We start from the raw sequence: 144,179 nt of genomic DNA, 5'->3' as shown, positions 1-144,179 counted from the left end.
ACATATCTTCCTTCACTTCCTGACACTGCAATAAAGGTGACAATGGAAAACATACCTCTTGTCAGACATCGACATTACATACATATCCTTCAAACTGTAGATAGTCTGTCCCTAAACAAACAGTGAACCTAAAGGGGAATTTTTGAATGATTCAATTCTATTATATGGCCTCGGTACCTCAGTTCTGCTTTCTGCAACACAGGTGTGTGAAGCTGTTAGCCACATGGATGCAGCCAACAACATCATCCAGCATTGCCAGCTTAAGGCTAAATTCAGATTTAGGTGCAATAAGCAATAAATCAGAAAACAGGGTAGACAGCTGTTGGATATGGAAGTGCTTTAGTTGGCATCTGCTGGAGTATAACGGTGAGAAAGCTAAAGAGAATTATATAACCATTCAACAAAAACAACGGCAGTTTGACTTTTCACTGTATACAGCAGTTCAATTACATTTCAATCATCTGTCAGACTTCAGCATAGGTTCACAAAACATTTCATAAAAGCATGACTCAGAAATTAAACACAACCCCTGGCATCAAGACCTTGAAGTATGTGTAATCACGATCCCTGAAAGCAGTTATTAGTACAATTTAGACTGATGAGCTATTAACACATGTCAATGGAGATGATTACTGAGATGCACATTTCCTCACCACCTGCTGCATTTGATTATCACAGATAGAAAGGCGGAAACGCCATCCCGAACTTCAAATCAAAATCTCAATTTGAAAACTTTTCAAACAGGTACAGTATGTATGACAGTCTGATAAAGCCAATACACTCCACACGCTGTCTAAACAGTTTTCATTACTTGAGGAGAAGTTTGCGATTTTCTCTGACGAAGGAGCGGGAATAAAGGGTTTGAATTGGTTGCCATTGATGGAGACTGTTGTAAAATTTAATGAGGCCATTTTCTACACATCCTATCTCACTGCAGCAGCTGACTGATGAAGCGTCATGCATGAACAAGGTTGATTAACGGAGAGGAGTTGCATTCATAGTAAGCGTATGATCACTAATGCGGGGAGACGTGAATTATTTGTTCAATTTCAGATTAAAAGTGCCCTCTATTATCAGAGATGATCGTGAACCGAAAGACAACGTGGTGGGGGACAGAAGAAGTGGCGATAGGGTCACTTCAGGAATAGTGCAGGATAATAGAAAGAGAACAGCGTGCTGCAAATTACTCCTTAAAAGCACTCTTGTCTTCCCTGTGATGTACATGTGAGTAGAAGAGAGGACATCAGAGTGATGTTGAGAACTGAGAGGGGACTGGGGTGTTGGCACATAATATAAGAAATGGGTGTGAGAGTGCTCCATTTTAAGGCATGATAGATAATGGCATTGCAATCAACTTCCCATCACTATAGCTCTGCCTCTTACCTGTTCCATTACATTGCACTCATATGCTCCGTGAAGAATGCCCTTTTGGTTTTTATGGGTGTCATATGCTGTTTATGCATTCTGAAAACATCTCCACAAAGCAGTTAACACACAAAAGAAAAGACATGATCTGGGGTAAAAAAAAAAAAAAAAAAAAGGTTATAAGTGGATTTTTATATCTTGTTTTTTTTTTATAATATAATATAATATAATATAATATAATATAATATAATATAATATAATATAAGTTGCCAAAGAAAAATTATTACATAATTTAACATAAATAAGTATCTTTGATGTGAAAATACACACACTGAATATGCACAAAAAAAAAACAACTTATATAACAATCCAAAGTTACAATAAACTTTTATTTTTTGTGGCAGAACCTTTTGCAACATTCTGCAATAATGAGATAATTCTGAGTACTGTCTTATAACAAGCTGTCTTTATGTCAAGTCAGGCTCCATTCATTTGGCAGGGAGTGTGTTTTTGATTGGTCTTTTTGCACACTGCTCTAAGCATCATAAGTCTGCCAAACCAATGACCAGCTGACCATTACGAGGATGATGCCATGTTGCTGGACAAGAGTGCCTTAAATGCTGGAAAATCCACAATATTTTCCTTCTGAAATCAGTGAAGGGCTCTAGCGTGACTCCACACTGTGAAACTTGTTAAAGTAGAGTCGAGTTATGCACCAAATTGCATGGTATTGCTCACACTATTTATATTTAACAAGGTTCAAGAGTCAAAAGGGTCAAAATTAAAACATTTTTTTCATATTTTTCTGTAACAATTTTTACAATTCAATAACAATTATTGAATACTTTTTTATCAGTATGTTGAAATGTGCTTTCCTGTTTAACCCAGAGTTCTCAGTGTTGCAATAAATTAATAGAGACACAGTCAAGAAATTAATATTAGTATCTTGCAGTCACATTTACATGATGGCATAGCACTGGCTTGTCAGGTTTAATGAAGAGCAGCCTTTTCTTTGATACTGGAGGTATTTTGACAGCAGCTCTGGAAATAAAGATGTACGTAAGGTTACTGTTGATAAGAAATTAGATTTGCAGCATATATGAATCAGATCATTTATAATGATAACCTCAGACAATATGAGCTCAAATCTGACAACGACCAGTATGCAAATAGCAGTCCCAAAAGAAGTTATAAGTGATGAAGGAACCTTACACTTTGTAGTTAATTGAGTTGACTCAGCATAGATGATAGAGTGTCTAACTAGTTTTCTGGGCCTAACTTTCAACTTGGGAAGCTGGAATATCTCCCAAGCGCTGCTCTCCGTCGAAAAACGTTGGTGTTTAATTACTGTCGCCACACATGGCTCAGGTGGTACACTGGGCTGTTCTGTAATTGCAGGGTTGGATGCTGGATAACATACATGTTATTGCTTTGTGTGTGTGTGTGTGTGTGTGTGTGTGTGTGTGTGTGTGTGTGTGTGTGTGTGAGAGAGAGAGAGAGAGAGAGAGAGAGAGAGAGAGCTAGCAGAAGAGGTGCAACAAGTTCCTATTGAATTAAACAAGTCTTTACTTTGACCAGATCTTAAAAAGCTTCCACTAAAAAGCCTCTTATGTGGGGCATATGTAAATACGCAGTGTGCACAATCGTAAAAAACCACAAGCAACTGACCAGTGATAACTGTGAAAGATACCACACATCAGAATGTAATGTAAGAGATGCTCAGACGTCTTTGAATTATTGTAAAAATGTATCAGTATACTGTAATAATGTCTTTTTGCTATTGCTAATAACACACAGTATTTCTTTTATGTAAGTGCTGGGTCTCCAAAGAAAAATCTAATGTTTGAAAACACATACATGCAGTTGAGGCCTAATCATAATTGCTGCAAGACCTGTGGTAATCATGATGGTATTAGGATTTCATTCTAATTTGTGTTGTACAGTTATTTCATTTTTAACCTTAATTTATATTTATTCCTTCCTAGTTAAATTTACCCTTTTTAATTTTTCATATTTATTTCCTATCTTATTCATAGCCTTTTCCTTTTTTTGTTTTCTTTAGGTCATGAGCAGTTGTCCAAGCATTTCACTACATATCGTACTGTGTATGACTGTGTACGTGACAAATAAATTTGAATTTGAATTTGAGGATTGTTCCCCATTTATGTGTTGTACAGCACGATCAGGGGATCTCCCACATAGTCAAATCTGTAAACGTGTCTTCAAATTGAACAATAGATTTTTTAAAAAAAAACAACTAATCGTTTTACTCCAGATAACTTTGCATCATTTAAGTCATCAGCATGATAAGAAACAGGATGCAAACAACTCTGTGGGGGGGGTGAACGTGATGATGGTGGTGCTGGACTTGTCTGAGAAAGAGACTGCTGGGCCATTGATCTAACACAACACATCACTCCAGCTCCATTTACACAACCAATCACATCCCCTGCTGATTGATGTGTGGATAATTGAGCTGTCACCAGGGTTTCCATGTTTCTCCTCTAGTTTGCTCCTGACTTTAGGAATTGTATTGTATTTTACTTTAAGTCCATTTACAACAAAGGACATCCTGACGTGTACGTATGTCAATATTCTGCCAGATGCCTGTCAGGGAGACAGAGAGATGCTAACTCGTGCATCAAGCATGATAGACTACTAGCCTGTCCAGGCTAATTAACCTCAGGGGCCAGGACTCCGGCAACCCATCAGGGTCAGTCTGTTTGGCAGCTGCTTCATCAGTAAGTCAATTCTGACTATCTTATCACCACACTGTACTAAACATTGTCCTTTGTCTCAGACACTTAAAAAACAAACCAGATACATTTTGTTAACTGGTAAAGTTGGGGCCAAATACTAATAATAAAAATAATCTTTTGACTGGTCAGTAAGTTTCCAGTTTGGTCAGTCAGTCTGTCAGTTCATTCCATATAACAGGTCTAATAAAGCACAAAGACTTTTTTCATGTATTACAATTTATTAATGAATATCACATTTCCCTAATTCAATATGATTGTAAGAACTAAGTACGAATCAAGAAAAAATATACTACGTGCTAAATATTACAAAGTCACAAGTAAATTAGCATAATAAATGTATGTACACCTTATTAAAGTTGTGCAAACATTTACTTTTGGAAGCAAATGGAAATTGAGAATGGGAAGGCTTTTCTATTTCTTTTTATATGGGCTTGCCCTACTACTAACACACTTCTCTCTGTATCTACTCTGTTCAGTGAATGAATGTGGAGAGACAGTAGTAGCAAACATGAAAGAGCACATGCTGAGTGTTGTTCTTGTGGTTTGTCATGCAGAGGCTGTGCACACTAAAAGAGAGAAAAAAGAGGACGGCCTATCTAAGTGATCGTTTGAGTCAAAATAGCAGCATCACTGTTTCTGTTTTTTTATGCACTGGATAATTCTGTAAATTATCTTATAACTAAAAAAATAAATAAATACATAACAACTTTAAAGATCTTAAATTAAACTGAAAGGCAGGTGTCCTTCAGCACCCTGCTCTTTTCCTTTAGAGCACTGGCTTTTATATTCACTGATCATTTTTTATCATTCAGAGGTTTTAGTGGTTTTGCTGATGTTGTGTTTTATGTTTGGACCTAGCCATCTGGTAAACCTGTCTCTTCTCTTTTTGTCCTTAGATGGAGCCCTACATGAGATTGGACTTTTATTCTTTCACAATGACAACCATTTTTACTGTATGTGTGTACTTTGCTCTATCTCTATTCTGTAGTTCAACTTTGGGTTTGCATGTGTGTTTTATCAGTACTGAATAGACTTTACGCCAGCTTTGTGGGGCTTTTACAGCCTATTTTTAGGCCTCGAACCCCTTAACACTAACCTGTCAAATGAAAATTCTGCTTCAGTATTTTGACTGAATGGCATCAGCCCATTCAGTACCAAATGACACATTGTTCTCAAAGCAGAAAGCCTGTGTGTAAGCTTTTTTTAAGATAGCAATACCACAGCAACAGCTTCTTACTTTAGAGCAAGAATGCATACGCAGCAAAATGGTACTTTCTTACCTCTTTTGTTGTCTGTACTTATTGAATCAATATGTGCTGCACACCATTTTTACTGCTAGAACAATTCTTTTAAGCTATTACTCTTACTCTCTCTAAGCTACTACTTTTTTTTTTGAAGGAAAGAAAGAAAAATGCATTTAATGCTCTAGGATTGACACTCTCCTTATTCCTTTTGCTGAGTTATAGCATTTTGAATAGTTCCCTATTCAAAATGTAATTATTGTAATGTTTTATCAAAACCCGTATTTGCTGTTCCTTTAGTGCATTTTTTAGATTAAATAAACAGGGACATCACAAACTTGTATAAATATTGTGATTATTATGTAAATATGTATACTTGCTAAGATGGCATGTCAAACACTTCAAACAAAATGCAACAAAGAAAGTACAACAAATAAAACAGAAAATCGAATGAATTTCTTATTTTTGCTTTGTTCTGATGACAGCTAGGCCAGATGGCAGTTTAGAAGTGTTTAGGAGAATTTTTCCCATCTAGTCCTGTCACAGTGATAATGAAAGTGGGTTTTTCTCTGTACTCTGAGCAGTGACACTTTGCAGAGCACATTAGCACATGAGAACCTCCTATGGTTCCTTTCTGCCTGTGAATGGCCGAGCAGCAGGTTAACGATGCCCACGAGGCTGCTGCCAGAGTATTAATAATTAAAGCGGCTCGGCATCTCTTTTTTTGCATTGTTCCCTCTCATGATGGCCGCAAGCTACTTGATTATCCTTTTCAGCGCCTTCTTTGCAACATTATCATCTGATGCCCACTGATACCACGGCCATCAACTAAAAACTGGCTTTCCAGCAAAATGCATCATTGCTCTCAGGCAATGACAGCTTCATCAGAAAATCCAGACATGTACTGTGATAGCTAGTGATAATGCTTCAACACAGCAGGCTACATACACCGCCTTCTCCCTCCCACTCTGAACTGCTGACTAGTGGACCTGCCTTTTACAGCCTTTCTTAAATATTAATGTCATTATTTTCATTTACATATTATAAAAAATTCATACAAACCGTAGATGAAGTGGGTTACACTGATACATTGATTACTAACGTTGTACGTTGCATGATTCTTACAGAAACATTTAAAAAGAGCTGTATAGGTATGCGGTACATTAAGTCTGTTCATCAATCCGACTGCAAAGTTTGACCTAAAAAATGTTTGACACAGTTGGATTCAGGAAGAACCGTGGAAAACTGGAGCAGCTCTTTATCCTCTCAAAGATATTCAAGTGTGCTTAAGAGTTACACCGCCAAGTCTACATCTTTTTCCGACTAGGACAAGTTGTTTGACCACGTCCCTCAGTGTAGTAAAAGATGCTTCAGGAGTATGAGGTATCTGTCCCGTTGCTACAAGGTATGTCGATCTCTGGATAACCATTGTGAGATCTTGTTTCCCATTGGATGTTGACTCCACCAGTGCTGCTTTTCATCATCAACTCTGTTTGTAATTTTTATGGACATCGTTTTCCACTTTGATGGCATCAGAATCTCATGTCTGCTTTCTTCCGATGATGTGGTTCTGTTGCCTTCATCGAGTGGTGGCCTCCAGCTCACACTGGAATGGTTCACAGGTAAGTGTGACATGGAATTTGCACCTCCAAGCCTGAGGCCATGGTTTATAGTCAGAACAGGGTGGCGTGCCCACTCCCGGTCAGGGAGTTGTTACCCCAAGTGGAGGAGTTTCAGTATCTTGAGGTCTTGTTCAAGAATGAAGGGAGAGGGTAACAGGAGGTAACAGACAGACTGGGGCTGCATCTGAAAGGATGGGAATGCTGCACCAATCTTTCATGATGAAGAGAGAGCTGAGCTTGAAAGAAAAGCTATCAATTTACTAGTTGATCTACATCCCTACAAGAATGAGGTCGCGGCTACAAACAGCAGAAATGAGCCATCTCTGAGAGGTGACTAGCTCTTAGAGATCGGGTGAGGAGTTTATGGGCTCAGAGTAGAACCGCTACCCCTCCGCACCGAAAGTAGGTGGTTCAGGGATCTGCAAGAATGCCTCCTGTGTGAGGTGTTCCAGGCATGTGCTGCTGGGAGAAGGTCCCAGGGAAGACCCAGGACCCAGAGATTATTTTTCTCAGCTATCCCCTTGGATAGGCTGAAGCAGATGGCTAGGGAGAGAAAGGCCTGGGCTTCCCTGGTTAGGCTGCTGCCCCCCACAACCTGGCCCCCTAGATGTCACTTATTTGTTTTTCTGATGAAAAAGATGAAATTAAGAGGGAGTCGAACAAAAGTGGGAACGAATCAGTTCAAATGCAAATATGAAGGGGCCTGAATGCATTATTGAAATGCTGCATGTGAAGATTGAAACTTGGCAATAAAGCACATAGACACTCTCAGAAGAGCACATCAAATAACAAACTGATCGTCTTATTTTGATCTTTATCTGTATCTCACAGAAGTATCCTGGAAGCATCAATAAAGCAAATTGCCATTTGAATCTTGTCACTGTCATGGTTTGGATTTTATTTCATATGTCTCACTAACGCTGTATGTCTCCTGCACTTCTTTGTCAGTGGTTTGTTTATATGTGTTTTCTGTCTCGCTTTTAATTATTTCATACTTTAAAAATATCTTACCTTACTTCTCTCCAGTGTTGTCTTCTATTTTTAACTCATTTCCCACCTTTGAGATTGTCTTGCCTGCCGTAATTGATTCCACCTGTTTCTTGTCATACAAGCAGCCCTGTGTGTATTTATACAGTTTTGTCTTTCTCTCAGTCTTTGTCACTCTGTCTGTTTACCCACCTGTTCACCTGCCTGTTTTCCTCCCTTCTCTCCTTGTATTTGTCACCATATTTTATTTTCATGTTCCCCATGTCTGCTTAGGCGTTTGGATTTATTTGTGTGTGCTCACCAAACTTCTTACCAAACTTCTGTAAATCGCTACCAGTCTCTCACTGATGCTTGCTTTATGTTTTTCAACCAGTTTGCCTGGCATGTGCTTCGTTTGCCATTAGAGCACATAAATACAATATAATAATTAAGTTAACCAGAAGATAGATTGAGCTGAAATTTTAAAAAACACAGAACATTAAAAGGTTTCAATAACCAGCATTTAAAAACACTGTGCAGCACTGTACATTTACACAGCAAATCAAAAAGCATAAAAATAAACTTATGAATATAAATACTTAGATGCTGTTAATGATACCTTACAATAATTTCAAAAGTATTAAAAAGAGGCAGTATGCTTACAAAGTTCTATATTTTGAGGACAAATGGCTTCATCAATTATATGACATAAAATATCCATGCTGTCTTTTAGCACTGCTGTCACACTTACGGGAAGAATGATATGGATGCACATTCTTATCCTTGCCAGATGTCCCTGAAGAGGAGGAAGTAAACCCCTTCATTATGTGTTGGCTTGACTTTGATTCATTAGGCATGTGGAGATGCTTAAAAAGTCGCCCTTTGCTCTTCCTGTGCCCCTTTAAATTGAAAGCCTGAAATCCACTGCTGCCATTGCTGTGGACAAGAAAAATAGTAGCACACTGAAAGAGACACAGATAAGAATGATTTTGACATTTGTTTCGGCGGTTGTCCCAATTTAGCACGGATCAGTGTCTGGTGCACATCAATTTCACATGAGTTAGATCCAAAAGCAAACACAGCCAGAGGAGCCATGGCTCCCTGGTTCTTGCATCTCTTGGAATGAGGCTTCTGGACATTCAGTACCAGAGAATGAGCAAACAACATATGCTTAGCAGCTAACCTGTGTCTCTTAATTGTATAATCTCTGTTGCATCAACAGGCAACATATGCTCTATGGGTCTTCTAACAGCAGGTATATGTTGAAATTTTTTGCTCTAAAAGCACCAGTAATAATGAAATCCTCTGTGGTACATTCAAACAAACAACAGGCCAACAGTAAGAGTCCTCTGAGGGCCATATGTGTGGCTTAGCTTTTATTTCCTCATATGCAGTCTAAAGTTAAACGGATCTGCTTGAGACAATTATTGGAATGAATCAAAGGAAAAGATCTCTTTATATATTTATAAGCTTTCAACTACACTGTTACTCTTATTGACATTTCTTTTATTGGTTGTGTTAATCTTTATTGAAGAATGTCTCAAAATCGCATTAAAACCGTCGAAAGAACAGCCTGCTTTGTAATTTCAAGTTGCTCCCAAGTTGAGCATTACAAGAGCAGAGTCTTAAAGTTACAGCTTAGAGATGTTTACTGCAACAGGCAAAACAGGAGCTCTCTGAAGTGGAAGAGATAACACTGATATGTGCTTGACAGTTTGTTGGAGTTCTACAAATTAAAGGGAGGCCATGGTCCTCAAGTGAAATAACAAATGCTATAGCAGATGGACAGATAGATTCTAGTCTTTGGGCAAAGTGAACCAAAAAGCAACAGTAGATACATCATCAGAGAGCAGGAGTGTGGTGCATTCATATTCAGTTTACTAGATAGATAGACAGACAGACAGACAGACAGATATTTCATAGTAAACTAATCTGAAACAACAGCTACAAAATAGACCTCTGCTTTCAGTGCATGTCATCTTATTTGATAATAGGACAATAACAATCAACAATCAGTCAGTTTCTGTCATCATAATTTATAAACGCTTTTATGAACACAGTTACTTAGGATATAAAACATGCTCAATGCCTGTTTCTGTATGAATTGTGGTATGTAGCTAAACCTTGAGACATCTTGAGAGCTCCATAGAGCTAAAGATAAAGACTATTCATAATTCTAATTAGCTGTTTATCTAGTGATAGAAATGAGCTTTAAAAAAGGGAAAAGGAAAAACAAAGAAATGTTAGTTCCAGGTCTATTAAATGTTGAAACAATAATGAGCTGACTCATGATTATTCCTCAGAAATTAAAAGCACTACCTGCATTATATTATTTGATAAACCCTCATGGGGAAATTCATCCTCTTCACTTGACCTACACTGACTAAGCAGTGAGCAGCAGCTCCCTTTAACTGAAGAAGAGATTACACCCACGGAAGGGAAACACCAGAAATTCTTGGAAATGTAAGGACAGCAAAATGTGTCCATGTAAATTAACACCTCTCGTCTGAAGTACTTAGTGAAAGCAGTCAACAATAAAACTTTAATGCGACGTTCCAGTTGTGCTGTGGAAATTGTGGAAGGCGGGCTAAATGCACGCACATAACATTAAGTTGGGAGGGTGTCGCTGAGCAGGGACAAAGCAGGTCCTGCTAGTTTCAACGGTCCTGGCTTAATGAACAGTGACATAAATAATCTCTGCAGCCAAGTCACAGGTGCACACTCCAGGCTGCTGTTAACTCAGTCAATCTGACAAACATTGATCAAAGGCAAACTGGCTCAGGGATCCCATACAACACTGCTTCTGTGTAGGTTATCGGTCACAGGTTTAACTGTAAGAGAGAAACTAGTGAACACTAAAAATGCACTGCAATTTTAAACCAGACATACCATTTCATGCTCTGCAGTGACACAAATAATAGAGGTAGCATATTTTGCAATCCGGTGTTCTGAGCGCCAATTACATAATTATTATGTGAGCTTAAGGCAGGAGAATCCCGATCTGCTAAATTTCATCATATTTAAGTACAGACATTATTAACGGACATCCCAAGAATCTAAGTTTGGAGTAAATGCAGCCATTTAAATTTTTAATTAAGCCCTTATCTCATGGTGTGGCAGAGAATTTTTACGTACTTTTACATTTACGATCCCCATCACCCACTGACAATTCTGTCTTGTAAAGAACTAGATTCATGTTCTACCACGTCTTACTGTGAACTGAAAGAATCGCATGATTAAACAGGTCTGTCTGTTATTGCTCAAACTTGTTGTGCAATTAAAGTGCAATTAAAGGAAATCATTACATTTAATGAAATACTGAAGTGGTGGTCCACTCCTTCAAAGGTTTTCCTCATTACAGTGGCCCTGCAAGGTCAAGTGTATGTGATTCTGCTCTGTTCTCTATATGAGTTAGGTCTTTCTCATTACACTTCTTACCCACAGGGAAGGTTTGGCTCACCAACTTATTGAGAGTACTTAATGACAGCTGTCTCCGTATACATATGGCATTAAAATAGCTTTTAAGCAAATCCTGTTTCAATCATTTGAGTAACAGTCCATGATAAATTGATATCTCACACTGCCACTCATCGCTCAGACATGCTTTTTTATTTTACATATTTCATGATCCAACAAATAGAACGTAAATATTTTCAGTTTTCACTCATGTGTAGCTGATTGTGGCTAATGTATTTACTCTTGCTTCCTAAGGTGCAGGCTCATTTCACACCAAAAGCGATGCGTTTTTGTGAAAAATTCACTCTCGAAAAATACACTGTGGAAAAAAAACCACATCAAGCGACGTTGTACATCGGGATATTAGAGCCACATAAAAAAATATTTAAATTGGTGTTAATTTAGAGATAAAACTGAAAAAATATTTTGAGAATAAAATTGAAAAGTACAGATTACAGTTCTTGTTTGAAGTCATACAACTAACACAGCTGCTAAAGACCACCCTGTACAAAATGCCTGTGCGTACAAGTTATTGAAATGACTTAATCAGCTAGGTTTTTTTTCCGAGTGAGCATCTGGTGTTTTCCACTGCCTGCCTGTGTTTACCTGTATCCGCTTTCTGGGTGGAGTCATTGTTCTGAAACTTACCCTGCTTACCTGACATCCATCCATCCATCTATTCTCTTCTGCTAATGGCAATCAGTGAGGCTGTTTAAAAGACCAGCCCTGCCATCATTGCTCCACCAGTCTGTCAGCTACCTCATGGTGGTAACTTGGCCTCAATGCTTCTTGTGATTTTGCTCATGCTTTGTACTTACCATGATTTCCCCCTGTCTACAGGTCTCCTCATCAAGTCATCACCTTGCTCACCTGCAGTTAATTATCTGGACACCGGTCATATCGGCAAGATTCACCACACCTCTCTGCATCTAATCTAATCTAATCCTTGGAATCTAAACTACTCGTCGTGTTCACCTACTTGTCCTCCTGCCCGCCTCCTCTGGATCGTCAGAAACATAAAGTTGGAACCTCACTCACTCAATCACCTTCCGGATGCTCACTCGACTGCCTTCCCTTAAAGCTTCACAACCTCCACCTGCAAGTAAGCGCTAAGATCAGTATTCTTGTCACCTTCTGGTACTCATTCCTCACTCCCAAGTCTAACTACACTCTCTACCTCTGTTGTAGTGCCTCATGTCAGAGACCCCACGTGTCGTACCCACGCCTTGTAATTGTTGTCCTTGTGTTTGCAATAAATCTTAGTGTTGTTTCTGCTTGGTCTCTGCGCTTGGTCCTCTCCCATGTACTGGCCTCCAGTCCCCTCTGACACTTTTTGTGTTTTGCGAGCATGTAACCTCTTTATTGCATGAGGATTTAACCATTGGTACCCTTGCACCTGTCCATTGTCAGCTATTTTTCACAAATCTGGCCAACTCTTCCAATATTGATGCAGCTTTCTGCACCATCTCTTGAATGTCATTATACTTACAAAGATTTAAGATGGCGGCGCGCACAGACGCAGCGGCCCGGAGCTCCTACACTTTTGCACTTTTGGTGGTACTGTGTATTATTTCACACAGTCTGGGGTTACTTCAATACAACAGAGATGATCTACTACAACTAAGCCGTGGAGATCTTCAACTAACATCCGAGTATCTCATCCCCCCGGAGATCGTTAAGCAACCCCCGGGGCTACCCGCAACAGCAAGCCGCAGGAGGAGACGTTGCGAGCGGAGGCAGAAGAGAGGCAAGCGGGGAGGCCTGTGGGCACGGCTAAAGACTAGTCCGTTTAAACCACCACTCCCGATCATATTCCTCTCCAACGCCCGTTCAATCCGTTACAAACTGGATGAAATACGACTGCAGATCGCCACTCGACGGACTTTTAATAACTGTTCGTGCATGATTTTCACTGAAACCTGGCTGGACAGCGCCATTCCCGATGCGGCTATCGATCTAGCAGGCCGCACCGCCTATCGAGCCGACAGGTCTGCGGACTCGGGTAAGAAGACTGGCGGGGGGCTGTGCATCTATATTAACAACCTTTGGTGCACGAACGTCACGGTAACGGAAAAACTGTGCAGTACAGAGGTAGAACTGTTGGTGTTAAAGTGCCATCCATTCTATCTCCCTCGGGAATTTTCTGCCGTTTACATCTGCGCTGTTTACATTCCACCAGATGCTAATGCTAAGCTAGCGTTAGCACAATTGAGCAGCAGCATCAATAACAGCCTGGTAGCACACCCGGACAGTGTCTTTATTGCGGCTGGGGATTTTAACCACGCGGACCTGAAATCTGTACTTCACAATTTCCACCGTAATGTGAAGTGTGCTACCAGAGGAGATAGAACGTTGGACCAGGTGTACACCAACATGGCGAATGCGTACAGAGCCCAGGCTTATCCCCACCTGGGTCTGTCAGACCATCTCTCCCTTCTGCTACACCCAATATACACACAAAAGATCAAGAGCACTGGGATTACAACCAAAACCGTGAGAACATGGCCGCAGGACGCTATTCCGATGCTTCAGGACTGTTTCCACTGCACAGACTGGGATGTATTCAAGGTGCAGGACACTGACAATCGTGTCGCATTGGACAGTTACACCTCCACTGTCTTGGACTACATCTGTTTCTGTGTGGACAATGTAACAACTTGGAAACGATTCCGTGTGTTCCCTAATAATCCACCCTGGATGACACACGGAGTTCAACAACTTATTCGAACGAGGAACAACGCTTTCAAATCCGGGGACCAGGAGGCATACAGTGCTGCCAGGGCCAACCTGAGAAGAGGCATCAAGACTGCCAAGCAGCAGCACAGGAGGCGTATCGAGGCCAGGTTTGAGAACAACACAAACCCAAGGCAGGTCTGGGAGGGCATCAGGGCTATCACGGACTACAAAAGAAGAACACCATCACCCTCAGCCGACAGTTCTACTCTGGCTGAGGATCTAAATCTCTTTTATGCCCGTTTTGACAGGGAGAACACCGACCCTGTCCTGTCCCCTCTCCCCTCAACCGACCCTGCTCCGGTCCTGAGCACTCATGAGCTGAGGCGTGTGTTCCGGAGCATTAACACCAGGAAGGCGGCCAGGCCGGATGGAGTGCTGGGCCGGGTGCTAAAAGACTGTGCTGCGGACCTGGCGGACGTCTTCACCTCTATATATAACACCTCGTTGTCCTGTTCACTGGTACCATCCTGTTTCAAAGCAGCAACCATCGTTCCCATCCCAAAACAGTCAAATGTCACATGTCTGAACGATTTCAGACCTGTGGCACTCACCCCCATTCCCGCCAAATGCCTGGAGAGACTGGTCATTAAACACATCAGAGCTGCTTTTCCACCATCCCTGGACTCGCACCAGTTTGCATACAGGGAGAACCGGTCAACCGAGGATGCGATCGCCACAGTGCTGCACACATTACTGAAGCACTTGGAACACAGGAATACCTATGCACGGCTCCTCTTTGTAGACTACAGCTCGGCTTTTAATACCATCCGGCCATACAAACTCCGTCCCAAACTCCACCAACTGGGACTTAACTCCTCTCTGTGCAACTGGATTGTGGACTTCCTCACTAACCGTAGACAGAGTGTCAGAGTGGGTAAGAACACCTCTTCCACCCTTGTGGTCAACACCGGTGCCCCTCAGGGGTGTGTTCTGAGCCCTCTGCTATACACTCTCTTCACCCATGACTGTATTTCCTCCTGCGCGTCCAATCTCATTGTTAAGTTTGCAGATGACACTACAGTGCTCGGACTTATATCCAACAATGATGAGACAAACTATAGGACAGAGGTGCAACGACAATAACTTGGTCTTAAACACCAAAAAGACCAAGGAGATCATTGTAGATTTCCGGAAGAGGGGTCATAACAACCATCTGCCTCTCTTCATTGGCAGTGAGGCGGTGGAGAGGGTGAGCAGTTTTAAATTCTTGGGGGTAACTGTGACCGAGGACCTGTCCTGGGGCAACCATATCACCTCAGTTGTACGGAAGGCCCAACAGCGCCTCTACTACCTGAGGAGACTGCGGAGCGCACACATTCCCAGATCTCTGATGTTGAACTTCTACAACTGTGCCATCAGCAGCGTTCTGACGTATGGATTTCTAGTGTGGTTCCCCAGCTGCACCAAGGCCAATCAGCAAGCACTCCAGCGGGTGGTGAAAGAAGCTGGCAGAATTATTGGAACAAGTCTGCCAGAGATCAGTAATATCTTCCCCACTCGCTGTCTGAGGAGGGTGCACAGTATCCTGCGGGACCAACATCACCCTGCGCGCCACCTTTTCCATCTGCTGCCCTTAGGGAGAAGGTACAGGTCTATACAGGCCAGAACATCCAGACTGGCCAACAGCCTGTATCCACAGGCTGTGAGGCTCCTGAACTCTCTGCCCCCCTCTCACGGACAATAACCATATCCAACTTCTTAATAGCAATGAACTGGTCTGCATTGGTGCATCATATCTTTATTCTCTTCCCCCTCCTGCCCCCCCCCTCTTTCTTAAATAGATAACTATCATATCTGATATCATATCTCACAGTACAATAATATTGAATGGGTTGCATTGTTGTATTTTGTCATGTTTCTCAGGTCTTTGTCTGAATTTCTACGAACATTATTGCTAAGGATTGTCTTATTGCATTGGAGTCACACTGGGTTAAATATGTACACTTGGGTTTTAAGGGGTATTTATTATTTTCTTCTTCTTTTGGGGGGTTGTATGGAAGCCCCAAACGCAATTTCATTGTTCTTGACAATGACAATAAATAAAAAAAAATTAAAAAAAATACTAATACTTAACACCATACTATGTTTATGGGCAAAAAGTAACTAAAGCCAATTTTGAAGTACACTCTTAAAACAGATGTGTTAATACTAACACGATTATTAAAGTGATGCCAATTCCTAACACAATGTGTCTACATCAAAGTGAGGAAACAATAAATTCCCATTTTTTCCCGAATATCTACAATAGAATTATGTTTTTACAATGCCCGTACAACTTTATCATTATAAGACTGAGCAATGAGCTACCAGAACTTTTTCTTTAATTTTATAGATTTATTTCTATAATCTAAGCCCAAAGATTTGTGCTTACAGATTTAATTCATTAACTACAGTAGTAATACTTTATCATGTAGAAAAACTGAGTACTGTTAAAATTGCACTTCTTTTCAAGAAGTCAGGGGATATCAGAGGGATTAAATATGCAGTTAAATTTCTTTATACTCGGGATTTTTACCAGTCCAGCCCACTTAAATTGAAGTGGGCAGTATGTGGCCACGGTCTATAATGAGTTTGACATCTCTGGTTTACAACAAATATAAACCACTGGTTAAGCTCAAGAACAGGAGGGTCAGATTAGACTTTGCCAGCAAGTATCTAAAACAGCCTGCACAGTTCTGAAGGGGGAAAAAACATTTGGACAAGTCACACAAATCGTAACTTGCACCAAAATGATGAGATGAGAAAAATATAGAGAAGTAAGAATTCTGGCGTGTGCAGGATTATACTCTTTGCTCAGATTCGAGCCCAACCTTACAAATCTGACTGAACTGTCCTTCAAAATGCAGTAAGCTGAAGACAGAAAGGAAGTATTCTTCCATGACTAAGTCAGGCAGCTAATTGCAATCCAACAGAGGATGCTGTTCAGTCAGGATAGACACACAACCAAGCAATAACTTAAGGTCCTTGTAGTAAAGGCCTAGCAGAGCATCTCAAGGGAAAGAAACACAGCACTTGGTAATGTCTGTGGGTTCTAGACTCCAGGCAGTCAAAACTGCAAAAGATTTTCATCAAAGTATCGAAACCAATCCTTACATCAGATATTATGTTGGTTTTTACAATTACATTTAAGCCTCTGAAAATGATGGCATATTAATGAAAAAGACTTCAATTCCTAATCAGTTAACACACCACTTTGGTTAAACCCCTTGAATTAAAGCTGAAAGTATGAACTTCACTCACATCTTGATTTGATTTAAAGTCCAATGTGGTGATGCACAGAGGTAAGATTACAAACCTGTTTCCTTGTCCAAGTACTATTTGTAGATGTTAGTCCTTGTCAGGCAACTTGTGTAGTCAGTGTGAAAATGGTCAGTGACCAACAAAAAAACTATACATACTATTACAGCACTGCCATTTCTATCTTCCAACAAATTATTTTACTAAACTGGAAAAAGTCAACTAAATGCCTTGAATGGACAGCTGAACTTTCTATTAATAGAAGAGGGTGCTCTAATTCTTGTAGACAATGATAGGCCTGTCGTTTCAATGGCTGCTGAAACGCCGTGAAATCTTGCAAGAAGCTCAAACAAATTCTGAATTATTGAACATTTCTTATAGTCTATAACAGGGTCAGTCACACTGGTGAACCTGAATGTCTGTCCCTCTCTGGCTGGCTAAGTGACTAAGTGATGAAGTCACACCATTGGCTGGTGAAGTGTTTCGCAAACTGACCACTCTTCACTCAAACAGTGAAGTAGCCATCAATAGTGACATTTGATGCACTGAAAAGATCCTTCACAGATTTACCACCATGCTGAGCACTAAGCAGGGTTCAAAAGTCTGGTCAGCATAGAACTGAATGGTTTTAAACTCTGAGTCCGAGTCAGAAACCAAATAATATTTCAGTTCAAGCGGATTCTCTGCTTCCAAGAGTTTAATCAAGAACATCAGTGCCATTTCCAAATTCTTTGTTAACAAATGATCTTTTCATCCATCAGTTTCTTAGATTTAGATTTGCAATAAATTTAAAAGCTGGATGCTTCTTGTTCGAAGTTGCTTCATCTGAAGCCCAAGCTCACTAATTAGGAGTACGCCAATATCAGGTTGCCCTGGGCACCAGCCTTGGATAAGCATTTGTGAAGGTCATCCCACTCAATCAGTTTGGCTTGTTATTAAGTCAGTCTAAAATTCATGACTCACAACACTTTCATAGGCTGTGAACATCTTAACCTGTGACTCTATTTCTTTTAATTCATAAATAATGAACAGATTAGAAGGGAAGGTATGTTTGGGTCATTTGAAAACAAACACAGGTTTATACCCTAAGAGAGCAAAGCAAAACATACCCTTAAACATCCTACACATCTTTTGTGATGTCCTGTCCTCCTTTCACTTTGATTAAATCTCTATTACCCAGATGGTGTTTTGCAAATTTCCCACGCATTTCTGCACACTTAAAGTATATTAATTCCACATCTTTCTTTTTAAATCAGACATTCTCTTCTATCAAAGCAGCAGCTTTGAATTACAACTAGAGGCTGACCTCCTGTGCAGATTTTTTAAGACAAGATGTGACCTGAATGTGGCATCTAAACTTAGCCATTGGCATACAGTCAGTTACATAGTGAAATGCACTGATATCTTTCAAAAGCAGGCACAATTATATGGTGTGTCAAGCTTTGTAGAATTAAATTCATTTTAAAGTTTAACATATGTCTTTGTGCTCTACTGGTTTAATCACTGTGTCATAGGAGCGTACACATTCTTGTACATGAACACAGCAAGAGCCTTATACTTTTTGCAAATATAGGTATAAATCAGTGCAGGAACACAAACAAAAAGCCTGGAATAACTTAATGGAATCAAACAGCAAGCCTAAGACTTAAGACAGATTGTGCTGTAAATGATTGATTATTGAATAAATACGACAAGCATATGAGGCAGCCTATAGTGTCTGATTTTCATCCTTCTTGAAGCGTAGGTAGGACTCCTGAATTTGATTCTTCTCTTATGCTCTGGTGCCACACTGCCAGAAGCAAGGAAATCCAAGTAAGAATGAACAGCAATGTGACAGGCTTGAAATTTAAGTGCTGGATGAAGGTAATTTTAAAAAAAGAAGAAGAAGAAAAAGAAAGAAAAAAGGCTATACTGAGCTGAACATCAGTATAAGCATGAAAACCCTTCACAAACAGTTGTCAGGGTAACAATTTAACCATGTTCTGATTTTTCGCCAGGAAACGTACACATTTTTTTTTTTATTGAAAGTTTTGTAATTATGACAGACATCCACATGAAAAAAAACAAAAACAGTAAAAAAACCAAACAAACAACTCATGGTCATCGCTTCACTCTCATGGTATGTTTAGACCAAACACAAATCCCTCTTTTCCCATGATTACATATAGAGATACAAAATTTGAGCCTCAGTCATCTTTATGGACCGCCAGCCCTGTATCATTCAGCTTTGATATGGAAACAGAAAAAAATAGGAAGGGGAAAGTTTGTAAAATCAAAATTCATTCTATATCTCACAAATGTTCATTTCTGTACAGATTGTACCTTCTTATTTTCCTTTGGCTTTGCTAAAATATAACGTCTTATTGCAGATTATATTCTGCCACTGAGAACCTCATAAGCTCTTTTATAAAAAGGTACTTTAATTTAGCAATACACACAAAAAAACAAACAAAAACAAAAAAAAACCCAAAAAAAAAACCAACGTACACATTTTGATGTCATTCGTGACATAAAGATCCTGAATGAAGATCTGTACCTTAAAGTGTTAGTGATTGAAAAGCACTGTCTTCAAGTTTACTCAACAAACAATACAATGTTAAATGTAAATAGACATGACAAATGAATGCTTCCAGTGTGGAGATAATTTAATGCACAAATAACACTTGAATGAATGAGGGTCCAAGCACCACCTATGTGACAGAATCCTGCCAAAATGATTGAACTACTGAGTCAGTGATTGAATTATCAGCAAAATAAATGTACTGTATAAAAGTAAGTGAATAAAAAATGCACTAGTGCCATGCTTGGCACAAGTGTTTATATAAGACCACATATAGATTATCTTGTTTCATGAGGTGAATACATGAATGCATAAACCCACTTTAAAAAGATGCACCTTCGTTGTTAGCAGGTTATTCACATCCTAGTCAGATCTGCTTGTTTGCAACCAGTTTCATTTCAGGTGCTCTTGCAAGAGTGAGTTGGTCATCACTGAAAAAAACTTGCTGCGTTTGCATTCATAAATCTGCAGATTGTTGGCAGAAAACTTTCCACTCAGTGCTTTTCTGAATTGCGACCGCAAGCAAGAAGTCTAGCTCATAGTGTTATAAAGTTGTCAGAGTAGCTGACACGACCACCAGAGACATGAGAAACTATCACTCGTGATACATGACCTACAGCTTTGAAAGCCACCAGTCGATATCTTTGTTTTCCAGTAATAAATAAAGAGGGAAAGAATGTCATCATGGCTGTGCATTTATTCAAGTTGAACAAAAAATTATCACTACTTGTATACCAGGACATATATAAATACTGTGTTGGTCTGACAAGACCAGTATTTTTTCTCATCTCTTTGTTTTTTGTTTTCTTTTTTGTTCTGGGGGGTTTTCTGTTTTTTTCTAATAATGCATTCTTACTATGACCAAAGAAGGCCATGTGTCTTTAAACTTTGAACATAATATAAGACCTGAAAGCTTTTAGCAGTGAGTTTTTGGGTTACAATGACACTGTGAGACCAGTGGCCCACTTCTTTTTGTTTTTTGGGTGTCAAATATGTGGCCCGGGGGCCAGAATTGTGGTTTTTTGTTTGTTTGTTTGTTTGTTTGTTTGTTTTTATTTTATTTTTTACAATCCAAAATTAAATTATCTGTTTTTCAAAATTTAGCCACAGTGAACACATTTTATGTGAATTAACAGAAGCTTTCCATTTCATAATTACAGCACAGTCTGGCCAATAAGCTGCCAGCACTTTTTTCTGTAATTTTACACATTTCTCACAATTTAAGTCTCAAAGAGTTGTGCTGACAAATTTCTTCATTTGCCGCAGCAGCATTTCTTTATCATGTACAAAAATTGAGATTCACTGTGAATTTCCAGGTCTCCCTTGAAAAAGAGGTTTTTAATCTCAATGGGATCTTCCTGGTTAAATAAAGGTTAAATAAAAATAATAATAATTAAAAAAAATCTTGTCTTTAAATTTAAATAGCGAGAGGTTAAATGGGTAGTTAACTTTCTTTAGACAGAAAGGGGAGCTTCACCCGTCTGGCCCACTAGAGATCAAAGTGGGGTGTATGTTGACCACGATGGCTTTTGTGATCTTATGTATGCAGTCATGGGTTGATTATAAGGACATTAGTTACCCTCTGACTCTTCTTCTAGCTTTGCTATGATACTGACATTTTTGCTTGTTTGTCTTTGTTTTGTTTTCTAAGATAAAGTGCATTTAGGGGGTGTATGTTTGATCCACAGCAACACAAACACTTCTAAATAGTATGCCGTGTATTGTATCTCTTTAATTATATAAATGTGCTTCAGGAATGACATTCTTCCCTTTGCTAGGTGTTTTATCTGAAGTTGTTCAGTACAACTATACCTGTTCTACAAAATGAAACACAGCTTGGAAACTATTCCCTTATTGAACATCACTGAGAATACAAATATCTGCCTTTACCCTCAGGTGCTCCATGTCATGAACAATGAAAGTCTTTTGGAAAAAGGAGAGAAATCTGAGAAGTACAACACACGAATGCACTTGAGACAATCTGGCCACATACCAGACTGCTTTTGATTTATAGTTTGTTTTTTCCCCATCCCTTTTTCTAGAATTTTCCTGCATTACTTAAATGGGAAAACTTAATTGTAGCTTCTTTTTAAGCTACATTTTTCTCATCTGTGCATGCTGACTACATAATCACACTAAGACAACAATAGAGGGAAGAATGTGGTTTAATACATCAAAACATGTTACAGAAGCAAAGTGATAAAATAAGCAATTATCGCTGTCATGTTTCTCATTGAGCTTTCCTGTCGCTGCTCAGCGTGCACGCCCAATATTGATATCTCTATCTACCTTGATCCTAATTATGCTCAGAATAATAGCTTGCTGACATGTGAAAAGCATGGCCTTATGGGAGCAGGATACTAAGCATAGTCTTCAGAAGCTTTTATTATGATGTTCTAGGGGCCTATAATTTACCACTAAAATCTGTTTTGCTGTTCAAGGAGATAGGAGTTCACAGTCATTTACAAACCATAGGCTTTTTTTACATGTACCACTGGCAGTGATTTGCTTTTGCAATATTTTTTATTTGCTTTGCACCTTAGCAACAAATCCCAAATGGGAAAACATTTGGTAAAACTGAAAGGAGCGTCAATTTAGTCTCGTAATAAGCGCTATCAAGGTGATTTTAAGCAACATACTCATACATACACATGCTTATCTCAAGCTGAGTGTAGACAAATCAATCTAAATACTACCTAAATCACCACTAAAAATACTGCTACTTGACATTTAGAGTACGTTACTTTTATGCCAAGTCTGCTTTAGCACAAGGAGAATGTGTATTTGGTTTCTCCCCCAGATTTCCGGCTTCACTTTTGACTAACAGACCAATAAATAGTCTGGTACATCTGCGCAAACTCCAGATAAGTGAGGCTTTCAGCTAATTTTAGCAATATTTTGTGACTTTTTTAGGTCTGGTGTCTCAATGGTTGCACAGTTGCACTTTATCTGAACTAAAAGATATCACTATGGGATTTCCACAGTTAACAGCTTACATTAAAACAAGATTACATTACAAGATTCCTGAAATACTGTTTATAAATATGAAAAAGATGCAGTAAGTTTGAATTAAATTGCATACATTTTCAACTCAGAAATTTGTTGGACACTGGTAGAAAACATTCACTCACAAGGCAGAAGGGACAGAAAAGGAACACATACATGTAAGGAAAGGTCTTAATATATGGGTTATCCCAACTGGATCTTCATCAAGTCAGGGAATATGCACTGGAAAGAAGGTCAGATGCCAACTAGGGAGAAACAGGATGACAAACGGAACAACAAAGTCATCCCTTATGTAACAGGTTTGCGGACAAATTTTCTCGAAACGCGACATCCAAGTGTACTTCTGACCCTGCTACACCCTCAGACAAAAAACTAGTTCATCCCAAGGACAAAACTTCCAAACACAAGCTAAGCAGCAAAGTTTATGCTGAGCAATACAGCGAGGAGTGCTCTATCCTCTACACCTGAGGAACCAAACAGCCACTCCATAAATGCATGGCACAACACAAAAGAGCCACCTTGATAGAACAAAACTCAGCAATACATCTGCACCTAAAGGATAAAGTTTGAACTTTCAAGGATGACAGTGTTCACATTTTGGAACGAGCATTAAAAGAGCTCTTCTAAGTCAACTGTGAATGACCATCATTGAACAGAGGTGGTGGCATGCAACAACAACATGAGATCCCTTCCCAGGCTTCTCAACTCCCACTCACATCTTCCATGAGGTGACCTCAATAGGTCACATGATAGGGTATAGCAAGGTCTCATTCATTTGAAACCTCTGGTGGTAAGAACACGTGCTTTTTTTTCACTACTTGGCTCATTTCATGGGTCACATGATTAATAACGGGTCAGCAACCACTTCCTAAAGGATAACCCCCACTAGGGTTTAAATACATGGAACTGTCCACCTGCCCAGTCAACTTCTTTTCAAGCTCTAAAGACTTTCATGACTGGATGATTGAGGCCACTGTTAGATTTGTATTGTTGATTGTCATTTATGCTTAGAAATATTTAACCATATATTCTTAGAGGTGTATAATCAATTGTGTAGTGATAGGTTGTGTGATCTTTAACAGGCTGCAAAGGCTTGGTGTGTATTCCACACTAGAATGCACACCCACATCCTGGGAGCACGAGAGAGGGAGGTCGTACCTTCTCTTATTGTTTTATGGTAGGATTAACGTAGTTGCATCTGTTCTAGTCTAAGTGCTTTTTGTTTAGATGAGCTGCAGGACTTCCTCACCGTGTTATCTAGGGTGAGGGGGAGGCTACCCTCTTCCTGACCAAGGATGTATGACCCTTTGATCAGCAGTACCACACACACACACACACACACACACACACACACACACACACACACACACACACACACACACACACACACAGTATTCTTTGTTCACATGTATACCTATGTAAGATGCTATGTGTTAATGACCCTATGCATATTCATGTAACCACAATAAAAGGAGTGCTATGGGGAGCCTGGCTGAGAGTCTGATGGAGGTCAGGTGGTGGGACGACACTTGGCTCTAGGCAGGTCTCCCTCATGCATGAGTAAACCAGAGAACTTTGGTGCCTTGTGTCTTGCTTTGCTGTGTAATTATATTGTCTTCAACGTTTCAGCGAATAGGTTCAAGCTACAAACCTATCAGCCACGTACACAGGTATTTTTAAAAATGGAGATTTTCAGTTTTCGTTTTTTTTTTTTAAAATCCTGTCCACACGTAAACGCCAAAAACGAAGGAAAAGGCTGCTAGGAACATGCTAAAGCAACAGGTGGCGATATATTCCTAACTGTAGAAATGTTGGCCAATCAGAAGTCTAGAAGCCTGGGTGGGAAAGACTAAACAAAGATGGCCAATAGAAGCATAACTGAGTCCTATGTGTGGAGGAACAGTAACTGTGTGTGCATATGTAAGCATTTAAACACTGCAGAGAGTAAAATTAACAGTAACAATATTTTGTTTAAGTCCGCAATGTAGAAATTGTGACGTCAAAAAAGGCGCACACCTTTGACGCTGAGTTTTCTCCTTTTCCTGGTCCGCGTAAATGCAAGAACTGAGTTTTTGAAAATCTCCACCCTAGCAGGAGTTTTTAAAAATCTCCGCTTTCAGTGACCGAAAACGTCGTTTGCGTGCGGACGAAAGGTGCAAATGCATAGGAAAATCTTTGTTTTCGAAAATACCCGTGTACGTGTGGATGTAGCCTGAGAACCTACCTACAAAGATACTCGGACTTCCTTGCACCTCTACTTCTGAAGTTAAAGATATGTGCTTGTCATCAAGGATGTGGGTGGTACTGTACCTCCCATTTATATCAGCTGTGAACATCAGAGTGAATTCAAACAGCATCACTTCACTCAGGGAAACACCAGGCTTCAAACGAAAAGAAACCAACTCAGCTATAAGGCGCGGTTTGCCCTGTGCATGTCCATCACATTCTGACAGGTATTTCAAACTGTCTCTTCCTCTTTGTGAAAGCTTATTCAGGATTTCTTCCTTTGTGTAATAAACAATTTAGCAGGATATTAATAGATGCATCTGCAACTGACACAAAGGATTTGGTCTCTTTGAAGCATGGTTAGTTGGCTCATCGTGCTTTGAAGACTCATATCAAAGAGCTAATCGGCATGCTTTACAGTTGATAAATGCTGTTAATTGCCTTTGAAAATTCTAATGCTCATGTTTATTGAGGAATTTATGAATGAATGAAAATTAAAAAGTGACTTTTACATTCAAGTGTAGATGTCATTTCCTCTGCTTCTCTAGAAATTGTGTAAAGATAATCTAATCAGCGTTTTTGTTGTCTGAGTGATAAAGCAGTCCTCATTAGCTGCAGTGTAACACCCACCACCTGAATCAGTGGATGACACCAAGTCATGAAATGCTTACTCCCAAAGGGTTATGTAGCTGCATCACAACTAAACTGCTTGCAGTAACTATCACATTAACTTCCAAATTATTTAAACACTAACATTTAAAAATGATTCATCGTACAGAGATTTAAACAATCTTAACATTTTCACGGATTATTTCATACGTTTTCTGATAGCTTTATTATGCATCTTTCTAAAAGTGATGTCTTATTATAATCACAACTTATCAATTCTAGTGTAGGTACCACAGAAAACTATGATAAACTATGTATAAAATGAAATTTACTTGATTAGTACGCATTTACATTATATCTAATGATTCAGTATTTAAATATATATATTTCAGTTGCATTTCATGCAAAATTATTGCTTTATGTTTATTTTTTACACCAACACTTTTGCACCAGTCAAACACAGATTCTACATGTTTTAGCCTGACGCCATCCCCACAGGGCTGCAGATCAGTGGCCCTGAAGTGAACACTTTGGGTCACAATCATACTTTCAGTTCAACTCCAAAGAGAAACACTTACCTGATGACTTTGTGTTAGGCTTAGATTTAAAGCTGTTTGATAAGCAGTTTGCAGAACTAATAAGAGCGGAACAGCTTTGTTAACAGTAGTCTTGGGAGGGGCAACATTCAGCTCGTATTTCATCAGGCCTCTGATTGCAGGGATTAATTAACTCTGCAATCGCTGCATGTGTCTCGGAAGAGTGTTTCCATTCTGATGTGGGAATTCTTGATGCAGATTTACTGTAGCCTAATTGGTTTTGGCAAGATTACATAGATTTTTTTTTTTTTTAACTTACGTAAAGAAACAGGTTTTTTTTGAAAGACGAAACATGCTGAAGTAGCACACTCCATGACATTGCCCCATATGGTTTGTGAACCTGCCATTCATGTTACATTTCACTAAAGAAAGTAAATAAACAATGCTTTAACCCACAACGCTTAGCAATGTAGTAAGGAGATAATAATTGCCTGCTGCACATCAGTCACACCCCCCACCGCATTCCCTATAAATTTTATATTTACAACCAAAAAGAATGTAAGAACCAAAATACATCCACAAGCATTAGTGTAGCCCATCATAAAATGCTATACAAATAAACACATTATTATGTTTCAGTAAGACATCATAGTGAGACTCTATACTGCTGTTTTGCTAATTTTCTGTGTTCTTTATTGCAACATGGGAGATTTCTCTTCTGCCAAATGTGAAATAAAATGAATGTAAATAAACTGAGTTGATAACATTAAAATAACACTAGTTATCTTTGGCTTTGGACTGGTCTTGGGTGATGTAGTTTAGGAGGTAGAGTAGGTCTTCTACTAGTTTGATGGTTAGTGAATTGTTCCCTGGCTGCTCCAGTCTGCATGCATAAGCATCCTGGGCAAGATACTGAACTCCAAGTAGCATGTGTGCATGTGAATGGGTTAATAAGGCATGCTGTTTAGAGTGCTCAAGTAGAGAAGAACTGGCAACCTGTCCTGAACTACTGAGATAGGTAAGTACGAAAGGTGTTTGTTTGCTTCATGTTTTGCTTTTTAATTGCATCACCTATAACTGCAAAGAGGTTTAGGGAATAGTGCAGGCGCATTGATGGATGTATGCTAGCTTGCACTAGCACAAGGTTTATATGCAATAATGTTTCCAAGAAATACAGGCTTATTATGTGGTTGTAAATATCCTCAATATCCTATCCTTGTGTTTTGAACAAAATATCAATGTTTTATGTTTTAGCAGGAGGTGTCATACAGTTACGTTTACACTGTTATGGTCTTCTTTTGGGTTTTGTTGGGGGGTGTTCTTCTTTTCTTCTTATTGTTTTAATGCAGCAGTGCTGTTTGTTTGTGACAATCTGCATACATTTTTTTTTTTTTTTGACTGAGTATTATTTCTAAAATTCTGATTAATGAACCCACAGATCATTTCTGTTCAGAGCTGATTGATTTCATCAGGGTACGTATATATATTTCGAACAGATAAAAGCTGCAATACACCAGTAAGAGAAGTGCTAGTTCCAGTTGATGTAAAGTAATTTTAATAAAAACAGACACTGCTAGCTAAATGAGCCTCTTAGTGTGACCTGCATGTTTTTGACATTCATCATTTGTTAAGCTGTGGCTCCATTAGTACCATGCTTACTATGCATATGAAACGGACCAACCCAGCAGAAAGTAAAAGAAAAACACATCCTTCTGGGTGCAGTGCAGTGTTCTCTGAATAACATTTAATCTGCAGTTGTAATTATAGTCTTTTAAACAGTGTTTTGTTTTCTTACAATGGATAAATAGTTAAAAACTGAACTCTCTCTGGATTCATATTCATCTTTTCAGCAGCACCTGTAGCTACACACCCACACCAACAGCCTCTTTTGTTTTATGCTTTATTTCTTTTTTTTTGTTTTCTTCCATATTGCTATTTCTGGTTTGAATGCCCACTACGGGAGGTTGTGCTTGCCAACAGAGGATATCGTCACACTTTTTATCTTGACCTCAGGTCCACCTTTGTCATGGTTTTCACACTTTCTCTCTCCTAGCATGAACCTGGGGGTACAGAAATGGTAAAATGTTCAAACCTGCCAAAATATCTAAAGGGATAAAGGGTAAAGAGGTCATGTAGTTTCATGTAACCGCAAAAAGTTTGGCTGCCCAGTGGAAGGACATATCTGGCAGTATATGTCTGCGCCTTGGCCAGTGTGCAGACAGGACTGAGTGGTCCTCCCTCGGGGCTGCCACTCTCTGCCTGCCAAGAGGATGAGGCACACTGTTGAGGTCTCTCTACACAGCAGCACCCCTGGGACCTGAGTGCATGGGTGTCATGTGAGCAGGTTTGGTTTACTCTTTTAGATATATTCCAACAGAGGCTCTAATGAGTTTCAGTTTTATCAGGCACAAAGAAATGAATTTTCCTTTCAACAGTCTTCCTCCTGCCATTTCAAAGAAACCAGGAAATAAATCCTTTCAACCAGTTTGAAAGGTTGACAAAACCTGAATGTCTAGCATATATTCCTGCGATATGAGTTTCTGCAGTGTTTACCAAATAAATATTTTTATTACCACATTTTTAATGCCAGTGTTATTTCATCTTTGTCAAAGGAACGAGGTTTATATTAATCAAATATACTATTTGTTTGTAAGAGTTTTTCAGTACTTTTCAACACTAATTCTTATCAATGTAATTGATTATCTTGATCTGGAGCTCAAATAGTAGCATTAACCCCCAAAAATAGCTAATTTTAACTTTTGGTTCAAAACGGCTTCCCTTGTATTAAGAATCATTTACTTTTTAGCAGGTTTGACTAGAGTTTGACTAGAGGACAGAGCAGTGTTTCCAATAGGCCTGAATTAAAGAGGACTGGGCTGCCAGGTTCATGAATAACTTATCGTGACAGCAACAGAAAGCGAGAAAAATGCATTTCATGATCTGCACATGTAGTGAGAAAAACCCAAACTGCAACCTGTTGCACTTTTATTAAAGAGCAAAGTCATTCAAATCTACTACAAAATTGCTCTATAAGAATAGATCTGAAAAATAAAGCCAGTCAGTCCCTGGAGCCCCATCCTGTCTTCACCTAGGGCCCAATTAGAGGAGTTGTAGTGACAAGTGAAGCATTACTGGCCTGAGCCAGCCAGAGAGATCTGGACTCTTGTTTATCTCTTATTTCAATTGTAGAAACCACATTAGAATTCTTCTTGGCACGCTATTAATAAGTGCCAAAACAACGTAAGCCGCATGGCCAATATAGGTTCAATTAGGATTACCCAGAGACACAATTCATTGAGAGTGTGGAGTTCAAGTCTTTGTGGAGCTTGTCAAACTGCACAAACTTCCATACAGCTTTAAAGGGTTCGGATTTGCAATTAACTAAAGCAACAGCGAGGAGAACAATGCACCTACCCAGCCACCCCCGCCCCAAAGCCTTTCCATTATTTTAACAAGCACAACAACATATTGTATGCTAATAGATTTCCTCCCAGTCCTCTAGAGCTCACCCTGCCTGTTGTCAGTCTTGTTGATTAACAGGAACACAATTAGAATTTCAGGCTCCTGTTTAGCATTAGTATTCTTGATATACAGCTTAATGCAGCTACACGGTGCTCTAAGGTGTCACCCACATCCTTTACCTGGCTATTTCATCCTCTGGAGGTGTATTTATCTGACCTCAGATGAGTATCATTCTTAACCCCTTTATTGTGTTAATTTGAGTGATTGCATCTCAAACAAAGCCCCTAGCCCTTCCAAGCGCATTCTAATTCTAAAATACAATACTGTACATGGAAAAATTGAAGAAGATGCTACTGTAATTTGACTTTTACTAAGCAGGCTAATTCAAGGCACAGTTTTAGTACAAAAACAAAAAGGTCTGGGGGAAAAAAAGTATTACTAACATTTTTAAACATAAAAACACATCATGCGGTCTTGTAAAACAAAGTTAATTAGAGCTCCATCCATCCATTCATTTTCTTTCACTTATCCATTTCAAGGCATCAGCAAGTGGGTGCCCATTGCAGATGTCATAAAGCAAGTGCTAGGGTGCACCCTGGACAGGTCACCTGTCTAATACAGAAAGACCGACAGTCATCACATTCACGTGTAAAGCCAAATTTGAATCATTAGTTAACCTAAGAAAGCAGCTCAATGGATTGTGGGACACCCACACAAGCACAAGGACCACATGCAAACTCCACACTGAAAGACAGCCAGTGGATTCAAACCCAGCACAGTGCTTATCTATCAAAAAGTAAAAAGAATGAGGAAAAGATTAGATAAACTCATTTCTGATAAGTTAAAAATTTGATATTTAGAAACTATCCTACAGTTCACTGGAGAAAACTGTCAACTTTGTCAGCCATGGCAGTCCGCTGTAGTTCTTGTGGTCTAATTCATGAACTTTTCTAAAGGATTCCCCCTTGTTAAGTCACTACAAGCCATTTTCATCCATCCCCACACACATTAATGCAGTGCTTTATTCTGTGCACTTTACGCACTCTCACATCCACACCAATGCCTTAACTTAATCTAACATGTATCTCTTTTTACTGGAGGAAACTGAAGCACCCAGATAAAGCCAAGGAGGGAGAGAGCTTACCACTGCATAATCCTGCTGACCATTATGATACTGCTATAAGCCTCAAATTAAATAAGTGTTTACTAAACTATGACAATCCCCTGTCACACAGACCTCAAAACTGGTTGGCAGCAACCAGTTGTCAACCACCAGTTTGGGGGGAAACTAGATGAATGCAAGTGGTTCCTGGCAGTGACTCTGAACTTGATTGTTAACGGCCCATTCATGAAGGTGAAGTGGACAGTTGGTGTCATAACCAATGAGACTGAATACGCAGGACTCGGGAGATCAGATTTAGTGAGTTTATTTACAGTGCTAGTGAAAAAGTAGCTATTTACAAAATCGTCATGAAGGGACAAATCCACAGTCTCTATTTACAAAGCCCTTGACAAGAAAGGCCCATTGGTCCATTAATAATAATGGATTGCATTTATATAGCGCTTTTTGAGACCCTCAAAGCGTTTTACAATTCCACTATTCATTCACTCTCACATTCACACACTGGTGGAGGCAAGCTACAATTGTAACCACAGCTGCCCTGGGGCAGACTGACAGAATCGAGGTTTCCATATTGCACCATCGGCCCCTCTGGCCATCACCAGTAGGCGGTAGGTGAAGTGTCTCGCCCAAGGACACAACGACCGAGACTGTCCAAGCCGGGGCTCGAACTGGCAACCTTCCGATTACAAGACGAACTGTCAACTCTTGAGCCACGATCATAGCATTAGCGCTACAAGGGTTTCTCCACAAAAGACAGAAACGGGTAAAATGATTGTGGCAAGTAAAACAGTTGCACTAACATGTTTAGTTCAACACCCAGGAGACAACTGAAGGTTTGCTCCCAGCATAAGTAGTGGTAAACTGATCGGCAAATGACAAACATGTGAGCTTGATTGCTTCAGGTGTACTGGAGAGGAGGGTGGGAATCTCAGAAGAATCCCACCCCTTCGAGGCAACACACACACATAAACACACACAAACATCCACACACTCATATTCAGAGAGAGGAGAAAAAGAAGCCAAAGATCCACAGGAGACTGGAAGACCATGAAGTGTCAGTAATCACCAGTCACTAGAGAAAAGTGTATTCTGTGACCAGCTGAACAGTGTTTGCTGGAGGATGCTTGCTGTCAATCAGCAACATCCAGTAACCACAAATTGTTGATGCTGCACTGCAAACCCACTTGCTTTGGTCATTAATATTTAGTCTTAGTCACCCAGCAAATACTCACCAAGTGGTAATGCAACTGTATGCTCAGCCTTAACCGGAAACAGTTGACCTTCAATGTAAAAGTTGCAACTTTTGAAATGTTGGTTACAACCCTAAGGAATAACTTTGACTTTCCTTAGGGCTTCCTTGAACATTCTTAATTTCCAATTTGCATTGCACTTTTTCAGATTTCGCTACGGTTAATAAAGTAAATCACAGGCAACCATCACATTCTGCTAGCAACCAACCAACTGTAGCCTTTGTGATCAGTTTTAACTAGAAACAGCCAATAACCTCCAACAACTATTCACCAGCAAATCTGGGAATACAGTTTCTTTTTTTACCTTTGTTTTTACACAGATATTTCATTACAATACTACATGGCATATTTATGTAGTGTTAAGATAAAATCACTGATGAAAATAAGAAAAAACAGACAGACAGACAGATAGATAGAAGCTGTGCTACCATGTGAGAGACGTTCCCCTGTAGCTCCTCACATCAATATTTATGTCAGCCTTGAAACCTTCAATACCAGTAAGGTTCTAATCAAGAACTCTTTGAAGTTGTTAACAGAATAAAAATTCCTCTACAGAGGATTCACTGTTTTCTCCTCCATTTTATATCACTGAAATTGTTTTTTTCTTTTTTACTAATGCTGTTCCAAATCAGAATTTACTGTATGAACGTGTAGCATGATTGTTCAAATAAAAGCTTGTTGCAAATGAGACATTAGCTGTTGTTAGTCATATTAGTTGTAATTCAGTAGATCCTGCTTCTATCCCCACTCCTCCACAGACATCCCACACAGTTATCAGGCTCTATGAATAATATATTCAGAGCACTCTACCAGTATGATAATATGTTCGAGGGACCTGCCAGTTAATGATACACTTGTGATTCTGTGTATGAAAGGTTTACAGACACTGAAAAGTACACCATCTGGTAGTCTGAAATTTTACTTTTCAGTTCCTGAATCATGAGTCCATGAATCCAGCTACATATTTTACTTAAGAACAACAAGACACATGTAATGTATGTTGTACATGTTTAACATTGATGTGTTTACTAACACCAGGGTTAGTTACAGTAGATACCATTTTATACACATTTTAGAATAGCAATTAACTCTTCCTACACACCCATGGAACAGAAGGACAATTATGGTTGCGTATTGTGCAGCTGTTTGTTTGCCTTTAGGGTACTATTCTCAAGAAACACACAGTCAAATTATCACCTAGATAATGTGTTTGGTTTATGGAGCTTAGTATGTGATTTTATTTAATTTTCCGCTGGTGATGTTACTATGCTTGAAGCCTAAGAAAACTGAACCAGTGACCAAAATATTGACATATCATCACCATTTGAGCTGTTATGGCATTAAGTGGTCAATATTTTATAATAAGGAATCTGATAACTATGTGTGAACAAGAGATTCGGTTGAATCTCAAAGAGAAAAATCACAAAATTACAATGCAGAGTAGTTTAAGTATTTTGTTCTGTTGTTATTTATTTATGTATTGGTTTAATTCTTAACATAGTCACCAAATTTGACAAGCAAGAACAGATAGCTGCTCTGATGAACTACTTGCAAACTACCTGCACTGACTTGTGACATCACCAGCTTGATATCACAAGTTCAGTGTCCAGTGAAAAGTGCCACTTCACGTACATGTTTAATACTTGCCTAGACACAACCACTATGGTGTGCATCATTTTTAGTTTAGCTAAACAAAACGGCAAACTATTTATGGATGTTACATTTTGTGATCTGTCACAAAATGCATACGTGAAAGGGAAGTAATAACAAAAGCAAACATTAGCAGAGGTCTAAATACAAAATCCACATGACAGGAATCCAAAAAAGTCTCAGCTATAGAAAAATACATGGATAGCAAACAGTCTGAAAAGGTACAAAGAAGAAGAGCGCATGATACATATACAAGACGCGTTTTAACCAACATGACATAGATGTAAGTAAGAAAGTAAAGTTTATTCATTAAGCACTTTTCGTGGACAGGCAATCACAAAGTGCTGTACACGGAGGTTAAAATAAACACAACGTTAAAGAGTGAGACACAGGTGAGCAAGACACAGGTGAAAACAGTCAAGCCACAGCAGCAAATCACATTAAAAGAACTCACACGTGAGAGCATCAGGAAATCAGTTAGAAGGCAAAAACAGGAAGTAAATATGAAAGGCAACACACAAAGCAAAAAGCAAGAACCAAAGTAAAGCCGGACGAAAACCAGGTTTTCTGCAACTAATTTTGAGTTTGACAGTCTCGTCCCACTCCACCTGAACCAGCTGACAGACGCTTTGATTAATTTCATCATTCTTGAAGTCGCTGTCAAACCTCAGAGCAGAGTGAATTAATCTGTTTTCTTCTTACAAACACTGAAATCCCAGTTAAACATTAGTTTGGTGTGTTTTGTACTTAACGTGATTGCTTTATATTCAATCAGTAGTTAGTGTAAGGTTACAAACAGCAATTAAATCAGATTTATTATAAGCGAAGAATAAACTCTATTAACTCTGTGAGTCTGGGCAGTAGGGAAGCTGTCAGGCTGCCTGCCAGTTTCCTTGAACTGGACACATTTATGTTACTGTAGCAATAAATGTTTAAATCACACTTCTCCGTATCAAGCTTTAGACACATAACGAACTCATCTGTGATATCTCATTTACTGTGTTGCAATCAGTGGCAGTGGTGGAAAAATGTCTGTCACAGTTGGAATCTTGGAGATGTTGTGAATCAAAGTAAAAATGACTTTAAGATTGTAAGACCTGGGTTAAATGTGCTTTAAAGTGTTTTTTAAAATACAGCCTGCAGACAGTCTGACTGTGTTCTGAACATCTCTGGTTAAATTTCAGTCAAAAGAAATAACCATGTCAAACAACCTTTTCCAAGGTTTAGAACCTAAAATTTAAAGTATGAACCTCACTAGCTCATTTTTCACTGAAAATCACCTAAATCAGCCTCAGTGGGTCTAAAACGAACCAGACCAACCCAAAGGTAGTTTATCATGGCTCCATAAGCAAACCATATCTGACATAACTGAGGGAGGATTCAGGGTCACCTGATCCAGCCCTAACTATAAGCTTTATCAAAAATCAAAGTTTTAAGTCATATCTTAAAAGTAGAGAAGGTGTGTGTCTTCTAAATCCAAACTGGGAGCTGGTTTCACAGAGGAGGGAAAACTGAAGGCGCTCCAATTCTACTTATACTATTGGGCTGATGCAGTTCTATGAGGTTAAGATGGGGCCTGAATTTTTAAGATGTCGTGTGTCAGGAGAATGATTTTAAATTTAAACTGTGAATTTAACAGGTGTCCAATGAAAAGAAGCCAATATGGGGAATTTATTATATAATGTTATACAATAACATTATGCAGTAACTCTGTGTAATTGCTGTAATAGATTATAAAGTGAGAAAAATATAAGAATAGTTTTTCTATGAATCTTATCAAACTTTAATGGCAGAAATAATAAAATCTTCCAAAAAAAAAAAGATTTTTACAGCTCATAAGTGTTTTATGTCTTTACTGAATTTTTTCGAAAACTGGTGCAAAAATTGTTTTGGTTTTTCATTTTATGTAATAAAAAACAGACTTGAGAGCAGATCTGCCCAGAGTTTATTCATGTCTGAGTTACTGCATCACTGGTCCATCAGTGAACTGTGGCCGATCTGTTTCTCCACATTTTTATTTTCAGTCACACTGTTACAAAAAAACATTGTAAAACGACCGTGAAATAACAGAAAATAACTGTCCCATAAAAATACGGTAAATTACATTACATTACATTATGTTATTTTACATTTGCCGTGTCAGATCACAGTCTACTTATGTAAATGTAATGATATTCTAGAAAAACAGTACACAACTGTAAACTACACAGTAAAATACTTTGGCATTACTATTTTTTGGAACAGTGCACCTAAATTTTGGTCCTGTCAGGTTACACCTGAATAATTTGATTTAAAACTTAAATAAAATTCTAAAAAGTATGTGTGGATAAATTATAACCACAAATGACAATAGAGTGGTCCAAGGTAATTAAAATCAATATTTTCTCCCATCCTGTTTTTTTTTTTTTTAAGATAAACCCACACTGACACACATACATATCGTTCAGTCCACTAGATTAAAATGGAAGTCTGCTTTTTATTTAGCCATTGGTGAATTATGCTATCAAAGCTTTATTGGTGATTGCTTTCTTTCTACAGCCATGCGTATGTTTAACTCATGGTGAACATACTCAGAGTTGATTGGACTTATTTTTAAAGCCACAGTTTATTGAAGATGCTTCCAGGAACAGGGCCTTGTTCTTTTCAATGTGGCAGAAAATGTTACTGCTCTTTCCCGGTGAAAGAACAGCAGTGATACATATATCATTTTATCATTATAAAACGTGGCCAGATTTAGTATTAATGTGATTGCCTTAATTGGAACTGGATACTTTTAATCTTACATTTTGGTTTTAGATTATATTAAATTATAGCACTTCACCTTTTCTTTCAGTTGCATTAAAAAAAATGAGATGCCAATGAAACCAAAAAATATGAGCTTCACATCAAAATGGCATCCAAACTGACAATTCATGGAAAGTGCAAGGCTGGCATTTTGGTTTGTTGAGCTTAAATGCATTGGTGTTGACATTTTGGTAAATTCTTGCTCCTTTCAGACTTACATTGATGTCAGTGAAACTAGATATTTCAAATGGCTCTCTTTGATTTACCTTCAGTTTTCTCTCTGCCTATTTATAGCTCCAAACTGCTGAGATTTCAACCTTGTAAATTTTAATCTTTAGATTTACCAAGCCAAGAACCACTTTGTCTTAAAGCTCAAAGTTGCTGCTTCTATCTTTAATGAGCCAAGTTCATCCCAATTATGTAAACATCAGAAGACACTCACAAAGCAGTGAGCTTTATTCAGATTAAAGGAAATGAGATGACAGACTTGTATTCCAATGTTTATCCCATTACATTTTAAGGGGTCCTAATACTCTGAAGCCTTTTTTTGGTGGGCTTTTTGTTCCTTGTTTTTTATGTCTCGCAATGCCAGCATCTTCGTTTTTATCCTGATAAAGTTAGTGTTCATTAAACAACAGTTTGATATTATGCACTCCTGAGAGACATATTTTTACAGTCTTATAAGCCGCTTTTTTTTTTCCTATTTAAGCAACTCCACTTTCTATGTCACGTGAAACATTAAAAAGCAGCTAGGTTGAACTTAGATGGCACAGAAAATCTAGTGATTTAAAACTAATTAGTACAATTTAATTAATGTCCAACACCGGTTAATTTTTGTCCACAAAGTAACACATCCACCCTACACTCAATGGCAGCATCTCTCTCTTCCTCTGCAACAGGAAGTCTGGCATATAACCATACAACCACACACGGCACAGAGTGGAAGAAAGAAGGCTTTTGTCACAACCGTTGCCAACACTTGCCAGATTCAACAAACTAATGTGCGTACGCAATATAATCCACTACACAATTCACGCCAAAGTAAAAATACAATTATTGAAGAATTTGATTAAGAATTAAGGATTTGATTTGGATGTTTGTAAATAAAAAGAATAAAATAAAATAAAAATTTTCACTTTTTGACTGATGTTTTTGCTTTGGTGTAACTGAGGACAACAATTAGAAACAAGTAACATCCTTTGTGTGTGTGTGTGTGTGTGTGTGTGTGTGTGTGTGTGTGTGTGTGTGTGTGTGTGTGTGTGTGTGTTCATTATCATTATTATTCAACTTCATTAATGTGTTAATTTGACTGGCTGCCTGGGTGGCTTTCACCAATTCCCCATTTTCCCCATGAGTTTCTGCTTCCTTACCAGTGTTGGTCGAGTTAATTGAAAAAAGTAATCAGTAACTAATTACCGATTACTTCCCCAAAAAAGTAATCCCATTACTTTACTGATTACTTATTTTCAAAAGTAATTAATTACTTAGTTACTTTTTAAAAACACAATTTACAACCTGAAGAGGTGATAAAGCGATAGATCTTTCAGCCCATTTCTACTTTTTCTACATAATCCATCATACAAAATGTAATCAAATGGAAAAGTCCCTTTTTAAAACTTGTTTTTTTAGTTTTAATCTTTTAAATTTATACATCAATAATTATATGCAACATTCTCTGACTGGAAGAAATTTGCTTAACATTTAAACTTATCTTCTGCACATTCCAGCACATAAAATTTTTTTTTTTTTTCTGTGTTTACACTCACTCTTTCAAATAGATGCAAGTAAAACACAGCAGAAAATAAATAACATCAAAGACTACCGGTCCTGTTGCTCTATTTTCACCTGTAAAGCAGGACTGGCGTAGGCGGAGGTTTCCCTTGGTGCAGGTGTGCCGCGGCGGTCAGTTGAAGAATCCACGAGTTTCTCAGCGCACTCGGTGCTTGCTTGGAAGTTTAGGGGTTTTTTTCGTGGTAAAGAGAAGTTTTCTTCCCACGCACAACGGACGCTAATGTTTTTGTCACTTTTTATGGAATTAAACTCAAAATAAGGTCAGTACTTCCACGCTTTAGACGCTGCACGCTCATACTCTCTCCTGCATTCCATATATGATCCATTGTTGATCTGCACACAGCTGTTGTCACGAACGTCGCACTTGCTTACGTCACTGTCATGAGACATTCTGGCAAAAAAATCACGGTTTTAGTAACGCAGTAACGCAGCGTTCCTACGGGAAAGTAACTGTAATCTAATTACCGTTTTTGCAATAGTAATCCCTTACTTTACTCGTTACCTGAAAAAGTAATCAGATTACAGTAACGCGTTACTGTAATCATATTACTAACTATGTTGATTACAAGTAACGCGTTACTGCCCATCTCTGTTCCTCACTGCAAATAGTTAACCTCATTCACTTTAACCTTATTCCCTTAAGAAGGGCCACCATGGGGAGTCAAACTAATGAGGCGATTTTATTTATAGAACCTGCTTGTTTTTAGTGCCAGTGTTTCGAAAAAGTATTGCAAGAAAACGCGATAAAGTCTTTTTATAAATTGTCATACCCCTCATTTGAAATCTGCATTGATGTATTACACTGCTGTGCTATGGTCTAATTTGCAGTGCCATATTCAGGTAAAAAATGTGAATGTCAGTAGAACAAAGACAAAATATAACATAAAATCTATTTACACAGAATAAGTCACGTTAATGACTGATTACCTAATTACATTATGTAGAACTAATCAGTATCCCTCAAGTGCTGTCACTTTACTGTGGACCGCTGTAAGACATATTAGATGTTATCGGGATTTTTTGGTTTTTTTTGAGTAACTACTTTTGTACTTTCAAGCATTTTCTGTGACAAAATACATTCTTGAGTTTAGATTTTTACAAAGCACTCTTTTTCCCCTCCTCTGGTCTCCACAGGAATTTCTCTCCGCAAGTAATCTTTTCTGGACATCTTAACATCCGTACATTCAATTCAATCAATACTTTCCATTTGGACAATGAATGGATTTACGTAATTGAACCTCTGGGGTCTGCCAGTATACCATTCAGTCAAGTAAATGGTTCAACAGCTTACTGATAGCACTAATTTTGTTGCACTGAGCTGAAAACAGTGAAAACTGCAATATAATGACTAGAATAGTGTTCAGAGAATATACAGACGTACAGTGTAGCACTCACAGATGTTACACTGTATACAAACAGTAAGCACTAAAGCCAGCTGAAGGAATTTCCTCTGATGTCGCATTATCCTTTGATAAGCCTGTCAAAGACTCTGTAACATCTCTGACAAATCATGTGCAATTTCAGGAAGAAGATGGCATTTTTTGAGGGGGGGGTTCTGCCATTTTAGCAAACAGCATGAACTCTGGTAGTTCTACCTGCATAACAGATACTTGTATGATACAAACTTAATTCAGTAGTGCATTTTTCTCACAAAAGAAACAGACGTCACAGTTTCCTTTGCACCTGCAGCTGATGCTTTCCTTCCAATAGCTCTTTTTTTTCTCAACTGCACTGCTTGCCTAAATGCAGCAATTAGATGAAGTCATTTACACCCTAGGGCTCTTTAGCAGGCAAGACTTCTCTTGTCTGAATACATTTGTATTTCTGAATTGCATGTTAAAGAGTCATAAAAAGTGAGGAAATGTATTTGTGTGTATTTAAGCGCGTTTTCGTCTGTAAAAGACATCTCAGGCTATCTGATGTTTTGTCATCGTCACAGATTCATCCACAATTGCAAAAATCTTGAGGAAAAAGTGACATAGATGTGTTGTTACTTATTCTCAGAGGGATGGAACAGACTCCAATTCTGATATGATATTTTCAAGCAAGCGTCTAACTTTGATGTTGCAGTTTTACAGAACTGCCGCACTCAGTCTGAATAGTTTGCGGTGCATGAATCCCATCAAAAATTACGGAAACATGACAGAAAGCAGCCTCAAGAGATTACTGTAGATTTTCAGTCCAGTCGAGAATGCCTGAAATACATTTTTTCTGCTCACAGAGCGTGGAGTTGTTCCGCTTTCATGTAAACTAAAAGGAATTTTGAAATTAAGCATTTCTTTAGAGAAGCAAAGGTAAAATGTAAATTAACAGTTAAATGTCACACAACAGGTGGTTCCTTTTTCATCCAGCTCCACCTGTGTTTGTCATTGATTCAGTGCAAAACAATGATGTTGAATAATTATGCCTTTTAGCAAAACGTCCAAAGGACTGTGAAAGCACTACCCCACCCACAATAACACTAAACAAAACAACAGAACATATATTCATTTCACTACCGAATATAAGACACATTTCTTCTTATACTTCTTTAAGACTGTAGGCTTTATCCCTGCCCTTTAGTTTTTTCCTGTTCTGTAAAGTGCAGCAAACTCAGGAATTACTGCTCCCAGTAACAGGATGAACACTATATCAAAACAATAATTTGCAATACTTGTGATGCTTACATCCTTGCTTGACCATTTGAATCTCCGATCTGATTAAAAGGCGACGAGCCTTTCTTAACACATTTGCACAACCTACTTTTATTCATGCAGATGTCATGCATGTCTTCAGAGGTGCATATAAGAGATGTGCTTGGTTTCAACTAACTGCTCCATGTCACATGTACTGAAAGCATGAAGCCAGCAATTATTACCTTTTAGAAACTGTACATTGGAAGCTATTCCTGCATAATGCAGACACTTCTAAGTTGTGATCCATCTCACTAACTACCCCCCATTTTCAAAGTCAAGGTGGTTTCATCACCATATTCCCACACTAAGCTGCAATGTAACAATAAGGTGATATTCACTTAACATTTAAAGCAATTCAACCCAGTACAAATACGTTTATGTGTTACTATAATACACAAATCTATAATTGTTTGCCTTGAGGTCCTACTACACCAACAGGAGTAAAGAAATCAAAATTAGCACCTGAAGGTTCTCATCCAAATCGAATATTATCGACAACAGCATCTAATTTATGCAGGTTATATTATGCCGTCATCATGTTGCCTAGCAACCACCTATGAATGGGGTAAAAATAACTCAAGGTGTTTTGGGGTTTATGAACCTACAATACCTTTATAAAAATTACCTATCATTTTAATTCCCAAGCAATAACATGCAATTTGTGTCTGCAAGACTTGAATGCATACATGCATGATATTTTATGATGTCATTGTGATATTTAGCAACCACTTAATAATGGGCTAAAATCACAGGTCAAAGTTTTCAGATTATCTATCAGTTTTGAAAAAAATTAAAAAGGCTCAAGAACAAACCCCAACATAGAAAAGAACTACGATTCATTTGAATCCCAATAAAGTAAAATTAAATGCCCTTTATTTGTGATGGTAAGCATGACTGTAAAAGAAATACGTTCAATAAGAAGTTCAATAAGGTGAGATCATTTGAAAGGACAGGACCCTACAGAGTCTAGATGCTGGTGGTGGTGAAGATGATTGAGGCCTTGGTGGAACACTGAGTGATTTGGGTTAGGTGCAAATGGGGAGGAGGTGACTGATGGGCTCAAAGATTGTCTCATAGAAAGTGGGTGAGAAGATGATTTGACTAAAGAAATAGTGTCAGTTTTGAGATTGACAGTGTGGGAAAGTAGTAGTGATGAACAAACTAGCAGCCTGACACCCAGAAAAGCAGGCAGATGAGTGATTTAGATCTTCCTTATTAAACAATATGTAATACATCTATTTTTTGCCGCTTAACGGAGAAAATAGATAGGGTCATGGGGTGGGCTGGAGCCTATTCCAACTGTCACAGGACAAGAGACAGGTCAGTTGAACAGGTTGTCAATCTGTCACAGGGCTAGCACAGAGAGACAGACAACTATTCACACTCACATTCAGACTTATTCAGGATTGCCAATTAACCTATCTCCATGCTTGTCTTTGGATTATGGGAGGAAACCAGAGTACAGGGAGAGAACCGACGCAGACACGGGGAGAACATCCAGCCAGATGGTGGTTCTTCATGCTGTGAAGACATGGCTAATCACCACTGTGCCACCCTGTTTTTTGTTAGTACATTTTTAAAGCTCTTCTGACAGCATATATTGACCACGCAACTTTAACCAATTTGTTTTCTAAATGGAAGTTAAGTGGAAAATATCACAGAAAGTCAAAATATATTCTCCTAATATTCAATCAAACTAGAAGCATTACAATTGCATTCATGAAGCCAAATGAATGGTGGTGCAGTGGTTAGCACTGTTGACTCACTCACCTGGCCAGGTGTGTGTCTGTGTGAAGTTTGCATGTTCTCACTGTGTTTGTGTGGGATCTTCCTGGGGTACTCTGGCTTCCTCCCACTGTGGGTGGGACCAATTAGTTAATTGGTGATTCTAAATTTTCCATAGGTGTGAATGGTTGTCTGTCTGTGACCATAATAAGAATAAGCGGAAGAGAATGGAAGGGTGGAAGAAAAATTAATGAACAGTTTTATCGTTCATGAATTGCCATTAATCTACAGTATAAGGAACCTGCTACTTCTATTTCCTAGAACTTATTTTAATTTATGTATTTATTTAGCTCATAGAGCAAAGTTTGAACCCCAGGTAAGGTATTAAATAAAAACAATTTTACCAGCTTTAGTGTAGCAGAGAATTTGGCTCCCCTGTTAATGGCCCTAATTAAGGAGCCTTAATTAATAATACAACGTCTTAAAAAACAACATAAGTGGTGGATGTTACTAAAGCTTTAGTGCCATTACAATGTAACTGCGTTATTAAGTGTTTTTAAAGACGCTTGAATACTATCAGTCAGTTATGAATTACTATGGTATCATAGTAATTCTGTACAGAATACTGTTTGTTGTTGATAATAAATGGTATAACGTGTATTTCCCAACTGTGATTCTCCAATAAATTTGGAAAGGGAAGTTTTAAAGCTTTTTGTTAAACAGCAAATGTTTTATTAAAAGGACCTTTTTATATTTTTCATTTTAGAATATGAAATAGTGTGTGTCTGATATGGTTGGATAATACACTGGGGAATGTTTCACACCCCAACAAGCATGAATTACTGGGCCAGTAGCATAAATGAATAAAGGGAATGTTTATCTTCCACAGGACATGTGTTGCTTAAATTTAACCACATAATCTTTCTCAAATTTGATACAAAATGCACACAAAACTGCTGCAGGTCACACAGTTTCAGTTAGCTCATTAATTTTGTGGTAATTATGAAAACAAATCCTACGGGCTGTGTTCTCTGTATTCTCCAACTGTAAAAAAGAAAAAGAAAAAAGCTCTTTAATATTATTTAGTCGTACACATTTTATTTCTTACATTTGCTACATTTCATCACATTGTACATATTTACATTTTTTTAAAAACACTTGTGAGAAACCACAAGACAGACTATTCTAACAGTGAAACAAGAAAAAATCGAAATTAATCAACTGTTGTGTGTCAGATGACTGTTATCATTGTTTTTGCATTTCAAATTTTATGGATGAAAGCATTCAATTCTAAAATATCTCAGGGAAATCCAGCCATAACCAACTTTAAGATGAGAGGAAAATAATCTTTACACATTAGTCTCAATTCTGAGACTCTCTCTGGGTTATTTTCACCGCAGAAGAATGCTGATTTAATGTGAAGGGGTGTATATTCATTTCAGGACACAGCAACAAAGCAACAAATGGAACAATTTTCTGGCATCGCTGACTCCGCTGTGAGATGCCAATGATGAAAGCATAAAGATGGCTTCATTCAACAGAACTTCACAAAATTGCATTAACATACTGAACATTCAACCGCCCTCTACCCACTTTGTTAGGTGTATGCCACTAATGCAAGGTTAGTTCCGTTTTTTCTTTTAATTCTTCATGGCATACATTCAGTGAGGTGTCGAAAACATGCCTCACATATTTTGGTCCATGCTGACATGATAGCTGTTGTGATATTTTGATACCATGGTAGCATTTACAGGATATTGTTTTATTGTGATATTATACAGAAAAGAGTTACTCAATAAGGCCCATTTAATAGTTGTTTTTCTCTTTCTCTCTGACCCAAGAATTAATGTGTAAGACTCACAGGCTGGTATCCCAAGGTCGAAAACACCACAGAGACGAGACCACTTCCTTACTCCCATCCTCCCTTTTTCTTTATCTCCTGGAAAAGGCTCGTTAAAGGCCAGGTGGCTTGTTTCAGAATTCACTAATGAAAGAACTCTGTATTCTATGTCTAGGAGTGTATTTTGCTGGGATGATCATAAATTGTAGCTGAACTGATAAACTACACAAGGGATACTTTGCTCAGAAGGCAGGAAGACGTTTCCTTATTTAGTCTGTACCGGTTTGAACTGGGAAAGCTGACACACGAACCTTTTTTTCTCTATATAAACTGCTGTGTACCAAATAAACCTTTGAGTTGATTCTGGGAAAGCAATCTGAACAGTCTCTGTATCACTTTGTTCTCCTAACTGCTCCCGATATCGTAACTAACCCAGCTGAACGGCATACCTGAGTGTTACTTTGAATAATTAGGAGTCTTATAAGGAAAGGACAAAACTCTGCTTATCGCTCACGCCTTGGAGGAAACCGGGGACGGAAATTTCCTTCAATAGCGTCATGCAGTTGTTGCAGATTTATCAGCTGCATATCGATGATGTGAATCTCCCATTGCAACACATCCCAAAGGTATAAGATCTGGTGACCGTGGAGGCCATTTGAGTACAGTGAACTTTTGTCACGTTAAAGAAAGCGGCTTTTTTATCCTGCTGGAAGCAGCAAACAGAAAAATGATCATAAAATGATGGATATGGTCAGCAACAATACTGGAGTCACTTGGTACTTAGGGGCCGAAGAGTGCTAAGAATATATCCCTACAACATTATACTCCCTCTACAAGCATGAATGGTTGGTAAAAGGCAGGATGAACCCATGCTTTCATGTTTTTTATACCAAATTCTGACCCCACCTTCCAAATGTCACAATAGAAATCAAGACCCATTAAACCCGACAACATTTTTCCTAACTTTTGTTGCTTAATTTTGTTGAGCTTCTGCAAATTGTAGCCTCGGTTTCCTGTTTTCCCCTTAATTTTTTTTTTTTTTTTTGGTCTTCAGCTGCTGTGCTGTACATATTTTAGTGATATTATCTCAATGAATGGCCTCAGTCTGGTCATTCTCCTCTCACCTCTGGCATTAGCGAGGCATTTTTGCCTGCAGAACTGCCACTCGCTGGATATTTTCTCTTTTTCAGACCATTCCCTGTAAACCCTAGAACCCTACACCCTAGCTCCTTAAATAGTCAGACAAGAACAACTGGCAACACTAACCATGCCACCGTTCTTTCATCATATTGATGCTCAGCTTTAACTTCACCAAGTTGTTTTAAGGATATATACATGTCTACAGCGGGTTCCTGCCTTGTAATTGGCTGATAAGATATTCCTATATATACAAGCAACTGAACAGGTTTACCTAGTAAAGTGACTGTTGAGTGTACATTTGAACATTTTGTTTTATATTTTAAGATCTTATTTTCCTCCACTGCTCTCCTTTATTTATTTTTGAGAATCTTGGGGAGGTTTAGTCAGCTATGATGGCTAAACCTCCTTCCTTATTTGGAAAGAAACCTAAATCTCTTTCTGTACTGCTATTTTATTACATGGGAGGATCTGGGGAAATGTATAATACCACGTTTTTTCCTTCCCTGACTCAGTGGCTGGCCTGAGTCAGGGACTCTAGGTCTACAGGGTATTACAGGAACACTTTCACATCTCGTATTAGCAGTTTTATTTCTCATTATTTGTTTATATGACATAAATTAACAGCTGTTATGTAAATTAATTGTCATCTGTGTTATTTCTGTACAAACTTTACAAGATTTAATTAGTTGCAGGCCTGTATTGTAGCCGTTGTCATTACAGATTAATCTGCTGATTATTGTCTCAGTAAATTAATTCAGTCTTTGGTCTATACCAGGGGTGGGCAATTCCAGGCCCCGAGGGCCGGTGTCCTGCAGGTTTTAGATCTCACCTTGGGTCAACACATGAGAATCACATGATTAGTTCGTTACCAGGCCTCTGGAGAACTGCAGGAGCTAATTTAGCCATTTAAATCAGCTGTGTTGGTTCAAGGACACATCTAAAACCTGCAGGGACACCGGCCCTCGAGGCCTGGAGTTGCCCACCCCTGGTCTATACTCTATCAGAGGATGGTGAAAAATTATTTTCCAGGGTCTAAGCTGATATACTGCAGGCAATAAGCTTTTTTTTTTTTTATTGTATATCAAATATTCCGATAAAACATTCAGTACACTGGGATGAGAGGGTTGGGGTGTGGTCTCTGTTTAAGTAGACATAAACACTAATGTATCTCACACAATTTGCTAAGTGCAGTGTTATAACAGTTATCAAAAATAAATAGCTATAAATAGCCATTTATTTACCACATGTGTTTGCAGCTGCCACTAAAAAAGTAGAGTATGCTAAGTGTGTGCTAAGACAATTTTGTTAACATTAAAAGAATGGCAAAAAGAATAAAGAAATTTCATATTCTCCGCTTTTTATTGGAAATGAATTCTGCTAAGATACAGCAGTATCGTGTCGGAGCATGTCAGGCAGCAAAACGGTACAGTGGTTAGAAGGTTCTACAAAGGTACTCTGTCTTCTTCCCACAGTCTCACTAAGTATGTTAAATGGTTATTCTAAATTGGCTGTAGGTGTGAATGGTTGTTTGTCTGTTCTATGTTAGTTCTGCAATAAACTGGAGACATGTCCAGTGTGTACATAAAACCATCTGTCCTTTTGTACCCATTCATCTTGGCAACTGTATAATAGGAGGGATTAACCACAGTATATGTGTAAAATGCCACCAAAAGGGATTATGCTGTTTTATTGATTAAACTATTGTGTAAGGTGCTGTATATGGATTACGCGTGCCTAGCTTATGTTTGGTCACGTATGTTTTTCGAGGATTATCGAAGTATTTGTGGGCTGACACATAGAAATGGACAGCCTTGTGCCTCGTGTCTGTGGAGTGTTTAGCATTACACAGTATATTGGACAGTCTTTGGCACACGAAGTCTATGTGCAAGTCAAGTAACTAAAAAGTGGTGTGATACAACAGTCCCTGAGTTCAACATGGAAAAGTGAGTGCACTATTGCAGTATTCAAACATGTTCCTCTATTTTTTGACCAACATATTTTGGAATCTGGCCACAACCCACAGCACACTGGTGATATGAAGAAGATTTCCTATATATTATGTTTGCAGCGTCAAAGGTCAATTCTAACGTTTTATGTTTCAAGACAAAATTTTAAAAGATCATCTGGGACATTACTGCTCTTAAAATTAAACGCAACCTCAGATTAACAACAAAATGTGACATGTTACACTATGCCAATATTTATTTAATAAAAATACATCAAAATGTCGATGCAATGTGTGGAAAAACAAGAGGGTGAGTAGCACTAGGTACTGCTAATGAAATAAATCTGATTAACTGGTGATCAAGTTTTGACAATTTGCTGAGATGGAACATTCATGTGTGTGTTAGCACAATGCCGAAGAGGAAAAGCATCAGCAATGATCTTAAAGAGGCTATTGTTGCTACCCGTCAATCTGAAAAGCGCTGTAACGCCATGTCCAAACAATTTGAAGCCCATCTTTCTACCGTGAGAAAGATTATTCACAAGTCTAAAACATTCTATTTTCCCAAGAGTGGAATCCCCAGCAAATTCACCCCAAGATCAAACCGTGCAATGCAAAAAATCTAAGCGCTACATTTCAAACTCTACAGGTCTCAGTTAGCATGATAAATATTAAAGTTCATGACAGTACAATTAGAAAAAGACTGAACAAATATAGCTTATTTGGAAGGGGTGCCAGGAGAAAACCTCTTCTCTCTAAACATGATATGGCAGCATGACTTAGGTTTGCAAAATTGCATCTGAACAAACCACGAGACTTTTTGAATAATGTCCTTTGAACAGATGAGATGGTTTTGCACCCACAGATAAAAAACTGATCATTGTCAGACAGAAAACGATTACTTTAAGTTATTGCTGCCAAAGGTGGTTCCACAAGCTATTGAAGCATGGGGTGTCCTTAGTTTTTCCACACAGTGCTTCTGCATGTTGGCTTAGTTATTGTTAAAGAAATCATGACCTGGTATAATACGTCATGTGGTGTTGTTCTTCTGAAGATGAATTGAAATCATTTTAAAATCCTTTAAGGACCAGATCATCTTTTTTAATAATGTCCTGATATGTAAAACCTTCTATTTCACATGATTATGGCTTGGAGCCACTGATATACAAGATGAATCTATAAATGAAGGAATGTTTGCTAGGAATAGTTTTGGTGATTTGCAGTGCAAAAGTGTGTGAGAGGTCAAAATCTATCTATTTTGCATTTTCATTTAGAAATGTAAAACAGATTAGACTGTAATGATTAGACATTATTCACTAAATTAAAACAAAATAAATAGTATGAAATCTATCAAAACAGTCGATATTGTTATAAAGAAAGTGCCACCTTGGTCACTCTGTAATTGAAAGGGGCGCCTCAGAAAGTACATACGTCCCCGAAGAAGGAGGGGTGACTGGAAACTGGCTGTAAACCGCTGGGCAGTTGGCTGTCAGCTGGCTTGTAGTTGTAGCTTTATATGATCCCAATGTGCAAATGGGGTTTTTAGGACAGCATCCTTTTAATCCACTTAAGAATTAATCTGCAGGTTGCTGCAAGACCTAAAATCATAAACAACTTAAGAGCAGCAACCTTTTAAAGTTTTTTATTGAGCAGCAGAGTGCCATGTCAGCTCTAAAAGACAATGTAGTGTATTAGAAACCTGCTGTAGAGCTCACATGCAGCTCACAGTTTTTGAAGTTTGCTCTGTGTTAACTCAAAGAAAGTTTAAGTTTGGTTTGTCCTTTCCCATCTTTTTTGATTTTCACATAGAATATACAGTAACTACAAAGTATACAGTAACCGTTTAACAATAAAAGCACAGAGGTTTTGCGCAAAAACATATTTGTAAATTTCTTCTTATTGCAAACATAAATCTCTACTACTGCTGGATTTGGTGTAAGACATAAAATTCTAGAGTCCGCTACAACCAAAGGAGCCAGTAAGTCGACCAGCAGACTCTAGTTTTTATATTCAGAGATAACATGGCTATTACCCTTACTGTAATGACTGTACATGGCAGCTCACTCAAATTTATCTCTCTAATATGAGAATCGCCACCTCCTCAGGTCATAAACCCTCGCAAATATCATATAAAGGAGCAGGAGAATTACTATGTGGTTAACAGTCATATAATAAGACGATTCCGCTGCAGATGAGTTACAGGTTTCATAACTTTATTGAACAAGCTGGAAAACTGCAATCCCCAGTGGCTGATAATTTCGCTATGTGTTTTTGTCTTGCGACACGTCTTGCAGCATGAAAGTATACCTCACAAACACCTCAAAATTTGAAGAGAACCAACATAATAATTCAGTTGAACAAGATTAATGCCTCAATTAACTGTTATCATCCAATCAGGAGCAGCGTCACAAAGTCTAAGATGCTCAAGATTTACAGTGCCACCTGATGGAGCAGATCTGGCAAGCAGTGTGTTCAAACAGTGGTTCATTTACACGTGTGATAATACTAAATAATAAAAGTTCAATGGCCATGTTTTGGTCTCTATTAACTCATCAGAGAAATATGCGGCTCTTTAGGAGGTAATTGCTCTGTTTTGTTTACCAGCTAGTTGCAAACTTTATCTTTCTGACATTTCTTGCTGGACAAGTAGCGAAAGTGGATTTCTGAAGTGTTTTTGTTCAAAACAACTGTTTACTGGTTCCAAAAGGTCATGGAATTAGGAACAAAATAAAAATAAATGGTAAAAAGCTTGGAAAATGAATTCAATAAGGTCAGTCAGGGCATAAATAATTGTGAGTAAACCACTAGAAGCTTAATAAACATTTGTGATTAGAGCACTTTTAAGCATGAAATTGAAATGTTAATGAAAGCAATAAAGACACACGCACTGCTTTCAGTTCAACAGTCTGGACCTGCAGTCACCTGCTAATGTAACCCACATGTAGATGTTTTAAACAAGTTTCACTTGCTGAGCGTCAGCGCTAAAGATACATAAAAGTGCCTGACTGTTGGCCTGAATTAGTTGTATGCCGGGGGCTGTGCCCAAAGAATTTCTGCAATCAGGTGGGGAAACGTATGAATACCGTGAATGAAGAAAAAATGGAGTAAAGTCCATGACATTTAAATGTTTCATGCTACATGTGATACAAAATTCTTTCCTTTATTATTTCATCTGTTAAATATTAACATGAATGTAAATATTCAGTAGATAAGTAAGTAATAAGCCCAAAGAACCTGGAATAATGCATATAATTCATACAAAAACGTACTACCATATAATATCAGTGACTATTGCTGTTTCATTTTGTTTTTTTGTTTTTGTTTGTCTATTACTTTCATACAAAAATGATTTTCTCAGTAAATACTAATAACCGTCTTCCCTAAAACAGTAGCAGAAATGCCTTCAGGGCAGATTACCACCTTCTCGCAAGGTTTAGAAATGCAATTAAAGTTATGAACAAAATTACTCAGCCAAAGTAGATTTGTTTTTGTCTCCTCCAGTTTAAGAACAACCCTCCGATGATAAGTTACTCATCCATTGTCACTGTGATTGCACATCCAGTTCCATGATAAAGAATAAGCTCATTTCAGTTTTGTCATGGACAATGTCACCTGATTTTATGCTGCTGAATCACAACAAAACAGCGATCAAAGTATCCACATAAATCATCACTGACAGGGCATTTAAAAAGAAATATACATTAAAATTTCAGATGCAAACTCATACCGTGCCTTGGCTGTGCGCAGACGTAAGCTTGGCAACAGCACACCCACATCTGGCACCAGATCATCAGTTGCATCTCTGTTTTCTACTTCTATCAGTATATTGATTAATAGTGACATTTTATTTATTTATTTATTTATTTATTTATTTATTTATTTCATAACTGTAATCGCTTTGTGTGCAACAATGTAAACAATAAGCAGCAGAATACAAAACCAGATGGACAGCAGTATGGTGCATGCGTAACTTCCCTGGCAGTCAGTTTGGATCAGTTATACCTTTCAGCTACATGACTCACCAATTTGGATGAACACACAGAATCAGGATATCATCGAACTCGGATGCGCCACTGGCACAGAGACAAATTTCCTGCTTCTTGGAAACACGCAAAACATTGGCCAGGAATAATCAGCGAGTATGCTCTGCCATTTCTTTCACAATTCACACTGAATGACCTGGAAACATGCTGGTGTTCTTCTCTCCGACGAATAACAATAATATCTACCTATAGTCCTGTTGAGAAGGAGCAGCTATTTCCATGTTTAGTGCTGCAGTTGTTTGTCTGTAACACTGGAAATGAACCGATAAGACAATAGAACTTTTTTGTCATTGAGAGCAAAATGCAACAATCCAACTCAGTCTCCCCGAGAAATGACTCTATAGTCATAATATTCAGCAGTGATATTATGTCATTTTCAGCCCTGATGGCGGCGTATCAGTCGTTCAGTTCACCGCTGTGCTTCAGACTGAAATGTCCCATCAGCTGTTGGAGGGATTACTGTGAAATTTTGTGAAAATAAGGCTCCATCAAGAAAAGAGTGTCTTCTAGCAAAAATGTTGGACCAAGCTAAACTTTTGCTGCAGTGCGATGAGTACTGTACTTTTTCTTTAAATTCTTTAGTTGCATTAATATATTACTTAAAACAAACATTGTCCACGCTTTTCATTGCCTTATAGGTCAAACAAGGCTAGTCAATAATAGGTCAATGACCCCCAACGACCACAGGTTATTTGGGAAAAATCTATGTATGTAATATGCGTATTCCCTGACTGGGTGGCAAGTAGATTCTGAAGATTGTGGTAGTCACTAGGTGAAACTAATCATAAAGAGGTTTAATATATTGCACCAAAAACCTCCTTGATTTGGACACTAGCAGGTTGTTGTGGTCACCCATTATTTGCATAGAAGATACCAATTTGTGCAATACACTCTTTGTCAGAATACACATTTTTAACTAGCAACCAGTGGTTCCCATTAACTGGTCTCTAGACCTGTATGACTAACAGGGGATTTATACTTCTGAGTTGAATCTATACGTAGGTATGTCACAACCTCAAACTCTACCCTAAACCCCTACCCTGATGTGCAGCTTCCAGGAGGTGATACTACACATCACATCAGCACTGCTCACCACTACTGCAATTTGCCTGTTCTGTGCTTTTAATACCTCCCATGCATTTCTGGTTACTTTTTTGTGCCAATTTTTACATTTTTATCAGTAAGAGAGCCTGAACATAAGGGAAAATAATAATAGCCTCAATAGAAGGACTCGCATCTGTCAGCTAATACCTGTAAGGAGATTGCTGAAACAGAATGGATGCGAGGGAAAGTACAAAGAAGTGGAAAAACTGGGCAAACTTGTTTGCTTACAAAAAAAAAAGAAATCACCACAACAAAGAGTGGGAACTCTAAAAAAAAAGGTGCATCACTTTACTTGTGGCTATTGTGGCTGGCACCACATTAAAAACGTGGAGCAAAAAACATAAAACACCAAGCAAAAGCATGAGTGCTGGTAATGACATCAGCCACTTACAAAGCTTAGATCTTAGGCTCTACAAATATTTACTACAGAAGTCTAAATCAGCCACAAGGTTTACTAGTGACCTTAAACAACATGTGTCTCCCATTTACATGGGTGTTTTCCATCTGCTTACATACTTTTCCACATACTTTATTTTACGATGGCATTGACTCCTTGTCTTGATCTCCCTCTGTATTTATCTTTCTTCAGTCATAACCAAATGGTTCCGTCTTGTTCTTAATCACAAACTTGGAGTTGTAATGAGCACTTTTTTCCCTAATCAGCGCACAACTGATTGCCACCCCTCTTACAGCAGCTGAAATGCCCTCCATATGAAACAAAACTCTTTCATATGGAGGGCACTGTACTGTAATGGCTTTTCGAAACAACAATGTTAAAACAATCTGTTGTTGTTTGTCGTTTCGTTCCAGTGAGCCGTGACTCATGCTGGCAGCTGCCCTTTAAGAAAAGGACTGGCGCAGGTGTGTATGTATATGTGCGTGTGGGCCGTGTTCGGTGAGCACAGTGATACAGTTCATGTGTGTAAATGTACTCAAAAAATGGGGAGAAAAAGTTGAATTGAAGATGAACATTGTGTTTTCACGTTTTCTGTTTTATGTCTTTATTTATGCAGGGAATGTGAAGAAGAATTGCCTAAAAACGCTCCAGGGCATTAAATAGTGCCACTCTCCAGGCAGCGTGTTGTACAAAATGAATACAGCAGTGTAATATGTGCAGTCATATGCATCTATCAAAAACGTTAGAAATGGCAAATAGCTTAGCATTTTACTTGAAAAAGGTGCATCCCATAGACTATTGCAAGGTGTAATGAATTCATCCGTCATAAGACACAACGACAACAACACGCACAAAAGCAAAAATGTCGGCACATCAAAACTTTCGGTTAAAACACTAGCAGGTGAAGTGACTTGCCCTTTAACCTGGTGTGAAGAGGACTTTTCTGGTTACTGTGAAGAAGGGACAGAAATAATGAATTTACTGAATCGATGAAGTCCTTGATAGTTTAAAGTAAATTTGCCAGAGAATGCTTGGATGAGCATGATGTCATAAAGTTTCATTTGGAGTGAAAAGCTGTTCAAAGTAGTCACCCTATGTTTTGGAGTCCTGCTGGCACAGGTTCACTCATGCTGTGTGGTTTCTGTCATCTCCTGAAGCTTTTGTGGTTTAATTGCCATTCTGTCATAGTTAATGACGATTTCCTCATTCGCTGGCCTGGTTCGTTGCGGGTCTGATTGCTTCTTCCTTAGCAATTCAGAGATGTCTTTCGTTAGACAAATTACAGTTTTCTTGAGGTAAATTCTTACTTACATTGTTTTGGTGCTCTTTTGTGCTCTTGATTTCATGACATTTTGTCCTGGTTTAACTTACTATTGCAATGAGTTTGTTTCAAAATACTTTGGAAACATGCAGCTCTTCTGACATTTGTGTTTCCTATAACAATATTCACAATGCTTCTATTGTTCTAAAAAATCAGACATATTTTAGATTTCAGATTTCATACAATGAGAGGACACTCAGACCATAAATGTATGCTTTACAGAACTGAAGGCTGGTTTTGACCTGCTGGACCTTACTATGATTCTGGCAGTTTCAGAAATCATCTTGGTTTATAAAGAACAGGAAGTCCACTTCTCATCTAATGAGCATTTCCATATAGAATACCTTATGTTGTTTCATCATGTCTCTTATAGTCTCTGCTGAGACGATATAATTACCACTGCAGAAGATGTTTGCCTGCTGTTGCAGTTTCACGGGGTGCATTTTCAACACCAAAGTGGTCCCCCGGGGTCTTGTCAGTTCATGTAATTGTCATTTGCTTATGGTGATCCTGACACAACAGAGGGAGCAGGCTGAGGGGAGATGGATGCATCATTTATTAGAAGCTGCAAAAATGCATAACTTTTGGCTACTTTCTCCATAGCAAGTTGTGATTTTCAAAAGTCCAGAAATGAAAATGTTCAGGTGTTAAAACTATAAAGAGCAAGTCTGGAGCTCAAGCTGATTTAGCTGCCAATTTTGTCTGCTGCTATTAGCTGTGTTTTCCTGAATTAAATGTGAAGCAACTGTGGCATTATTGACTGAGAAGTCCCATTTCAACACTCAGCAGTGGAAGAATTGTGTTATCACCATGACTGCAAGCTACATAAACTTTCACTCTTGAGTAATAATGCTTTAGATTAATCAGGCAAATCGTGTTGTTGTGTGTGTTTCATCAACACACAGCAAGCCAATACTTGGTCCTTTCCAGGAATGAACTGCCACACTTTGGAAACAGTTTTTTCTTCTTTTCACATCGTGAATGAGGAATTGAATTGGGCTTTAGTGGAGTTCTCAACAATGTACCATAAAATTGAGGCTGTGGGCTCCAGAGCATTCTAGCTTCTTCATTCCAGCAGCAATTGGTCACAAGTGATGAAAATCAGAGCTAAAATGTTCCTAAAACAGACAATCACTCTACAAAAAAACCTGAAAATATACAAATATGTGAAACTAAAATGTTTAACTGTACTTGCTCTGTGGAAACATAAATTATGTAAAAGATTATCTATTATGAATTAATGTTTTAAATACATCCTTATGATACTTAATTTTAAATGTTATAAATCTTATAATAACTTTTTTTTTTTAAATCTAAAATCATCTCTAGCCATAACTGGATTATCAACAGGCCTAACAAACACAGACCTAGGAGCCCAAAGAGTCAGAAGTTTGGGGGGCAATCTGCAAAACCATCGACTTTCATACCGATTTATCCTCTTCGTTCTTGGGGCTTTTAATTTAGCCAGCTGATATTCAGGCCAAGACTTCCTGTTACACATTGCTCTGACGCAGGAAGTATGGCAGGCATTTCAACTGCCTGTGGCCCATGTTCTTTGGCACCTCATCCTCCCATGCCACTAGATGTGAAATTAAAACCAAACAAGTTCCTCTGAACACGCAGAAAATCAAGCCAAAAAGAAAAACCACTGGTATTAAAAGTCATATTTTTAAAGACGACTAGCATTTTACTGTAATGTTGTTTGGATCTGCTGGGTCAGTAACCAGAAAGCCTGTCAAAAGGCAATATTAATAGTTATTATACCCTTCCATTATATGAACCATCAATACTATGGATGTTTTTCTACAACTTGCTGCTATGATTAACTCACTATATTAGGACTTCTGGGCTTGTTTCACTTCCAACCGCAATCAGTGTCTTTTCTCTTTGTTAATGGTCACATGATCCTGAATCGTATTTTTAGCAGCAGAAACATTTACTGCTTTGCTGACATGCTGAATCTGGATTATGTGATAAATTTCTCATGCCTGCTTTAAAAATGGAAAAACACCATTGTCAAGCATTTCATTTTAGTCAGTCAATGAACAATTTATTGTAAAAGGAAGAATTAATGCAGAGCTATTTTAGTCATCTCTCTTCATTAAAAAGAAAGTCCACTACAATTCAGTATTGAAACATGCTATTCCCTTGACTTTCAGAGTGACCTAACTTCATAATGATCCAGTTCTTATGAGTGAGTTTGGATTACTCTTCTGTCTTACAGCTCAAGCAGCAGAGCCACGAATCTCATGAGGACTGTTAAGCTGCTGCATTGGTAGTGATTGTCAGTTAATGACTGTATCCTGAGAGGCTGATATGAAGCCTAGTGGTCAGAAACATTTTGTCATTTTCATACAACTAAAATATAAAAAAATATATATATGTAATTTCCATGCATTGTATTGCTGCATCTAAAAGCATGCAAAGATTTAAAGATTAATTAGTATGCACACTTATTATAAGACTTATTTACCAGCAGAGCAAATGCATTAGACTTTTCAGCAATATTACAAGCTTAAATATCAGTGCTGAGGTCTCCAGCAGTGTGCCATCAAGTCTTTTGGAGCAAACTGACAATAAACCTGCACTGATCATTTATCCAGCCAGACAGACACAGGGGCTTTCTCAGCAGAGGTTAAAATTTTGCTTCATTAGTCATTCTTTTTTCATTAATTCACATTCAAATTGCATCTCCTGTTGAGAAAAACATCCAATTGTTCAACATCAACAAAATGCACCAATTTTTTTTGTCTTTTTGTATGACATAGTCGATTTAACACGAACATGTTTTAAAAGAAAAGCAACCAAAAATACTGCCTTGGTTTTCAACTAAGCTGCTGCATTTTGTATGGATTTTACTCAAACAACAGTGTCCAACAATACTGGTGGTGTTAGTATCTGAATATATTTTACTGCCTGATTCATAAGCTCTGAGTTGCTGATGTGCTGTAATGGATGAAAATTGATGCTTCATCCGGGATGCCTCCAGAAGAAAGACTAGCATGCTAGAATTGTATTGAGTCTTCTACCATGGTTCCCTCAGGTAAGGTCAGGAAGGGGTCGCCATCGATCATGTTTGCAGACTACATCTTTAGCGAAAGTAGAGAACATGTGGAAGATAGTCTGGAGTGGCGGGTGTGTGCACTGGAAACAATAGGAAGCAACACAGAATACACCGATCAGGTATAACATTTTGACCGACAAAAAGGAGTAAATAACATTGATTATCTTTTCATCATGGCACCTGTTAGAGGACAGTATAGAAAATTTTGCCCTCAAATGTTATGTGCTAGAAGCGAAAAATGGGACTGCATAGCCTCAGACCAGTCAGGGTGCCCACGCTGACCTCTGTCCAGTGCCAAAAGCACCAACAATTGATGCATCTGAACTTGACCAAGAAGCCATGGAAGAAAGTGGCCTGTCTGATGAGTCATATTTTCTTTTAGTCACATGTACACGTACCTTGCTAGTCACAAGCAAGGTACGTGTGTGTCACTTACCTTAGGGACACCTCACATAAGAATCAAAATGTCAAGATGGAGATGGCAAACAACTTGAGGTTTTATAATGACTAATAACTAATAAGCTGACTAATTAACAGGTGATGCAATGGTGATTAGGTTTGTCATTTAGAATCTCTTGATTTGAAATAAACACCATGAGACTTTGGACACCCATGTTGCACACAGGAAAAAATTGCCTTCTATTGTATGATTAAAGTTGTGAAAGAGTGCAACTCTGGCCACTGTAATTTATGGCATTGCCAGCCCTCCATTATTATCTCCAACCAGAAAGTGACGGTGGCAAATAGTTGGTTTTCATATTTCATCTGGCAAAAAAGCAACAGCTTGTATTGATGCTAAAGGGGCAAAACGGTGCTGAGAAAATAAACTGTGGGTAATAACACAAAAGGTTCATTTATTTATTTATTTTTAGGTATTTTCTGATTAATAATAAGTCTAAAAAATACACTTAAAAGAGATTGTGGTGCATTCTTTTTATTGCAGCTTGCTGTGGAAACTTTCCAGTCAGCAATGCAACGAGGTTGATCGACTGACAAACCCTTTTTGCCATCTCTAGATCTTTGACAATTGGGTGGGAAAATATTTTCATCCAGCAGCAACAGTGTTTTCTTCAACTTATACAGGCTGTGTTTAATATTCAAAGATATGGCTGAGCACCTCATCCGAAAAAATATAAACTGATTATGAATATAATGCAGATATTCTGATGCAACACATGTAATGGCCACAGTATCACGGCAGGCCACTGATATGAATAATTAATCAGATCCCTCTCTTAAAAAGCAGTACATAAACTAAAACTCAAGAAAAGGCGGTGAGAGCAGAGCTCTACACCGACTGCACAGACCAGCCAAATAAAAGAACAGGAAATTGTATCAGAGAGAGTTTGTTGTTCATCATGCTTTCAGTCCAACTGAGAACATTTTCTGCAAGAGATAGGATACCTTCATCCAACCAAGGTTATTTATGAGATGGAAATCTACTTTGAAGGAAGTCCTGGCCAAACTGCAGCACAATTACATTATATAAAGCTAAGGAATCAGCACAATCATAAAGAATAATCACAACAAAAGCAACAAAATAACAAAAAACTATATATTAAGTCTCCATTTACAAATTGCTAAGACAGACAGACAGATAGACAGACAGATAGATAGATAGATAGATAGATAGGCATGTATGTATATATGTGTGTGTACACACACGTAAATCCTATAAATGAATCACAATTGATAACACAAAAGGTTCTTGCATGTTTTGCTGCTGTGCGTCTGAGAGCCTCTGTTTATTTGGGAGGCAAAAGGATGGCAAAAAAGAGACAAGGACAAAGTGACCTGTGTGGTTATTATGTTGATGAGAGATCATATCATTTTGGCTGCTTTGACAATGGTGATTTTTCACTATTAGGTTCCATTAGTTTTAGTTTAAGACTTTATCAAGGAAATTACCCAGGATAATTTTCCATCACAGCACATGAGATATTGTAGTTTGGCAGTTACACAGCCTCCCCAACAAGAGTTGTTACAGATTTATGCAGTGGAAGAGCAAAAAAAAGTCACATTAAGGGTGAAACACCTTTTATATTTCTGAGATAGAGGCTTGAGGTCAAATTTAACAATAAGCTTGGTAATAAATATGACAAAAAGACACCTATATTCATTTAAGAAGAAAACTCACATTTGTTTCGAATAGAAATATTTCTTTCAACATACAGGAACGGCTACTTAATGCTATTTTCCCAAATCTATAGCACTATTGTGAGGAAACAGAGGAGAGAGGACTAAAAAGCAGGATGCAGGCAACAGACTGAAAAAGTAAGATGAAATTATTTTATTCAGACTAAGAAGGTTGACAAACAAGTCCAAAAAATAGGTATCACCAAAAAAAGGAAAAAACAGGAGGAATCATAGAAAGCAGAAAATTGAGGAGCTCAACAGAAACGTTGACAATGCACAACACGAAGACTTCTACTACTTATACACAAAGGGCTGCTTAAACAACAGGAGACATGTGGGGAATGACAACAGCTGAACACAATTAACACAGGTGAGAACAATCAGGGAGTCAGGGGAGATAGAGACAGGAAGCAAAGCCAACAGGGGGCATGAAAGAAAACTAACCTTCAAAGTAAAATAGGAAGCGTCCCAAAAGACACATTTTAGATCATAAGACAAAAGTGAGAACAGATGAAGGCAACACTGGAGGAACAGATGGGGGAAAAGTAACAAACAAAGTAAAAAAAGTACAGAACGCAAAACCAAAGCTCATCACTGGAATAACCATAAACTAAAAAGCCGATTTGCCAGAAGAGAAGGCAATGGAATGTTTTGTGGGGTTTTTGTTCATGAAGACATCGGTGAAGAGTCCCAGATATTTAAACCTTAGTGGGGTTTTCCCCACAAAGGATCTGTGAAGGTGAAATGTCTTCACATGTGTGACTGGGTGAATAAAACAAGCCATTTGATTGCTCATGTTATGCTAAGTGATTAAGATGCAGACATAACTCAATATGTCTCTTAATGTTAACATGATTAACATGATTACCTTTTAAGAGTCATAAATATGTAGTTATAATAACTCTATTGTGGTGATGGAGGGCAGGCGATGTATCTTCCCTTGTTTTCTCCAGAGTTCAGAATTATACCTTACAAACCTCCAGTTCAGACAAATTAACATCATCTATCTTGTGCTGTACTAGTTCTTGGCAAACAACAGAAATATAGACAAAAAATACAAGCACAAAATTTGATTGGGTGACTCAATCAAATTTTGTTTTGAAAATGGGAAATAGGAGTTTATTGAAATATGTGCAAACGTGAATGGAAATAAAGTAATATAAGGCAAGAATGCAGTATGTACAATTCTGATGAGCTTTGAAGATCCTAAGAAAGACTGGAGATCCACTGCTCAAGACCATTAAGAAAAAAAAGGAACACCTGGCTCCTTGGAAGCAAAATATAAAGACATTAGGAGTGATCTGAGACTTTCACACACTAAATATCTTTAAAACGATGAAGTTCGTAATGATAACATCTGATACATATTGCTTTAACTGTGTAGGAAGATTGAATAAATGACTCAGACTCCAGGTGTGCAATAAAGTATAACACAGGCAATGATGCATAAGGTTGTGCCCCAAAAATCCATACTGCATAATGACACTGAATCCCTACCACAGAAATAACAAAATAAAGAATATTCAAAAGAGACATCATGCCTACTAAATACAGTAGATTTGAGTGCAGTCGATACAGAATATTCTCCCACACAAAGCGAATGGAAGAGCTCCAACTGAAGAAGACATAAAACACTGTGGGTGGTGGTGAAACACCTCAAAAAGAAGTCGTGCAAAAACAAAAACAAAAAAGTAACTGAAGTTTTGTAGACAGTATTTTGATGTTTAATTCTCAGTTGCTTTGCAAAGTTGGCGTTTGAGTCACATTCAACATAGTTTGACAGTAAAAATGCTGAGAAGCACTGATATTTTGTTAAAGTGTGCAAAATCAGTCTCTACAATAACAGTGTCTACACTGTGAGGGAGCATAAAGTACAGGGAATAGAATTAGTATGAACTTGAAACTAAGCATCAGTCTTCTTAAACTCATGTGCACAGAAGCTAAAAAAAAAAAAAAAAAAAGTCACTCAGCTGCCCTTTCCCCATACTCTTCTTTTCCAGTTTAATCTTATTCCATTCCAACTCAACTCAGCAACCTAAGCCAAACCTAGTAAAACTACTATGATGCCCCCAGGAAAAGAGGCGCACAGCAACAAGCCCAAAACACCAGAGGGAGGTTTTTCTTTCTTTTTCCTGAACTCTTGCTCTTTCTTTCCTCTTTCATTTCTCCCAACCAAAGGACATAGCAAGAGAGGTTCATTCATTTACCAGCGAGCTGAGGAAAATGGATGATAGAGCAATTCTGAAACAAAATCAGAACAATAAAATGGGAAACAAAAGGATTGCTCATCCCGCAGGGGCAGGCGAGTCTTGTCACAATTGGAGAAGTTTTCGAAACGTCTCCTGCTGAGCCTCTCCTGCACCTGAAAAGAAATGAAAAGAGGAGGACGGCAGCAAAAGATTATTTTCATGAAATAAAGCCCATACAGCAAAAGATGAAGCCACCATATGGCGAAGCAGTGGGAATAGGTTGTAACTGTGCTGAAGGACGGGGACAGATATGGAGAGTTAATGGGACTCAGCTGCTGCTCGTTGCCTCATCAGGCCACCCCTCACCTCTCTCCGCCTCCTGACCAACAACCTGACGCGACCTTGGTTGCCACATGCATCCATCTTTTAGGGAACTTATTTCTTTGGTAGTTTTCATACCGATTGAATCAATGTAGTATTCTTGAATATTCGTTTTTTCAAACATGTCAAATAGAGAAATAAGCTAACGTGAGACATCTTTCCCTTGTTGTTTCTCAAAGCACTCACATGGAGATGAGGGTTTCATTAGCAGCCTCCTATACAGTTCACTTCAAAGCCTTTTTTGCAAGTTCCTGTGGCATTAAGGCAAAACAAGAAACATCCCACAACATCCACTGTAAACACACAAAATTCCCTCTTAAATCCCAGCTGATTATTTTGGAGACAAACACTGGATTAAAATCTGTGGGATACTGCAGAAAAACATATGCACCAAATAATTAAAAAGAAAAGAAAAGTGAGTAAAACATAAATAATAGCCTGGATTTTAGCTTCTGTATCCGTGTATCAGTGATGCAATGTTTATTCTCATAGCTTATTGTATCTCAACACTGATACTGATGCACTGTCCTGAAATTGGATAGTGCTTCAAGTTAACACAAGATCATTGCAAATTATATGAATATTTAAATTCACAGCTTGAATCAACCAAATGCAGTATCTATAACAACTATAATTCAGTCTTCTTGCATAACAATGAGGACATGTTTTTCCTCTACATTCATCAACCTCCTGCTGCTCTCCTCTCTGAGAGAATGTTAGATGCCTTGCCAAAAGTGTTATCTTCCTCTCCTGCTGATAGAATGACAACTCCCCCAATAGGTGAAGTTTTGCACCTTCCAGAAATGAGACAAGTCGACCATAACAACCAGTAGAGCACTGCTGGAGCCGGCAGACACCTCATCGGACCTGTTTTTCATTCTGCATGAGAAAAACAAAACCCAACACAGCGCCTCTGGTTGTACAACCAGCTCTCAGTACAGCGCTGACATGAACCCAAGGGGCGCTCACTGTACAACCACGTGAAGTCCTGCCTTCAGCATCTCTAGAAAAATTAATGAGCATGCCCACTCCAGAAGATCCCCTTGCTTCATCTCTCACTTACTAAGTAATCCAGTGGGCTTATAGTCATTACCTGAGTTGCTAAATGGATGAACTTTACTTCAAAGGCTCAGATTTGATAAACATTCTTCATTTATATAACTACCGCTAAGCAGACTTACATAAGCTTTAACACAATGGGAATGTTGCCCGATCTACTGAAACATTTTTCAGCATTAAATGAAACAATATTCACCAGCTGCGAGAAAATGTGTATCTGCAAGCAACAAAGCGTGGTGTAATAAATCTGTTCAAAGCAGCTCCTCTTATATTTCATAAGCTGGAATTAAAATAAATTAAGTGCCTCTGTCTGGTCACAGTTACATGAAGTAAGATGTCATACAATTTGCCATTGCACCATCTGTCTTTAACCCAGTCTTCAATCCCAGTTGTATTTTCTCATTTGTCTGCTCACCAGCAAGCAGACTGGCTACAAGATCCCCAGAAGATAGATCCGCACCTGTCCCATGGTAAGTTAATTAAATGGAAAAGAAAACAACATTTAAACTTGGATTTCATAATTCTGTTGTTTATGGAGAGTTGCTACTTACAATCTTAATTCCAAAAAGCTGTTATGCTGCCTGAGACATAGATTAAATGTGTTAATAATATGTTAAAATATGTTAATAAAATACGAATAAGTTAACTAGCAACACAAGGGTGGAAAAGTAAGTGGCACTAAAAAGAAACAGCTCGAAGAACATTTTGCAACTAATTAGGTTAACTGGCAATTGGTTGGTAACATGACTGGGTATAAAAATAGCATCATAGAGAGGCAGAGGTTCACCGATCAGCAAAAAAAAAAAAAACTGCGTCTATAGCTTGGAAAACAATTTCAGAACACAAAACAAGACTTTGAATATCTCATCATATATAGTAAACAATATCATAAAAAGATTCTGAGAATCCGGAGAAATCTCTGAGTGCAAGGGACAAGGCCAAAAATAAATATTAGATGCCTTCAGGTGGGACTGCATTAAAAACAGGCAAGGGCTGAGGAACATTTTAGGGAGAAAATATAAGTGCCACATTCTTCTGACAAAAGAGAAGAGGGACCATCTAGACTGTTATCGGTGCTGCATCTCTGTTGGTATAGGGGTACATTAGTGCCTATTAGCAACCCCCGCATCTTGAAAGGCACTATCAGTATGTACTGGTCTTAGGGTAACGGATGCTTTCATCCAGATGAGATTTTTTCATCAAAGGCCTTGGGTATTTCACCAAGACAATGCTAAAATGCATACTGCATATATTACAACAGTGTAGCTTCATAGTAGAAGAGTCCAGGTTCTAAACTGGCCTGCGTGTAGGCTGGAAGCATTTGATACAGCATGAAATGAAAAATACAACAAAGAAGATCTAGGACTCTTTAGCTGCTAGACTCCTATATGAGATGAGAATGAGACAACGTTCTCCTCCCAAAAGCCCAGAAACAGATCTTTTCGGTTCTCGGGCATTTGTGGAGTGTTGTTAAAAGAAAAGAGGATGGTACTCTGTGGTAAAGATGGCACTGACCCAACTTTTTAAAGACATGTTCTTGCCATCAAATTCAAAATTAACTTATTGTTCTTTAAATGGTTCATTTTTTCAGTGTAAGCATTTGAATTTCATATGTTCAATGCTCAGTGCTCTATGTTCAATCAGATTTTGTTTACATTTTCACAGCAGCTTTTCTTTCTTTTGTTGCATATTCTAAAACAATGTTGATGCAGCATAAGGATTCTGCAGCAAAAATTATTTGTTTCTAAAATATCAAATTGGGGAATATGGAAAATTATGACATAAAAACAACATGTTAGTTAAAATAAAGTATATTTGTGTAGCCTGTGGTCCAATAATCATCGGTCCAACAACACTCAGAGTAGTAGACTGAGGATTTTATGACTATGTCCCCACATCAGATCTGGCCATATATATTTCCTGTGACATTTCTTCCAATTGAAAAAAAAAAAAAAACTAAAGTTGATATTTCTGTATAAATAATTACCCAAAACTACCTGAGTTTAACACATCCAATGAAATTAAAATAAAAGAACTCAACTGAACCAAAGAAAATATTGCACTTAGCCATATATTTGTTTAAGACATTAACTGTTTTTACAGAGGGGAGAAGGAAAAAAAATATGTGGTTCCTGAGGATATGCAGTAAAACTGCAAGAGAAATAAGAATCCGGTGGTCTCAGTCAGTAGAATAACAATCAGTCATGAGTGTGTGCACTGGTTTTATGCAAAGAACCAGGATCTATGAAAGTCTTATCCTCACAATACATATTTGAAGTGAATTATTATCATGAACAAAAGAAGATTTATGAGTTCTTCAGGGGAAACAAACCACAATGTGCTGATCATGACTCAAATTCACAGTCAGACACACTGTGTGCAAATGATTGAGATTCAAAAACAGTATCAACCTCTACAGAACCAACAAAGATTGCTCCAAGAGCAAGACGTGTGATAGCCCTGAAAGTCAAAAAGGTAATTTCTAATAAATCCTATCTAACACTGGCCACTGTCCATGCTCACAAGTCCACCATCAGGAGAACACTGAACAACAATGGTGTCCTTGGCATGGCTGCAAGGAGAAATCGAGCACTCCTCAAAAAGAACACTGCTGCCTATCTACAGTTTGCTAATCACGAGGACAAGCCAGAAGGCTGCTGAAACAATGTTTGTGGGTGGATGAAGCCAAAATTAAAGTTTTATTTTTAAAATGAAAAGCACTGTGTTTGGATAAAGGAAAACACTGCATACCAGTGGTATTACTGTGTCGCAGCAATGAAACACGGTGGTGTGAGTATCATGGTTTCAGTGGTATTTTTGCATCTTATAACAGAAATAAGCTTAATTTTAAGTGAAAATGGATTATGCAGCATGACAAAAAGCACACATTGTACCAAATACTTGCCAAAGAAGAATGAAGTCGTTTTGGATTTTTCTCCAACATTGGTCTGGAAATCCACCAACATTCCCAATATCATAATAAATTTACTCCTGAAAAAATCATATTCGCTTGACTACATTTCAAGGATCTGGGCAGAATGCTGATTTAAAACTGATTTAAGACTAGGATCATTCAGGAAAAGACATTTGTTCAATATTAAATAAATCACAATTACTATTTAAAAGAGCAATGATTGATATTGTTTTTCAGTTAAATTAATATTAACACTGCCAAGAGATGTGAGATATTTCTTGGGTTTGAGTATACCAGAGATGTTCTACAGTGGGATTTGGAGATCAGGGAAGAAAGAGAGGATTTACAGTCTAATGCAACATTCTGAGTCATATTTCAACTGTGTGACCTTTAGTCAACAGATATTCCAGCGATGTACCTGATCGAACTAGTCTGGTCTTTGATGTTTGTTATTTTGACTTTTCATGCCAGAGTTAAAAGTCCTATATTTTTTTTTTTATAATTTAATATGTGTTAAATATATATTGTATATGTTATTTTTAGAACCATTATTAACCTCCTATTTTAGCAAAGCTGAAAGGTTTTAAATGATACAAAGCGATTAGACACGGAGGAGGGCTTCACAAAGAAAAACCGAAGGAAATCAAATCACGTGTACTCTTTAGCTGATTCATGGGGAACTTGGTGTTAAGATCTAACCATTTCAAATGCTTGAAGTGTTTGCAAAGACTGATAAGTGGTGTTCAGTCTTCAAAAGATAGCTGACGGTAATAATGAAGCATTATTATTCCAGAGCTCCAGTGGGTTTAAATCTAAACGTCAAAGGGCGTATTTTTTTAAGAGCAGCCATTTTTTAACATAATGTTTCATCAGCTCAGACCTCTTAGAGTAAATGTTGCAGTTATCAGTTTACAGAGTGCTGCCTATAAAAAGCAGTAAGTGCAACAGTAGTGCAGACATTATGTTACTGGAAGATGTGGACATTATGTAATATTCAAAGCATAAACACAATTGGCATATTGTAGTAATAATGTTGATCAAGCACAGACAAACAACCAAGACAGAATAGTAGGTACGAAAAGGCACTTTGATAACTATTAGGGGGGGGGATTAAACGCATAAAAGGTACAAAGCATGTAAAGAGCCAAATGAAGACATGAAAGCTGAAAGTGAGAATCCTAACAAGGAAGCTGACAACAGAACAGACACAGACTAATGAAGAAAAGGTAATCAGACACAACAAGGGTGGAAAAAAGTTGGGAAGTAAAAACAAAGAAGCCAAATGAGGGACTAATCTTCAAAGTAAAACAAGAAGTAAACTGAAAGGGAGACCAAGGGTGCAGTCAGATGATTAAATTTGCAGAGGGACACTACTAACCGAGTGAAGTGACCTGGAAAAATCTCTCTGACAGCCATAATTGTTTGATTTCTCTAAATAATAAGGAAGGATCCCTCATTGGAACAGATTAAAGGTTAACTACAAACAATACAGTGCTGTGAAGAAATCTGCTTCTTATCAAGAAATGATCTTGCATTATAGAAGCTCTCTAAATCAATATTATGAGCTACATTAACTGATCAAAGTGGTTTTGCATTTTGCTATAGTTCAGTTGGCATTAGTCATGTCCATTCCTGTATTTTCAGTCTCTAGGATTATCATAAAGTGAACTTTGGGTCATCTTGGATAGGCGGTGAAGGGGAGCAGGGAATTTTATTTTGTGGACAGAAATCTTCAACAAAAAGGTGGAAAGGGGTTACCCTGGATCAGTCTCCAGCACAAAATATTTCATTTCAAAAATGAATATATTTTATTTTTTTAGGCAATACTTTACTTTTTCTGCAATTTGCAATTTCATTTTTTGTAAGTTCATCTTCTGGACATTCTAGTTTCAAAAGGACAGACATTCATCATCACATTGTTAAGAAGTCTAGTGCAAGTGCAGTCAGATTGTCCACATACTTCACATTTCCTAAGCTCTTATAAATTCAGTTTCCCACCTTTTCATGACATTTTCCACTGAGGTCAAGGAAAAGTGATTAGGAGAAGGATTTAGGAGGTCAGTTTTCTGGACCATATGTCTGTACTCCATCATTAAATTCACCTACAAAACCAGCAAGACAAAGACAGTGGGAACATAAAAATGGCAAACACCCTCAAATACACAAGGAAATAAGAAGAAAAAAGATAAGAATTGAAAACACAAACAACAGCTTATTAATAGGACTGTGACAACAATATTTGATCACCATCTTCTTCTTCTCTGCACTCTTTTATCACACATTAGTTTACTAACCCAGTGTGACAAATCACCAGAAAACATCCACACTTGCAAAAATCTTAACACAAAGTTAGTTCAAAGTTTTTATCTCTCGGTTTCCCTTTTCCGCTCTGCCCCGTAAATGTCAGTAGATATGGGGTTACAAATGTACACCGTGCTTTGTTTATCCTCAGTGTCTTTAACCCTCGTACCACATCCAACCTTCACCCCGTTTGCAATAATGTTCCTGACATTTTTCTGCAGGGCTGCTGCAGCCCCCGATGAGCAAAGATCAAGATTGTTCACTGATATGTGTCCTTTTGTATAACAATGCCAGGGAAAAAGACACAAAATACCTGTAAGTTTTTGTGTTTTGTTTTGTTTTTTTACAGTTGTCTGAGAGGCAATGAGGCACTATAAAAATGATGTCTGAAGAGAATATTTTCCCTCCCACGTATTCTTAGAAACACGCTTGTTTACCAGAAAATTTCCATTATATTAAATGGCTTGCCATCATGAACTAAAAGAGTTTCCAGTAAAAAAAAAAAAAAGAGTTGCGGTCTTCATACAGCCCTAAGATTTCAGATTCTTTTTTTCCCCCTGTGAAGATGGTATGAAATTATCATCATAATAGTATTCATTACTTTACGTCAGTGAATGCCTGCTTGGCTCAGTCTGCTAACATTCAGGGACAGGCACTGGGAATGATGAATGTTGTCAGACGAGCAATTCATTTTGGCAACTCAGGTCAGCCAAGGGAATGAAAGGCACGATGGTTAGAAAAGATATTTCCATTTCTTTAATTTCCTGCCAATTTGAGAGTTCCACTGTGTTAATATTAGAGGCAATGTTTGTTTTTATTAGTGGGACAGAGAAAAATTCAAAAAGGAGGTCTTTTTTCCAGAAAGATTCAGAGTTTGTTTTTTTTTAAACCGTTTTTCCAAAAAAATCTGTTTGGTAAGAGATCAATTCTCTTTTCAAATCATTTGAGGGCTTTTCTAATTGGCGGTCCTCTGCATTCTTTTGCCACCAGAGTAAATAACATCAGATTACATAGGCTTAAATGTATTTATTATTCATGTGAACACATTTTTATTTATAATGTAAGAAAGGTAAGAAATTTCAAATTAATTCCTGATTAGGATGACACTGAATAGCTGTTAATTATATTCTTCTGCCTTTTCAACAAAATCTCAGCAACTTGTCAGTAGTACTTTTACTTCTTGTCTTACAGTCAAGGTAAAAAGCATAAATTATAAGGTTTACATATCAAGACATAATAAAAGAAATATCTGGTCTTTAGTAGGTCTTAAATACAACCTGAGATTAAAAATAAAACATGTATTATACAGATTCATTATTTAATAAAAACTAAACCAAAACACAGAAGAAGTATGTAAAAAAAAAACTTAGTAGACCCTTATTGCTTCCGTGGGAATTAACAGGGTTAGTAGCAGCCAGGTGGTAATTATAAAATGAAGTTGATTAATTGATCATGAGCAAGTGTCTGTAAATCAGACGTTTTGCCAGTTTGCTGGTCTGGACTATTCAGGTGTGTATTATTACAATACCAAGGAGGAAATACATCAGCGCTGATCTGAAAGAAGCGCTTGTTGCATCCTGTCAATCTGGGAAGGGTTATAAGGCCATTTCCAAACAATTTGAAGCCTATTGCTTCTACAGTGAGAAAGATTATTCACAGGTGCAAAACATTCCAGACAGATGCTAATCTTTCCAGGAGTGGACACCCAAGCAAATTCACCCCAAGGTCAGAACGTGCAATTCTTAAAGAAATTACAAAAAACCTTGAGCTACATCTAAGACTCTACAAGCCTCAGATAGCATGCTAAATGTTAGAGTCCATGACAGTACAATTAGAAAGACTTGGCAAGTGTTTCTTGTTTGCCAGGAGAAACCCACTTCTATCTAAAAAGAACATGGCAACATGACAAAGGTTTGCAAAGTTGCATCTAAACAAACCACAAGACTACTTGAACAATGTCCTTTGGACAGATGAGACCAACATGAAGATATATGGACCTAATGCACAGCATCACATTTAGATAAAAACCAAACACAAAGCATAGGCAAAAAAAAAAAAAAAAAAAATACTTTGTGCCACCTGTCAAGCACAGTGGTCAAGGGATGATGATTTAGGCTTGTTTTGCAGCCATTTGAACTAGGCACATTGTACTCACTGAGCTGACCATGAACTCCTCTGTATACTAAAGTAAACAGGATAATAATCCCAATCACACCAGAAATCTACAATAGATGCTGCTAAAGGACGTTGGAATGTACTTAGAGTTGTAGCTTTTCACACATTCTGCATTTTGGCTTTGTTTTTGTTAAATAATATGTCATGTTTTGGAGCTGTGGGTAGTGACCGAAAGAACGAGATCGCGGATACAAGCGGCGGAAATGAGCTTCCTCCGAAGGGTGGCTGGTCTCTCCCTTAGAGATAGGGTGAGAAGTTCGGCCATCCGGGAGGGGCTCAGAGTAGAGCCGCTGCTGCTCCACATCGAAAGGAGTCAGCTGAGGTGGTTCGGGCATCTGACAAGGATGCCCCCTGGGCGCCTCCTGGGCGAGGTGTTCCAGGCATGTCCCACCGGGAGGAGGCCCCGGGGCAGACCCAGGACACGCTGGAGAGATTATATCTCTCGGCTGGCCTGGGAACGCCTTGATATTCCCCCGGATAAGCTGGAGGAGGTGGCTGGGGAGAGGGAGGTCTGGGCCTCTTTGCTTAGGCTGCTGCCCCCGCGACCCGGCCTCGGATAAGCGGTTGAAAATGGATGGATGGATGGATGTTTTGGAGTTCATCTGAGATTAAATGATCCAGATTTTGAGACCTGCTAAAGATAGAATACTTTTTATGAAAAGTAAAGTTCATATAATCCTTTGCAGCAATAACAAACCAAAGAAGTTAAAACTGGTGTTACGTGGCAGACTGTAAAGGTAATTACCACATCTCAGCAGACAGATCTGAATATCAAAATTTGTGGCTTTCTGTTTTCCTCTCTTCATTTACTATTATTTACAACGATACCTGCAGCTGTCCAGGGAAGAATGAATTAGCCTGTGAATGAATCATCATTTATCCTGAGCCGAAACACTCGAGTCCAATGGAATTTACATAAATCCCACAGTAATTCTGAAATAATTTAAATCTAAATAGCAAAGGGTTGAATAATCAACAAGTAATGAGAAGTAAAATTGGTCATCTGTTCACATCTTGCACGATCAGCTTCATCAACAGGCATGGCTGCTCCTGTTCATTCTAAGCAATCATCTTTAGGGGTCAGTCTCCCTTCTATGCAGTTAATTTTACCAAGAGGCATGAATGTTTCAGTTCACACTGTATTACTCATCACTCCTGAGACAGAGAGGCCAGATAGCAGCCATATTAATTTATTCATGTGAGCAATCTCTTTCTTTGCTGCATAAATGCAAATTTGAGCTCGATTAGGATTTTAATTTTCTTTTTATGGCAGGATCAGACTTTGAAAAAAAAAAACAATTTAGGACTAAACTGATTTCAAAACAAGAACAGCTTGTGAGTCATTTATTATATTGTATTTTCATAAGGAATAAAATATTTTCAGTTACCGTTTGTGACATAGATATATTCAGATATACATTCAGCATTAAACACATTTGGGGGAAAAAGGCAAAAATGAAATTTAACAGAATATTCATATTCAGACTTGAGCCACGCCTCTTTCTTTTTTTTCCTCCAGGGAAGCTATTCTTTTTTTGTGTGTTTTCATTGAAGTAGTTTTGTTTCTGCATTAGTTCTTCTTTCTTTCTGAAGGTCTTTAAGGCCTTTTAGTTTTCTTTCTTTGGACATTGGCTGGTTTCTTCACTCATTCTCAGTCCCGTCTTTGCACCTCACCAGGTTTCTTTTGTCTTGTTTTGTTTGTTTGTTAAGCCAAAGCACTGACCTATAAATCATTTAAGCACCAAAGAAACCAAAATCAGTGGATGAACCAGTGTTGTGCATACACATAACAGTAAGCAAATAATCCATTTGAAAATGTATCTTTGGGTAATTTGTTACCAACAACCTGTCAACAAAACATAATTGGTTCCCATTTCTTGCCAAAGATAAAACAGTTTGAAAAAAAAAAATACTATTTTCTGACCATCAAGGCGATTCCCAAAAAACTATTAGCTAAAAATGTCACATCTTGGCAGGGTGTGTGTTATGTTCTTTTAAAAAAAAATTGGAAACTGGACAAGTAGAGGACAAAAGAAGTGTCAGGCCTAAAAAGCAAACTACAGCAGATTGCACATGGTCCTTCATTTGATCCATCTACTGTTCGCTGAATCTTCATCACAAATGGTCTTGGTGGAAGGGTGACTGATGTGAATTCCTTCTTAAGAAAGGAAAATAGGGAGAAAAGACTGAGGTATGCCAAAGTAGAAAAGAACTTGACCAGACACACCAGGAAAAAATAAATAAAAAATAAAAATCAGGAAAAAAATAAATCATTGCCCCCATTTGAGATTTTTCTAGCAAAACATTAGGAAATATGAGGTGGCTCAACATTTTTGCACAAATTTAAAATCTAAAAAGCAACATGCACATCCTCTAAATGTTATGCATATTTGACCTCATTACTCAACTGTTGTAAATTACTAACTTCCAAACATTTCTACCCAAAACCATAAGAGAGCCTCTTTAGGCTGTTTATCTCTCTAGAAACTGGATTCGCTTTGACTGCAGTACTAAGGATTACTATACCTTTAAAAGCAAATTTAAAGAACTTTATTTTTATGGTAGACTTGTTACAAATCCACCCACAAATTAATCAGAATTCAAAAGAAAAATACTTATTTTACTTGAGATCAAGCTATCGTCTGGCTTGACCTAAGAACCAAATGTTTGCCAACACAGATGTTAATCTTTTATACTGATTTATTTAACCATGAAAGACATACGAGCTGTAGAAGTATTCAGCAAATTGCATCTCTGTTTATAAAATGAATGGAGATTTTTCCTTTTAGAACCAGGGGTGCCTGAAATAACTCCTTCTCCTTTGAACCTCTGCGCTTGGTTGCATTTCATTGTTATTCACTCATTTGTACATGACAGAGCCCTTTTGGCCAAAGGGTAAAGCAACATCCCAAGTACGTGTCCAGCTGGAGACCTTTGTGGCAAGTCATTCCCAATCTATTTCTGTCACTGGACTAAAAGCATAAAATGCCCTCCAAAAATGATAGTTGCTTGTACATGAAAACGAATGCACTAAGACGGGAAGAGAAGATAAAGATATCGTATATGCATCTGGCTCTGGTGAATGGCGCTTCAAGTCAGGACAAGACTGTGACACTATACGACTACAAAATGTGCTTTTATTTCATGACCAGTTGTACTAAAAAATAAAAACAAATGAAAGTGTTCACCTCAGTGATTTAAAGGAGATCTGTGAAAATATGAAAGAAAGAAAAAAAGAAAAACTGAAATGACTGTGCTTATCACATTTTCACAGGAAATGGACATGTTTTCACTGTCAGAACCCAATAACACTTGAGTAGCATCCCACTTCCAGTTAGTCATACTGTGTTTGACTCTTATGTATTAGTTTTCCCTCTCTGTGAGCTCTCGGTGAGAGAATTATTACATATTTCTACATGGCTGGCAGTGCAAATTATTAGCATAAGCACCACTGGTAGATGACTTTCTGTAACAAAGCAAATACCAGTCTGAGTGTGTAGAACAAACACTTGGGGCAAACAATAACTTCAGAGAAGCACTGCATTGGGCTCTTGAGGAATATCAAACTGATTCTTGCATAGGTTTACATATTACTGATTCACTGCTGCTGTGTTAAGTTTGCAGGGCTTAAAAGCCAGCATCACAGTGTTTAATGTGTTTGCTTCTGTGCCTGGAGCAGTCAGCCTTACCGATGCCTCAACAGTGCCATCTTTTGATGACAGCCACTAAGAGAGCCCCTTCGTCATGCTCAGACTGAACGGAGCACACACTCCATAATTAAACATCACTTTATTGGCCTTCTGTACATTCTAGCAAGGAAATATCGTTCAGCTGAGTCTTTTCTGCTGGAATCTGGCTTTAAAGTCCGAACACTACTGAACACACTTGAGAGCGTTTCCTGCAGTTTATGAGCAAGGATCCCGTCCCAGTATTTACAAAGAAGAGAACCCTGGGGCTGTAAAATTTTCTCAGCCAAGTCTATCAAAGACAAACACATTGTGATGAGTTTCTCGTGGTCCATCTCTCTGAAACCGCTGGCATTGGGTGCCATGTCGCTCAGGATGACATGAGCCTTGCCGTGGGGAAGAAGCTCCAACAGCTTGGCATGTGTGGCAGGGTCTGTGACATCGCAATTGGACAGGAAGTGAGCACCATCCAGAGGCGGTATGTTCAGCAAATCAATGCCAACAACCATACCACGAGGCAACTCTGGATCTAAGGTAATAGGAAAGATAGTGACTTTAATGTACAAGCTTATTTTTTCTGTTATTTAAGGCTGAGCTACAAGAAAGACAAGTCTGGATATAAAAGCCAGTCTATTTCCTTGCACGATCAACTAGAGAAGCAAGACAACTCATTTGATAATTATAATAACACATAATTATATCAAATTATAATAGCACATGTTCTATATTATCATCAATACACGTTTCTTTTGTGAATTTTCTGCTTTTATTAATGCATCTGCCATAGGCTTCAATAACTTTCAGCTTGGTAATACATCACAGTCTATCACATCTGCTTCTGTTTTTTGCAGAGCACTGCTTTTTGTTTGTGTGGTAAATGTAGTGCAGACTCTTCCCATCAATCTGCATCACTAGGAATAAACGCCGACATGATGGATATTAAGAGCAGCTTCGGTTTCTGAATGCTAATATTCAAACCACACTGCAGATATTTAAAAACGAAATCAATCAATATGACATTTTATGATGCCTATATAATCTTATTAGGAAAATTAGGCATGAGCCACAATACTTTACGCTTGGAAAACTACAGAACCGCTACGCAATAGGGAAAAATCGGACAAAATATTGTAAGGTTGGGCTCAAAGTCGTCCCTGACATACAGTCTTAGCAAAAGCACAAACTCTAGGTTAAACGTCGTAACAATCATATCATGGCGCCCCTCCCACAAACCTGTGTGATCTCACCTGTCCTCTCACCTGTCACACCTGAATTGACCCTCTGGACTGCCACCTGGCTCCAGGCTCCAGGAGCAGCTCCGCAGTCCACCACAGTGTATCCAGGTTGTAAGAGCCTGAACTTGTCATCTATCTCTAGAAGCTTGAAGGCGCTCCTGCATCGAAAGTTTTGGACCTGGGAAGCTTTGACATACGGGTCTTTAAGCTGCCGTCGGAGCCAGCGCTGCTCCGCTGGCGTCTTACCCTTCAGTTTCTTCATCAAACACAACGAGAAGTGCAGATATCTCCTCTGCAAGGAAAACATCCACATTGTTATTACATTGCGCAGTCACGTGTACCGCATGCTGAACTGCGCTTGCGTCGAAATACACGAGCCCCCCCTCCTCATTGGTTAAGGGCAAAATCGTTAGGTGCGTGCCTATATACGTCCCCTTACTGCAAAACATGTACACAACAAGTGTTCCTATCTGGGACAGATTGAAGCTAATGTGCCTAATTTATTTTTCCATTTGTTTTAAGTTTATACAATACTGAGAAATCCTAGGTCACATTTCTTTATTTATTTTTTTACTGTGTACAAAATCTTTTAATGTGTGGAAAACAGGCAGGCTATATTAAGCCAGACTCTTATTACAGTGCTGTAATATGTGCAGAAGGTGTGACACTGTCAAAGACAGACGAGGCCTCCCCTAATGGAATAGATTGCAGCATATGTAAAGCACAAATGCTTTCCAAAACGCTTTGGAGAGTTTGATTGGCGAATAACACATTGGCTCACCAAGGTCACCAATTCGATTCCACTCTCTTTGGGGGTTCTGTCAGGAAGAGCATCTGATGTAAAACTTTACCAAATCAAAACATATGGAGCTACCAGCTGAGGCAAGTACCATGACATCCAAGTACTCCAAGTACAGGAGACGAAGTGGCATTTCTTCATTTCCCCTGCAGTGATTTCACATTATGGAATGTTGTATGCTGTTAAATGTAGATTCAGTTGAGGGCCGGGAGACTGTCAGTAATGATCTTTACATGCAGATAGTTCTCCAGATTCTCTATAGTTCAGCCATTCATCCATTTTCCTTTATTTATTCAGTTGTTTATCTGGTTGGGTTTCTCTATAAACTTGTAATAATAATATGGGCCACAAAGATGATTTGTTGCAATTTTAGATTGGAAAATGTTCTTCAGTTTTTGAATGGTAAACTGAACCTTAAATTTTACAGATTTCAGATGGAATCTTTTTTTGTAAGGCATGACTAAAGTGCATTTAAGTATTATTGCTTTTCTTATTATTACTAATAGTCTATAGACTATTAGTAATAATAAGAAATGAAAGCAAGTAAATACGCTTCTAAGGCCTGGATGACTGAGAACCATCAGAGACATAACGAAGCTTTTAGAAGCAGTTTTTGTTATATTAACAAAATAAAAATAATCAATCAATAAATTACTGATAACCTCCATTTGTTGTTGGGTTATCGTGAGATAACACGTGCTGTAACTGCAGCATTAACCAGCTGCAGTTTCTAGTCGAACACATTTCATGGTAACCACGGTTAACCGATCTAGCAAGAAAGCGATGGACCCGGTGAGCTGAGTTTACGTCAATCGTACTCATCCACGCTCTTACGTATCAGCACATCACGTGACAACCGATCTGCAGCTGCACGCGGGAGTTGTTGAACTCAAAGTATACTGTTTTTATAAGCAGTTTTTCGTCTTTTTTCTTTCGGCCACCGCTGAGAAAAAAATTCCTTTTTTCAATACGCTAGCACAGTTTTACTTAGCAGGTAACCATGTTAGCACACAGCGGAGTGTGCAGCTGATTACGCTTACTGTGCAGCACAGTGGAGATGCATTGCGTTAGTTTAACATCAGATTTCTTTACCTCCACACTCAGGCGAGATGTTGAGCTCCAAGCTGCTGACCCTTGTGCTCATTGTCCAGCCGGGCAGAGTGCTACTGGGTATGAAGAAGAGGGGCTTTGGTGCTGGAAAGTGGAACGGGTTTGGGGGCAAAGTTCAGCCTGGAGAAACCATTGAGGACGCTGCTAGGAGGCAAGTTTAGTTGCGTTCGACATTTTTTATATTAAAAAAATAATAATTATAATAAAAATAGACTCACGATTTAAATGATTTTGAAATGAAGTGGTCTTAAGTGTGACGAAACTAATTGGGAAGCTACGATTCTCATGGGGACCAAAATTGGACAATAGAAGACTGGAAAAATGTCAAATGGTCTGAGTCTCAATTTTGACTGTGACACTCAGATCATGGGGTCAGAATTTGTTGTAAACTACAGGAAAGCATGGACCCATTCTGCCTTGTATCAGGGCAGTATTGGTTTAATGTGTGGGGATATTTTTTTGGCACCTTAGTACCAGCTGAACATCATCTAAATCATAGGTGTCAAACTCTGGCCCGCGGGCCAAATTTGGCCCGCAGCCTAATTACATTTGGCCCGCGAAGCCATACCAAATTACTATTAGAGCTGGCCTACTGGTATTATACAGCTAATATATATATTGGTTAGTATTAAGCTTTGCTTGTTCCACATTCAGTTTTTCAGCAAAACTTGTTTGAGTCCATAAGAAAAGATTCATTCTTATATCTGGAGGAATAAATATATTTCAATAAATATTAACGTTAGCCCGCGACTTTTTTCCAGTTTTGAATTTTGGCCCACTGTGTATTTGAGTTTGACACCCCTGATCTAAATTCTAATCATCTAAATGCTACCAGCCTACCTGAATATTGTTGATGACCATGTCCATCCATTTATGCACCACGGTGTGCTCATGTTCTAATGACTCCGTCCATCAGGATAATATGCTTCATCCCAAAGCTTAAATCATCTCAAACTATTTTCTTGAATCCCCACCACAGCACGTTTGGATGTGCAACTATGTTTTTTGTTTGTTTGTTTGTTTTTCTAGTTGGGTTTTTGTTTTTTGGGGGGGGGGCACAAATTTCTGCAAACACAAAGCATCTTTCAGGGTTTTACAGGTGTAATTTTTATAGCCCTTGTGGTTTTATCTAAAGTAGTTCTAAATCTAGTTTAATCAGTTTCGCAGTCCATATTATCACATCAATATCCACTTTGATATCTGCCAGGGTATCAATACACTTATAGCTTTAACATGAACCATTAAAAACATATGACAAAACATAACACTGGGTTTGGGATTTTAAGACGAAACTCTGTTTGTATGCAACAGCAAAGTACCAATGTTGTGCAAGGGTTAAGAAAACGACTGAAAAAGAGGGAGTTTGATATGTTTTGAGTACTCTGTAAGTGTGTGGGGGGAAACACATTAATGTGAAGTCTGGACAATCTGTGATCAATCATCTGCAGGAAATTTGTTTCAAAGCAAAGGAAGGAAACCCCCAAAAAGCTATCGGGCGAGTTCTCAAGCCGTTTTTCCTTAAACACGTAGTGAGACCAGCTTTGTGTTTAGGATATTTGGATGCAATGGGTAACAAGACTGAGTTAGAAACACTTAGTTCTTCATGTAATGGTCAGGTAAGGGCAATACTGAAAATCATCTTAACCCACTTCTCAATCCTAGCTTCACTCCTTCCATTTAATAAGTCCTGGTCAGTGAATAGGCCAACACCAATCAAAACATTTCTTTTAGTGAAGGGAACTTAAGGTTGTGTTTGGCTTGAGTACTGGGGACTAAAAAGCTAAAATGAGGACCCTTAGATAACGTGCTGTGACTGAGAATATTGCTAGACAAAAGAGCTTCTTTTAAAAAGTGTGATTGATTAAAGAAAAAGAAAAAGAGGAAAACTGCAGTTTGTAATTAATAGTCCTAATCATATAAATTAGTGTCTGTTAATATGTTGAGTGTAATGTATAATATTCTGTGAAAGGAACGTTAAAATTCACTTGCTGCTCTCATCTACCAGCAGCTTTTAATGTGGAGTGTTTTCTTGGATGCTGCTAATGCATAATTTTTGCAGTTGTTGGTTTTTTTTTTTTATGATTGGGATGAATCCCCTGAAAATAAAACAAAAAGAGCTACTGCATCGTTCCAGAAAATCTGAATTTTTTTTCAGTCTTTTAAAAGTCGTCATCCCTGCCCCTAACAGTTCTTATCTCTGAAGCTCTTGTGATGAGTAAGATATGTATCAAGTGTACCTTTACCAAGATTTAACATTCTGTAAATGAATGATGACACACACGGCTGCAGCTTTCCAGCCACCAGCCAAGCACATCATCAAAACAGGAACTGACAGGACCCAGTACAGACTCTTTATGCCGGCGAGGCGTGATTGCGGATGCCGCTCAGGTGCGTCCGCCTCCTCTGCAGCGGCACCGCAGACCACGCCCTGCCACACCTTCATAGAAAGCGACAAAGCTCTTATATTAATTTCTTCTCTGACGACACATTTTTATTAGAAAGCACGTCACATATTAGTGTATTAATGGTAAGTTCATGGTTAGTTACTTTTTAAATAAATATGGGAGAGAATAAAAGTACTACAAATTTGACATTCAGTCAACCTGAACATGCTATTTTGGCATATTTTACTACCCTCTGCAGTTTGCAACAACACTTTGACCCCGATCTCAATGTTCAGCCCACAAGCTCTTATCCAGACCTTTCACTCTCATACTAATTTTTTTTAATAATCTTAAAATGTTTTGTGTAGAGGGTAAAGCAAATGCCACAAATAGATTGTGTCCTAGAACCACCGATATCATTACTTTGCCATTTTTAGTTGCTTTTAGTGCCCGTGTGACGTCTACGGTGAGCTTATTTTTAAGACCCACGTAATTAATCATTTATTTGATGTTTTTTTCCTTTCAGAGAGCTGGAAGAAGAAAGTGGTCTCACGGTGGATGCACTCGACAAGATCGGAAATATCAAATTTGAATTTGTGGGAGAAACGCAGCTACTTGATGTCCATGTTTTCAGAGCCGACACATATAATGGAGAACCGACAGAATCCGATGGTATCACATCCGCTGCACCACACTGAAAAATGAAGAAATCCAGTGGTATCATAGTTTGAAAGTGGTTGAAATGAGAGGAAGGAGAGAGCTTGGGGTGGTGAATTTTAGTTCACTGTTGCCTATACGTTTCAGATAATGGTGTCCTATGAGAGGAGATGCAAAGATTGTTTGTTGCACAGTGCCTAACAGTTTGGCACGAAAATATTTTATATTTTAATATATTTATAATAAATATAATTGAGTCCTAATAACGTGATATAAACCATTTTTTGTAACTTACTGTTAAAGTGATGTTTGACCCAAACTTATATCAACAGTTCGTTTTTCATATCTGTCACATTTCTTATTGAAAATAATATTTTAAAGGTTTTATAAAATCAAATTTGTTGAATATGCAAATCCATCCACTTTGGTGACCCCTTAATAATAAGTGAGCAGCCGAAAGAAGCTTTTTAAATGGAGTTGAGTAGAAATGTTAAGTAGCAAGGAAAACTATAATATAGCTAATAATTGCGCAGTACTGGAGCAGATGTTCATAGTTAAGAGTTCTATGAAGTCTGTGAAAAGCATTTGACCTCCTCCTGACATCTTCAGGGGGCTTTGTTTTGCAGGCTCTTCTAGTTTTATATTTTTCCAGCAAAATTAAAAGTGAAACAAGCAGTCTGAGCAAAGCAATTGAAGCCAAATTCTTCTAATAACTAGAGTCAGGCGTCACTGGGGGGGTTTCATGGCGTTTGCGTTCCATGCAAGGTTTATGATAGCAAGAATAGGAATAGGCGTGATGTGCAAGCACTTTGTGGTTTTTGATTTGCACTACTCGGTCCTCCCTAGCAGGGAGGACCGAGTAGTGCAAATCAAAGGTAAGGTACAATAACTTACAGCAGACAGAAGATTGGAGTGTGTGTTCAAAGCAGAAGGTTACAATAAAGGTTTGATTTTAGTGATGTTTCTTATTTGAAAGAAATGAGTACATGAGGCTAGAGAGCTGAGGTTCAAAATTCAAATGCTGGTCAAAATAACTGCAAAACTCCTCACAGATTATTTGATGTTGCAGGGCTAATGACCGATCTCCTTAAAGAAGCTGTCAGGCCTGAACACATGGGCCTCAGTTTTGAGATACTTAAAGACACTCAGTCGGTAATGACAGTGAAAACTGGTTGATAGGTGTAATAGGAAAGTATAGCTACATATTATCAGATGAGCAGCAGTAAGAAATATGAGATCTCTAAAACATGAAATATGTAATGAAAGCAGAAATGGTACAAGGGTGGAGCTTTGAGAGATGTCACATGGGAAAAGAGAAGATAAAGACAAAGTTATTATGAATTTTGAAGTCTCTGTCAAATAACTATTATTAAATTTGAGAGCAGTGCCAGAAATACCAGATCAATAATATGTTTGTTGGTTTGGTCTGGTCACTGGTATACTTTTTTTAAGTACAATGTCCCTCAACCAGCTGAAAAAGCTGAAAAAGCTGGTAAGCAGTAGTTTTGCGAGTTATTTTAGAAATTAGTAGAAGTCTGGAAACGGGTCTGCAATTGTCTAAACCAGTCGTATCCTGTGTTGGATTTTGTTTGACTATTTGACTGTTTTGTGTGAGATACACAGAAGTAGGAGCGTGTGTAGTATATTTGTGAAGTGGAAAGAAAAATCTATAATTGTGCTCTCAGTGGTAAAGATTGTAAATAAACAAAGAAGAGTTGATGCCCTTAGCAGGAAGAACTTGCAAGGATGTCTTTCCAGGCAATTTAGCCAAGGTCAGCAAGGTGAAGTCTGGAGGCGCTCGGCAAACCTCAGCTCCTCGAGCGTTCAGGCATTAGCAGTGAACCAAAGAGTCTGGAGGGTAAAAGAAGTCAAACAGTCAGGAGGTGAAGTAATAAGTAGAGGGAAAAAAGCTTAACTGAAATGTGGTGAAGTTAAGGGAAATTGTGTAATGTGGTTTTAACACTGATTTAACAAGACAGAAATTAAAGTTGGAAAATACTAATAACCAATTGGGGGATTAATTAAGTATGAGGTTTGTTTAGTCAAGAATAGTCTAGTCAAGCCATTAAATTAAAAAAAAAAATAAAGATCCAACCATTTCTATCATCTTCTTAAGGTTAAGAAAGAATGAATGAATATGGTGGAGTTTTTTCTCTCTAATCTTTGACTAGAAAAATTCTAAAAAGAGTAATTTTAGTGACAATAATTATTTCAGCACACTTATGAGCGTTTTAAGGCACATCAAATAACATTAAGTGTTTGATTTTAACAGCTTATCATATAAAAGTTTTGTTTTGTATAAAACAGATAAGATAAGGCAGGAAATGAGTGCAAGTGTTATCTGCACTACTGTAATACAGATGTCTGTTGTCTACTTAGGATTGAGGTCCTAAAGCAACTTGAATTGATTTAATAATAATTCTCTCCATTCTCTGGACAGTAACTAAGAAATGACAGTGAAAAGGCAGATGATATCTGAAGGCAGATGATAAAATGCTATTTCATTCTCCGGAGGTCTAATTATTTTTTCTTTTGTTTTCTAGAAATGAGGCCCCAGTGGTTCGAACGTGACAAAATTCCTTTCAGTCAGATGTGGGCCGATGATATACTGTGGTTCCCTCTGATGCTGCAGAAGAAGAAATTTGTTGGATACTTCAAGTTTCAGGGTCACGATGTGATTCTCAGCCACACGCTGGAAGAAGTGGAGGAGCTCTGAAGGGAAATAATCGAGCTGTTACTGGTGGCATTTACATCAGGGACCAATATAAAACCTGTGAGAAATACCAGGAATAATCCAACGGCTGTTTTGTGTCATTATGCGGAGGAAACGAAGATATCCTGTGGAAGGTTTACATGTTACGCAGCTGTAACACAATTAGAAACCTTTTTATTTCTTTACAGGGATTTTTCCCCATGAAAATCAAAGCAGCACTACACTGAAAGAAAACATCCATACTCTCATTTTATTTTTAGAGTATCTGATTCAACACAATTCAGGAAGCACCTCTTTAGTGGAATATTTACAGTATATACAGTTCTGAATTCATTAGGTTTCATATTCTGTGCAGCACGTTTCCAAAATTAAGGCGATTACTAAAATAATTGTTTCATACTGTATGGGAGTTTCTTCATAAAATACATGTTTAAACCAGTTCATTTGCAATTTGGAACATAGCTTCTTTAACATGAACCCCAAATTGCACCTTTGTTACATATATTTGAGTAAAGTATATTCTCTGTTATATGTGTGTACAAAAAACCAAAAATGTACATAATTTTAGAAAAGTACAAAGTCAGACAGTGAATGAGAAGAAAATCCAGCAAAATTCAGACATTTTTGTCCGGATAATAATACATCTGTTGGCTGATGTGCGCAAAAATCTTCTTAAAAAAATTAAAAGTGATGATTGTTAAATTGGGGTGATGCAGGAGTCCTGCTTTTATGTACAGCAAAGGAGTGTATTTAGGCAGCTTTGTCTTTGGTAGTAAATCAATAGCTTATAGTGTTATTATTGACATTATGTCACTAGTGCCAGACATTATCCTTTCATAGATCTCACCTCTGCCCTTCATATTATCCTACAGTTTAAGGTCAGATGTTTGAAATAGCTTATAAAATAAAAACTGGGACGCTTGCAAATACTTCAGGCAGCGAAAACTCTTGTTGTAAAAAAAACAAAAAGCAGGAAAAGTATGCCAATACACATCCCTACGAACTAACATTTATAAAATAAAATAATATACTGGTTCAATGTTATTAAGCAAGAACATTAAGGTTTTTAATAGTCCCACCCTTTAATAAAGTCAGCCTTTCTGTCCTTTACTACTTATTTCATCTTAGTGTGGAAAATTTAAATATCACATACAGGTGCTTTAACTAAAGCAGAAATTAATGCACCAGCCTTGTATCCGTTGTAAAATAACACTTCATAGGATTTTCCTGACATGTTCAAATAATTATAAAAAGTTAATGGTGAACTGGACTTTACGCAGAAGCAGAGCATAAAGTGTTTTACGAGCCAGCTGTTCCATGCAGGTGATATGGCCAATGATCAGACAAAACAAAACTGAATGAAAAAGCTCTGCTCCCCCCCTTTAGCATTATTTTGTAGTTTGTAATCCTCAGTGGCTGTGTTTTTCCTTTTTCATCTCATGTACATTTAGGTTTCAGATGGAGTGTTTCAGTCCATTGTTACCGCTGAAGAGACACCCAAGCTTTGGCTGCAATTCACTCCACACCTCCCCCATCTAAAAAGAAAGGGAAAACAATAGTGTATTTTACTGCACAGAATATATTGCTCAATAGTTTCCAGCTTTAAAAAAAAAAAAAGAAGCATTCAAGTACTTGAACCACAGAAACTGAAAACCAGCGATCAGAAGGAAGTACATAACCATTACTGCTTTGCTTGGTTTCTAATCCCAGATGAAAAAGTTCGGTCTGTTCAGCTGTACCATCCATCAGTTTCAGTAGCCAATTTAAAACTTATTTGACCTTCCTGGAGTGGTGTCGCCATAAAGGCGGATCTGTAGAAAAGTTATTTTCAAAAAACTGTCTCACCTCTCGGTGTCCTTGGACCTGGGAGTTAACAAAAGATCCGAGAATGTGCGAGGTAATCGGAAGGTAAGTGAAGATAAGCTGTGTTTCTTGATGAAGGCAGAATAGGGAGAAGTAGTTACGCAGCTCCATGGTCTGGATGGCATTTTCTTGCTGTTATTAGAATAAACATACAGTAAGATGTCTTTACCGTTTATTAAAGGATGGGAATGATTAGAAATAAAACACTTTATATAGAGTAAGCATTGTCTATTTTCATATGTACAAGTGTTGGTACTAAATAAGGAAAAAAAATAAAACATGATGAAGCTCTACTCTCATTGCCAAAACAAGAAGCACACAAATTATTCAATTACATTTAAAAGATTCTATAGGATTTAAAATTTTCCATTTTGTGTTGTCACGTCAACACTGCAATTACCTTTCATCATTCATTTATGACTGTTGTACATAATAATACATATCTCACATATCAGTCAACTAATAATCTCTGTTTTTAGAGAGCATTATATGCATTGATGGGACACTTTATGTATATTTTGTCTGCATAACCATCTCCAGGGTTTACAGAGAATGGCTTGAAAATGCTTTGTTAATGACAGAGGTCAGAGTGGAATGGCCAGGCTGCTTCGATCTGATAGGAAAGCAACAGAAAAATAAATAAAAAGTAGCAAAAGAGCGTCTCTGAATGCACAACACATCTAACCTTGAAGCAGAAGGGCTACAACAGTCAAAGACCACACTAGATACCATTTCTGTCAGCTAAGAACAAGAAGCCGAGTCTACAAATTCACACAGATTCACCAAAACTGGACAACTGGAAACTGATGAGTCTTGATGTCTGCTGTGAGATTCAGATTGTAAGGTCAGAATTTGGTGTAAACATTATGAAGGCATGGATCCACCCTGTTTCGTTCAGGCTGGTGATAGTGATGTAGAAACACGGGGATATTTTCTTTGCATACTTCAGGTGCTTTTGTACCAGTTAAGTGTTTAAACAGTCTATTGAGGAGTATGCCTGTCCCTTTATGACCACATTGTCCCCATCTTCTGATGGCCATTTTCAGCAGGTTAACATGACAATGTGTTCACTGTACTCGAATGGCCTTCATAGTCAATACATCTCAATCTAATAGAGCACCATTGGGATGTAGTGGAACAGGATAATGTGCAGCTGACAAATTTCTCTCATCCCAACATTTATTTTTTATTTTTTTTAATGGCTCACAAGGCTATAGCTCCATTCATATGCAAACCCACACAATTATACGGTCAGTGTGTGTGTTTTCAGGGCACATGTTACTTTTATATGAACTTCAGTCACTGTAGAATTTTACTTTTAAAGCAATAAAGAAGTTCACACTCTAAAGGCTCACAAAAAGAGAAGATGAAATGATCACCTGAACAATTCGCGATTCCAGCTGCTCCACAGATGCCTGCTCTTTGTGCTGCACAGTGGCACTCATCATCTGCCTCTTCATCACACTGTACTTGTGCAATGCTTTCTGGTGCTCATGGAGGACGCCCTTCTCATGCCGCTCACAGAGATCCTTGAGAAACAAAGTACTTCTTTATTTGACTACAAATTGTAGGGAAACACGCTGTGCTGCACATAGCAACCAGGGGTAATGGAAGAACTTTATGCATGTTGTTTTTTGGTTAATAGATTTGATAGACGCTGTGGAAAATGATTTCTTGTTAACCCACCAGCTGCTTTGCAAAATCAAAAAAATTCCACCCACGAATAAAAACAGCAATTTCAATGGAGTGAGGTTAAAACAGTCCATTACATAATAGTCTGACTTTGGTTACTAAATGCACTTCAATTTAAATTTACAAATATTTATTGTGCTTCTATCAGAAAACAGCAGGCAGAACAAAAGTAACTGCCACACAAAAGGTTGAGGATCCCCTGGAGGTGGAGTGAAAGGCGAGAACCAAAAGTGAAACTCACTCACCCTGTACGACTGCAGCAAATCCAGGAAAAGATTCAATTTTTCCACAACATCATCTTCTTCTCGCCGGCCCTGAGGACATTAACAAAACAACATTTATTACCCAGTGCCAGTTTTGGACAAACACAGCAGAGCAGGTGGTGAAGATGAAAGACTGAGGGCTGTACCTGCTGAGCAGCTTTGTCAGACAGCACAGCAAACTCCACAGAAAGGCTCTTCAGCGACTGGCGCAGGGTCCCCCAGGTGCTTTGTGAAGAGGCCAAGGAGGGAAGAGGCGAGGCATCTGAGCCCAGTGTACTGCAGAAAATACAATATTACAGAGGGAGAAAGTAATATTGTGGTGTGCTAGCTGCCAAACTCATTTCAAGTTAACAACCAGGAACAGAATCACAGATAACACTGAGGATTTGAACCTTATTACCAAAAACTCCAATACCTGCGGATACTACAGAAAGATTAAGTTTATACCCGTAATAATAAAATACCTGAGCTCTTTGCCAAACATGAGGAGATCAGATGCATTGTCCTTAGAGCGCTCCACCATTTTCTCAGCTCTGTCCCGCAGCCTCTGGAAGCTGTTGTGGATATTTCTAATCATCTCTCTGCTTGTCGAAAACTGAGCCTGAATGTCAGCTGGGAGATATTCCTGTAACGCAAGCGAGGCAAAGCTCTTTTGTGCCGTCTGAATCTTTAAAAGCAGGCGATTCTTTATGAGAAAAGTACAACTGGAGTCATCAGCCATGTGCAAACCTTTGCCTGAGTTGCGATTCTGTTAATCATGAACTCGTCACCCGTTTTCTTACAAGTGTCACGCAGCCTAGACTGAACATCCTGTGTGGGAAGAGGAGGGTGAGGAGGTCAGAGTTTGGGGGGGGGGGACGACGACACAGATTAGCTAAAACAGGATGCATTGCACTGTCAGTCATCATGACCATAATGCTTACTGTGCAACAGCCAGCACAAAAGAAACAGGGAGTAAGTTAAAGAAACGACATACAGAGCCACTGAAAGTGAGGAAGGTCTTGACCAGCTCATCCTCTGAGAAGAAAGGATGTCGAGCCACCAAGTTAAGAAATCTGCCAAGGCCACGTCTCCTCCCCTCAATGAACTCCCGCTCGGAGAGCGAGGTCAGGACTGTGGACAGACGCAGCAGAGAGCAAACACGATGAGCAGTTTGACCAGGAGTGTTAGCACTGACAGAGAGGGGTGTTCGGGGTATAAAAGGGGGCAAACTTTAGCTTAAACTTGAAGTCCATGTCAATTTACTCAAAAACCATAAATGGAGAACTCTTCCGATGTTATGCATCAAAAAGCACCAATGGTGGAAAGGTTGATTTGCATATGATGATGCATTTTTTTAAAATATTCTACAGTTGATTAAGACGTAAGGGAGTCTGTGTCTAACCAAGCGTGTTTGTGAGGATTCATCAGTGCATAAGAATCTACATAAAGAGGAAACAGCTGGATTTTTACACATCACTAGTTTCTTTATTCTTATTATTTATTCTTTACCCGCCAAACTGCTTGGCTACGTGTTTGTCAACCATTCTGTCGAGAGTATACACCCAAATAATCTCCAAACAAATCTGAAGTAACAGACATGTTCAGCTAAAAAAAATAAACTGTAAAATGATTCGATGCAGAAACAAAGACCCTGACCTACCTCCTTTTAACATCCTTTTAGGTGGCAAAGCTGGCACGACTCTGTAGGCAAATCTCTGAAGCAAAACCTCGTGGAAGACATCAAAGTCGCTATAACGCCGGTAAACTGATATCTTATAACGCTGAATAAAACAAAAAGACAAGAAAATTTAAGAGAAAGAGTAATAGTGTAGTAGTTCACATAGTGTTCTAGACCATTGTAACACACATATTTAATGTATCAGGTTTTACCTGGCTGGTGACCTGGTACTCCACATGTTTGAGGAACAGGCCTTTCTTCTCAGGAATGAGCTCCACCTGGACCGTGTCTTTCCCCAGAAGCTCGTCCAGCGTCTGCGACAATGTCAGCACGTCGTCCTGAGCCGGCTGCATCCTCAGCGTGCTCAGGTCCCTCGGCTCCCCGAGCTGAGGTTTCGGTAACTCTGACAACCACACAGCAACAACCAAGATCCAATATTTGTTTTCCGTGATTGAATCAATGAATCTAGAGAGAAGTGAATTTCCCAACTGCGAGGAATGCCGATGTTAAAACCAAGACTACGTGTTTCCCTCTGTTTGTCTCCTGCTAGCCCAGTATTGTGTGTAGCATTCATGTGATCTGCTTTTCATTTCTTCTAGGACATTCCAGGAAGAACGTGAATTGAATGTAATGTACTCCCACAAATGCATAAGACTCATTCTGGAGCTGACAAGGAAGTGGCATGCAGCAAGCTGCCACACTGGCCACACCTGAAATAACAGAGAGAGCCTTAAATAATCACAGAAGGTCGGGGATGGATCTAACTCAAGCCAGCATAATGGCTACCTCAATGAAAACCATAAAAACCTCTCCCCCTGTCATCTTCCCTCTGTGGGGCTAGTGAAAGAATGCAACACTTAAATATAGCAAAGTCTTCCCTACCAAAATAAAATAAAACTAAATGAAGCCACGTGAGGCAAGTGAAATGAATATTTTATGCAGTTGGTACTTTTCAGTTTAGAGCTGTCATTTAAAAAAAAACAAACTTCTATTTAAAAGTGAAACCTTACATCTACATGGTCAATAAAAAGAGCGACATTTGTATCTTTGCAAATGATTTATCCTGACAGCAGAGGAAATGCTGGCGTTGCCGTTTTACACACTGAAGACTTTCCAAACTACTCATTAAGTAAAACATTTACTACACTGCTGTCACTGTCCCCTACCTAGTATGCAGTTCTCCAAGAGTTTGGGACTCGGTTGCTTGCCCTGCTGAGCGAGAGCAATCAAAGCGAGTGCTTTATAGAGTGATAATTTGCTCAGGAATCCATCGGAGGAGTCAAGATGCTCAGCAATCTGAAGAGAACAAAGACAATATGGCCTCAGGGTCACAATCTTACAGTCTGACAACCAAATTCAAATGTGGTTTGCATTCCTTTTGCGAAAAGTGCGCAGTATACACAAAGGCAATGATATGCAATGAGGTCAGGGAAGGGGAAATGGGAAACCTGCAGACATTGTAACTTCAGAGGAATTTCATATTGTGGATGTGTTGTACATCTCAGCATTAATGCAAACAAAAACCACGGGGCTACACCGCTATGTATTCAATGCCTACAAGCCAACAATACTTCCTGCTGATAAGATATTCATCCCACTATCATTTGTCTCAACCACTCCTCCAACTCAGGGTGACAGGGGCACTGGAGCCTATCTCACAGTGGCGACCTGATAAAATATTATGTCTTTATCTACTCTGTCTGCATTTGCTAACACTAACTCACAAAGCATCCCTTATCAAAATTAAAGTGAACAGTTGAGCAAAAATGTGGCATAGCAGCCCATTTAATTTATTAAATTGTCTCTTTGACTAAAGGCTTCAATTCACCAGTCTGTAATCCTTTTCTATGCCAGCCTCATGTCACTATAAAACTGTGAGTGCATGTGTCACATTGGTAATATGCAAAAAATAGGGATGAGTCAATGGGATATTCCTCTATTATTTCGGTTCAGTGTGGGCTGTATAGTCCATTACAGTAGGCTGCTTTGGGCCAGTGCCGGTTAATAAGTAAAAGTTACAGTTTTAGATAACAATGCAGTCTCTACCTGTCGCAGCATGAATGCTTTAAATGTGGACCCCGCACCTGGTTTAAGACCACCTTGGAGAGATCGGTCCTTTGGAGCAGCCGCTGAAAAACCTCAACCTGCACTCTCTCATCTGTCCTACAGCGGATGGCCTCATGCACTTCCCTGTAATAGGCAGGAACTGAGCCTAAAAGAGGAACAACACCTACATAGCATCACAACTGCCCAAATATGAGAAATATGCCATCATTATAATGAAGTGGTAACCAGTGCAGGGGTCACGAGAAACTAATTTTATGAAACTACAGGATTTATTTCCTACCTCGTGGTTTTATATTACCCCTCATAGAAATTACAGGCTACTGTGTTGCCTTGAATCTTTTAAGGCATCCAAAAAACAGACAAAAAAACAAACAAACAAGAAAGAAAGAAAAAACATCGGGAATTATTATATTAACAACTTCAGTTTTAGAGCAGTGCGGACTAGATAAGATTAATACAGCTCAGATAAGATCACTACGGGGTTTTTAGGTATTTCAGTGGACAAGGGAAAGTTTTCCAAATGGAAGTAAAACAGCTCCCAAACTAAGTAGCACTGTTCACCGCTTACATAACCTTTACCGGGAAAAATCACCAAGACTGTAGCTTTACTGGTATCAAGAAAGCATCAACTGGTGAGATAAAACGCGCACATGACGGCTTTTCAAAAGAAGATTGATTCCGATCGTAATGTTGCCTACTCAGAAATTCTCATAGCGATTTTAGTTGGCAGGAATATTCACACTTTAAACTTTTCCGACATCGCAACGTCGAGAAAAATAAATAAATCCAATGTGGAAATCATTTGGCGATACTGTCATAAAAAGGACTTTTAAGAAGTTTTGGCACTCTACCTTCACTGATCTCTCCTGCCATGGTTCAGTCTGTCATGTGAGCACGGGAGCACCTCCATGTGATTTCCTGAAGAAAAGAAAAAAAACATGCAATTTATTTCTTAAAGTTGTAGCGATCGCTGGCGCAAGTCCGAGCCCAGAGATGAATAATCCACATGAATTAAGTGCAGTAATTTACTTACAGCCACAGTTAATCACCAATTGTGCCTTTAAACTGCATTAATCCGAACCAAGAAACGGATCTGGGGTGTGAAGAAGCGATTTATGAAGCTCCCAACTCTGTGAGACCGAGGTTTATCAGACTTGCAATGGGGGAAAATGTCTCGAAGGGGGATATTTATTTCATGGTTTCACTTGGGAGGTTTAATTTTAGTTTATTCTCTGTTCCTCATTCTTTAAACTTGTCTGCATGAGCAATGGTGCCTTCACGTGCTCCTTCTATATTTTAGCTTGAGGGATAACAAGATCCACAGGCAGAGAGTTTAATTGACGTGATCGTTGTTGCTGTACACATAACCGCACTGTTTTTAGCTGTATTATCTTTACGTGTTGTTGTTGTTTTGTCGTAGATATCAACAATAAAGCAGAAAGAGAATAGAAACATGAAACAAAATAAACAGAAAACACTCTCAGATTATCAATACACATTATTTTCAGGAATAATGTGCAAAAGGCTTGAGCCACACTTATTTCATTATATTTTGTTAGAAATATGAAATACAAATTGTAACCGTGCTTGCCGAATACTATAAGCTTGAAAGTCAGTGTTTTTGGCACGACTACCTTCATTATTTAATACAGCCTGAAGTCTCTTATGGTTAGACTTTACTGTAATTTTTTATTGTAAAAGCATTTTTCAAGAATACTTCTCCAGGCTTCTTAAAGGATATTCAAAGCTCTTCTCTGGATGTTGGCTGCCTGTTGTTTCTTTCTTTGTCAGTAATGTTGGATCCAAGCTCTGGGGAGGCTAATCCATGACTAATAGTGTCCCACTGTGGGTTTGGGAGTCTTTTTTCTGTCCAAGTATGCTTTTACTCCCGTGGCATCATGTTTGGGTTCATCGGCATCATGACAATTGAAGCTGTTATCAGTCAGATGATTTTTTTAGATAGCACCACATGCAATCTGGTGGGTGTTGGAGGTTGTTCTGATTTCATAATTCCATCAAGGTTCTGGTGTAATTTTGTGTAATTTGGCATTTTCCCTCTGTTCTCCTTCCTTAATATTTTTTAGATAAGTTTATTGCATTACTTTTACAAGACTTTTAATTTTTCTTCCCGCTGTTCAAAAAAAATAATTAACTATCTTAAACCCCTTAGTGGAGACAATTTTCTTAGCTATGACTCAATAGACAGCTAGTCATACTTTTTCCGACATTACCTGAACCTCCCAATAGCCCTACGCTGCGGCTCCTCTGGGTGGCGCTGTTGGGTCATGTTTTATTTTTTAAAACATATCGACGGTGTTGGGCTACTTTTTGCGGGCCGGGGCTGGGTTGGCTGCCAGCTGGGTGAATGTCGTGAACAGTCGCCGAGTTGGGTTGGCTCCAGCCTCCCGCACGAACGATAACTGGTTGGAGATCTCGCTCGGTAGTTTGAGTCGTTGCGGTGGGATAAGACTGCGAGAGATGAAATGAGGAACTATCAAATGAGCAAGGCAGGATGCAATAAACCGCAGAGGAGAATGCCAAGTGAAACAAAAGAGACTGGTTCTTCTGATTCCTCCTCGACTCTCAGCGGACTCAACTAACTAGCAGCTAAACCGGCTAACGTTAGCAGACTTAACGCTGGCTAACCTACTTTACGGGTATAAGTAGCTCTTAAAAAACGAAGATTTTATGTGATTTTAAATGGACTTCTGTGCTTGAGAGATTACAGCTAACATTAGAGCAAAGTTCCAACTGTCACACAACGCCAGAGATAGTTAAGTTGACAGAAAGTAACTAGCATGACTGAGGTTTACATCGAGTAGTTAAGGTTAGCTAAGTGCTAGCTGCATCAGTGTTTGTGAAGTTAGCGAGCTGTTGTTTTGTCCGGGCTCGTATTAATATGTAATGAAAGCATTTAGGATTTTATATGTAGGTAAAAAATAAATGAATGCAATGTTTATGATTGTCAGAGTGAAGAAAACACTTAAACATTACTGCATGTGTTTTTGTCATCCACCCCGGCTACAGATTGACTGTATGAGGTGGATTCCCCTCCGTGTTTACACTTTGAAGCGTCCCCTCTCTCCAGCCCGTTGTCCGTGGATCTCATTGACATTTGCTCCCCATGGCAGCGGTGGTTAGCTACACTCCACCATGGTGGGTGAACCTGCTGCACAGACTTCCACATTTCAACTTAAGGTTCGAGCAAACGAGCAGTGACTTCAGACCAGAAGACTGGACGTATCAACAGGTAAAATAATACCCTACAAGTTCCTAGACTCACACTTGGGGCTGTGATATTATCAAGTGCTTGTTTCGGTATCAGTTTGATAAAATCCCAAACCTCCATTTCGCAATTGTAGCATGTTTGGGCATGCTGGGCTACAGTCTGTTTTTTTTTTTTTCTTTCCTGTAAGGTTGTCATTTAATATTATTAGTTGTATTGGTGGCAGCTGATCGTTCTCTCCACCTTTTGATCCCTGACACCATCTGTGTGTGTAGCTTTCCAGACACTAACCAGCTGGCAATGTATAGTGTAATCCAGGCCACATAAGATGACCTAAGCAACCACTTCCTTATGTCTTATTTTCCCTGTAATCTTATCATGGTCAGTATTTGTTACACCACATGGGGGGCATTAAGACTCTGGAGTACCCAAAGGAAAAATATATTTATTCCAACAGACTCACATCGGGGAGGTTAAACTGAGAGCAGGGGTTAAGAGGGATTCTGCACAGTCTAATGAGTAGTTTAGACTCTGGGGGGAAGGGAAAGCAGGGTGTTTGTTCATGTGATTAATATTAAATAGAATCTTCTAAATTTAGGTCACATAAAGTGAGAGTTTTGGAGAGTCTCTGCAACTTGTTATGTTCATTATAGGTACCCAGCTCTAGGTGGTTATTCCCTTCTTCAGACCCATTAGTTCTATTGTCCTTTAATCAATAAATACCTTTGAATTGCCATGAACAATGCATTACTTTCTTTTTGAATTTATGTTCAACAAAGATGGTGTTTATCATCTGTGAAAGCCATGTTGTTAGATCCAGGTAACACTTTGCAGTCCTTAATTGTGTGGAAACTGGTACAGCTAGTCTGATAAGTAATTGTTTTTATTTAGGTTTTAATAAAGAGAGATCTGCAAAAAGGTTTGATAATAATTATAATTATGACGACAGACTTAAATTCCTCTTTTTATCTATGTTCTTTATGCTGTTGGTGTTAGAAAGTGCGTCATTACCAAATCCTGAGTACTTTTGTGGTTTTTAATAAAGCTCTGGGTCAGTGATTACTAAGAGCAGGCAGACTAATGTAGAGGAGCATTTTGAAAACAAGTGTAAAAATCTACAGACATGAGTTAACTTTAAGAGATGCATCAAGATCTAACCCCGTTTCCCTTTTACCAAGGAAGAAGATTCAGAAAATCGAGAAGTGAATCACGATTCCTCTGAAACGAGGAAGGCGTGTTCCAGACATGCGTCTGCAATTCACGGTCATGGTCCAGATCTTATACAGTTAAAAGGATGTTTACACTTTCACTTCTGATTATTTCCCTGTTCGAACTAACATGTTACCTGCTGTCAAATTCCTTTAGTTAAACATTGATTTTAATGGTGCGATTAGATTTTAGTTTGGAGCGAGTGAGCATTTTAAGGAGTATAAAGTTCACAGCTTTTCACAGCAGCTATCCTGGTAGGATATGATGGATATAACAAAAGAATAACAGCTCTCAAAAACCATATTTCACTTCATGCCACAACTTGAGAAAAAAAGAATTCCTTTGGTCCCAGTTTGCGAAATGTTACACCCCTACTGGATAACAGCTGTTCAGGAAGTTCAGTGTGAACAATATCTCTTTAAAAGCAACAGATCCCTGTTGCTTTTAACAAGACTATTAAAAGGGTAATCCAGCTGTTATCTGCTATATGTTCCTTTTCTCAGTTTTCTCATGACAAGTGCTGCACATAAAAGGTGTTATCATTGGGACAGCTTACAAACCATAATTATTGACTGACTTTAATTACAGCCTGCTAATTATTGCCAGTGCAATGCTCCCTCTCAAGCTTCAGGGACATTCTTGACTCATCCAGATGGCTGAGACATTAATGGGGCTCAGGCTGCATCTAGGTGATTCAACTTTTGAGTATGTCATTCTTACATCTTGCCCAGATGGTAAAGATGTGATGCACCAAAATTAATCCTCATTATGATCACAGTCTTTCCTCCTGGTTGAAGTATGCAGAGCAGCATGGATGAGGCATGGCATTATTTGTGTATGTCACTGGGAACACGGGGAGTAGTCAAATGCTGGCTGTGTTCACTCGCTGCTTTGCACAGGTCACTAGGGCGTGTCATTCACTGCGATGCTTTGTTGGGGAAACTGAACGAGTAGAACAACACTGGGTTTTTCACAAAAACAAAAGTGGATGGAAATCTGCCCCAGCAATGAATCCTCAGGAGCATGCAGTGAACACATAGGCCCTCTGTCTGACCTACATACGAAGAGCTACAGTTAGTGGAGAGAGGTTTGACTATCACATTGTACATCATTATACATTCTTGTGGTTTTTGCTGCTCTTTGCAGTTGTGTCTGAGATCAAGTTCTCAGTTAAGTCTTTCAGTTTGCAAATCAGTCAACAGACTATTTTGTCTTCATGTTTCTGTTTAACATTGAAGCACACACCACTGTTTAGACTGGGTGTAAAATAGCACTCAGATAAGATAGCAACATACTTGAAGTCGTGTGCATTTCCATTGTGGGACACTTTAAAAGCATTTTATCCCAGTTGTTGTTGTTGTTGTTGAGGAGAAACCAGTAACAGCTATGACGTTTTCCATAACTCCATTCTTCTTTTTACCAGTCAATCCTGTTACTGGGAGGTGTGGCGCTTGCCTGTCTGGCTCTGGACCTCCTCTTCCTGCTCTTCTATTCCATTTGGCTGTGCTGCCGGCGGAAAAAAAACGAGGAGCAGCCCAACGCCGACTGTTGCTGCACAGCTTGGTGTGTCATTATTGCAACGCTTGTCTGTAGGTGAGTATTAACATGGGACTGCAGTGGTGATAAACAGTGTTGGTGATAACATATTACTCTTGAACAATACAGACAGCCTAAACACTGGCAATGGTTCAGTCCATGATGTCAGATCCCCAAACACAGAAGTTGGCAAAGGATGCATCTATTGAAATGACTCCAAAAAAATCCAGAAATGTTTTGGTTTTTCTGATTATGTTATAATGAAATGGATGTTTGATCATTTTGGTGTTTATGAATTTCCTTCTTTGTTTCTAAAGCTTGGAAAACATGGCAAGTGTGACTGTTTATTTAGCGCTTGTAACTCATGGCGCTACTCTTGTTCTTCTTGTTTTGTAATAGTGTTTTGTAAACCAATTTTGGTTGAACAAATTGTTATACGGAGTTATGAGGAGCCCAATGATAAAATGAAATAATTCAGTCAATGATAGCGTTTTCAGATAACACATGGTTTATGATTTGATTTTGTTTTAGAGTATGATTAACAGTATGAAGTGTTATAGAAGTTTGCTTGGAGCAAATCATAATGGAGGTACTGCACTCGGCATTAAGATTTGTCTTTTTGTTGTTTTGGTTTTTTTTGGTACTGGTTGCTTTGCATTTGCATAGCCAGAGATAAAGCCTTTGAAGCATTGGTAAAGGGCAGTAAACCAATCTAAAGCCATTATTAGCTGAATATGCAAATAATGTGGTCAGCTGCTACAGATTCAGAGTGGGTTGAGCCGTGCTGAAACAAGCAGTCCTTTGTGACATAGTTCATAGGGATGAATTCAATAAATACCTAAATTTGTGCAGTTTTATAGTTTATTGGTTCACTGTGGTATTATCATATTAAGTTTGCAAAATTGGATGAAAGTGCTTACGATGTTGGAAAATAACCACATCGAAATAAAGCCCAGACTTTGTATCTGATGGTTATTAATTAGTGGAAATGTCAGGGTCTGTCTGCATAGGTAACTCTCTAATGTATTTACAACCTGATCTAATGTCAATCAGCAGTATCCTTTCCTCAAGTTGATAGTCCCATCAATTGCTTGTCACAGAGTTGATGAAAGTCTAATTACTGGCCTGCCTACTTTGCAGTACTAACAGCTGTTTCGCTTTTGTTGCTACAAGTCACCTAGTTTTCATTCAGTGGTTTCTGTATTGTTGCTAATGTCTTCCTGAACCATCTAAGGCAGTACATCACTCACACCCACACTGAAAGCCTCCACATACCATTGTATACAGAATAATTTAAAAACTGTTGCATTCCTGTGTATGTTGGATTGTTGCCACCACAACTGTGCTGATGGGAATAAACAGTGTGACAGGAATTTGCGAAGAGGAGGATGTACAGTATATGAGCATTATGTACTTTTAGGTTTTACATTATTATTTTTTTAAGTGCATAGTGTAAGAATTGTACCATCTGGACACAGTTTTTGTCCTTGGAAACTGAATTTGTTTCCTGTTTTCCTCCTCCTGTTGATGGGCCGCAAGAGAGCCATCACATTTGATTCACAGTAGCACATAGAGCTTGGGGACCTGATGAGTACAAGAACTGCATTACAATCACCGTATCTGTGTGCGCGCTTTTACCCGCGCATAAATGCTGAGCAGGGGGGAAAAAAGTTGGAGAGATCTGACATTTCTGTTTTGCTTTGCTTTTGTTCGTTGACAGTGGGTCCACGCTCAGCATCACAGTATCATTGCACAAGAAACTGCATCACTTAAAAATAAAGGGATTATCTTCTCACTTTTTTTTTCTTTTTATGAATAGTATAGAGTTTCCACAGGGTCACATCTCACCAGGGAGTTTAGTTTGTTTTGTACTGTGAAGCTGCTCCTATTTACCTTTATCACACTGCAGAGTGTGAGAGGAAGAGATTAGCAGCACTCCAGGAAAACGGAAAAACTTCTGATCTACTGAGTGCTGTTGGCTGAACACTTTTAACCCACAATGGTTCATTCATAATCATTTCATCTGATACAATCTGTTTATAGGATGAATGTCATAGCATAAGTGCTTCCAAAATGTCCACATCTGCAATGCAGGAACTGATGTCAGAGCTAAATCTTTATTATTGTGCAGAATTGGAGTTGATATTTTATCACTGAAATATTAGAATATATCAAACAGTTTTATTGTAAATATAGTTAATTCTGTATGTTTTCAATGATATTAGGATTTTAATAAATGTGAAACTGTTTTTGCCATCGATGTGCTTTCGGAAACTGTTGCTCATGCATTAGAGAGAGCTGTTTTTCTGCAGCTTGAGGCCTGCCTGTGCTAATGGGAGCAGACCTCCTGCCTCAGTACAGCCTTTGTCAGTCATAGTGTGGGGCTTGGGGCATAGCTGGTCCATTCCTCTGTGTTTCCATGGTTCTGTATGGAGTCTTTCTGCAGAAGCTCAAAGGAGCCTGTTGACTGGGGTCTGAACCGACAGGGTTAATGTAGAGTTCACACGCCTCGCTCCCTGGCTAGCTGTCCCCCTGGCTTGCTCTCTTCTCTGTCTCCTCTCTGTGTCTTTTTTAGCTAATCCCTCCTCCTCACCACCCTGTGTCCCCTCCCTTCCTTTTGTCTCCCTTCAGCGCTGGTATTGCCGTCGGTTTCTATGGGAACGGCGAGACTTGTGATGGAGTGAATCGAATGACGTATTCTCTCCGCCATGCTAACCGCACGATCACTGGAGTGCAGAAGTTGGTAAGACACAGTGCACAAATTATACCAAGAGGTTTAATAATTAATCGCTTTGCTGCCACAAGCAACCCCAGTTTCATTAGAGCTGTGTAGTGAGCCCCGCTTTTCTTGTCTGAACTCTTATCATGGCCTTGTTTGGCCCTGTTTTGGCTCTAGGTCTATGACAGTACTTCCTCACTGAACCAGACAGTTGATGACAATCTGCAACAGCTTGAGGGGCAGTATGCACAGCATGCAGACTACCTGTCCATCATCCAAAAGCTGCAGGGCCAGCTGGATGAGCTGGTCAGACAGATGGTGGAGATTCCCTTCTGGGAAAACTCCAACATCTCCCTGGATGAGTTTGCTGGCAAGATTGAGCTTTTTGACTGGTACAGGTAAGACTGGGACAGTGGAGCCAAAGCACCACTTTTTGCAGTGGTATAACAGCAGGCTAATTATCTCATGCTACATCTATTTTATTAAAATGATGCAGAAAAAAATTGAACTGTTTTACTGGTGCTTATTACAGCATTTATATTTCATTGAAATTTAGTTAGTTTTTTCCTAGTTAGACAGTGCTGCTGTGTTGGATGTATTTCTGTATTAAAATGTCTTAAGTGATTCAAGTTAGCAGGATGCAATGGTAGGTGCAAGCAAGCAGGAATTTCTTTAAGTTATTCAGCGCATAATTAGGTAGCTGACGTGCTTAAAAATTGCAAGCCTGGACTACATTTCTCTGCTAGAAAATTAAAGCAGTGTTTAATTTTCTCATGCATAAAATATATCTTTGTTTATCACATGGTCAGAAAAGCCAGCTGAATGTACAGATTTCTGTCAAATAAGGTTACAGAGACTCCTTGCCTTTACTATATGTGGATCAGTTATGCTGATATCTGCAGCACCCCCAAAGGACAACTGTGAGTGTGACAGGAAAAATACCCTGGAATTGTGGTGTCAGTTAAATATACCAATTATATCCTTGAAGAATAGGTTCACAGTCTGTTAACAATAAACCCTTTCCCATAATACTTGCTCTTACATGCATTCGAAAGATGTGATTTAATAGTTACAGGGAAGAAAAGGAATGCTACCACCTAGCTACAAGCATATATTTTTGTTTAAATTGTGCTCTTTTAGTATCTTATTTTATCCAAGTTGCAGGGACAGCAGCCTAAAAAGGCTTATTAGCCTCGCTCTTCCCAGCCACATCTTTCAGTTTAAACAGGTGGACACGGTTTCCAATCTTGGGTCTTGCCTGGGGCTTAATCAAATTCCCAAACCACTTCATTTGTGGAGGAGTAGTGGCTCTACTCTGAGTCACACCCAAATGACCAAGCTACTCGCCTTATCTCTAAGGGAGAGCCAAGCCACCCTTTTGTATATGCAAGCAGAAGTCCCGTCCTCAGTCAGCCAATCCACAGGCACTGCTGCAGACCTCTAATCAGTATTGCAGAAAACATTGTGGAAAGCTGTTGTGGACAGCCCCATAATATCCAGAGTTTTAAGAAATGCAGGGCAAACCTCATTCACCTAGCCACCCAGAAGATGTTTAACTACAGTGACCTCCTCTCCTGCGAGAGATGAGTCACCCCCGGACTCTGCTTCTACTATGGAAGGCATGTCAGCGGTATTAAGGAAATCCTCCCCAATCCCCATTGCATTTAGAGCAATGGGCCAATTTAGAGTAGAGCACCACTTCCTCCTATGAGTTGTTCCATAGTCTCATTGAACTCCTTGGACGTGAGCTATTGCTTCAGCTACTGCCAGAGCTGCACTTTGCTTGAGCTACCAATATCTCTCAGCTGTCTCTGGAGTCAAACAGGATAACCAAGTCCAACAGGACTCTTCCAACAGCTCCCTTCAACTCTGATGTCTGTGCCAGCACCACAGCTCAGCTCCTTTCTACACCCAAGTGTCCAAGTTATACGGCTGCATCTGATCATTTGATGATCAAACTTTGAAACACTTAAAAACACTTATGCTTGTAGATGGTGTTCATTGTGCACTAACTGTAGTTGGCACAGAAGTCTAAAAACAGAACACTACACAAGTTCACAGTGGGCAGACCGTTCAAATCCAACCAGGTCGCACTGTCATTTCCCATGTTAGCATTAAAGTTCCCCAGTATCGATGACTCACTCTTTCACCTGAACATGCAGGGAGGTACTGAACGAGGAGATTACAAATATACCCACTCCTGCCCACCACCACTCACCTAGACAACTCCTGAGTGGACCTGATGGAAGTTCATCCCCCACTCCAGGAAACTGGTTTCGTAGCCTGAGCTGTCCATTAAGCTCGGGATATCTAATGCAATTATCCCACTCACCACCTCAGACTCCTTCTCCACCAGAAATGTGACATTCAGTGGTACCAAAAGCCAGTTTTTGAAAGCCAGAGGTGAAACCGCTAGGGCTTCTGCACCTGACTACCATCAAGTCCTTAAGGCTTTGAACCCACAGGCGAGTTGACCCCGGCTGCTCTGCCCAGCCACCAGATGCATGGTGAACTGGTCCCTTGATATTTATTTATTCATTTATTTTGGGGGTCCTCAGAGGGCTTTCCTAATTCGCTCTTCCATCTGGCCCCTAACCCTCCTTTGACATCCTTTTCAGTAAATGAGTATAAATATTCGCTGGTAACTTTAATTCTCACACACCAGGGTTGCCCTCTAGGTTACTTATGACATGTCACTTACAAGTTGCCCCAAGACAAGTATGACTTAACCTCAGTTATTTTCAGGTTCTCATTTCTTTATTTTTTTTAGGTTTCATGTTCAAGTGTAACAAACCTTTCAGGAGGCATACCTATAATACACAGGATAAGCTGAAATCATTGCGACTGATGTTAAGAGAATCACTTCTTTACTGAGAGATGGTTAGCTGTGCTGCTTTGACCATTTGTTGTTAATGACATGTGTCTTCACAGGTGGCTGGGCTACATAACCCTGCTTCTGTTCGATGTCCTCATCTGCCTTCTGGTGCTGTTTGGCCTCATTCGCAACTCCAAAGGAACACTCATAGCGTGAGTCTCACAAGATTCAAGGGGAAACTCTTGTGACCTGGGAAATGATTTAGCTGAGTGGTGGTTACCATACATGAAACCACTTCTTCATTACTGTTCAGTTCATACAAAAAAGTTTGTTTGAAATTTCAGCCCTTTTAAAACTAATTTCACGGGAGCATCACATCATGATCAGATCAGTATTTTTGATAACTACTCTTGACACAAGTGACATTTTTGGCCTGACAGGTTTGCATTTATTTTGTTATGTACTATCTTTGCACATAATAACACAGACTCTCAGTATCACTTCTTGATATTGGATATCCTGTGTTCTTTTTGGATCACTCAATATTGTTCAATATTGTTGTTTAGCTGCATCTGATTTTAGTTGCTTATGTAATCTATCCATGTATGTATGTTGGTGATTTCCTTTGCTTTCCTCTTCTATCCTTCTGCCTTTGCAGCTGATGCTATTCTTTAAGATTGATCTGCACATCTTTGTGTGTTGAATAAATTGTCAAATTTTCTATCTTAAATATCTTTCTTTCTGCAGTGGATTAAGTTGTTTTTGCACATGAAAGCTGCTGCTGGTTAAATATACTTCTCACTTCCTTTCTCTCCCCAGGGTGTGCCTATTTGGTGTAGTGGCTCTGGTAATCAGCTGGGTCTCCCTGGGGCTGGAGTTCGCTGTCTCTGCTGTAAGTTTCTGCATCACTGCATGATCCTGTTGGGAAAACAGTTTTTGTGGGCAGCCTGTGGCTGCAGAGCAGAGTTTTATTTCATTTAACTAGTAGAGTTCATGAGTCAAGATATAAGGAGTAATACACTGAATAGTCATGAAAATAGCAGTGCCTATGAGAAGGACTATGCTACACAGGACCTGTTTATTTCTATTGAAACTGCTTTTACTAAGTTATAACAATTTACAGGTGATTTATTTTTCTAGGTACTTATTACAGAAATCCTTAAGACTAATGATATTGATTAAGATGTGTGATTAGAAGCAAAATAACTGGTTATTATGCACTATGGGGGTAATATTGCAATTTGTGCTCCCAGAAGCAGAAAGTGGTAAAACTGGCTGCTTCACTCAGGTTAAAAAATAAATCCATATATTTTGTTTATATTGTTTTGTATTACATAATTTAAAGAGGCATTTTAAATGAATTTTCCAGGAGGTTGAAAAATGTTGATGAACATTAATCTTTATTTATGCAAATTAAATATCCCTGTGGAGGATTTCCTCCCCTGCAGATGAATCAAGCTGTTCACACCTAAATGTGCTTATTTTTTATTTATTTAATTTATTTAATTTATTTTGTTTGATTGCTCTCAGCAGAGATTGAGGGAGCCAGCGACATGAAGTGTTTATTTTTTGGTTTGTTTATTGTTTTGTTTTTTAAAGCTGCAATCAGTTCATCAAAGATGATGATTCATTTGCAATCATGCCTGTGATGGCGTTTGACTGCATTTGAATGCAAATGTCACCAATGTCACCATTTATAAGTCTAATTTGTGTTGTTTTTCTAGACCACCAGTGACTTTTGTGCATCTCCTGATACGTATGTCACTGAAGTGACAAAGCAGTATCAAGTCATCAATAAAGGTATGAGCTCCTCTTATAAAGATCATTATGTGGTAAAGATTCAGTAAGTTCTTCAAAATAACGGAATTTTGAAAGGGCAGAGAACATGATCTGAATGCTTTGTTGTGCTGCACTGAGGTCTCATTGTTCTGAAGGGTCATCCTTGCTCTTCTCCATAGACCATAGCAGGTTCCAAGTACTACTACCACATCTGCATTGGGGGCAGAAGGACAATGGGCTGCTTTTTAAAAAACCACTACAGACAGCTCTCAAACTGTCTGATTTTAGTAATTGCCCTATCTGTCTCATGATGGGACACATGTAAGAGGGAAAATAGTGCCTTGGATTTGCATGAGGAAGATAAGAACCAAGGAGCACAGTATCCAGGGCGCAGTATATTTCCTGCATCCTCCTTCAGTCCTTGGAAGGGGGGAAAAAGATAATGTGTCTCTGAAATAAGACCCATAATCACACGTTATAAGCGCCACCAAGGATTTTGGTGCTCCTATTTCTGCTTAAAATCCCTTATTTGACATCAGCTTAACAAAATATATCTTCTTCTAATCTCTTAAACATGGAGATTGCCATGCTTTGGGCAGAAACCAGGACATTAGCTTTAAATGCTCCGTTGTATGGTTAATCTGAACAATGAGCACTGGCTCACTATGCACTGAACTGTATAATGCTGCAGCTTTAACGCTTTATTTTACCCTAGGGCTAATTTATGCAGTGTGGGGGTTTTCAGTTTTGCTTTTTTTCTCTTAAACACATGCTAACTATTTAGCAGAAAAAAGGAACTCACTTATTATTACTGTGATGAGGCAGTAAGTATATTGCTATTACAGTATTAACACAAAGTGGGGGGAAAAAACTGCTGTAAGTCCAGACTCGGTTCTTGTGTTTGTCTTTTTCTCCCTTACAGCTTTTGCCTTCATGAAATTGGACTAGACAAATCTCTGGATACCACAAAGTGTTATTACAGCACTGGATTTATTGCTTTTCTCCCCTCAGTGGTTGTGGTAGCATCATTTCAACAACACTCAATGTTATTTTTCATGCGTGTGCTTTCTCATTGTGTGGTTGTTAGGCATTTTATCAGAGAGAAATTTAGGCTGCATTTTGTTCTGCTGCAGCCGGTTTTTCTCTATTATTATGATGGTTTGTTTTCAACACAAATGGTGGCAACAGTGACAAAGATGAGCTGCGACTCTGAGCAGGCTTGAACTCCAGAAACTCCATAAATGCTCAAAACGGCTACATTCGTGCGTTTGATCCCTCTGTGTTTGGAGGAAGTTGGTTCCTTGTGAACACTTGCTTATTTAGTCTATATGACATCTGGTTTTCAACACATCCTTGTGTTTGGGAATACTCACAGTGCAACTCATTCATTTGTTCTGACTACTAAAAATCTAACCTAGTGCAGTGACTGGATGCCAAAGCTATCTTGATGGCATGGCTCACTGGCTCTAATCATAATACCGAACAATACGTGTTTGTTGTCCTTTCTTTTGAGGGTTCCTCACAGAGTTATGAGCAAAACAAATTCTTCTACACGGGGAAATGGCATAATACTGTGAAAATTATATAAACCCACTTCCTGTCTGTTATATTTATTTGATCATGAAAGCCATAACTGAGTCATCATTTAACTATGTTCTGATACCAAGTGACACAAAAACTGATCCCAACCCCATGATGAGGCATCCGTAGTTCATCCACAGACTTCAGGAAATCTGCTCCTCCTGATATAAATGTGTGGGTGTAGTTGTGAGAGCTGGACCAACAGAAGCTTGCTGATATGTACTTTTAAATGCCGGAAATTCGCTTCTCATGCTCAGCTGTGTGGGAAAGGCTCCTGACACAGCAGTGAGTTTGGACGTCACTAACACCATGTGTCAGGTTGGTGGTGTTCTTACTGCCTCTATCCGTGGACATTTCTGTATTCCACCGCTTCTGAGTCACGCTCTCACGCAAAAGCATTTCTCATCCACTCCTTCTCAGTTCTGTGATTTTTAACCTAACTGAAGTGGCCGGTAATAGCAAGCGAAAGTCTGAAAAATTAATTAGTCTTCTTTGGCTCATCGTGTACTGCAAGCAGTTGCAAATATGGTCATGTTGTAATTTAACAATGACTCTAGAGGTGTTGTTTTCCTGAAGCTGTTTGCAGTAAAGGCTTAATCCTAAGTCTCTCTTTGGCTGTGTAGTGCTGATTGTTCAAGTGTTGCTGCGTTAGGAGAAAAACACATTTCCATTTAACCTCATAGCTCATGATTAACTTGTTCATAGTTACAGTAGCCATCAGTGTCTTACAAGGCAGCATTCAATAACTCAAAACTAGACAGTAACATAGTATATTTTGGCCTTGAATCTTAATGTCTGAACCAGTAACTCTGTGAAGACGAAGCACAGTGATGCAAGAATGAGAAATATAGAAAAAAGCCATAGCTGTCTTGTCCTGCAGTAGTTATAATCAGTACTTTTTGACAGTATCTCATGTTTTGAAAGTGGTAACTTGTACTGATAATCATGCAGAGAATCTGATGCCCACCTTTACACAGCCCTCTCTTTTTTCTTTTTCTTTTTTTTTTCTTTTAGTATTTAACATTGTAGGATCTTTAGGCTTGGTAAAGCCTTGAGGCCATTGTTGCAAATTGAAATTGCATAAATAAAATTTGATTGTTGAACTCTGGGGTTCACAATAAACATTCAGAAACCTGCTGCATTGCCTGGCTAGTGCTAAAAGGCCGACACACAAAGTTAGCAGCTGAATACCTCTGTGTACTTAATGTTCCTGGACTCCGACTTGTACTAGTAGTAAGTTGACTTTTTATGTTAGTAATTTGTTGTTGTTGTTGTTGTATGTTTCCCAATGAAAAAGTAGATTCTCAAACATGGCTATGTTTTTAAGACCGAAGGTCAAATTTGCACAAATAAACTCATGAGTCAAAAGCTCAGGCTTCATGCTGCTCTAATTGTGCTGTTTCTAGCACTTGTCTATTTTCGGCTTGACGTCAAAGGGGAGGGAAATCCTTAACATGGTCATTGCAAGCAGTCGGCACAAGTTGTGAGCACAGACGTTTTACAGATCTGCTGTGCAAGAAAGCTAAACACAAAAAACCTTTAAAGGGGCAGGAGCTTTAATAACTACTTTCACACAATGGATGAACTGAGATAACGCACTAAGGCCCAGTATTGCATAAATGCACATTTGTTTTTGAACTGTAAATCATGCAGAGCTATATTACTAGACTACAAGAATAATATATGGTCCTTGACATTAGCTTACTAGTTCCCCTTTAAGGTCAGCTTATTGTGATGTGCAAGACATTTGGACCATGTTACAAAATCTGACAGTGATATAGCAGTTTTTTAGCTGCTGCTAGAGGATTAATCAGCTACAAATCTATTTGATGGTAGGGTTTTTTTTAAGCGTCTTAATTTGTCTCAACCTATGAAAGCAAGGATTTCCTTTCATAGGTTATGTGCAGGTTGTTTGTGAATATATTTTGCTCTAATTTTTAGTGCATTTTGAGTTAAGTGGAATGTGTTGTCATATCTGTTTTTATAAAAAAGTGTTTATCAAACAGTGAAGCTAACGGTGCCTGTAATTAATTACGTTGCAGGCTAGATATTCATTGTATAAAAGACAAAGAAGAATAATGAATATAACAGTAATGCAATCAGGATAAAAAGAATAATATTAATACATAATAAGCAACATGCATGTCTGTTTTCATACATGAGCAAACTGAACAAGTGCACATGAAAGATTCCTGGTTCAAACGCATATCCCTGGAACAGTTGCGTCAGGAAGGGCATCTGGCCTTAAGGGAGCAGCTGAAAAAGCTGCCACATTTGCCATATGATAAGCTAACAAATGTTGTTAACCTCTTTGCAGTTGAATAGAACAAACATCCTGAGGAAACTTAAAAGTTCACATATTTGGCAGTTAAAACCGCTTTCAAGTTATGTCGTCATAAAGACTAGCCGCAGCCCTACATGTAACTTCTTGTGCCTCTGCCAACATGTTCATATGTGTTCTGTTTTTTCTTGCAGAAACCCTTCAGTACTACCTTAGTTGCAGTTTGGAGCAGAGCAATCCCTTCCAGCAGGTTTGTTACATGTGTTATTAGATCCATCTTTGTGCATGTTAAACCAAACCATTTCAGGCTCATAATGCTAAAATCTCAACAGACATATTTTCTGCATGATGTATGACCTTGTTATTAGGAGGAATGCAAGTAGGCACCATGGGCCACTCGCACTGCCTCAAAGCAATTTTTTTCCATGTATTCCATTCCAATACAATACATTTCATTATGCCAGCAGGAAAGCTGATGCAGAGCAGCACTTCCTGTACGTCCATGGTGATAGTGTGGGGCTGCTTCAAAGGGTGTTGGGCATGAGAGATGTTGTACAGAAGTTACAGTTACTGTGAAACTGCGGTTTTCTTTAATGGAGTCCCTACATTTAATTTCTCAAGCTCCATGAATAAATTAGAAGTTTTGAGTGCAGCTAAAGCTAGGCATCTATTGTTAGTCCTTGTGTATAGAGAACGAAGCGCTATATATACATTATATAAGCCTTGAAGCTCTATAAACTCAGCGTGATTTCACAAGACATCAGCTTGACTACAAAAGGAGACAGCCACTGAAAGCCTCTGGCACTGATTTAAAAAATGGAAATACTTTTGAAATATGCTGGACTGCTACAATATTCAGTCTTTTTTTCTTTTCAGAGGCTTTCCGGGAGCCACAAAGCATTAGTGGAAATGCAGGATGATGTGTTTGAACTGCTTCGATCTGCCACCAGAGAGTATATACAAACCAAGGTATGTTTCCTACACCAATAAATTACCCTTTACTTGTAGTCCCACATTACATGGTATCTCTAACGGTTTGTGATGACACAACATACAAGTGAATGGGGCCTGTGCGGCCTGCAGAGAAGTGAAGTGCACCTGTCCACATAAAGGCCTGCTGACAGCCCACCTGGGACCTGCATTATGTGCATTAGGCTTTCACTGGCCCTTGTCAATACAACACTATGCTATTGTCCAGGGATGGTCCTTACTCTGTGTTGACAGAGGCCTAAAGGAGAGCTGACATAGGGAACAGAGGGAGGCATATTTCACTTCACATACCCACACAGTGAAATTTGCTGAGGTGACGGAAACACTTGTTTTTTTTTATCTGGCAATCAGACATTTTCTGCCAGATCTTTAAAAAAAAAAAAAAAAAAAAGAACTAGAGGGAAAAAGGGAACTGTCCATTAAAATGTATCATACATTATAATCTGCTTTTTCAGCTCTGGCTCCTTTGTACTGCTGTATAGTGAAGCGAGACAAATCCCTCATAAATGTGCATTGAATAATCACATTATCTCATTCTCCATTGTCAAGTGTTTAAACTATTAACAGACAGGATGAGGAAACTTACTGTGTAGTGTGTTTTCAGGTAAACAATGAGAACTGCTCTGATTTTTACTTTGTTCCACTTTTTTTTTGTTTTCTTTTTGTGGTTTCAAGCCATTGAGCCATTTTTCAACAGTGCACATTTTGAGTTTCCCATCGCTAATTTACAGGGACGCTTGGAAGAGATCCAGAGGATACTGAACACCACAGAGATCAGCCTACATCAGCTCACTGCATTGGTGGACTGTCGCAGCCTGCACATGGTGAGTAGAAGAGTTACAAACTGAGACACTGTTAACTGTGGGGTTGCTCGTTGTCTGATTGAAAAAGGGCCAGCGGACTTGATTTGTACTGACATCCTTGTAGTGCAGCTTAGTTGTATAAAGCAGCCCGTCTTTTATGCCTGTGCAGTTGACTACACCTGCCATCATAAATAATGTTTCCTTTCCTGTATGCAAGTTCTTGTCCAACTGATGCTGGCTGTGTACCATTTATGAAGCTGGCTGAATGACAAGTACTTGGCTATGTCTGTGCTTTGGAAGATTGTCCCTCAGTGGCTTCCAAATTCCAAGTGCACATGTGCAAGTGAAGCACTTTTCTCGGTGCTATCTGCTCTCGTCTCTCTCAAAGAGTTCCTTGGCTAGCAACACAATTATTTTATGTAAAGAGAGAGACTTTAGCAGAATACAATTTTTTTTTTTTTTTTTCCTGCAGTGCATATAGTCAAAAATTTTCAGTCACGATGAAAAGATGAAAACCTACTCTGCTCCTCTCTAGTTTGCCAACTGTGATCTCATTTGTTTGACCTAGTTTAAACAAGAAGTCAAAGCAGATGCATGTTAAAGACCCCTTTTTAACTTCTTCCCTTCTATTTTGCCCTTTTCCCCTTATGTTTATCAAAAAATAAATAAACAAAACAGTTTGAACCTATTTAAATCTTCCAAAAACTAAAATGAACACCTGTGCTTGTTACAGGACTACGTCCAGGCCATGACGGGACTTTGTTATGATGGACTTGAGGGTCTCATCTACCTCGTGCTCTTCTCCTTCGTCACTGCTCTCATGTTCAGCTCCATTGTGTGCAGTGTGCCGCACACCTGGAGAGGCAAGCGGTACGACTTTCATTGACCTCATACAGTTTGCACAGTCCTCATCAGAAAGACCTTGTAAAGTGGTGCAAAAGCTTTTAAGCTAGGTTTATATTGAGGACTTTATATACAGTGAGAAATAATTCAAGAGGAAAAGCCCATTAATTAATCATGAATTTGTTGCATGTCTTTGTAGCCACTTGTTTTTACATTACAAAGAAATTACATGGGCAGAGAAACATGATTGTTTTTCTGTAAGACTTGCGTTTGTCTGTGCTTGAAAGACTGGTTTTTGTTCACTGCTGGGACAGGTCCAGGAGGCTCTAGCTGCATCCTCAAATAGATTACTTCCTGTTAAACCCCCATCAAATGTGCTATCTCACTACGTTTTTTGGTCTTTTGCAGGGGTGGGGTGAAATCATTCTGATTTCTCTCTTATTAACAGCAGATATGGTTTGCTAACAGGAATGTGGTTTCTCAGGCTCAGCTCAGCTGCTCCATATAATTAACTTACCATTGGGGGGGCATGTTCATCAGTTTGATCTCAGCTAGAGCTTCCTGTTATAAAGCAAGGGATTACATGCTACCAGTCTGTTTTTCTCAGTTTCCCTGCCAAGCTTGTTTTATTTTATTGCTGTAATAATGCAGCTAATTACTTAACAGCTTGAAATGGCAGGTCATTATCAAGATGTGCTTTTAGTATCGAAGTTTAGCATTTCCAGTGCATTAGTGTTGTCAGTAAGTTATTAGCACAGTTTTCCTGACCATGTAGAATCAAGTGATTGTATTGTGAAGTGCTCTGAATGAGATTCCATGATGTCATGGATTAAAAATGCATGAAATCAGCCTGTGGGAACACTAGAGGGAGACAGGCTCCATGTTGCCAGCGTTATTGTTGCTCTGTTTTGACAGGCCATGTTTAATCAGTTAATGTTATCTCATACACTACTGAGCTTCCATGTTTGAAAAGAACCAAATAGAATCCCATTGTTCTTGCAGAAGTAATTTTTTTTTCTTGGTCTGTTAAAAATCACATGCAAAAGTAGGGCTCTTTGAAGGAGCAGGGCCAATTAATTGAGTCATCTTCTTTGCTTCAAAAAGCAGAGACCTTATCTTATTGTCTCCTCCCGAAGCAGAGATGAAATTGAATCAGAATGTGACTCAGACTAATGAAAAACGTGACCACGTGGCGTCTTTATGTTCTTTTGTTATCAGTGAGATGGGACACGGGGTCCCCCTGGTGGTGGTTTTATATTGTTGTGTGGTGTTTTGCAGGAGCGAGGAGGACAGTGAGGACGAGTCTCTGAGCCATGGAGGGAGGCAGAACCATGATAATTTGTACCGGGTTCACATGCCGAGCCTGTACAGCTGTGGTAGCAGCTATGGTAGCGAGACCTCCATCCCTGCTGCAGCCCACACCGTCAGCAACGCACCCGTCACAGAGTACATGTAAGACATTACTGTTGAAATTTAAAGGGAAAACCACATTAAAGGCAAGAGGGGTGGATGATATATTTTTACAAGACAGCCCAGATTATGCACAGTGAGGCTGACATTAGATTCCTTGTGTATTCAGGAGCAAATTTATCTGTCCCCAGACAGAGCTCTACTCCTATAGCAAGCCATGTTATGTGCAGCAGATGCAGCTGGTGTTCTCCAGCTGTGATGCCTGTGAAAATCAAAGCCGTCTGCCTCCTGAATAATGCACACATTTTGGGAAACTTGAGGAGGGAATGATGATTTTTATCGCTATAATTTACTTGGAGATTTTCATGCTTATAGTGTATGGTTTCAAATCTACAAATCTGTTTGTGAGTACTGACACTGTAGTTGTGTGGTCACTGAGTTTGATCCAATCGTGTTTTTTCCCCTTCAGGGCTCAGAATGCCAACTTCCCTAATTCTCGCTGTGAAAACACACCACTGATAGGACGAGAGTCTCCTCCACCTTCGGTAAGTGTTGTTTTTCCTGTCAAAGCACCTCATAAAAGTATTCAGTCTGCACCTTTACACCAGAGGAAAAACTGAAGAACTAAACTAGAAACTGTTAACTTTATTTTTAAGAGACATGTTGAATGAAGCTAACTAGACAGGTGGTGTCTATATACTGCCGTGTGACTTTGATGCTTCCTTGGAGTTTAATTAATTAATGGTAAGCGGACATAAAAAGGTGGAAGGAGAGACAGAGAACTTCAGAGCATCTGTCTCCACTGCACATGATGCACTGACTGTTTGATGGATGTTTATCTTTGCTTAACGGCATTGGCACCATGAAACTATCGGGAGATTGTTCGCTTTCTCTGCTTAACTCGCTTTCCTTTCTCGTTATCACCCCCTGCCTCTGCTCTTAGGTTGTTTACACACATTTTTCTTTTAATGTATTTGAACAGAGAACCTATTCAAATTTCTTGTTATAAGAAAAAGTACCCATATCTTTAGTTTTACTACATAAAAGCTCTAATCACTTCTTTGTTTTGTGAATCGTTGAAGAAGCTGTGGTTTCCGTGTTAGTCGTGGAAAACCCCAGTAAATTCACCAGAACCCGCCAGATTTAGTTCCTGACTTCCTTAAAAGATTTTTGGAAACTTTATGCTGTGACAGTTGCCGTGCCAAAAAACAAAAGCTCATTTGTTAGTATAAGCCTTATAGAGATGAGTCTCTGGGAACTGTTTTGTTTTTTTGATTTGGGTTTTTGTTTTTTTTTTGTTGTTGTTTTTTTAAGGATCCACCCTTCTGAGTCTTAATCAGTCTCTCCCAGCTTTAGCAGTGCTGTGCTGTACTTGATCTTGTTAAAAGAAGGGGCGACAGAACTCTTGCTTTCTCCTTCTTGAAGCTCCAGCTTTCTCCCACAATTTAAAAATCCAAAAGGTGACTTAATAGGGAACTTTAAATTTCCCACAGATGTGGATGTGTGCATGAATGTTTCTCTGCCTCTCTGAAGTTTCGAACCCGTCCAGGGTATAGTTTCTTCATAACCCTTAAAAGAAAAGCTACCACAGCTAATGGAAGTGCCATGCTGTCACCAGTGTTTTCTGTGTGTCACTTGAACAGTTACAGAGAGGAGAAAAATCCTGCATACTGTCCATAGTGCGTTGCTTTTATTGGTGATCAGAAGTTCATTGAGTAAACATAATGTAAACAAATGGCATAACACAATGCTATAAATCCCTGTGCATGTGTTTTGATGCCGAAGAGTTATTAAAATGGTGTTGGTTTGTATCACGAGGCAACCTCGTCTTTCCCTTCTGCGTATACCTGGCCTGAACATCACCAGATTTCCTGCTCTCCCCGGTGTCTGTGTGTCTGTCTGGACCTCGACACTGCTTTGTGTATCTTCTCTATATACTCTCTTCTTGTCGTTTTTGTTTTTGCTTCTGCGGATCCATACAGTTGTATTTGACTGCTGCGGACAGTAACAGCGGTCACTGCTGGCAGTTAAAGCCTTCGGAGAGTTCAAGATCGTTTTGGTAACCTCATCTGCTATGCTAACAGGTACTAAACATGCCCGCTTCCTCCCCCTGCTGGCCTGTTCCTCCCCTGTACCACTTCCCAAGCTCCCAGCTCTACTCACCCTTTATTTAGGACCCACCAGATCTAATGGACCCCTCACCCTCACTCCCCCTCTCTCCCGACTCTTGCTAAATGTCCTACCTGGTGTCTCACCTGATGTTTGTTTCCTGTGGCCCCAGGCTGCATGTCCATTTACCCCCTGCAACTCTGATATATTGGGAGGAAGCTGTAACTCTGCCTTAAGGCACACCATGATCTATGAGTCAACAACAGTCAACATTAAATTAAAAGTCCATTAAACCATTTCAGTGATAATGTGGATGTGCTTTGTCTTGATTCTTGGCTTCGAGGGTGATCTCATGGGAGTTACAAGTAGACATTTTAAAGTATTTTAGGATTGTTTACTGGCGTGTAAAGCAGGGACATATCACTTAAAGGTACTGACTTTGGTATGACCTTTAGTGTCTTTCTATTTTCTAATATTTTCCTCACTGACACTACATTTGATGATAAAAACAAATTCATCCATCATTTCTTTACATTCTCAAGCACCACCATTATCACTACAGTGGTTACTGAGTATGTAAACGAATAGTTAACACCTGTGCTTGTTAGTCTCTGTAAGTATTTATGACAATGTGGATGAGAAAGTAATGACGGTGTTCTGAACTGAATCCAGCATTGCCTGAATTCTTGCATTGAGAAGAAATGCATCGTGGGGGAAAAATATGAAAATACTGATATTTGTTTTTAATTTATTTATTTTTATTTTGTTTCTGGACTCGAAACATTGAGACAAACTAGTAAGAAAAATGCAGGGTGCTGACAATGTTTACAGACAGTTCAGCCTTAATAACTTTCCCCAGCCTAGAAGATTTTAAACTGTTCAGTAAAACTGGAAAGATTAAATTACATTTCATAACTTATTTTTAGAATTCTAATCCTTTTTGCAAAAAAATAAAACAAAAAAACAATGAAATTGTAAACTTAACCTAAATTATTATTGCCATGGTGATTGACACTGTTCCCTAACAGCAAGAAGGTCCTGGGTTTGAATCCCACCATCTGACCTGTCCAGAGTGTATCCTGCCTTTAGCCCTGTTGTAGCTGGGATAGGCTCCATCCCCACCAGCCCCCTGAATTGGATAAGTGGAAGAGAATGGATGGACAGACAATTACAGCCATAGATTGCTTATAAAACCTGCAGATAGCTTTAAAGTCTTAAAAGTGAGCCCCGTGCACAAGTGTTTAAACCCCGCATTCTTTCTAATAGCCAGAAGGGGGCAGTTACTTTACCCGAAAAAAGTCTGGAGCCGAGAGCAAATGTCGGAGTCCAGCAGTATAGAAGTCCTTAGTAAAACTGACCTCGTCTCCTTTTTGATCTGTGACTCATATCCTGATGAATTAATTATCTCAGACACTTTTTAACTCTTACGTTGTGTAAATTATAATCACCATTATAGGCAAAAGAAAGAATCCAGCATTGCATGTTTCAGGGCGTGGCTACCTATTAATTAATAAATCACTGCTGCATGGGGGTGTAAGGTGTGGTATCTGTCAGTTACACAGTCACATCTGTCCCTTTTATCACATCTAGTTTAAAAAAAGAACAGTGAAAATGCTCAGCTAAGCTTTATAGCAGGACTTAAATAACTGATGGCACATCAGTAACGGCACAGCGGCTTTGTCCCTCTTTAACATATAGCCTACGGTTACAGCCCTTCTAATGTTGAATATTTTACTTAAACGTGCATGGTAAGTGTTGATGTTTCAGCCCATATTGTTGGAAATACTTGGCTTTCATATCAGCAGGCTGTCTGGACGGCTCTGAGGGTTGATCTCAAAATCTGACAAAGTGCCAACCAAGTGTTTCGACAGGAGTGTGAAATGCAGCCTTTGTGTTTGCATCACCTGTATTCAAAGAACGCATGGCTGTATCCTAAATCTATATGAATGTTTGGCCCTGCAAGCGAGCACGAAGTCTGGCAGGATAAGAGGGTCAAAATGATCCTAAATTGCGTCCAGCTCTTTCTAGTCTGATGTCTGTGTACTCTGTAGCTGTTGTACATGTATGTATTTTGTATGTCTGTTTGTTTTTCTGCTGCTGCTTACCTTTTCTTTTTATTTATTTCTTTTTTTTGTAAGGGTAAAAATCTGCCTTTTGAATCCTACACAGAATGTGGTTTCAAGTATTTTTGAGGAGTGGTACCTGGAAAAAAGTGAAACCATGATGTGAATTGTCTTTTTCTTTTTTTCTTTGTTTTTCTTCACAGTACACCTCCAGCATGCGGGCAAAGTACCTCGCCAACAGTCAACCAGATCCCAACAACACTCCAGCGCATTAGACCCCGACAGGCTCATCTGGTCTGCAGCACTGATGCCACTGAAGTCACTCAGAAAGCCCCTCCATCATCTTTTTTTTCCCCCCCATAGATAATTTTTCTCTCAGTCTCTTGCTTCTTGCTGCCTGACTTGACTTAATATATGAAACCAAATGTGCTTTCGCTGGCTGGTTGAAGCAGAGCTTTGGGACATCCATCAAATCTCATCTCATGAGTTATGAGTGCAGGAACTTGTCTACATCTCCTCGGCTTACGTTTACTACTGCACGAATCATCATTGGTGCTGGGAAATTAACTCTGACATGATGGTGCCAGGGCTGACTTTGAATCTTTCTTTTCTTTTTTTGTCTTTATGAATGCACCATGACACGTACCAGTCACATCTAACAAGCATTGCTGTGTCAAGGACTCTGGAAATGCTCATAGACTAACATTGATTACTACTGGTTGTTTTGATTTGTAAAGTACTGTACCATACTCAGAGAGGAATACATTGCACATTCATACAAACTTTTTTTTTTTTTAAGTTCATGTATTTTTTTTTGTCTCCTCTAAAGCATAACATACAGGAAAAAAGAAAACTTTTTTTTTTCTCAGTTCCTCAGCACTGCTTTCTGCTTACTGGCTTAAAAGTACAAGGTATTGTTATTTTTAATGTCTACACGTGACACATGCACCACACACTTGGATTTCTCTGGCACTGGCATGCTGTTGCATTTTTGTCTTAAACCTGATTTCTGGAAACCGCTTTCCTGCAGTATTGCACGTCTTATAGTCCTTTGAAAGAGAACTTTATTTTCTTTTTCCTTTCGAGACCCTGTTATTTCCTGTGGAGTGTGCGTGTTTTATTTTTTGTTTGTTTTCAGACTGTGTTGAGCCCCTGTTACACAGCCAGGACTGTGTGAAGCTGTGATTGTAGCTCATAATTTGGATTGGACAAAGATGAACTGTGTTGTAGGGAAGCAGCACTTAGTGAGATGATTAATTTTTCTTTTATATACTACTGGAAGCAGTAAAAAAGCAGACACTTTTAACTATCTATATATATAGAGAGAGAGAGATGGTGAAGCAGGGGAGTGTGTGAGATTTCTTTTTATATTCCTTTTTATTTTCTTTCCCCTTACACACTTCAGGATAGTATGCATTAACCATGTTCCTGTTAAATAAAATCATGTGCTCCCTTAGCAAAACTGGGACTTGTCCACACACATCTATATCCGATGATACCCTTCCCTGCAAAATGAAACCGCTTCCTCCTCCCAGTGACTAACTCTCTTAATCCAAATGTGTATATAAAAAGAAAATATGCATATCTCAACAGAAATTTCAGGAGAAGCTTCATGCATAGGCAGTGCAGTGTTTCTCAAATGTGTTTTAGCATTTATAATCAAAAACTGTTACGGGTGAGTGGATGCTGTGAAGGGATTGCAACAACTGTGCTCTCTGTACAATCTGAAAATTCTTTGCTACGTTTCCTGTTGAAGCATGACAAACTTTGCAACGTGCAGTGAGATGTTTGTACTTCTGCTTCCTCAGCTCGCTTCTTAGATGTGCTTCGTGATCAGTACAAGAGGTGATGTTGAGACTGTGCCAACAAGTTAAGCACAACCCTTACTGTTTTGTTTTGTTTTTTTAATCTCTTTACTTAAAGTCTGTTGAGAAAATGAGCCTGACTGGTTCGAACCACCTATATTCTGTTAAATGTTATTACACTGATGCAGTTTTTCTCCTTTAGATAGTCATACTCTTTGTTGTTTTGTAATGCAATGCTATTATACTGGTTATAAACTATTACAAAATGAAGAAAAAATTGTGAAATTGGCATTTTAATTTCTACATTTTTAAACAACTTTTTTTTTCTATTGGGTTTGCTAGTATATTGTTTTTAGTTTAGATTTGTAGAAGCACCGTGTGTTACTTCATTAATGTGAATATGGTAAATAGACTTAAATTTTTCATTAAAATTTTTGTGGAGGAAAAAAAAATCACTGTAGATGTAACTTTTTTGTAAACACTGTGGTCGTCTTGAGCTTGAATGCTGTGTTTCAAAATTAAAGAAACCTTAAATGTAGTGCAGTAGGTCATCGCACTTCTTTGTGCTGTTGAGACAGAAAATCCCTCCTTACATCCAGTAGGTAGCAGCAAAACTTCACTGTAGTTCTTATAGACAACAGTTCAACTGCTCAAATATTTAATCAGCCAGTTACATGGCAGCGACTCAATGCATTTAGGCACGCAGATACGGTCAAGACGATCTGCTGAAGTACAAACCAAGCTTCAGAATGGGGAAGAACGGTGACTTAACAGACTGTTGCATGGTCTGATAATCTTATAGATTTTCTCACACGACCATCTCTAACGTTTAGAGAGAATAGTTTGAAACTGAGAAAATATCCAGTGAACAGCAGTTCACCAAATTCCTTCTTGATGCCAGAGATCAGAGAAGAAAAGTCAGACTACTTAAAGCTGATAGGAGGCAACAGTAACTTATTACAACTAAGGTTGAGAGTGCAACTGAGTTATGCACTCTCTGAACACTCAACATATGTAACCTTGAAGCAGAAGATTACAGCAGCAGAGGATCACACCAGGTAGGAAACTGAGCCTACAATTTGCACAAGCTCACCAAACTTGAACAATAAAAGACTGGAAAATATTGCTGGTCTGATGAGTCTTTTATTTCTTCTGTGACATTTGGATGGCAGGGTCAGAAATTGGAGTAAACAACAAAGTATGGATCCATCCAGCCTTGTATCAACAGTTCAGGCTGGTGGTGGTGTAATGATTTGGGTGATACTTCTTTGTGTACTTTGGGCTCCTTAACATCAGTTGAGAACTGCTTAACCTGAGTATTGTTGCTGGTCGTGACTATGCCTGCATCACGACAGTGCACCCATCTTCCAGTAGGCTATCACGCCATACCTCAAGCTCAAAGTCTCTTGGCCGTCCCTTGTACAAGACTAAAGACTAGGAAGGACAGAGCCTTTCGGTCTGTGCCACTAAGGCTATGGAAAAGCTGACCCCTCCAGCTCCATTTAGCTGACTCTGCAGAGTCTCCTGCTACTTTGTTATGTTATGTTTTAATGTGTGTGTGTGTGGGTGGGTTTGTTTTATTTGGGGTTTTTTTGGGGGGGGGATGTTTTAAGTCACAAAACACTGTTCAAGAATTATGTCTGTGAAAAGCACTATAAAAGTAAAGTTTTACATACTTACAAAGTTCAAATCATTGCAAATGGATTTCTTGAAAATGACAAGTTTGATGGACTAACAGTCACCAGATCCTGATCCAATAGAGCACCTTTAGAATATGGTGGAATAGAGGTTTGAAATTATGGATGTGGAGCCAACCAATCCACAGCGACTGTGTGATGTCATCACGTCAATATGGCCTAAAGTGTTCGAGGAATGTTTCCAGCACCTTGCTGAGTCTATACTGTGATGAATGAAGTTAGTTTTGAAGGAAGGAGTCCAACTCTGTACAAGCAAAGCGTACCTAATAGAGTGGCTGGTGAGAGCATACATCTAAATTGATGCTGTTTAGAAATTATGTTTTATGTTCACTTTGGTCTGTTTATGTTTTTGTTTTGTTTTTTTGGTAATTCTCTTTAAGCATCAAGTGCTCTCCGATGTCACTACATTTAATGTAAACATACAGCACAAACAAAACAGGATATGAGCTTGACTATTTTAAACAGCTAAGTTTCTCAGAAAATGTCAAGGCGATACTTTCATTTTCAGCCCCCACATGCTGCTGTTTTCAGAGACAGAGCTCTAAAATTACAGTACGCTGTTGGTGAACTTCGTGCAGCATTTAGCAGCTAAAATGGCGGGAATCCTTTGCAGTCACTGATGCAAAAATGACTCCAAATAACTGAAAATGTTTAAAATGTTTCACGCTCTTTAAAATGTGCTGATAAATCAGCTGGTTTAAGAGCTTTTTGGACCCTGAGGGGACATTTGTGAGAGCTCAAACTCCAGAAATTCATTTTAAAATGTGCTCCTCAAACTTCAAGTCTTCAAATCGACTGAAGTCAGCATTGAAGAGGAAGTGTCCTACTCAAAGAAATCTTTGGCAGGCAAAGTAAAACTCATGCAAACATGGATTCACCTCTGTTTGCACCATTTTGTTATGAGCTGTTGCATCTGTGGATGCCAAAAAGAAAGTCTTCATAGCAGTGACTGGATACTGACCTGATGCTAACTGTCTCCTGCATGTACCACATGTAGTATAGATAAAGCTATAGAATTTAAATTTACCAAGCCAATTATCAAAACTGGTAATAGTTCCATGAACCTTTGAGCAAGGCATATTACATGGTAGATACTATTGGAAACACTTCGAAAAAGCATAAACGGCACAAATAGAGTGGAAATCATCCAGAACAAAGGTTTTTTAACAAGGCTGTAAACATGTTTATTTCTGCTGCTGAGTTGTTGTAATTTGACATTTTAATTACTTTTGAGACAAACAAGATAAAAGATAAATCTTTGCACTTTAGATATTTTGGTAATGTCATTTTTATGGGTAATGTGTTATAACAGTCTGATTCACTCACTGACTAACTCTGTCTCCTAAAAATCATCAATTCAGTTCAATTCAACAGTATTTACATACAAATGAGCTGGACTGAACTGAATTAAAGGGGGGAAACCCCCAACAATCCCTTACGAGGAAGCACTTGGTGACAGTGGTGAGGAAAAACTCCCTTTGAAAAGGAAACCTCCAGCAAAACCAGGTCCAGGGAGGGGCATCTGCCTCTGGATTGGGGGGCAACGCTGGCCTCATTTTCTTCTTTTTCTTGCAGATTCTCCTGGAGTGTCTCATTTTGGGTCTGAGAATGATCTGGTTTGGAAATGTTGGACTCAAAGGCTGCCGCAGTACAATCTTCTCTTCTTCTGTTTGCTGGAGTTTGTTTTTGATGTTTGTGTTGTCCTGGTTTTACTTCTCTGCAATTTCCAGGTAGAAATTTTTTTTCCAGTTCTTGTTTTAAGTTTTGTGCCTTCAAATAATTTTTTTCACTAAGGGTCTCAATAGTGCAGAGTTTGACTCTGAGCTCTGTGATCTCACAGCGGACTTCCTCTTCCTGTTCTCTGCGTTTTGCAATTTTCTCTTCAAGATTTTTGAAGAGCTGATCGCAGAGTCGATTTCATCCTGCTGTTTCTTACATCGGATCTCCAACTCAGCTTCTCTTCTGCATTTTCTCTACTCCACTTTAGCTGCAGGCAAATCCAGTCATTCTGGGATTTGTTCTTGGTACCTTTGTGGTTTCCAGCTACCAATTTGTAGTGATTTGTTTGCTGCCCGTGCAGATAAACCTTCAGTTGGAATCTCAGCACAGGAATCTCATCTCTTATATTACATGGAGGTCTGTCATCATTGGGTAGAAAGTGAGCATTGGGCCAATGTTTGTGTTTCGTTGCATACTTTTCACGTGCCTCATCTTTATTCTAAAAGCTCACTGTAAGTCTGAAAGGGAAGGTTTACTAGATGTGAGGCATCCTATGAAGTACAGTTGGGAGATAGTAGCACTGATAAAAAGACAAGAGGTCAAGCTGAAGATCCCAGAATCAACAAGAAGATGATGGTAATTCACATCTTTCTGGTTTGCATTATAAATTTTAATTTCCAGAGTTATTTCAGTTACTGTAGAGAAAACATATGAGCAGGTTTGCCTCCTCCGAGGAATTTACAAAAATTATATTAAAAGGAATTGGCAGGAAAAATTTGTATTACCATTTAAAAAAAAGGCTGAGAGGGGTTTCCAGTTGCCTCATAAGTTACGGTGTAGATTTCCCTCAAAGCATAATTCAAGCATAAAAGCATCTGTTTCTTCAGCTAAAACGGGGGCGGCATGTCCAGCTAATGTGTAAAAATTACATGTGCCAACATTTTGAATGAAATGTAGAGGAGAAAATTTGAAGGTTTTGGGGTCATTGTTGCCTTCCTTTTGCAGAAGAGTCTGATTTTTTTTTTTTTTTTTTTGTCTCAGGTTTATTTCTGTCGCTATGCAGTAACATACGACAGTGTGGTTGTAGTTCAATGTGAGCTGAGGAGAATAGGCAGCCTTGTGTTTGTGACGTCTCTGGGCAGACAGCAGGCGAGAGGTCAGTGTCAGCACCGGGCCACTAGTCTGGTTTTGTCAACTTCCTTCATACCGCCAACCAGCTGCTGTTACCCCGTTTGATACTGCAACTGATCATTCAAGAACAGACAAACAGACTTTTGTATTTTAAAAATACCCCTTTTTTATCTTAAAACTAGCTACTTTATTTTAATTCTTTAACTATGTGTCACATTTGTCTATCAAAAATGTCTCTTCTTAGTTTAGCCTACTGAAAAACAGTTGTAATATTCAGATTCACTTTTTCCCCGAATGATAAATGCCAAGATTACATCATCTCCCGGGCTCCTGCTGTTTTTTGTGCGGGCTGAGCAGTAAACAAACAAAGCACGATGGAGGCAGGGAGGTTTTCACAGCCCGTCTAACACAGAGACGCAATTGAAATTTCACACAGCCTCACTGTCGAGGAAATTGAATTACACTGCTTGTTGCTGGACTGGAGGAATGCATTACTAATGCTTTGAGGTGACGAGCTGAATGGAGAAGGGGAAGGAGGAGGGAGCAGTTGGGGAGGGTGAGACTGCACCCTCTGACCCCGCCCCCCCAAAACCCTCAGACAGACACTTCCTGAGTCTGCTTGGGCTCTCTTCCAGATGGTCGGACCATGGCTTTCCTTCTTCTCTGCCTTCTCAGTGCCAAGCAGCTGCATGACTGACGGCCAGGAGACACACAAGAGTTGAACCTCACAAGGCAATTAAGACCTCCATTTAAAAGTGCACCAGTGTAATCAGCCTAAACCTCAGGGCTGATATTGCCCCTCTGAAATCTTTCTGGCACATCCTAATTCAGCTCTTATATCAAACAGCAGGCATTGAAAAAAAAAAAATAAGAGGATAAGCAATTTTAGCAAAGAACCCCAAAAAAACCCCCAAACAGAACTTTATTTGAATTTATTTTTTCTTGACTTTCTGGAAGCATCAAGTTTCCATTTGGCAAGTGAAGTTGATGATAGTTACACACAAAATACCTCTATCAGGGTCAAGTTGGGCTCCGTCTGTCGGCTTTAAATGTTGACCGCCATTCACTCTCTTACATACACCATAAAAAAGAAGGTTCACCCTCTTTCAATTCAAAGGTTTTATGCATTAAGATATAAACTTTTAGAAATGCAATGTTACAAAGTTTCTTAAGTTCATTGAGGCTTGCAGGCATTAATTTATGCACAGATTTCTTAAGACCCTGCTAGCATTGTGGTACATTGAGGTCTGGCCATTGCTACACTCTGTTATACATTTGCTGTTGTGCTTGGGATCATTGTCCTGTTGCATGAGCCCGTTTGAGCCAAGCTTACCTTGAATACGTTGGTATACCAAAAAGTTCACGATCGACTCAGGTGCCCCGCTCCCGTGGCTGCAATCATCACTGCTACATCTTATTGTCTGACAGTATGATTTGTTTGTGCTGTGTTTGGTGTTCTGTAAATGTGGTGCTGTGCATTATGGACAAACATCTCCACTTTGTTCTCGTTTCTCCAAACGCCGTGATTCCAGAAGTCTCGTTGTTTAATTAGAAGCTACAAGTCAAGTTTCAAGTCAAGGTTTTGAACTCAGAACAGCTGCTTTTATTCAAAGTAATGCAATAAGAGCAGTGAGAGTGAAGCAAGAATAAAAAAATATGTGTGCTGACTAACTAAATGAGGAGCAACTGCTTACTAAGTTCAGTAAAATAAAGGCCTCCTCACGTTTGTCACAGCAATACAGTCATGTCACTTTTGTGGGTTGTTTTCTGTGATTGACTCAAGGAATGAATCTCAAGGAAGCTGACTTTTTGTGATGAAAGACACTCATCGGAGTAGAAAGTTGAAAAATGTTGTTGGTATATTTGAATATTTGAAAAATACACACAACGGGGTTAATGATCATCATTGTTGATATGCAGGCTAATTAAAATAAAATAGTAGAATCTTTTCAGAAGGTTTGAGAGATGATTAATGAAAGACTAAAGTTCCACACACTTTTCTATTGACTGTGATTTTAGTGAAATCACTTTTATTTTACAATTAGATGGCGTCAATTATGCTGCCTTTGTGGTCACAAACCTAAAAGATGATGACCCACTGGTGTTATTTTAAAATGTGTTGTACATCCTAAGATTATCATAGCTTTTGTATTTAAACTACAGCTGTTAGTGGCATAAAATGGAAAAGTTCCATGTAATTATGAATGGTTCTCACGCTTTGCCATTTCTCATCTTGTCATCACAGTATAGTTGAGGCAAACTCTACACGTGAGCACCGCCGTGTCCTGTCACTGCTTTGTTGCTCAGCGGGAGTGGAGGAAACCGGGCGCCTGGCTTGTCCCTTTTGTGGCAAAGCTCCGAGGGAGGCTGCTGCGTCCTGAGAGTCAGCACTCACATCATTCACACCTCACCTCCTCCTTTGTGCACATCACCCCAAGCAGTCAGTGGGAGCACGTAGCCGAAGAAAGATTTATGGAGCAGGCCATTTATCCATGTCCTTGCTTTTCCCCCCCCTTTTTTCTGAGCCCTGCTCACTGAGATGCTTCACGACTTTCTCAAAGTTTCCTTCCTGTTCTTCTGTGTGAAGAATTTGTCATGATCCAGTGGTTCACCACCAACTCCAAAGAAAAAGCCCACATAAGACATTTAACCACATGATCTCATCTAGCAGCCAGGACATTAAAGTTTTCTTATTACCAAGGTTACGAGAAACATTCAAAAACACCGTCTAAATGAGGAGAGAGTCACAGTTTTTGCATTCAGACACATCTAAAAGGTCTTTTAGTGGCTTTGGTCAAATATTATGAGCATAATGTAAAACCTTTGGTTGCTTGGTGAGAGTGTTCCACCAGCTGTCCTCCACATAAAAGTCTGGTGCATATCAAACCAAAAATATCCTTAACAGTTGGTTACCAGAGTGTTGCATTGTTATGTGGAGATGAGTTATCAGTGCCTGAGGTCATACACCAGCGTTTGCACCCTCATTTGCATTTATGCAAAACCTCTTTAACCTTTCATGCAAATGACCTTCAAACAATAAATTTACATAGCAGTACCAAATAATTAAAAACCCAGCTCGCCCGTGATAGACTCGAGACCTGTCCAGGGCTTACTCTGCCTTTCGCCCTCTGACAGCTGGGATAGGCTCCAGCCTCCCTGCGGCCCTGAACTGGACAAATGGTTGAGACAATGAATGTGTAGATGGATGGATTAAATCACCATGCAGAAATGTAATGTTAGCCATGTTATTTTAATGCAGAGTTACTGAAATCAGTCTTTTAAGCCATGTATATACACGTTGGGTCACTGTGTGAAATGTAAATTTAAAGACAATGAGTGGTACTAAAAAAGAAACAGGAGGAGGAACATTTTAGAGTAAACTGACAACAGGTCATAACATAACATGGAAATCATTGCATAGGTTTAGGAACACTTCCAGAAAGCTTACCGTGCCATCAACAAATGCATGTTTAAGCTAAAGAACAAGCTATGTGTGAACATGGTACAGAAACGCTGCAGTCTTCTCTGGGCCAAAGCTCATTTAAAACAGAATGAGACAAGGTGGGAAACTTTTCTGCGGTCAGACGAATGAAAGTTTCAGATTCATTTTGGAAAACATGGACACCGCATCCTCCGGGCTAAAAAGGAGCGAGACCACCATGCTTGTTAACGGGACTCGGTTCAAAAGCCTGCAATTCTGATTGGATGGGGTGTGTTAGTGCCCGTGGAATTGAAAGCTTGGACATCTGGAAAGTCAGTGCTAAAAGGTATATACATATTTAATGTTCCTGATGTTTATGAACTGTTGCTTAAAAAAAGAAAAAGAGAGAGAGGATGCTAAACAGTGGTAAATCAAATTCAAACAAGCTTGTGTTTTTCTTGATATGATAATAAAATATGGTATACGCAAATCCTCACATTCTGTTTTTATTTCCATTTTTCTAAAAATTCCAACATTTTGGGAATTTGAGTAGTATGTAAATCCAGTATCTTTTTAGATGTCATCATCTTATCCATGTTTGTAAAGCTGATAACTCCTGATCAGCTGTGCAGCCGAATGAGAAAATGAGCATGGCACTTACAAACCATCTGTTGAACATTTCCAAAACATCATTACACTGATGCAGTTTTCTTGTTTGGGGGAGCTGTCATATTCTCGTTGCTATGTGTTACCCAAGGCATATACAAAGTGATGGGTTTTAACCTCGTCATTTTGTATTTTTAATCTTATTAAAGTCAGTCTTTCTAACACTTTTAGTACTTTAAAAATCATCATGTTGAAAAATGTGACCTTTTTCTCCCACGAGCAGCACAGTAACACGGAGAATATACTCATTTTAATTGTTCATTATGACTGTTTTACTTGTCTGTCTAACTTTTATAAACTATTTACATGTCTCATGCAGTATAATCTAACTGTATTGATTACTGCATGTCAAACACTTTAGCTGCTTCAATAAAGGATCAGAAACTAAATCCTGCGCAAACAACCAGGGGGCCACAAGCCAGTGTACTCCTAGTGCTGGTCCCAAGCCCAGAATAATGGGGAGGAGGGTTGTATCAGATCTTAGCCAAATCAAATATGAAGAAATGAGCGTTCCATACTGGATCGGTTGATGCCTGAGCTAACAACAACCAGCACTGGTGTTGGTGCTGATCAGCAGGCTCCCATTGGAAACGGTTCTATTGTTGGACGGAGTTTGGACTGTGACTTGTATAGGAGAGAGCTGGCTGATATGATGAAGACCGGGAATGTAGATGTATAAATTATACGTACAGAAGACCAGGTGGAAGAGAATGAAAGGCTAGAAGCATCCAAACGGTTCGACCATGATGGAAGTAGGGGTGTGGACAGGATTAGGAAAGAGGATGTCAGAGGGACACTTCAGGTTGAGTGGATTAGACATGGAGGAGGGAGAGTGGACACAGTAGACAAAGGATGCTGAAGATTTAGCTGCTGAGTAAGAGCACCACAGAGGAGGTTTATGGATGTAGAGAAGAAGCACATGCAGAGAGTTGGTGTGACTGAAGAGAATAAAACAGAGGCACTATGGTGACCTCTAAAGGAAACAAATGAAAGAAGAAGATGGCAGAGTACAGTAGAGTATAAAGCCCAGATACTGATGACAAAATTCCAACTAAAATAAAGAAATATAATTACAATTTTGTAAAAATGTCAATGCTTAAATTAAACAAGATTTCTGTTGGAAATCAATCAGGACGATTATGTGACTTTTTTAAACATGAGAGCTGAGATAAGATTTCTCTACAAGCTGGTTTTCCTCAACATTCCTCAAGCCCTCCACTCGAGTGCTGCTTAGTAAGTTCAAGTCGTTCCATTGCCAGGATATGTGATACCTGGATTATGGTAAACTCCCAATTTAGGATGGCCTATAGAGCACATGCAGAGCAGGATTAAGTTCTGTGCCAGTTGTTGTGAGATCTCTCCGCGGGCCCTGTCCCGCCGCTCCTAATCCTGCAGACAATGCAGGCTGTTAATTGGAGACTGACTGATATAGCAGAGGAGAGTCACGAAGACAATGTGCGAGTGGCCTGCGTCGCTGTAATCCTCTACACTCTGAGGAATGTCCCTCTGTGGCAAGCATCCATACCTCACCAGATCTACTCCCAGCACCCCTTTTCCATACACACACACAAGGGGTTTTCCATTCTACTGACAGTTACAGTGTTGTTAATGAGTGAAACACGAGGAGGGGAGCACCTTTGCAGAGTTGTGAAATTTCACATTTTCCTCTCAAAACACTGATTGGAGGTGTAAAAAAACACACGGGGGTGTTTGTGTTTTAAACAGACTGTTAACAGGCTAATTCAAGTGTTTCCGTCATTCCAGACCTGTGACACTTTTAGATCTGAAAGATACTGACATCTCTTCATCAAAAACCGAATCTAAATACTAATGTGTATTAAACAAACCTTAATTAAATAAACTATCAATGCTGTCGCACAATGACAAAGAGTAGAAAGATCCCCAGGCTTTAGCTAACTTTACATTTCTTTTATTCCTATTTTAGATATTTTGTGTCTCTTAAGTCATTTTGAATTTTGTTATATTTCTCTTTGCGGCTTCTTTTTAAGTCTTTCTGGTTGTTTTGCGTCAGCTTGTCTCGATTCTTGCTTTGTCGCTGTTGTTATTGTCTCTGTGGTGGTTTTGAAAGTCTTCATGGTCACAGTTTCGATCATTGTGTGGTTCCAATGTGTGTTGTTGTGGTTGTGGTTTTGCCTCTTTGTGTTGATCTGTGTGTTTTGTGTGACTTTTTGTGGGTTGTCAGTAATTTAATGTCTGTTTATTTTTTCTCCTGTGATGATTTTGCATTACTTTAATTGTTTAGGCTCTTTGCGGTTGAGTGTTTGACATTTAGCATTTCACTTCATACTGAGGTTCTGACCCTGGCTCCATACCTGGTAGGGTAGGGTAAACACTGTGGATGGCCATCTAAATACCAGGTGGACTAGTTCTTTATCATTTTGAACTGAGTGAAAAGCTTTCCCAGTAGTCATAAAACACTTAAAACCGCTCTCAGTCTGTTGGGTCATTACATGGGTGACAGACAAGACTCTCCGTGTTTTTATATTCAGTTTCTCCCCCTCGGTGAAAACATGTGGGTGGGCAGAGAAGCTGCATTTCTCCTAAACCATGACTCAAACTGAGACAAACACAAGTCATGTTGGCTTTTTTATGTTTTGTCAACAGAACGCGACAGACATTTTGGATACTGGATTCTTTATTAGTGAACAAACCCAGAGAAACAGCCCCCGGGTAACATTTCACCACGGTTCACCGACGGGCAGGTGCTCCGCCTGAGGTGCCTGTTTGCGGTGACAGGTGAAATCGTTCACCTGTCACCGCATCATACATATGCAAAACACTTGAAATCATTCCACCTCTTTCAACCAGTCATTCTAAACTTTCCATCAACATTTCCTACGAGCCTTTCAGTGACATGCAAAGTACCTGATTCAGTTTTTACTGGACTAATTACTCAGGTAGTAAGCACACTCTTTTCATGTTTTGCAAAAACAAAAGTATTTATAGCTGTTAAATATTGCAGTTTCTTTTTTCTTTTCTTTTTTTCTTTTTTTTCTTTTTTTTGTGTCCCGTTTGGATCTTTAGCCATCAGAATTGTTGTCTTAAGGCCAAGAAAGATGCCAAGCGGATTTATTTTACCAAGTGGATCATCATGGCCTTGCCATATTGGTCCATTTGATTGACCTTTATTATAATTATGAATTTATTTTATTTTCAGTTGCTACAAACGGGACAGACATGACTGGGGGATAGGACAGGGAGAAAGAATGAAAGAAAGAGTTTCTAAGAGTCTGATTGCTGCTACATTTTGTGTCCAACACGCTCTCTTCTTTAACAAAGCTCTGTTCAATCAGTCTCCCTGTATGAGGGTGAAGACTTGGCCTAAGCTCTGGGTGGAAATTGAAATGCTAATAGCATACACTTAAAGCCTCAGCCTGGCTGTGTTATCCTGCATTTGCTAGCTGGTAACGGATATAATTAGAATAGCAAGGAAGGCAAATATTGGAAAACCACCAAAATAAAAATATGTAACAGTGATAATTGTTTCAGAGTTGCTCAGAGATCTGAATTACACGTAACCTCCAGGAATTGGTGTTTTCCAATCCTCTCTTGGCAAATTTGTAAAAGCATCCAAACTTCTTTTTTTATTGACTTGTACTTTTAATGATTTACAACTGGGAAAACTCTGTAAAACTGCAACCGACTCTGAGTTTTCCTCCAAGGTTAAAAAGATTAAAGACAGATTAGACCGAGATTCTAATGATTTGTTGTTTATATAAAAACCTTTCCCTCTTGCAGGAAAAGATCAAACTGCTGCTGATCCAATTACTGTTTGCACATTCACAGTTTAATAATACAAGAGTTTTGCACTTAAGCCACATTGTCTTTTTCCCATGGGTGCAGTGCCAGGGAACAGATCTTTCTCTTCCTCTTAGCAAGACGAAGAAGCAGAATAAATGTCTACGAATCAAAGTGCCTCTATTGCTCACTTTAGTTATATGTGTGAAACCCGTGTGCAGATTAATTGGAAATGTTTTGTGAGTTAAAACAGAAGAGAAGCGGGGAAATTTAGGTTGCAGAGGGCTCTTGCTGTGTTTGAACATGAGCTTTAGACACATGAAAGACTCAAGCTTTTCCCACTATACATCCATGGAAGACAAAGCTGTGATTATGGTTTGTGGTGAGGATGTTTGCTGTGAGTGATTTGTCTCCCATGCAAGGCTTTGGTGATGGATCTTCAGTTCAGTGTCTCCCAGAGTTCAGCCGGGATGTGCTTCGTTTCAAGTAAACTATTTATTTTAGGATAAAAAAAAGAAAAAAGAAAAGTTGTTTTAATTAATATTTCATTCTTCACAGTGCAGAAAATAAAGTGTGGCAGATTTCTGCCTTCTTTAAAAAGTTCCCGTGTTAGTAGTAATTTGGGGGGCTTTTTGTTCCTTTGACATGTTAAATCCCTTGTGGGAAGACACTGAATTGCCGTCCGTCATAACAAGTGGTGGAAAATAAAAACTAGATAAAAATAGCAACACTTCAGTGTAAAAAGAGTCCATTACAGACAAAGCTGATATTGTTGATACATAAAAACATTATTAAATATAGGGCGGAAAGTGTGACCCACCAGTAATTTTTTATTTTGAGCCCAGCATGAAAAAGTCCACTCCTGTACATTTAATCTATCACATCTTGTTATAGCAGCACACAAAAACATATCATTTCCCTTAAATGACAACTCTTCTGGTCTACCTGTCAATCTAACAGTGAATCTAACAGCCACCTCCACTGATAAATAAACATTTAAACTGGCACAACAATCAAGAATTTGTTGTGTGTGCGGTTTTAAATTTCTTTGGACTCTTTTTTTTTAATATTAACCAGGGTGGCTGTAGCACAGAAGGTGGAGTGGCTTGTTAAAAGGTCAGCGGTTTAATATCTGACACTTCTAGTCTGCGTATCAAAGTATCCTTGGGCAAAACACTGAACCCTAAGTTGCCCATGATGAATCCATCAGAGTGTGTGAATGAGGTTTGTGTGAGTGTTCAAATGGAATAGAAAATCATTCTATGAGTGCTTTAATTACGTGGTTTCTGTTTGGTCTTGTTGTTCTTAGATTTGATGATGGTTAGGCTCTGATTCCTGTTTTGATGTTCATTATCATTCCTGTGATAACTGGAATGACTGCGCATTGGTTATTCTTGGATTTATAGAGTTTAGTGTTAGTTTTGTTTTATTTTAGCTGTTATTTGTGTTTCATTTAGTGCGCGGGACGCTCCTGTGTCTAGTTTGCACATTCTCCTCATGCCTGTGTAGATTCTCACTTGGTACTCTGGCGTCTTCCCACAGTCTAAGAACATGTGGTTTTAGGTTAGTTGGGGGATCTAAATTGTTTGTAGATGCCAATGGTTGTCTTTATGTATGGCAGCCAGTCTAAGAAGTACCCTTCCTCTTACCCTATAACAGCACGGATAAGTGCAGGGAGGGCTGAGAACACCCGGGCCTCCGGCTGCTTCTTTCATCATAGTAATATCTGTTGAATATTGGATTATGAAAAGCCATCTCTGAATGTAGAGGGGATGTGTATCATGAGCACAACCACTACAATTCATGCTGAAAGGGTCATTTTCTTTCATTGTAAAGTCATGTGTACTACAGCTATCAAATCCACACAGAGGAATTAAAAATAAGCCTCAGCTATAAAGTAAAACTGAAATACTCATATAGACCAGTCTTTAGCATAGTCACAGGTCTTTAACCTGCCAGGCTGTTTGTACAAAGTCTGATATCTAAATGCAGCAACGTGAAAATCATCATCATCCTGTGTCTTGCAGATTCTACTAAGGCCGCTTCCACACCTAAATCAAACTATTTCCTGTACTGATATGTCATCTGAAACAGGCTGTCTTTTGTGGTCTGTTACTCCCGAGAAAGGACAAGTGTGGAAAAAAAACCTTGAATCTCCCAGTGTCGTCCAGAGTTCACGAGTGACAGTTTTGTTACAAGATTTAATGTGTGATTTAAATTCAAGTGTCCATAAAGGACCAAGTACTACAAATAGGATTAATGTGAGCATTAAGTGTAACATCTTAAGCTTGCAAGACAGTCAAATAAAAACATTACCAAAAAATGGAAAGTTTCTCAGTGGTTATACATTTTTATTCAGCGTTTTAGGTCCCACCGTGGGTCCCATGGTAGTTAATACCAGGATCAGCTCATAATCCCTGAGGAGCCAGTTATTGGGAATGAACTGGTCAAACCCTCCAGATACTGGAGAATAAAACACCACAGTCATTTAGCACAGTTTAAAGCAGTCCCACAAAAAAAAAAAAAAAAAAAAAAATACAGGTCATTAAGTGTATGTAAACCACAAAGGGGGAAATTACATTCTAAGCATAGACAATCCCTACTCATTTAAACAAAGGCACAGTACACAATACTGTAATCAAGATGTATAGCGTAACCCAATATGGGTGAGAAATGACACAGAGGGAACACAGACACCTCCATGAGGAAACGCTGATGTCGCTTTCACCTCGCAGGCCTCAACAGTAACCAGCTGATGTTATGTGTAAATAAGGAACATTCATATTGACAACAACACAGAGGCTCAACAGTCTTTTGTGCAAACTATTATAGACTGCGGCTCAGTTTACCCATCTGGTTCTCCTTTTCTGTGCTACTGATTCAAACTGCTCTTGCTTTTCTTCTTCGAATGGGAATCATCCAAACTAAAAAGACAGTAATTCTTCTCTGTTGTACCTTTCAGAGGTGAGGAGCAAACATCAGCCCATTTGAAACACAGCTGTGCAATATTAAAAAAAAAAAAAAAAAAAAAAGACTTGTCAAAGCAAAGCAAAGGTGACTATAACCCCAAAGCAAAATCTCTACCACTCATTACTTTTCCTTGATTGTAACTAATGCAAGGAGTGTTATTAAATACATCAAAAGGAGCAAATGTTGAGATTTTGAGGGGTTATTTTTGGGGGTTTTTGTTAGTTTGGGACAAATCTGAAGTATATCATTAGAGGACGTAAACTAGGTAAGTTCGTGAAATAAAAACAAAACTATGAGGAAGGGAAAAGTGCTTTGTCCTGATACACATCAGATTGGATCGCCAAAGGATGCATTTGAAAATCTGCCAACTGCCAGCTCAGGTTATGGGGAATATAACACTGTTAACTTAAAAGCACAACAACATCTTCATATTAGAGCAAATGTCCGGAGTCATCTGATACAAAAGAAATACCCAAAAAAGCCAATTAAATGAGAAAAAAGCCCAAAGCCTACAAACATAGACTTGAAGGGCTCTGCATTTTAAAAAGCAAAAAAAAAAGTGTTAATGTAAAGCTGGCAAAAGGCTCAAATATAAGACAATACATTCTATGAGAATAGCAGATACATTTACAAGCAACATGTACATCACAAAGCTCAACTGATTGCCTGCAAAGCTTAACGATGAAAGCTACTTCCTGCAGAGCTGAAGTCCTCCGACCGTACCCCATAATACGGGATGAGGCTCTGGCTCCAGAGAGGAAGGAAGAGTCCCGAGGCGGGCCGCACAGCAGCCCAGTAAAACTATTAAAAACCATGCACCACTGCAGCAAGAATACAGCAGCCACATGGTCTAATACCAAACACTGGTCTCCACGAGCCTTTCAGATACCGAGGCAAGACGGAGACGAGGATGAGAAAGGAGCGGTCGCCCTAATAGGGAACCTGGGGAGGACACCACGGGGTGTCTGGGTACAGGAGACAGTGCACAGACTTGAACCTGGAAGACAAGAAAAAGACTTAGATCTATGTTGAAAATGTGCTTAAATTAATACGTCTTATAATTAAGTAAAACAGCCCCTCACCTTGATGGATCCTCCTCTACTGGAAACGCTCCTTTCAAATTGATGATATTGCTCTTGTTTTCAAACATCCCATAACTTAGAGTGATCTGAAAAAAAGAGCAAAAACGTGAACACCACATTCACTCGGATTTGCCCTTTTCTCGAGGATGCAGAATGTCCTATAAGCCTCTCACCTGCTTGTGAATCTCAGATCTGGACACCTGTTGCAGGTTTTCCAGGTGGGAGTGGAACAGGTTGCTGCGGGTCAGGGGGACCCCCAGAACCGACTCGATGATGTAGCCGATGGTGCAGTCGTCCGGAAGACGGATCTTCTCGGCTGTGTTCATGAAGTGACCGCCACTAAAAAATAAGAAGTCACCTGGTCAGTGCCAGTGTACTCTGCTCTACTGTACGAATCCTTTCTACTGACAGGAAGTCACTTTGAAATTGTAACATGCCTCTGAAACACCTAAAGCCTTGCACCTACTTTCTTATAATGGCAGTTCTAGAGTCTCTGGGTGTTGCAAGCTGGTTACAGATCCAAGTAAAGACACGCCCAAGGTTGGCATTGTGATGTGGGTGGGGATTTGGGGCACTACTTCTTGCCTTTATTTTTATTGGGCTTTAGCTTAGAAATTTACTATTCCAAATGTAGTAATCCATTGGATCGACTATTGAGGACGTTTGGGGGTTTTTGTAGTTTATGTGTTCACTACAAGGCAAATGCAATCTTAGTGCAGCATAATTACAAATATCTTACCTGGCCCATGGGCTCATCTTCAGCGCCAGACCCCGACTCACACAGAAACCTGCTCCTCCTGTTGCAAACCAGAAATTCACTGGTTTCTATAAAAGGAGAACGAAAAGGTTATTAATGCTACCATCTGGCGAGTCACCATTAAAATATATACTGCGATATCAACAACAATCTTCAGCATACCATCTTATTGTCGCCCAGCCTCTCTGTGGCCTCTATTGGCCGGTCCAGACTGGGTTTGCCGAGGTACATGTCCTGGGTGTGGGGGTACTGGGACAGGTGCTTCACCAGGGCCCGAACATTCACGTAATTGTCATCATCTACGTGACAGAACCACCTGCAAAACAGAATAGTTATTAGATCAAAGCCATTCTCGGCTAATGCACAAGTGAGCGTTTTCTAAAGCGATGCTTACTTTTTCCCCGACTCGATGAACTTGTCATATTCCACCGCCATCTTGCAAGACAGAGCTTGTCGGCTGTGTGCCGCAGAGCAGTTGGTGTTAATTGCATGACTCCCTGTGGTGGTCATGAAAGAGACAGAGTTATGGCTTAAAACATAAGGCATGGCATCATCAAAGAAGCATCTGTGTATTTCAAAGTCATCTTTCACAGAGGCAAAAAGCTCAGAGCAAAATTTTTATGGCATTTAAAATGGGATTCGGTTTCTCATTGATGGTGCCTTTCTCAAACAAAATGATCTTTGTTGGCAACTTGAAAGCTCCCTCATAAAACTTACCAATTTTCTTCTTCAGCTCATCATCTTCTCCATCTGTGAAGATGTACGTCTGTAAACAAACAAGGGAAGTCACAGATAAGGAGACTTGGCCTTCAGAACCACAAAATTATAGCTACTCTGGCTGATCATGTGAAGTGGCCACACGGTCTTATTCAACAGTGTGTTCAAAGTCTCTCTCCGTCACATCCAGCTGGTGTGATTAGCATCAATCAGCATTGCTTTTATGCAGTGGAAAACGCATTGAGTTAAACAGCCTCCTGCTCTAATAAAGGCCTTTTGTCCTGCATTTTACTCTCACCATGGCAACTATGCAGCCGCCCCGAAGCATCCCAGACAAACAACAAAGGAGGAGGCAGACTGTCCCCCTCCCACACACACACCCCGTTCATGTATCACATCCCGTGGCTGAGCCTCGTCGCTCTGCTGGACCTGCTGCCGAGCTTCAAAATGATTAATGCTGATAAAAACAGCAGCATGGAAAAAAATGTCTGTCTCTTTGTCTTCGCATCTGTGTGACTGACAGATTCAAAAACGTTAGAAGAATTAAAACCACCAGACTGCAGGCACTTGTTAAATGTAGCAATTAGTCATAAAAGGAGTAAAGAACAAAGGGCACCTTACAGGAACACACTTAAAAGAAGCGGGAAGAGATTAGACTTCTCTTTATGACAACTCACACAGAGCAGGTGCGAGCTGCTGAATAGCGGTGATGAAAAGGCGGCCGGCCCCAGGCTTTGTAACCGCCAGTAGTCTGTTTACTCTTCACCTCAGGTGAGGCAGCACCTGCCGAACACCACGCTATCCTATCTACGCCACGTGTCTCTACATGCCAGGTCATGCTCCCTTAACCCTCACTAACAGATAGAGCTCTAATGCCTGCACGTTCACCACCATCGCCCTGCTGCTGAGCAACTGCAATCTGTGATGTGCATCTATAAGCAGGCCGCTGACTTTACTTGAATTAAATGAAACATCGGTTGCTCCAGTTTACTTTTTGTTTTTCCCCCCAACACAAAGCGAGGCTGCTCAAGCAGTTTGTGGAACAAATTCTGAGCAGATGTTGCTCAACGCTAAAGCCATGAGCCTGTATTTGTTTAGGGAACAGTGGTGGTTTCGCTGGTGAAGGGATCAGAGGCTGGCGCTGTTTGCTTTAAAGCTCGTTCAATAGACAACCTAATCACTGAGGCAGCTGCCAGAGCTGCCTGGCTACTGACAGAAAGAGGAGGAGGGTGGATGGAGGAGCGGTGGTGGGATTCTCACTGCTGATTAGTAAATCAAAAACCGTGTGTGGCCAATCACCTCCTTTTCACCCCGTCATCTCCCCCCCACACACAGCCAGAGCCTCTTGAATAGAACAATGCTGTGAGTTTTCATGCTGGGTAAAGTCTCCACTGGGTAAACGCTTGCCAGCATTTGCATACAGCTGCAGGAGTTAACTAAAGAGAAATCTCCCAGTGAAGTTTTTTCCTTAGTCATTGTTCCTTCACTGAAAACTTAAAAGAGCTACTTTCATGGAATACTAATTCAAACAAAAAGAATGCACGAGAGAGAAAAGAGATGGTCCTGTGTGGAGCAGAGATAAGAGGCGAGAGGGCAAGAGGTGAGGAGAAGAGCGGTGCTGCGCTCCTGATCACAGGAAGGTCTGGCACGGCCCTGTCTGAGCTGAACGTGGTGCCTGGCTGGCTGCCTCCAGCTCCACAGGAAGGAAGGGCACTGGGCTCCCTTCTTTTCCATCATCCACCTCCACCCCGATTCCTTCCCCTTTTTGTCCCAGCTTTTCAAAGCATTTCAGCACTTTTTGTGCAGACTAATAATTTGGCAGACATCACACAGGATTAGAATTGTTTCATCAGGGATGCAGTAAAAGATAAGTTGATGGCATAAAACACATGCATTTGTTGATTTCCAAATCAGAAGTTGCAGATTAACAGCAGGATTTCCTCCTTAATGACATCCACCCACTTTCTGACCGCTTGTATTTTATTTCTTTACACTGAAGCCATTTGAATAACTGAACTGCAGCTCCAAGTGGGGTTTTTTTTTTCCTAAATGCTAAAAGATCTCATTGTTGGACGGCTGGCTAATTATCAGACTCTTAAGAGAGGAATGCATGGCACACCACCGTGAAGATGTCAGTGCCAGCTGTCCAGACACTTGAAATAATTTTGCACACTGGAGGAAAAAAAAAACGCTCATATGTGCCAGATTTCCAAATGAACTCTGGAAAGAGAGAAAGTAAAGAGGATGGTTAGGAATTAAACTTTAAACGTAAAGTCCCAGCTACTGAATGTTTTTTTTCCAAAAGCATTTATTAACAATGTGCATAAAGACCCAAACAAGCTGGATTTACAAAAGTGTTATTTATGCTATGTATGCGCTCAAAGATTAAGAAGGCCACAAGCACTATTGTGTCAACAAACCTATCACAGAGATAATCTACCTTCCCTGTTCTCACAGAAACACCACCAGATCACATACTGAGCAGATGTGAGAAGCAAGCAAGTGTAAAAGCCTGCAGAAACATACTTGCTTATACAGAAATAATACTTTTTGTCCCTTGTGTCTGATACTCCAACATTGATGCAAACTCCACAGATGTCCATCAGCTGAGCGTGAGAATCAAATCTGATCACAGAGGATGACCATATGTACATGGTGGGAACTCATGAACATCATATGGCTGGCATTAAGGCCTTCCATTGTGCTGTCTCCCCTGACCACCTGGCACCCCTTCTCCAGGAACTCCTTCATGCATTGTGGTGCTCAGTCTGTCCTTTTTGTCCATGCAGCCACCTACCAGCTGCCTGCCTCTCAGCCCTGCTGATAATTCTGTTTTAAATGGGTTAACTAACATCATCCACTGCAGTAATTGCAAACAATTAGCAGAAGCTGTTCGCATGTAAGCAGCTGTTGCAGATCATGGTTTGATCTACTCCATCTAATCATTACTCCTTTTCACACAGTGATTGTGACAGTCTATTATTATTTGAAACCCTGGCATCAAACAGATCCCCTTCAACTTTATTGCTGCTTGGAATAAAAAGAAAGCCTTTATGTGACTGTAGCCGAAACAAATTACAACGACTTCTGCAAAAGCGCATGTGAGGTGTAGGATAAAATCACTTTGACTAGCTACCGTTTCCTCAGCCTTGTCTTTGTGCACCCTCTAAAGGAGCTTGGTTTTCAAGGACATTTTCATACTCAGCGTGCTCATTCCCAGCATAAGCAAGCCTATAGATGCACCCTTTTGTCCCAGGCATCCCCTAAACGAAGCCCCCACGTTCCCATCCCTCCACTAAGCTTGACCCAGACTCAGCTCCCACGTTCCCATGGAGAGAGGGGAGACAAGGGGCTGGGAAAGCTTTTCTTCCCCCTTCAGAAAGAAGCTTTGTTAGCCCTGGAAGGGGGACAGCGTTGGAGTCGGTGGCTGTGAAGCATCCATTGCACCGGGGACATTCACAGGGACACCTCAAAAGAGGGGGGATAATAGAGAGAGGGGAGAGAGGGGGGTTGAGAAAAGGGGAGAAGAGGGAGTTCTGAAACTGCTCCCTCCGTTCTCAGGGACATCACTCAGGGGGAAATAAAAAGTGACAGAGCAGAGGGAATTCAGCATGGTGAACAGTGTGGCCGTTTCAGTATGTCATCTAGTGACAAGGGGAACAATAAAGCACCGTGAACAGCGATGAAACATCATCATCACCTGCATGCGTACACTGGATTATTGTTACAACTATGCAGTGCGTGCGGGCTTAATAACAATGACATAATCTACAAAGTAAATCACTGAAATCTTTAATTTTCGGATTGTGCACGCGCAGTGTTTTGATAACGAGCTGAATGTTCCATGCTACATTTTTCCCATTTACCTGTTGCACGTTTCTGGAGATCCATGTCTCCAGAAGCAGACTCAGCCGGGACTGGTGGAACTTCTTGGTGGTCTTCACTGCGATGAAGATGTCATCCGCGCTGATGTTCTCAGCTGGAGGGGGGTCCGCGAACGAGCGTGCGGGCTTCTCCACCTCCCTCCGTCCCCGGGTCAGTTTGGTGAAGTAAGCCGAGAATCCTTTCTTATCCCGTGCGCTCTCGGGCGGTGCGCTCTCCCCTTCCCCCGGCGTGGCATCTTGGAGCAGAGAGCGCGTACCGATGTCCCGTTCGCTCGTCACCTCGCTCACCTGCACCCGGTGATGCTGCACAGCAACCAGGAGCAGCAGCAGCAGGCAGAGACATGCTGTGCAGGCTACTGAGATTGCGGTCTTCTTTCCATTATTTTTCAACATGATTAAACCTAAATACGACTAAAACCTATAAAGCGCCTAAACGAACTCCCAATGCAAAGTCCATATGGTATTTTTTTTCCTCAATGAAACTCAAAAGGACAAACACCAATTCAGCAGCGCCGCATAGCTGTATAACACAGGAGCGAACGTTCACGAGGAACATATATAAGCTTCGACACTTGGCCACGCCTCGTGGGAGGTCCGTGAAGCCAGCGTTCAGCCTGTGATGCAGCAACGGGGCGTGCGTGCGTGAGTGCAGCTTGTCCTTTCACAGATCATGAAAGTGAACGTTTGACCCAAGTAAAACAAAAATTGCAGCTGGTCACGAAGAAAGGTGTGTTTCAGAGACTGCGCCTGGAGAAAAAGTGCATCATCCCCACAATGCTGTGACTCATCAGCTAATAAAAGGATTCTGTTCACCACACTGAAATCACGCTTATTTTTCCCCTCTTTAAATTTCTTTCTTTTTCAAAGTGAAGCTATTTGAATTCGCCCGAGTGTGAACCGGGTGTTCACCAGACAAACAGCCTCCATTGTTCTCCATTGACCTTGAGAGGCCACTAAACAGTTGGCCATTCCTGAACACTTGTTATTCAGATTTTGGCTCTGGCAATGGAGTGCTGGGATGCTGACCAAAAGAGATTCATTTAGACCAACATTCAGCTGGTGGAGTCTCAATAACCCGCAGCAACCGTCAGGTTTAGGCAGTCTGGTCAATCACATGGGCAGTGTTGGTCAAGTTATCAAGTAATCAGTAACTAATTACTGATTATTTCCCCAAAAAGGTAATCCCGTTACTTTACTGATTACTTATTTTCAAAAGTGATTAATTAGTTAGTTACTTTGTTACTTTTTAAAAACACGATTTACAACCTGAATAGGTGATAAAGCGATAGATCTTTCAGCCCAATTCTACTTTTTCTACATAATCCATCATACAAAATGTAATCAAATGGAAAAGTCTCTTTTTAAAACTTGTTTTATTAGTTTTAATCTTTTAACTTTATGCATCAAGCAAAAATGTAATTATATGCAACATTCACTGACTGTAAGAAATTTGTTTAACATTTAAACCTATTTTCTGCACATTCCAGCACATAAAATAAAATATTTTTTTGTGTTTACACTCAGTCTTTCAAATAGATGCAAGTAAAACACGGCAGAAAATAAATAAAATCAAAGACTAGCGGTCCTGTTGCTCTATTTTCACCTGTAAAGCAGGAGTGGGGTAGGCGGAGGTTTGCCCAGGTGCAGGTGAGCCGCAGCGGTCAATTGAAGAATCCGCGAGTTTCTCCATGAATTTCCCATTACGTGGTAGCGTGGTGCTTGCTTGGAAGTTTAGGGGTTTTTTCGCTGTAAAAATAAGTTTTCTTCCCACGCGCAAGGGACACTAATGTTTTTGTCACTTTTTATGGAATCAAACTCAAAGTAAGGTCAGTACTTCCACGCTTTAAATGCTGCACGCTCATACTCTCTCCCGCACTCTATATATTATCCATTGTTGATCTGCACACAGCTGTTGTCACGAACGTGGCACTCGCTTACGTCATTGTCATGAGACATTCTCGCAAAAAAATCACATTTTTAGTAACGCAGTGTGCAATAGTAATCCCTTACTTTACTCGTTACTTGAAAAAAGTAATCGGATTACAGTAACGCGTTGCACATGGGTTTATTATTATCACAGTGTTCTCCTAAGATGATCAACAGTATCCAAATTAGGATGAAAAACTGCACAGACCATAATGATTGTAATACCAGCAAACTAACAGTGTCCCAAAGACTAGGCGTATCAGGGGCATCAGGAAAAGATCAACAGTCACACTTGTCCAAGTCTGAAGTCTGTGTTCCTGTTTGACTCTCTAAGTCTTTGCAGCAGTTGCAGTTCAAGAAATGAAATCAGTCTTTTTAAAGAATATGCACAAGAACAGCATATTCTCCGCTGCAGGTGTTTCATTCTGTCTAATTCTGAGACACGCAAGACAGAAGTTACTTCTCCGCTCTGTTGCTCCAGACAAGGCTCTTTGTCCACCTTTTAACAGTGAGCACAGAAAGGCGTCTAAAAGAAAGCATGAGAAACCAGGCAGAAGGGGCTGTCTCTGTGGCCTTCATTAATCTTCAGTCAAACACCTCTTTCTGCTGGGTTTGCATGGATTTCTTCCTAGCAAGGAAACTGTGTTTTGGCTCTTTAGATTTGTGAAACAATGTCAGCTGTTAAAATGGCAAGTCAAAACTCTCTCCAGTCTTAGAAGCCTCTGCTCCCTTTCCCGCCTCCCTCTCGGTTCACTTGATTTCAGCCATTTGAAACGCTTTCAGATGCCTTTCCTCTACCTCCTCTTTGACCTCTCCATCTAACATTACTGCTGAATACCAGCGGTATTAAACCTAGTTTCTTCAGACGAGGCCACTTCCTCACCACATTGACCACAAACCCACAAATAAACACACAGTGTGCTTGATTTTTCCCTTTGAAGGCATCAGTCTGTCAGGGGATCTGAGCCCAGATGATAAAATTAAAGGGTTGCTATATATAGCTCTTCTATTTCCAAAGGAGGCTGCATGTGAAACACATACAGCAGGTAAAGAAACCCAGGATGAAGTGGGACAGCGTGATCACCCAAGCCCACAAAAAAATCCACAAAAACCTGAAAACACACTCGGCTATAAGACAGCATGGAAGACATTAGCTCAAGGCAAGATTTTCTTTCCATTTCTTTCCATTTGTTTAACATTCCCGAGGATGGCTCCATGAATGCTGCTGCTTTTTGAAGCCTTTGTTTATTAGTGAATATTTCAGTTCCAGTCTTCCATGGTATATGCCATGTTGCTTCAGTACCGAATCTGTGACTTTCACACAGTGTCAGCAGACCAGGTCAGGACATTATTTGAAGTTGCCCTTTTTCATATGCAGTCTACTTTGAATGCAATCTCATTACTGGCAACACTCCATTTAGTTTCAGCAAGAGAGCTGCATGGACAGAGCTTGCAGGAGGGAGCATGGATAAAGCACGCTGTCTAGAGCTGTGTTTAAACAAGAACTCTGGAACATGTTAAGAGAGTCAGATTGGAACAGTGCTCAAAGTTTTCTCTTCTGACACATGCAGGAGGTAGAACACAGGACAACAATAATAATATGCCAAATTATTGTTACCCTGGCACAACTGGAAATCACTCTATAGGGCTACTAGATATGCAGCTGATTAAAGATCATCCAACAGTGTGAAAAGAACTAATGTCTCCTTTAATGTTCCTTAAAGTGGGCTTAATAATCAGATCTCAACATTTAATAAATGTTTCTGTGAGTTTTGCATTTATGAGTAACACATAAATCCTATTACTTAGGATTTATAAGTAGATAAATGTTTGATAAATTGAGTATAAGACTCTGTATTTTTGTTCTAAACTGATTTAAAAATAATTATTTAGCTAATTTCCTAAGGTATACATGAGTTATTACAACTGCGTTTCACTTGTCATTCATTTTGGAGGATTTTGTTGCAGTTACTAATATAATTTCTGACGTTATTATAAATGCTAAAAAGGGCGAAATGAAGTATAAACTAGTCAAGTTTGATTACTTTCATTTAACTTGCTGAACTGATCAAATGAATGTAAAGAAGCAAGCATATAACCAGTATGCAGCGCATGTTTCAGATATAGCACACTGTCCAATTTTATAAAAACACTAACCACGGTGGAGGGTGGTACTGGGCACCCTGATCAAAAGTGGGACTGAATCTATAAAAAAGTACAAATGGAATAACACCACACTGAGATGGGAGCCAAGTGGTGGGATCAGTCTTCAGTTCTGTTTATTTTCCCACCGTGGACACACTATCTCTGATGGGATTACAGGTCACACCAGAAGTGAGAGCCAGGGGACCGGCCGTCCGCCTC

General features: G+C 39.2%; 5 protein-coding genes across 8 annotated transcripts; 2 read left to right on the top strand and 3 right to left on the bottom strand.

The window, feature by feature from the left end:
* Positions 1-74,560: 74,560 nt before the first annotated feature.
* Positions 74,561-76,087, bottom strand: mrm2 (mitochondrial rRNA methyltransferase 2). 2 transcript variants are annotated; one of them, XM_026164450.1, is made up of 2 exons: positions 75,722-76,087; positions 74,561-75,003 (listed from the first exon to the last, which is right to left on the bottom strand). In XM_026164450.1, the coding sequence occupies exons 1-2, from the start codon at positions 76,020-76,022 to the stop codon at positions 74,573-74,575; spliced, it is 732 nt and encodes a 243-aa protein (XP_026020235.1). In that variant the 5' UTR covers positions 76,023-76,087; the 3' UTR covers positions 74,561-74,572. The 2 variants fall into 2 exon arrangements, with proteins under 2 accessions (XP_026020235.1, XP_026020236.1); XM_026164451.1 differs by having other exon boundaries at positions 75,734-76,087.
* A 1,166-nt stretch (positions 76,088-77,253) lies between these two features.
* On the top strand, positions 77,254-83,449 carry nudt1 (nudix (nucleoside diphosphate linked moiety X)-type motif 1). The gene is made up of 4 exons (XM_026164448.1): positions 77,254-77,502; positions 77,613-77,769; positions 80,529-80,674; positions 83,203-83,449. The coding sequence occupies exons 2-4, from the start codon at positions 77,618-77,620 to the stop codon at positions 83,373-83,375; spliced, it is 471 nt and encodes a 156-aa protein (XP_026020233.1). The 5' UTR covers positions 77,254-77,502; positions 77,613-77,617; the 3' UTR covers positions 83,376-83,449.
* Positions 83,450-83,603: 154 nt separating this feature from the next.
* On the bottom strand, positions 83,604-92,195 carry snx8a (sorting nexin 8a). Of its 2 annotated transcripts, XM_026164446.1 has the most exons (14): positions 91,951-92,195; positions 91,769-91,835; positions 90,935-91,062; positions 90,017-90,146; positions 89,063-89,253; positions 88,833-88,953; positions 88,167-88,303; positions 87,920-88,000; positions 87,655-87,815; positions 87,337-87,466; positions 87,173-87,241; positions 86,615-86,764; positions 85,218-85,367; positions 83,604-84,907 (listed from the first exon to the last, which is right to left on the bottom strand). In XM_026164446.1, exons 2-14 carry the CDS (start codon positions 91,788-91,790, stop codon positions 84,827-84,829), a joined length of 1,551 nt encoding a protein of 516 aa, XP_026020231.1. In that variant the 5' UTR covers positions 91,791-91,835; positions 91,951-92,195; the 3' UTR covers positions 83,604-84,826. The 2 variants fall into 2 exon arrangements, with proteins under 2 accessions (XP_026020231.1, XP_026020232.1); XM_026164447.1 differs by lacking the exons at positions 90,017-90,146; positions 90,935-91,062 and having other exon boundaries at positions 91,951-92,193.
* Positions 92,196-93,209: 1,014 nt separating this feature from the next.
* On the top strand, positions 93,210-117,110 carry ttyh3a (tweety family member 3a). Of its 2 annotated transcripts, XM_026164444.1 has the most exons (16): positions 93,210-93,574; positions 93,945-94,167; positions 96,776-96,945; positions 99,520-99,631; positions 99,785-100,005; positions 102,539-102,634; positions 103,242-103,314; positions 104,147-104,222; positions 108,258-108,313; positions 108,940-109,032; positions 109,785-109,877; positions 110,590-110,726; positions 111,978-112,151; positions 112,579-112,654; positions 114,092-114,193; positions 116,485-116,544. In XM_026164444.1, the coding sequence occupies exons 2-15, from the start codon at positions 94,042-94,044 to the stop codon at positions 114,170-114,172; spliced, it is 1,584 nt and encodes a 527-aa protein (XP_026020229.1). In that variant the 5' UTR covers positions 93,210-93,574; positions 93,945-94,041; the 3' UTR covers positions 114,173-114,193; positions 116,485-116,544. The 2 variants fall into 2 exon arrangements, with proteins under 2 accessions (XP_026020229.1, XP_026020230.1); XM_026164445.1 differs by lacking the exon at positions 114,092-114,193 and having other exon boundaries at positions 93,214-93,574; positions 116,485-117,110.
* A 15,694-nt stretch (positions 117,111-132,804) lies between these two features.
* lfng (LFNG O-fucosylpeptide 3-beta-N-acetylglucosaminyltransferase) lies at positions 132,805-140,431 on the bottom strand. Its single transcript, XM_026164443.1, has 8 exons — positions 139,872-140,431; positions 136,006-136,054; positions 135,683-135,785; positions 135,451-135,604; positions 135,271-135,356; positions 134,705-134,870; positions 134,532-134,617; positions 132,805-134,446 (listed from the first exon to the last, which is right to left on the bottom strand). Exons 1-8 carry the CDS (start codon positions 140,280-140,282, stop codon positions 134,380-134,382), a joined length of 1,122 nt encoding a protein of 373 aa, XP_026020228.1. The 5' UTR covers positions 140,283-140,431; the 3' UTR covers positions 132,805-134,379.
* Between the last annotated feature and the right edge of the window lie 3,748 nt (positions 140,432-144,179).

Source organism: Astatotilapia calliptera, chromosome 4, assembly GCF_900246225.1.
Source record: "Astatotilapia calliptera chromosome 4, fAstCal1.2, whole genome shotgun sequence".
Classification (NCBI taxonomy): domain Eukaryota; kingdom Metazoa; phylum Chordata; class Actinopteri; order Cichliformes; family Cichlidae; genus Astatotilapia; species Astatotilapia calliptera.
Note: the sequence above shows the minus strand (reverse complement) of the source record. Positions and strands in the feature narration are given on the sequence as shown.

Excerpts from the sequence above, each read along its gene's own strand:
- mrm2 (XM_026164450.1), bottom strand. The coding sequence starts at position 76,022 with ATGTGGATGTTTTCCTTGCAGAGGAGATATCTGCACTTCTCGTTGTGT. Across the intron at positions 75,004-75,721 it reads TGTGACAGGTGAGAGGACAG|ATCCAGAGTTGCCTCGTGGT; the intron begins GTGAGATCACAC and ends CTATTACCTTAG.
- nudt1 (XM_026164448.1), top strand. The coding sequence starts at position 77,618 with ATGTTGAGCTCCAAGCTGCTGACCCTTGTGCTCATTGTCCAGCCGGGC. Across the intron at positions 77,770-80,528 it reads ATTGAGGACGCTGCTAGGAG|AGAGCTGGAAGAAGAAAGTG; the intron begins GCAAGTTTAGTT and ends TTTTCCTTTCAG. Across the intron at positions 80,675-83,202 it reads AGAACCGACAGAATCCGATG|AAATGAGGCCCCAGTGGTTC; the intron begins GTATCACATCCG and ends TTTGTTTTCTAG.
- lfng (XM_026164443.1), bottom strand. The coding sequence starts at position 140,282 with ATGTTGAAAAATAATGGAAAGAAGACCGCAATCTCAGTAGCCTGCACA. Across the intron at positions 135,357-135,450 it reads GGCTGGGCGACAATAAGATG|AAACCAGTGAATTTCTGGTT; the intron begins GTATGCTGAAGA and ends CTCCTTTTATAG. Across the intron at positions 134,618-134,704 it reads GATCTGAGATTCACAAGCAG|ATCACTCTAAGTTATGGGAT; the intron begins GTGAGAGGCTTA and ends TCTTTTTTTCAG.
- ttyh3a (XM_026164444.1), top strand. The coding sequence starts at position 94,042 with ATGGCAGCGGTGGTTAGCTACACTCCACCATGGTGGGTGAACCTGCTG. Across the intron at positions 104,223-108,257 it reads GTATCAAGTCATCAATAAAG|AAACCCTTCAGTACTACCTT; the intron begins GTATGAGCTCCT and ends TTTTTCTTGCAG. Across the intron at positions 110,727-111,977 it reads CACACCTGGAGAGGCAAGCG|GAGCGAGGAGGACAGTGAGG; the intron begins GTACGACTTTCA and ends GGTGTTTTGCAG.
- snx8a (XM_026164446.1), bottom strand. The coding sequence starts at position 91,790 with ATGGCAGGAGAGATCAGTGAAG. Across the intron at positions 90,147-90,934 it reads CCAAGGTGGTCTTAAACCAG|ATTGCTGAGCATCTTGACTC; the intron begins GTGCGGGGTCCA and ends TGTTCTCTTCAG. Across the intron at positions 87,816-87,919 it reads GAATCGCAACTCAGGCAAAG|GAATATCTCCCAGCTGACAT; the intron begins GTTTGCACATGG and ends CTTGCGTTACAG.